At 35.7% G+C, this 144,179-nt stretch overlaps 5 protein-coding genes across 27 annotated transcripts in view; all 5 read left to right on the top strand.

The window, feature by feature from the left end:
* LOC141399376 (transmembrane protein 120 homolog) overlaps positions 1-13,479 on the top strand; it is a 14,944-nt gene extending 1,465 nt beyond the window's left edge. For all 11 annotated transcript variants that reach the window (XM_073977994.1, XM_073977999.1, XM_073977997.1 and 8 more), the window contains exons 2-9: positions 1-159; positions 249-367; positions 6,982-7,111; positions 7,191-7,330; positions 11,514-11,731; positions 11,800-12,026; positions 12,101-12,253; positions 12,435-13,479. The exon at positions 1-159 is cut by the window's left edge. In XM_073977994.1, coding sequence (XP_073834095.1) covers positions 88-159; positions 249-367; positions 6,982-7,111; positions 7,191-7,330; positions 11,514-11,731; positions 11,800-12,026; positions 12,101-12,253; positions 12,435-12,551 — 1,176 coding nt within the window. In that variant the 5' untranslated portion in view covers positions 1-87 and the 3' untranslated portion in view covers positions 12,552-13,479. The remainder of the gene's footprint in view (positions 160-248; positions 368-6,981; positions 7,112-7,190; positions 7,331-11,513; positions 11,732-11,799; positions 12,027-12,100; positions 12,254-12,434) is intronic.
* A 17,645-nt stretch (positions 13,480-31,124) lies between these two features.
* On the top strand, positions 31,125-72,629 carry LOC141399378 (syntaxin-4-like). Of its 11 annotated transcripts, none has more exons than XM_073978011.1 (9): positions 31,125-31,396; positions 42,080-42,547; positions 42,707-42,820; positions 64,472-64,559; positions 64,654-64,896; positions 65,012-65,085; positions 65,187-65,324; positions 72,170-72,280; positions 72,343-72,629. In XM_073978011.1, the coding sequence occupies exons 2-9, from the start codon at positions 42,515-42,517 to the stop codon at positions 72,412-72,414; spliced, it is 873 nt and encodes a 290-aa protein (XP_073834112.1). In that variant the 5' UTR covers positions 31,125-31,396; positions 42,080-42,514; the 3' UTR covers positions 72,415-72,629. The 11 variants fall into 11 exon arrangements, with proteins under 11 accessions (XP_073834112.1, XP_073834113.1, XP_073834106.1 ...); XM_073978012.1 differs by having other exon boundaries at positions 31,127-31,400; XM_073978005.1 differs by lacking the exon at positions 31,125-31,396 and adding an exon at positions 32,206-32,342.
* Positions 72,630-80,106: 7,477 nt separating this feature from the next.
* LOC141399385 (syntaxin-4-like) lies at positions 80,107-102,892 on the top strand. Of its 2 annotated transcripts, XR_012411833.1 has the most exons (10): positions 80,107-80,688; positions 80,752-80,982; positions 94,503-94,596; positions 94,655-94,897; positions 95,112-95,185; positions 95,261-95,398; positions 95,458-95,568; positions 102,074-102,244; positions 102,326-102,432; positions 102,492-102,892. XR_012411833.1 is itself a non-coding variant. In XM_073978050.1 (9 exons), exons 1-8 carry the CDS (start codon positions 80,656-80,658, stop codon positions 102,422-102,424), a joined length of 1,023 nt encoding a protein of 340 aa, XP_073834151.1. In that variant the 5' UTR covers positions 80,107-80,655; the 3' UTR covers positions 102,425-102,432; positions 102,492-102,892. The 2 variants fall into 2 exon arrangements, 1 of the variants encoding a protein (XP_073834151.1); XM_073978050.1 differs by lacking the exon at positions 102,074-102,244.
* A 3,025-nt stretch (positions 102,893-105,917) lies between these two features.
* On the top strand, positions 105,918-123,522 carry LOC141399383 (syntaxin-4-like). 2 transcript variants are annotated; one of them, XM_073978048.1, is made up of 8 exons: positions 105,918-106,049; positions 110,237-110,381; positions 115,258-115,351; positions 115,569-115,811; positions 115,878-115,951; positions 122,892-123,029; positions 123,084-123,194; positions 123,254-123,522. In XM_073978048.1, exons 2-8 carry the CDS (start codon positions 110,259-110,261, stop codon positions 123,353-123,355), a joined length of 885 nt encoding a protein of 294 aa, XP_073834149.1. In that variant the 5' UTR covers positions 105,918-106,049; positions 110,237-110,258; the 3' UTR covers positions 123,356-123,522. The 2 variants fall into 2 exon arrangements, with proteins under 2 accessions (XP_073834149.1, XP_073834150.1); XM_073978049.1 differs by lacking the exon at positions 105,918-106,049 and adding an exon at positions 110,133-110,149.
* An 8,435-nt stretch (positions 123,523-131,957) lies between these two features.
* On the top strand, positions 131,958-137,203 carry crm (cramped chromatin regulator). The gene is made up of 9 exons (XM_073977989.1): positions 131,958-132,152; positions 132,216-132,670; positions 132,728-133,151; positions 133,794-133,997; positions 134,065-135,368; positions 135,433-135,612; positions 135,674-136,169; positions 136,356-136,504; positions 136,572-137,203. Exons 2-9 carry the CDS (start codon positions 132,407-132,409, stop codon positions 136,671-136,673), a joined length of 3,123 nt encoding a protein of 1,040 aa, XP_073834090.1. The 5' UTR covers positions 131,958-132,152; positions 132,216-132,406; the 3' UTR covers positions 136,674-137,203.
* The last annotated feature ends 6,976 nt before the right edge of the window (positions 137,204-144,179 follow it).

The following is a 144,179-nucleotide window of genomic DNA, read 5'->3' as shown; positions in this document are numbered from 1 at the left end:
ATTTGGCACTGTAAACTCTGCATTGACCAAATTCTTTTGTTTAAACAATTTCCGTTTGCTTTGGAACCAGTAGTTCACCGCAACAACATGGCCAAAAATAATATTGACACATTAGTCAATGAATGGGATGAACTCAGTCGTGAGTTTAATGATTTAGAGGTAAGTTATTGGAATTTCACACTCAACAATATTTGTTATGGCCGACGACCTGCTCTAAATTTGATATCTCTCTTTTACTTTCATTGTAGGAATGCAATCGTAAATATATTGAACTATTGGAACAACTACATTCCCATCAACACAAATGTTTCAATGAAATCAAACATCAGCGATACCGCATGAATCAAATCAGCGCATCTCTAAGACAGTAAGTAACGTTTGTTTGAAATATTTGAATACCGAATGAACCATTGAAATTTGGACTTTAAATTGAGATAAGTGCTAGTTATGTGGTTGGTGGCTATTATAAAGATATGCGATAAAAGTACTGAATGCTTAAAAACCGGTTAACAGCTAATAGTTGCTATCAGCGTTGCTGAAGTGTATTGTCAATGCAAAATAAACATAAAAGTTCATTGACGGCAGCATAGTAGTGATGATTAGTTGATGCTTAGCTGGTCTAGACCCGGTCATGGCACAATTACCAGGTAGATGCATCAGCAAACAACTACAATAAAACGAGTTCAGTACTGTGAAATGTCAAAAATGTTTTCCAAAAATAAAGCGATTTACACATTTTTTCAACAAAATTTTGTTAGGCAGTTATTAATAAACACATTATAACAAAAATCCGTGAAAAATTCACAGCTTTTCTTTTAATTTTTTTTTTTAATTTTGTGTTTTCAATTACAACAACTTTTTTGACAGCTCACAGTACATCAGCTGGGCTGACGCGGGTACCTGTATGATTGTGCCATGGACCCGGTTTAAGGCGTGATCGTAGATATACCAAGGGACACTGATTACAATTTAGGTCGTGCTTTAATCGCACTGCTTTGAGGGCCGACCAATGCAATGAGGGTATCAACGTGAGACTCGGTGTGTCCTGAATATAAGAATATAATTTTAAATAATGGAAGAAAGGATGTTGATACGACTGTCACTTTAAACGGCATAACGTGTGTGGACATAAGACGTGAATATTGAACGGTTTAGCATCTGTGGACCAGAACCAGGGAAAACAGGATAAAAATCCCATTTGCTTTGTTATTTTGACCGTTAAGAACCGTCTATACAGAGTTCATATGTTCTAGAAAGATGTTTATTGGGATCTGAGGTACGTTTTTGTAGTTGGTTGTTTGATTCAAATTTGATCGGTTTGATAGCTACATACCAAAACCCGAGAAAAATTTTTAAAAGGAATTTGACCTTGGCGATTTTTACCTTGCAGATGAAGTTTGATGGATTATATGTGTTCACAATTTTTGTTCCTTAAGACAAGATCTACAACTTTGCCTCTGGGATAAATTCAAAATTCCTAACGGTTTGGAAGATATAGTCTTGAAAAATTACCCCTTTTTTAAACCAAAGCCTCAAACCTTTGGAGGCCTATAATCGCGAAAGTTGGTCTTCTATCACGCTGCGGTGTCAGAATATGGTTAATAATTTTCGTGTTGCACAGTGTATCTCAAAAATGGTAAAACCTACGAAAATACCATTAAGGTCAATCTTGTAGAGAATTTTCACTGCTACAACATTTTCTCTAATCACTTTTAGATCTTGCTGTTTTCAAGCAAAATCGTGAAAACATACTAAAGCCCTAAAAATTTAAACAGTGATGGCTATTTATTTGAAAATCCCTTCGGCAATTTTTTGTTTTTTGATTTTTCTCATCTATAAACATTGTAGTTTTGGAATCCACAAAAAATTCCCACGTGTAAGCACCTTTCATTTAAAACTAGTTAACCCATTTCGTACTTGGTGTTCGATTTTTCGAACAGTAAAATCACTCTTTTTCAAAAAAAATATTTATGGATGAAAAGGGTTAAATTTTAAACAAGTTTTGGTATATGTACGTATGTACACGGTGCGCCTTAACTAATTTTAAATGGAAGGTGCTTACACATGGGAAATTTTTCAAATTGAGGCATTGCACTCACTGTATTGCCTCCTTATAAATCAATGTCATTACTGCAATTTCCCAAATTAAACTTATATTTCTTGACCTAGGACAAAATAAATCATCCAATCTTGTAGAGAATTTTCACAGCTTCAACATTTTCTTTAGTCCCATTTTGATATGACTTGCGGTTTCCAAGCAAAATCTTGAAAACCTAAAAAAAATCCTAAAATTGAGAATTTTGATCGCGATTTATTTAAAAATCTCTCCGCCGATTTTTTCTGGTTTTTTATATTTCGTATGTATGAACAGTGATGTTTCATAATCCGCAAAATCTTCCCATGTGTAAGCGGTTTTCATCAAAAGTTAGTTAAGGCGCACTGAGCATGATATTGTTTTATAAGGAGGCGATACAGTCAGTGCATTGTCTCAATTTGAACTCGTATATCTCAGAAACGGTAAAACCTACAAAAATATCACAAATGTCAATCTTGTGGAGAATTTTCACAGCTACAACATTTTCTTCAGGCCCATTTACATAGGACTCGCGGTTTCCAAGCAAAATCGTGAAAACCTAAAGAACTCCTTAAATCGCGATTTATTTGAAAATCCCTCCGGCGATTTTTTTTTCTTGACATTTCTCATCTATGAGCATTGTAGTTTCAGAATCTGCAAAAACTTCCCAGCTGTAAGCAACTTCCGTTTAAATTTGGTTAAGGCACACCGTGTGTATAAAGTCTAATCTGTCAGCAAAAAAAAAAAATTGTTCCCTTCCAGCCAGACGGACGGACGGAAACTGCTAAATCGACTCCAAATTGCCTGAAACGGATTTAGTCCAAACATCCTTGGGGTATAAAACCATTATTTCGATGGCGTACACAGCAGAATAACGCCAGCTGCCAAGCAAACACTAAAGGTTTTACCCCAGTTAAGATCCGGACGATGCAGCCGCCTCAATTCATATTGGGCCCGAATTAATGCCCTTTACCCTACACATGACCGGCATGTGGATTGGGACCACAAAACACGCTGCATTTGTTTGGCTTCCCAGCTAAACTCTCTAATGTGTCTCCACGAATTTCTGAATCTGTGTACAGAGAAACCTCTAAGAGATAGTTGCATAAAGTACACGAACGAACATTTTTGTGTTGCTATAACTACAACATAAAGTCTTCTATAGGCAACAGAAACCATTTTAAAGACATGTATAGGTAATAAGATATTTCTTGAAGTCTTCTTTGGATTACGGAAAAATATTGGAAAATTGTCAGGGTGTTTCCGGTACTGAAGTCAAGTTACAACTAGAACAGACAGTGCCACAAAACAATAGAGTTATCAATAGCATGCGGCCAACACTAAACCACGCTGTTCAAGGCTGTAAAAAAACCAAGCTTCAGCCACGCATAAAATGTGGGTGGCATGTTTGGCCACCAGTCATACTTGGAATTTAGAAACACGAAGTTTAAATTTCACAAATGGAAGAAAGTGATTCTCCAAAGAGAGGTGATATCTTCATCTGTGATCCCGCGCCCTCATGGTGGATGACTGTTCGTGGCACCAGATCCCATCGTTGATAACGTATGTGATTGCCTTAATGCTTATCTAATTATATTGATCTCTTGTAACTTGCTTTCATAAGAGCCACATTGTTCCTCACATGTACAGTGGAGATGGAGCATCCATTGAATTTACATGTCGATGGGTCCATATTTTCGAAACCCCAAAATACATACTAGACTTAATATTCGGCACTTGAAGGGCCGATGTGTTGTTGGCCGGGAAAGATGTTTACGGTCTAGTCAGAGGGTTCTAAAGTTACAACAGAGAACCTGAAGTTCAACAGGCCTATTAAGCCGGTTTGAATACTGACACAATCGTGAGGAATACAGCCCTATCAGTGGAAGCGGAAGAAAAACAGCTACCACGAGAAAGAAAATTGTTGGCGACACATTAAAATGTTGTTGCTGTAGCAGCATTAAACCTACGTAGAAGCATAGGTTTGCTGCTGGGTTGGCAGCCGCTGGCAGAAACACTACGGCGGTTGGTGTAGCCGCCTAAATTCGTGTTAGATTTTATTAATTAATGGGACAACACAGAACAGCTCCCTGATGTTAAATAATGGATCGCATGAACAGACAAGCGAACTCAGCTAGATGGATACATTTTATCCAGGGTTAGTCTTTCCCATACTTGGAATTAAAAACAGTATCTGTTTAGTATAATTTATATACATTCACGTGTTATAGCTGCTACAATAACAACAGCTTTTTTTATAAAGTCACGGAAATTAAAAGATCACTTCATTGTATTATCTAGATTTGCCAAAGGGCACAGAGTAAAAAAAAAACAAAGTAATAAATATGTATATTCTAGATTATTATTCAAATTTGTTGCAGTTTCTAATGTTCTTAGTCTTGTTTTATATTATAAATAGCAGCCACCACTCATGTCAGTCTATCAATGAGTTAACTTTTAGTTTTGCAAGATGTCTAGAAATCAAGAAAGGCCTTATCAGAAATAATTGCAAAATTTGTTTCTATGCCATCAGACGAGGTACTTAGACGTTGAGAAGCTATCAACTATTAATCGCTTCTTAGAAAGGTGTTTTATTTTTAGACTGCACAATCTATTCGTTTGGGAATTTTTTTTCAACCTTGAACCTGAGAAATTTTCAAAATGATCACGTTTCATAACTACAAAAACAAATTGTGCGCACACATATATAAATGGGGTACATACATATATATGTATATGTTTATGATGTTGACGATGATGCTGATTCCAAGTGATTTTTCGCAACAAGAAAAATCAATAGTTGTGCTTGTTGTGAACGTGAATCAGAATTGAATGCAAGCAATAAAAACACAAATTGAAAAAAGAAAAATTATTCATAGCTAAGAATATTTGTTTTAGATTTTTTTTTTCATAGTTCAGAAAAAAAAATAGTAAACTAAAGAAAAATACATTGTATGGGTTATGAGACACAATAAAAGAAAGAGACTGTAGGTCTCTTTGTTAGATATCCCACATACACTGCAGTGCATCCTACACCATTGACATAAATACATGGATATTTCTTTTATACTAAAGCTAATTATAAGAAGTTTAATACAAATAACTGCTCTGTTCCAGAACCTACAATAATCTACTATTTTTGAATTATTGACTATTTTACCTTTATAAATATTCAAAAACAGCCGATTCTTGCAGTTTCTGGAACAGAGCAATTATGTTTATAACTAATTAAAGTAGTTAGTGATGAATCACTTTTCAATTTATTGATAAAAATAGACCCACAGAAGAATTAGTTTTAAACATTATTTTTATTAAACACTTCTAATTTTTCTCAAATATAATTTGCTTAGAGTACATGTACATATAACAATGTCTCATTAATTTCTTCCATGGTCATATCAAAAGCATTACTAATACCTTTAAAAATAATTTTGACACCTTTGAATTTGTTGCTATTGGTAAAAATTGTTTATTTTTTGCTTTCTTGGAGATATATCTGAACTTTGGAACATTATTATTTTAAATGTTGCTGACACCTTGATAAATAATAAATAAATTATATCAGCAATTGTTTATTGTGATACCTACCACACACGTTTGTTTTCTTATCAAACTCTTGTGGATGAACGACAATGTTATTTTGTTCTTTTATGGATAACAAGAAACAACTTTTACCATTCTTCATTATGGCTAATGGATACCACCACCACACCAATTATTTTCATAATGAAAATGTTTATTTTTTAATTGCCAGTTGGAATTTTATTAGTCGGTCAACACCAATAGACTGATTCTAGGTAAAATACCAACAACAACATACCTTATCATAAAATAACATACTCTCACCATATAATGGACACTAAAATATAAAATAGAACAACAACTACAATGGCCATTATTCCAACTAGAATGAAAACAAAACAAATCCAATGTTCAAATTTCAATAAAAATTCTCATAATGGAAATTTAAGAAGTTTTTTGTTGTTACTTTCTTCGTCAATTAGACTATAGTACCGTGCAAAAGTTCACTTTGCCAAAGAAATAATGACTTGTTGCAAGAACAACAACAAACAGCAGAGAAACTTACGTACATATTTAATAGAACGATTGGCGGTGGCTTTTTTATTAAACATTCAGTCAGTCATACCATCACAAACACGTTCTCCCTAATAAAACTTCTGAATTTATCTACAAACATACATATGTATGTATATAAGTAATGTTAATATTATTGTTTTGTTAGTGATAAACAATTAATTGGAATTTTGTTAACATATATTAAAATTATGTATTAATTGTAATAATAAAAAGGTAGATATTTATTAACCCTTTATTAGAAGTAACAATTATTACCTTACGAAGCAAGAGGGGATAGTGTCCTTAAATATGATAAAATGGGCTAATATAAATTCTTCACCATGTTATTGCCAATTAGTATAGATCCTTGATATCCCTTAGAAAGATTCAGGCACTTGAAAATTGCGCAGACTCTGGAAGGGCAGACAGGATAAGAATTTTTAAATAAGAAGTTTCGTACTAGCCACAATTTTTGCATTAATTTTAACAAAGTGATTCCCCAACCAATCAAACCTATCAGAGACCCACATATCAATGTTAATATGTCCAATGTCATAAAATACTGAATGCAATAATTAATTACCTGTTCGCTAAAGTATAATTAGATTGATAATATTTCGTTTGGTGTACCAATAAACATTGCTAGCTACAAAGAAGTCGCATGGTAAATGCATTTTGTACCATACATATGTACATATGTATGTATTTACTGCAATCCGATTTCCCCTTCTAGAAACATCTATTAGAAATTTGATAACTTTAATCACTAATAATACTAACGATCTTTGAAATACATAACTAACTTTTTCATTCATTTATTTTCCTTTCAGATTCAAAAATACCCAATCAGAAGAAGAAAAACAAAAAGTAGCTGAACTTCAAAAAAATACTCTAAAACGTAAAGCACAATTGCATGAAATTGAACAGTCATTACCCACAAAATCTGGACGTTATCTAAGGGTAAGAGCATGATGTGCAATTAATCGCCAACAAATTTTAAACAACTAATTTCTGGGCATTTCGTTTTTATTTTTTTTAGATAATTCTCGGTGATGTTAATGTCTCCATATTGAACAGAAATGACAAAGTCCGTTACAAAGATGAATACGAAAAATTCAAACTGATACTCAATGTCATTGGTTTGCTGTTGGCATTTTTAAATTTAATATTTAATTACAGGTGAGTTGCAAGAATGTAGACAATAACGAAGATTTGCGAAAAGAAATCCTAACTGAACACCAAACGTTGGTCAGAAATTTGAAGCCAGAGTCTCAATTCTACGCCTTGGCACATGATTAGGCTATAAATTGTGTCTATGTTACTCACATTCAAAGTTAAGTTTAAGCAAGCGTGGTCACTGGAACAGCCACTCCACTCGAATACCTTTGGTCCACTGTCTTTACCCTAGGTGATGTGAAGATAAACGTTAGATCTGAGTGTTGAATTGTCGTGGCAGCTGACGCTCTTCAGCTGCGATAGATATAGGCAAAGATTCTTCCAGTACGACAACATAATGAGATGCTATCGTTGCAGTACTTGCTCTGGTGTTACCGTGAGAGCCATCCCAATCACCATCTGCTGGCCACCAATACACCCAGGCATATCAAGAAGGATATTCATGCTCTAGAGACGATGACTGCATTCCCACAATAATTGCTTATGGTCTTAGCAACTGTGTCCGTGTGAATGCTGTTCAAACCTGCCTGATATGCCTGTTGATCTAGTGGTTCTCTCCTATATTGTTGGACCGTCGTCTCTAGAGCATGAATATCCTTCTTGAATGCCTGGGTGTATCGGTGGCCAGCAGATGGTGATTGGGATGGCTCTCACGGTAACACCAGAGCAAGTACTGCAACAATAGCATCTCATTATGTTGTCGTACTGGAAGAATCTTTGCCTCCTCATGTAGATGGTCCACTGTAAATTTGAGGAGGCACCCTGTTGCTGTTCTCAGGGCGGCTTTCTGACAAATTTGTCACATAAATTCGGGGACCAAACTGGCACCGCATAGCTTACCACAGACCGACCTATCGCTTTTTACGTGGTCAACAAGGTTTCTTTATCTGCACCCCAAGTGCTGCCGGCTAGGGACTTGAGGACCTTGTTCCTACATTTCAGTTTATCGCAGTTAGCTGTGGCATGCGCGGACGACGTGAAAGTGGTGTCGAATGTGACCCCTAGAATTTTTGGGCAGTTTGTGATCGGAATTCTGCTACCATCGACCCTAATATTCAACTCTCTTCTATACTGCGCCGTCCATGTGGTGAACAGAGTGGCCGTCGATTTAGTGGCGGATATCTGCATATTCCTCGCGTGGAAAAAGGTGGTAAGATCGGTTAAATATGAGTTCAGTCCCTCACAGATGTCATCAGGGTAGGTACCTGACGCAAGGATCGTACAATCATCCGCATACGTTACGATCTCAATGCCTTATGGAGGGGACTGAATACAGGAAAGGTAGAGGTTAAACAGTTCCGGAGATATCACCCCTCCTTGGGGAACTCCCTGTTTCACTCTATGGGGCTTGGATTTCTTGTTCCTGAACTCCACATACGACTGGCGACCCCACATATAGTTGATTATCCAACGTTTCAGACTTGGCCGGAGGGTTGGTTGTCTGCTCGATGTCCTCGAACAGCGTGGAGTGCTTGACAGTATCAAAGGCTTTTAATAAGTCAAGCGCCACCATCACTGTTCTATCACACTGCCTCTCCTGGTTGAGTCCTCGACAAATATGTGTGGAGATGGCGTGCAGCGCTGTTGTCGTGCTGTGCTGCTTACGGAATCCATGCTGATGATCGGCAACTTGATAGCTATTTCTAATGCTGGGGAGGACTAAGGCCTCAAGGGTCTTCGCTACGGGTGACAAAAGCGAAATCGGCCTGTACGATTCACCTTTGCTGGCATTCTTGCCTGGCTTCAGTAGCGGGACCACCCTGCCCATTTTCCAGACTTCGGGAACAATAAAAGTGGCTAGCGACAGATTGAGAACTTTAGTGAGATACTCCACTCCCGGCTCATCCAGCTGTTTCAACATTAGCATGGAAACTCCGTCAGGGCCCAACGCTTTGGATGATTTAGCGTTCCTGATGGCATTCGCAACATCATCCATTGTAAACTGTGGTGGTTCATCCTCGGCAGGAAGAGATCTAATGCGACGTAACACTCTTCTCTTCGCCCTGTCACTCTCGGGGTGCTCGACAAACAGTCGATTGAAGTAACTTGCACACCTCTTCGGGTCAGTCAACGTAACGTCGCCAAACGTGACTGAGGTCCTGTCATCCCTCCTTCCGGGCTTAGAGAGTGACTTAACCGTTGTCCACAATTTACTTATACCGGCTCCAATGTTGCAACTCTTCAGATGATTTAACTACTTGTTCCGCTTATGTTCGCTGACCAGCCTGTTAACTTCCAGTGTCAGCTCATTGACTCTGGGGTCGTCGGGGTTGGTTCGCCTCTCCTGGGAAATTTGGTCTTACTTCGGTATATGGCGAGCGGCTGCAGCATTGATGATGTCTCGGAACGTCCTTTCCGCTACCCGAACATCAGAAGGATTGGGCAATTTTCTGAAGCGGTGATTGGTGAACTCTCTGAAACTCGGCCAATCAGCTTTTTTATGATTGACGAACGTGCGTCGTTCAGAGATGATGAAGTCGGGTGGTGTGCTAATGGAGACAATTATGGGGAGATAGTCTGATCCAAGGGAAATGACGGGTTGCCAGGTAACGTCATTTGTCAGACCAGGTGACACGATGGTTATGTCAGGCGAACTGTGACACTCTCCTCTAATTCTGGTAGGGGCGTCCTCATTGACCCTACAAAACGTAGAGCTATCAATCTGCTCAGCCAGCGCTGTACCTCTCTGGTCGTTTCCGAGGGCCGAATGCCACATCTCATGATGCGCATTAAAATCCCCCAGGACCAGACAATTATGACCTTGCTAGAGCGGGCTAATGTCAGGCCTATAATCAGGGATACAGCTATTTCTCGGCGGGATGTATACATTCAGCAACTCTATCTCGGCAGCTCCACACCTGACTGCTACCCCCATACATTCCATGTACGGGTCATTAGAGACAGGCTCAAGCGAGATAGGTCTGTATTGGACAGACTGGTGCAATAGGAAAGCCAATCCCCCACCTCCACTTCTGGTGCGATCTTTCCCCAGAACATTGTAACCATTACAATGTTCTAAGCTGTGGTTGTTGTTCAGCTTGGTTTCCTGCACCGCTGCGACCTTGATGTTCTTCCGACTCATAAAATCTACTATCTCCTCGATCTGACCTCGGAGTCCATTGCAATTCAATTGCAAAAAGGCTGCATTTTCGGGGTTTGGGACAACAACGGCTGGTGTTAAAGGCTGCGTGTGCGGTTGTTGCCGAGGGGGGGACTGCGGGGGAGTTTCGTAATCAGACGACGAGGGAGTCTCGTAATCCGACGACGACTCACTGGGGACTGTGTTCACGCAGCATGCAGCAACATAGTCCCTGTCGTAGTCCCTCACGTGGACGAGTCCAGAGCAACCCCTTAGATGCACCCACTCCTGACATATATTGCATCTCACCGAAGGTTGGATGTGGGTGAAGATGCGGATGTGACAAACTGAGCACAGATATATTGGTCCTGGGTTTTCCACCGTCCCGGCTCGGACCAATAGAATTCGGAGCAGGCATTCCGGGATATGCTGCTCCCAATACAGAAAAACGAAACAAATACAAACATGTACACACTGAGGAGGCAGCCGCTGGCCGGAACATTGGTTTTGTGTTGTTCCGGGTCAATCCGGTACGAAAGAACCCGCTGCTGTCGTGTCCAGTAGTTGTTGCAGTGTATCCTCTGTGTCCGACTGCGTTCATAAAAAATCACTATACAGTTAGGCAAATGCAGCGTGTCATGCGGTCATGGCTAGTGTTTTCGGAAGAATACTGTGTTCCACCTGAAATTTGATCTTTATTGCTTTCAGGGTTGCCTTTAGAGTGCCCCGGTCATAAGAATTGAATCAACTTTTCGATATTCTTTAGGAGAAGGTTTGAGTTGCAAGGCTTTCCTAGCTTTGGTAATAAAAGTTAACTTTATTTCTCTCCATAGATCGGGTACGTAAATATTTTCCATCACTGCCCGTAAAGCAAAAAAAAAAAGAAAAACATCTTCTGTACTGGAGAAAATTTTAATTCAATTTGTCTTGCACTTTAATGGATATTAACATCACCATCTTCTCATTACCTTGCTGGCAAAAATACGTCGCAAGTTTTTACATTCCTTTGGCACGCAAATGGTTAACATCATTAATCCCTCTCACTATCCGCATACCTAACTTTTTGCAAGTGAAATGACATCATTAATTTCTTTCTTTCCTTTACAGGGCTTTGGAATTGTCATACATTTTCTTGTTGGTTTGGTATTATTGTACCCTCACTATTCGCGAATCGATATTGAAAGTAAATGGCTCACGTATTAAGGGTTGGTGGCGGGCCCATCACTTTATTTCCACAGTGGCTGCTGGTGTACTATTGGTATGGCCTCAAGGTGAACATTGGCAACTATTCCGTAATCAATTTATGTACTTCAATGCATATATCAGTAAGTAAAACAGAAGCATTTTATTTTTCTAACATTTCATTAACATTTTATGGTCATACATCCTTTAGGTATTGTCCAATATCTTCAATTTGGCTATCAAAAAGGTCTACTATATCGTCTGAAGGCATTGGGTGAACGTCACAATATGGATATCACCATTGAAGGTTTCCATTCATGGATGTGGCGTGGCTTGAGCTTTTTATTACCCTTCCTGTTTATTGGTTATGCCTTCCAGGCCTATAATGCATGGACCTTATATAAATTGGCTTTCAATCCACCAGATGCACCATGGCATGTAAGTTGAAGACAGGAGTCAGATGTTTGAAATGTTGACGGAGGTATGAACAAATGCTTTCTTTGCTATTCTAGGTATCTGTTATGAGCGGTTTGTTCACTTTGTTGTTCTTTGGAAACATTACCACAACTTTGTTGGTGGTACCCGAAAAGATTCGTGAACGTGCCAAGGAACGTTACCGTCTATTGAGCATGGGCAAATCCATGAAATTGAGAAAGCAAATGAAGGTAAGTAATTGGAGAAAGACATATTGGGCAGAATGGGCTACTTCTTCAGAATGTAAATTGTTTGACAATCATATCGTTAATATGCTGATGAAGTTTTGGCAGGTTTTTAATATTAACTTTTTTTGTATATTTTTGAATTTTTGGCACATGTTTAATAATATTTATTTGTTTCACCTTACAGAACAGTATGAGTGAATCGGATACTTCAGCACAAACCAGTCCAGCATCGTCACCCGTAACGGAAAACTCAACCCCCAAAACAATAAATTCTCAAGAGGATGATAAGAAAGACAACTAGTGATACTTTGAGGCTACAAGGAAAATCATGTGAAAACGAATTCCTTTTGGGAGCACAACTTGAAAGGAATTTATTTTAAAGACCGAAGAAATATTTATGAATTTCTAGTATAGAAACTAACCTACCGAAAATACTAGCAACAACAAAAACAACAATTTCAGGGCAACAACAAACCAAACTCAAATTCATGGACATCTACTGCAAAGTCAATCTATTCTATTCTTTTGTGTAGAAACCAACCTAAACAACTTAAGTGGGTTGTGGATGGTTTATGGACAAATGGAAGCTCTACAGAAATGTTCCTTCTACATTTTTTTACATTTTTGTTAATTTATTTTCTAACTATTAAATAATTTTCGTTTTTTCTTTAAGTCAGCTCAGGAATAGCCCATTCTACACAAACAAAAAAACAAATCTTGAATTGTTTCCCTTGCATTTTTTCGTGAGCAATTCATTTTAATTAGAATTATTTTAATTTATTTTCTTCTTTTCTCTTTTTGGATTAGTTAGCATGATTTGTAATAGAATAGAAAAAAATACTATTCTAATTTTTAATTTGTAATTGTATTGTTTGTATTATTTTTTCCATTACAACAAGAACAACCGTTAGCATTTAATTAAATTAATTTTTTTTCATTTGTTAGGTTATTATTTTTTTAATATATCAAATGTGTTGAAGCCAAATGTCACCCTCACTCCTTTACAAATCACAATGTAATCCCTCTTAGAATAATAAACGAGTATTTTGTTTGTATGTATTTGTATTTCCGTTTTTGGATTCATGAAAACAGAAGAACAGCGGATTTTGGAAAAATATCCCTTAGAATCACAAAAATAATTTTAATAATTGTAATTACAACTTCTATGTGATTTCATAAAAAATATTGAAAGTAAAACATAAAATGGAATAAAGAACAAGTTAAAGGAACCCGTCTGTAATTGTGATTTTCTTCGAAGGAAAAGGCAATATAAGTAACTTTAAAATAACATCTATGGCATCTGGAAATATATTAAGGGGTCTTATATATTACATGTCAATTGTGCAGTCATCAGGTTCAGGAGGATGCAGGAAATTTCACATCCTTTTTGAGGTGATAATATACACAGAATATGCAAGTATGCATCAAATAGCAAAAGATAAGCAGCGTGGTTTTAATTGCTCCTATTAGGGTAACCCTAGTACTACCACATAAAATGCAACAATCTGGCAGCATTATAGCAGTGTTGCATGCATCAGTAGTTTTAAGTTATTATCTCTCTATACTCATTGTCAGTACACAGTCAGTTAGTTACTTCGCAACCACCAATTAATAGACATCTCATCAGTACATATTTCGTTATAGTTCATTGTTCTTCATAATTAATACTTTATTTCAACTCATAAAACAACTTAAAGTTTTATTCAATAAATGAATTGATTGTTATGTTTAAACATCGTCTTTCATTCAATCGACCACCTCCGTAAGAACATAACAATTTGGCGACGAGGATTTTGGAACAAAGATTAATCATTCTCGATAACAATTTGGCGACGAGGATTTTGGAACAAAGATGTATCATTCTCGCTAACAATTTGGCGACGAGGATTGTGAATTGAAAACAACACTCAGTAACAAAAGGAATTTCACAATTTCATCAGAACTTTCAACAAGGCTGCGTAATAACATCAAGACATCGCACACAATAAAAGTTGTGGCAGGAAGATTTTCAAGGAAAACATCAAAACGCACAGGCGCAAGTTCATCAGGAACATTCTAACAAGAATTTTCAAGAAATCTTCAGCGATCAACACTCACACTCACAACAGTTTGCAGTCTCACATATACAACAATTTTCTTTCAGCTCAACACACACACCATAGCAACGTGGGAAATTTCATCATTTTTGCAGCGCACACATACAGACATACGACGGCAGCGTCTCTAACAAAATTGTAACGGCTGAAAACACAGATACTAGAAAAATCTAGACATGTCGGAACAAGCGAATATTGTAAAATTACTTGCACAGCAGCAAGAGCAAATAGCAAAGCAGCAGGAACAATTTGCGCAACAACAGGAATTACTAAATAAACTCACACAAATCATCGCTGGACAACAAGGTGCAAACGCAGTTTCATCATCAGTTCCAGGTGGAGAATCATCAGTGGCAAAAGCCCACCTCATGGAATCTTTAGCTAATTCCATGACGGATTTTCACTATGAGCCTGACAGTGGTTTATTATTTGAATCGTGGTACAATCGTTTCAAACACATCTTCGAAAGGGAAGCAAGTGCACTGGACGATGCAGACAAAGTAGGACTTTTGTGGAGAAAAATGTCCAATCACATTCATGAACGATTCAAGAATTTCGTGTTACCAAAACAACCTCAAGAACTTTCATTGGCAGACACAATCAAGCATCTTACAAGACTATTTGGCAGAACAGAAACACAAGTAAGTCTACGATACAAGTGTCTCCAAATCACAAAGATGGAAAATGAAGATTTTAAAGAATACGCTAGTCGTGTCAATCTTCAGTGTGAACTTTTTAAACTGGATGACTTAACTACAGACCAGTTCAAGTGTTTAATTTTCATACTTGGTCTTAAATCATCACAAGACAGTGACATCAGAATCCGTTTATTAAGGCATCTTAATGAAAGTAAGGAAGTAGTCAACTTAGAAAAGCTAGTTGATGAAACACAAAGCATTTTGGATTTGAAAAGTGACACAGAACTAATTGAGGGAAGCCAAAAACAGTGCAACAAAATTGGTAAGCCTCAACAAAAACAAAAGATACCAAAAACAGCATGTTGGTATTGTGGAGATATGCATTATGCAAAACATTGCCCCTACTCCAAGCACAAGTGTACCAAGTGTCAACAGATTGGTCACAAAGAAGGATTTTGCAACAGCATGCACAGGCAGAGCAAATCAAAACACAACAACGACAAACATCAACAAAGCAAAACCAATCATGATCAAAACTCAGAACAGAACAATGTGAGTCATCAGAATTTTAACACCAACAAAACAAAATTCAGCACAAAAACAGTATCTACAACAGATCCAGTCAAAATCAAGCAGGCAAGAAAATATGCTACAGTGAGTATTAATTCAAAGCAAGTGAAACTACAGTTGGACACGGCATCAGACATTACCATAATTTCTAAATCAACGTGGAAAAGAATCGGAAAGCCGGATGCATTTGAAACCACAGACACCGCCGAAGATGCAGGTGGCAATAAACTCACATTTTTTGCAAAACTTTTTCCAATAGAAGTGTCAGTTGCAGGAAAATCAAAAATTGTGGATTGTTACATTTCAAATTTGGAATCATTAAATGTCCTAGGCATAGATTGGATTGATATGATATATGGGATATTCCAATAGCAAAATGGTGTCATCAGATCAAGTTCACAGGAACTAAGTCATTGAACAATGTTTATCAAGTACTCAATGCTCACTTTCATCCCAGCCCAAATAGACAAGTCAAAAAAGCACTCAAAAAAAGGGAAGAGGAAGGAGCGACCGCAAAAGCATCTTCAAGAAGAAAAACTCACAACGTATTCAACGTTCATAAAAATCTATGTTCATCAGTCATGGACAGAAATCAGAAAAAGGAAAGTCAGTATAATTTCAAACACGGAAGTCGCATCAAGGTACATGCAGATCAACTTCAAACAAAAACAGGCGATACTTCTGCTTCATCAAACAAATTATCACCTTTGGACATATTACTTCGAGAATTCAACATTAAATTGCCGTATACAGATTCTACAGCATATCAACCAGAATCACACAGAGAAGACAGCCAGTTGAAGTAATATCCAGAAGCCCGGTTCAAACTTAAAAGGGGAGATATTAGGGTAACCCTAGTACTACCACATAAAATGCAACAATCTGGCAGCATTATAGCAGTGTTGCATGCATCAGTAGTTTTAAGTTATTATCTCTCTATACTCATTGTCAGTACACAGTCAGTTAGTTACTTCGCAACCACCAATTAATAGACATCTCATCAGTACATATTTCGTTATAGTTCATTGTTCTTCATAATTAATACTTTATTTCAACTCATAAAACAACTTAAAGTTTTATTCAATAAATGAATTGATTGTTATGTTTAAACATCGTCTTTCATTCAATCGACCACCTCCGTAAGAACATAACAGCTCCTAAAAGTATACTTCGTGAGTTACCAAACTCCTCAAATGCTTTTAAATGCGTGGGGTTGGTAACACCGGCAAAAACATCGAAATAACGCCATCTATTGAAACACATCTATGATTTTATTCGAAAACCCATTTTTAATGCAACAATTTTTTGGAAAAATTAACGACCGTAAAAAATTAGTTTTTTTTAGATCTCAAACTAAAATCTAATTGTAATTGTAGCCAAAACTTGTATAGCTGTGTGGCTGACTTCTTGAGTTAATAAAGGCAGTAGGTTTTTAATAGGCAACTCCTCGAGTTCAGGATCCAAAATCGCTCATGCAGCCCAATCATGAAAATCAACTCGGCGTGAGTTTTATCACTTTCCCCTTTAAGTTTAAACGGCAGAGAGACAAAACTCACGGGGAGTTTACATTCATAATCACCCTGGGTTTTCAAAATTCTACGGCGACATCTGTTTATGAAAACCTGCAGTTTGTCCCTGATGTCAAATGTCAGCAGCAAAACATAACTCCGAGCCATATAATAGTATTGGTTTTATATTATTTATTTCGAATATGTCTTCTTTTGTTTTAAGATCTATCATTTCCGAAGACCGGATATTTGAAAGAGACGCCAGATACAAACTTGCATTGTATTAAATCGATTGCTTAATGATATGCTTGGTTTTGGGGTAGCATTTTTTCAAAGATCAGCAGCGATACACCTCTCCAGGTACCACATTTAGTTTTAGTGCCGTTTTTATTGAGTTTTACTATTTTTGACTCTACAGTGCATAGGCATATTTCCCTCCTCACATATATGTTTGAATAAGGGAAATAATGTATGTACATTAAGGTGGGGAGATTTGTATAGAAGGAAAAAATCTTAATGGACGCTTCACATTTCTGATCCTTGGGATTGTACTAAGCAATATGTCTATGGTGACAATCGAGCTTCCCGATTTTGACTTGAACAACTGGATCCAAATCCGTATTTGATATTTCTTTTAGATGTTTTCCAAGTTTACAAAGTCAAGACAACAATGGTTTTTAGATGAATGAAATCGATGAAAAATTATAAAAGTTAGAAGCAAATCATTTAAAATGCCTCTGAAATAAGGTAAATTAATTGTAGTTATACGCCAGGGGTACCATAAACAAAATAATTTTTATAAATCATACGCCGGTGGGGATAAAATTCTATGGTCTGTGCATGGTAGAACAAATACAAGGTAAAGTTAATACTACAACAAATACAACTCGAACAACAACCACAAAGGAATTTGTTTTTGTTTGTAACGTTACTGCCAGTTGTATTTGTAAACAAAACAAGGAAATGTCTATAAATTATTGGAATTTAAAAAACTAATAATTTTTCACATTTGGTTGAATATTTTGGAAAACATGAATGAAAATTCGTTACATTTTCAATTTTTATGTTTCCACATCATTCCACTAAATGCATAAATTCTCGCAGAAAGTAGAATTCTTGCAGACAAGTTTGGGGTCGCTGGAAATTCATAGAAAAAGGAGAAGCTGTTTCAATGTTTTGTTTTGGAAATCAAAGAAGCACATGTTTATTAGGGCTTTATTTTTTTAAATTTTTAACAAAATACCTCACATATTAACAAACGTTGTATCGCCTCTACAAGCGGGGATTTACTGCGCGGCTTATCGTTCGAACTTGGAGGAGGTTACATATCATTGATATGAAGAAGTCTTTCTGGGAAATGGTTTTTTCCGAATGATATATTTTTGTTCTCAAAAAATATATGTCCCTAATGTACATCGAAATAGAAATAAACGTATAAAATGTCATATTAAATTTGACACTAACGTTACAACCCAGTTCAGTCAGCTGTGTATTGCTGCTACCTTTTCTTATTCTACCATGGGTCTGTGGACGTTTGTGGAAGGCATTACAATACATAAGGTAAAAACCCCTTTGATTATATATTGTTACGAATGTAACTGATAGGTTTAAGTTAATTTAGTTTAATTTCCGTTAATTTAAAAATTTGAATTGTAACGTAAAGTTTTTATTACGCAGTTACTTTATTTAAGCAACAACAACTACCATGTAGAACTCTCTTCATCATTCTAGTTGTTACATTACCTTTTATTAATGTGCTTTTGTTTGTTTTGCCATAATCATGTAATTATCGTTTAGTTGTCATTTATTATTTCTTGCATTTGTTTGTTGTTGTAGTTACGTCATTACTGCGCTTGTCTACTTGTATGTATGTGAGTATGGTTGTTCGCTTAGTGCGAATGTGCGTCTGTGTGTTTGCTGCACAGATTCGAGATGTTGCCAGATTTTGTGGATAATTCTAGACCAAGGAGATTTTGTGTATAAATAGCGGTAGGAACGGCAACCTTGAGTTAGTTGTGTTTTAAGCGTTGAACTGAACAGATCGGTTAAAGAATAGCTGCGTGCTAACTAGAGACTTGCTGTGTGCTTAGTAATTAAAGTCGGTTCCGAATAAGTGTAATAAAGTAAATAAAGCATTGTAGAAACGTAATCTAAAACGAACCCTGTTTTATTTGGTACAAATCGTACTAGGGAATAAAACAACGTCTACACGGAGATTAGTTAAATCTAATTCCGTAACAATATGTACAGTGAGTGTCAAAAATATTCGGTTTTCAATTTCACCAATAATAACACCTCAGTATTTTAGAAGCCCATGCCCAATATCCAAAAAACCAAATACTTAAAAAAATGTTGGTCCTGTGGCAATTAAAAAGTGTATGCAACATGGATCCATGGCAACCCTATAAGCGAAAATAACAAAGAAAACGTTGTTAACCCTGTTTTCTATGCGTCAAAAATATTCGGTTTTTGTAACTTTTTTTAAACATTTTGCCAAAAAACAGGTCATTATCGAACCTTTTGCGCAATATTAGTATACATTTTAATAATTGCGAGCAGAATCTTTGTTCCTGTGTACAAAAATATTATATTTTATAGCAAATTATTAAAATTTAGCGCTAAGGAAAAACGCTATCCCAGAAAAGGGAAAACTGGTCATATTTCATTATAAAAACAGCAGAAATAAAAGGAAATTTTGCTTATTTTTGAATATTTAGTCGAATATAGTTGAAATAATGTGCAAAAGTCACGAAACTATAGAAATAAACGATTTCGTGAAACACATAAGCCAGCCAAAACCAAGATCTGGGAGGGAAGGTAGAGGAATCTCCTGAAAAATTACGACAAAGCCGCGCTTAGTTTTCTTGAAATTGGTCACTGAGTCCTAAATGACTTTCAGAAGATAGGAAATATGCACTTACATTCCAAAAAAAATCGTAAGAATAAAGCCTTTCATGGCCTTGCAACACATCATAAGTCATTGATAAATACATGTCTCCTGGAAGCTCCTTTGTACTTTTTGTGTTGGAGTACACAGAAAGGTCGGAAACTTGGTGGTATACTGCTTTTCCTGCTTAGACATTGAAAACTAACTCCATTTCACCAAGTTTCTGATGTACATCAAGTTTTGAAGGTACATCAAGGCGAAACTTGAACTAGATTTTTGGTTACGTAAATAAGCCGAAGGTGTGTGATGTACATATTACAAGGCCATGAAAGGCTTTATTATCCTTACGATTTTTTTGGAATGTAAGTGCATATTTCCTATCTTCTGAAAGTCATTTAGGACTCAGTGACCAATTTCAAGAAAACTAAGCGCGGTTTTGTCGTAATTTTTCAGGAGATTCCTCTACCTTCCCTCCCAGATCTTGGTTTTGGCTAGCATACAGTCAACCAAAAAAGTCTACATACACCCTATAAATCTCAAGTTTTAAGGGTAAGGAAGCATTTTTATGAAAATCCAAGTACATAGTTCTATTTCATATCCCTAATAAACAATATTACATACAACAAAAATATATTCCATAATACGAATAACGGTAAATTCTATAAAAACTAAAAAAATAATAGGGAAAAAGTGTACATACACCCAATGAAATATTAAGATTACCGTAAAATTTATGGAGTAAGCAATAAAAATTGTACATTTTATTGCTTTATCGAATATCTCTGGTCGTCTATGATATATTTTAGACAAAAAAGGAACATATTTGTGCTTTAATTGGCGTTATTTAAGGTCAGACTTTGCGTATAGCTCGTTAAGGCGGACCCTCGCAGATTTCTTTGAGTTTTTCAGTCTGGTAATTTATGAAACCCCAGAAAATACAGTGGGACTAATTATTTTGAGCTCCTAGAGAGCTTTGAAGTTGTTCTTATGGATAATATATGCTCCTGAGCATCGCTAATTATGCTAATTCCTGAGTTTTTCATAAATTTTATAGTTTTCACAGCATTATGTGTTTTTTCGTCGAGAATCGACGAACGCATAGCAGTGGGAAAATTTGGTTTTGTTTGCAAGTGAAGTTGCTAGAGTTTAGGTAGTGCCAAAGAAATTCTCGATCAGAGTGTTTCTTTGCGCACGTATCTATTTGAGCTAGCAATTGACACTTGGGTATAAAAAGTTTCTTGTTGAAAAACAAGAAATAAGGGAACTGATGAAGATCTGTGGCGAGATCTGAAACTATAGTATTCCCTGCCTTACCCCTTGGTAAACACCGCCAATTTTTTCCCACTAATAAATTAAAGTTGTTTTAATAAAATATTAAAACAACGACTATGGGATTAAGCCTGAATATTTTGAAAAACAATATTACATACAACAAAAATATATTTTATTGCTTTATCGAATATCTCTGGTCGTCTATGATATATTTTAGACAAAATAGGAACATATTTGTGCTTTAATTGACATTATTTAAGGTCAGACTTCGCGTATAGCTCGTTAAGGTGGACCCTTGCAGATTTCTTTGAGTTTTTCAGTCTGGTAGTTTATGAAACCCCAGGAAATACAATGGGACTAATTATTTTGAGATCCTAGAGCGCTTTGAAGTTGTTCTTATGGATAATATATGCTCCTGAGCATCGCTAAATATGCGAACTCCTTAGTTTTTCATAAATTTTATAGTTTTCACAGCATTCCAATGGTCAAATTACAAGCAAGAACCTTGAAATTACCTTAGAATATATTTTTGGACCTTAACTCGATCAGAAATGTACAACATTATTCTACAAACCCGCTCCTATTGAAATTTGTATGAAATTTACACTGTTAACTAGTATGCCCTCGTATTATGATCGTTAGGGTCACATGAAGCGCTATAAATGTCGGATACTTTTACATTGCTGATTCAAGGGATGCTCGAGGATTGCACCAGACCTTATTACAAGGTAATTCGAAGGCTTCTGCATGTAATTTGCCCCTTGGAATGCTGTGAAAACTATAAAATTTATGAAAAACTCAGGAATTAGCATAATTAGCGATGCTCAGGAGCATATATTATCCATAAGAACAACTTCAAAGCTCTCTAGGAGCTCAAAATAATTAGTCCCACTGTATTTTCTGGGGTTTCATAAATTACCAGACTGAAAAACTCAAAGAAATCTGCGAGGGTCCGCCTTAACGAGCTATACGCAAAGTCTGACCTTAAATAACGCCAATTAAAGCACAAATATGTTCCTTTTTTGTCTAAAATATATCATAGACGACCAGAGATATTCGATAAAGCAATAAAATGTACAATTTTTATTGCTTACTCCATAAATTTTACGGTAATCTTAATATTTCATTGGGTGTATGTACACTTTTTCCCTATTATTTTTTTAGTTTTTATAGAATTTACCGTTATTCGTATTATGGAATATATTTTTGTTGTATGTAATATTGTTTATTAGGGATATGAAATAGAACTATGTACTTGGATTTTCATAAAAATGCTTCCTTACCCTTAAAACTTGAGATTTATAGGGTGTATGTAGACTTTTTTGGTTGACTGTATGCTAGCCAAAACCAAGATCTGGGAGGGAAGGTAGAGGAATCTCCTGAAAAATTACGACAAAACCGCGCTTAGTTTTCTTGAAATTGGTCACTGAGTCCTAAATGACTTTCAGAAGATAGGAAATATGCACTTACATTCCAAAAAAATCGTAAGGATAATAAAGCCTTTCATGGCCTTGTAATATGTACATCACACACCTTCGGCTTATTTACGTAACCAAAAATCTAGTTCAAGTTTCGCCTTGATGTACCTTCAAAACTTGATGTACATCAGAAACTTGGTGAAATGGAGTTAGTTTTCAATGTCTAAGCAGGAAAAGCAGTATACCACCAAGTTTCCGACCTTTCTGTGTACTCCAACACAAAAAGTACAAAGGAGCTTCCAGGAGACATGTATTTATCAATGACTTATGATGTGTTGCAAGGCCATGAAAGGCTTTATTCTTACGATTTTTTTGGAATGTAAGTGCATATTTCCTATCTTCTGAAAGACATTTAGGACTCAGTGACCAATTTCAAGAAAACTAAGCGCGGCTTTGTCGTAATTTTTCAGGAGATTCCTCTACCTTCCCTCCCAGATCTTGGTTTTGGCTGGCTTATGTGTTTCACGAAATCGTTTATTTCTATAGTTTCGTGACTTTTGCACATTATTTCAACTATATTCGACTAAATATTCAAAAATAAGCAAAATTTCCTTTTATTTCTCCTTTTTTTATAATGAAATATGACCAGTTTTCCCTTTTCTGAGATAGCGTTTCTCCTTAGCGCTAAATTTTAATAATTTGCTATAAAATTTAATATTTTTGCACACAGGAACAAAGATTATGTTCGCAATTATTAAAATGTATACTTATATTGCAGAAAAAGTTCAATAATGACCTGTTTTTTGGCAAAATATTTAATAAAAGTTACAAAAACCGAATATTTTTGACGCATCGAAAACAGGGTTAACAACGTTTTCTTTGTTATTCTCGCTTATAGGGTCCATGTTACATACACATGGGTCCATGTTACATACACATTTTAATTGCCACAGGACCAACATTTTTTTAAGTATTTGGTTTTTTGGATATTGGGAATGGGCTTCTAAAATACTGAGATGTTATTATTGGTGAAATTTAAAACCGAATATTTTTGACACTCACTGTATGTATGTGTGTACTGAAAAATGGTTCTAGGACTACCAGATGCACTATGTTTACTTGATAGTAAAAAGACTTCAAAAATACTTCACAACAGCAAAATTGCAATAAGTTTAGTAAAAATACAAGTTTTCAACCTCAGCCTTTGTCTAGCACGACATCTGATATGCCTGATGAGCTGAATTAACCACCAGCGAAACGGTCATAGCATATTGGTAGGATGTGTGTGGACTTCCCTAGATATCACTTTTTCAATACAAACTCATTAGGTCATGAGAGATAGCTCAATTAATTCAAATAAATTAAACGTTCACAAATAAATTACCTTCGTCCTAATAGGACAACAATAAATATAATTTTTGCTGTTCTATTGATCTATTTGAATGTGAGCTTCCTGTGTGGATTGTATGAACATATTACCAAGGGTTCTGAGGTACAAGAAAATTACCTAAAAAAGGATTTTTCTAACTTTGCTACTTTGTTCTCCAAAAAAGCAATTAGGCTTGCTATTTCCACAATAAAATTGTTTTTAATTTTCACAAACATAAATCAACAAAAAATTAAAAACAGACGTTTGATTGTTTTCAAGAAGAAGAAGAGTTGCTAGTGCTTGCTAGAAGAAATTTGTCCAGCAAGAATTTGCAAGCTATCAATAAAAGAACTGTCAAAATGTCTCTCTCGAATCGCTCTCTTTTGCTGACTTTTTGTGTTAACAGACGTCTTCCAGCAACAATTGGTACAAATTATTACAAGTTTTAGGGTAACCAGACAGACCTATTGTTCGCCAAGGGGTAAGGCGGGGAAGACTAGTTTCGATCAGTTTCCTTGTTTCTTGTTTGTGGATATTCTCCACCGACGTTATTGTTCATTAACTTCTTCAACAAAAAACTTTTGTACCCAAACATCAATCATCAGCAGTATAAAGGTGAACAAAGAAAAAACTTCAATGAGAAGTTTTTCTTTGGCAACCTCACACAACTCCGACGAAAGTATTTGCGAATTAGTTGTGTTAACATTTTGTTTTTCAAAATAGTTAGGCTTAATCCCATAGTCGTTGTTTTAATATTTTATTAAAACAACTTTAATTTATTATTGGGAAAAATTGGCGATGTTTACCAAGGGGTAAGGCAGGGAAGACTATAGTTTCAGATCTCGCCACAGATCTTCATCAGTTCCCTTGTTTCTTGTTTTTCAACAAGAAACTTTTTATACCCAAGTGTCAATTGCTCGCTCAAATAGATACGTGAGCAAAGAAACACTCTGATCGATAATTTCTTTGGCATTACCTAAACTCGAGCAACTTCACTTGCAAACAAAACCAAATCCTTCCCACTGCTATGCGTTCGTTGATTCTCAGCAAAAAACACATAACTAATTTGTTGGTATTGCATACTACAGCAATAGCCAAACTTTCGACGGTGCCCGGTCTCACAATTAGGAGGGTTTATTGTGCAAAAGTGTTGCGGAGGAGGTACTTAAAGGAATGGAGCGACATAGTCCATTATCGAAGTGGATACTATTTTGGGAGTCATACCTTTTCGTTAGATATCGCGCCAACTAGTCATTTCAGTGGGTCATCGTATAACATTTGGACCAGTATGTCAGGAAGCATGGACATGTCATTTTATGGACCATTTTAGAAGCTAAACTAAATGCCCCGCTTAAGAGACATCGTGCATACGATTTTATTGACATTTTTAAATATTGGGGGAAGTACCAGAAGCTGTGTACCGAACTGAAACTGAAGTTTGGACAAAATATGACAAATGCCAAACTTTGGACCAAATCGGTTGATCAGTTCGAGAGTTATCGCGCTCTCCAGCCACTACATATTATGCCATAGGGGGTTTTTACACCTTTCGGGATCTTTTTTTCAAGAACTATGAATTTGTCCCTAAAAAACAGTTACCGTCCTAAATGAGGCAGCGAATGCAAGTCGCTTCAACAAAAATTAAAGTGATTCGGAAGCAGGTCTTAAAGTGAACTAATCCGAAATTTTGTGTGATAGGTACCCGAAGAAGTGGACAAATAAAGACCATTTTTTATAGTGATCTATATCTGGTAGATATATTTGGATGTGTAAAGTATGGACCAATTCGGTCACTCCCTTCATGAGTTATGGTGTGCACAAATTTTCCGAACTTTTGTGGGGGAGGTATCGGAAGGAGTGGACCGATATAACCCATCTTCGAACTTGAACTAAGTTTGGACATTATATTACGAAAGCCAAATTTTGGACCGAATCGGTGGATCCGTTCAAGAGTTATCGTGCGCTCCAGCCAGACAGACAGACGTGCGGACATTGCTAAATCAAATCCAAATTGTCTGAAACGGATTTCGTCCAAACATACTTGGGGTCTAAAACCATTTTTCGATGAGGCACATTTTGTCCGTATGAAAGTGTATATACCCTCGTTAACATAAATGCTGAGGGTATAAAAGTTATTTGTTACTTGCTTATGCTGATGATATAGACATCATGGGACGATAAGTAAAAGAAGTACCCGATACCTTTATGAAGGTCGAAGGAGAATCTGCTAAAGTGGGTCTGGCGGTAAATGGCGAAAATACCAAGTTGATGGTGTCGACGCGCAATGCGTCCATTGAGCTAGGACCCACTGTTGAAGTTGGTTCCTATAATTTTGAGGTAGTAAAAGACTTCTTATAACCTCGGCACCGCCATAAACACAACAAATAACAGCAGTTGTGAAATACGAAGAAGAATAGTGTTGGCTAACAGATGCTACTTTGGGCTGAGTAAGCAGTTTAGGAATAAAGCCACCTCTCGTCAAACAAAAGTAAAGGCCTGCATACATAAGCTGCCTTGCCTGCTTACCTTGCTTACTTCTGATAAAAGAATAAAAAAGAAAAGGGCAACCCAGTTCGAAATTTCCTCGGCCTTCTTTATTCTTTTATTTTTATTATGTCAAAAATTAAGCAGGAAAGCAAGGCAATTAAGGCCTGCGTACATAAGCTGCTTTGCCTGATTGCCTTGCTTTGCTGCTTCAATAAAAAAATAAAAGAACAAAGAAGGCCGACCCAATTTCCAACTGATGGCAACCCAGTTCGAAATTTCGTCTTTATTCTATTATTTTTATTACGTCAGAAATGAAGCAGGTAAGCAAGGCAATCAGGCAAAGCAGCTTATGTACGCAGGCCTTTAGGCCGAGCAGCTTATGTACGCAGGCCTTTACACTTTACAAAACACTGATACTACCCGTGCTAATGTATGGTTCCGAAGCATGGGTACTTGCTCAAGCAGATAAGGCAGTGCTTGGCGTGTTTGAGAGAAAAATTCTTCGAAAAATCTATGGGCCAATCTGGGTTAACGGTGAATATCGACGTCGCATGAACCACGAGCTGTATCTGCTATACAACAATAGTTAAACGTATCGAGATGCAGCGATTGCATTGGCTAGGCCAAATAATAAGAATGAGCGATGATGAAACCGCTAAAAAGGCGTATAAATACCGGCCGTTTGGCGGTGCACGCAGAATTGGCAGGCCCAGAAATAGATAGCGCAAACTAGTGGATGAAGAGATTAAAAGGCGCGGTGTTCCAGAAAGCGAAGCAATAAACAGAGAGAAATGGAGATCTTTTCTTTATTCGGCCTATGCACATAGGTTTCAATCAGGAAATTTTTGGCCAATACCCTATTTTTGAAGTTTCGAAATTTAATTTTTTTTTGCACAGAATAATAAAAAACACATCAAGTCATTATTAGTTTTTGTAAATAACGTTAGTATTCGTTGATTGGCGCAGTACCAAAGTTGACACTTTTTTATGTAAAAATAAAACAGACTTTGTGCTGTAAAATATACAATTTTTGTTGTATTGCGTCGCTGCATAAATATACAGAAGTGAGACCAAAGTTATTATGAATCGGGAAGCTGTTAATGAGTACTTTCATAATATTTACAAAAAGAACGATGAAATTTGTAAAATTAGCGTAATAAAATCAATTTATATATATATATATATATATATATATATATATATATATATATATATATATATATATATTAAAAATTATTTTTTACAAATATTTTAAACTTATTAAATATACTTAAACTTTTAAAAAAAATTTCCAAATATGTCCACATCCAAATCGAATTTGAAGGATAGCAGGGTGTCTGTACTAATAAATTCAGAAGTCAAATCGTGCTCATATTTGCCACAGTTAAAATAAAGTGGATTTTTCTATTTTAAGATGGGACAATTTTTTGTAAATACCTGTTGTGACTGTACGTAGTATCCAATTGAAATAGAACTGTAATACCCACATCTGTCAACCGATTTTCCTTAAAATTCATATTAAAGGGTTTCAGAGTGTAGAAAACAAGTATGTATAATTTTTTGGAAATAGGTCAATTTTTTGTCATAGCCCCCACATAAAAGTACGGTCCGATTTTAGATATTTTGTGGATTTTGGCGACACTTTATGACCGATTCGGCTGAAATTTGGTATTTTGGCCTCTTGGAAGATATGAATCCTTCGTACCAAAAATTATTAACATAGGTCAATGTTTTGGTTTAGACCCTACACAACGGGACCACCCTGTTCAACAAATTTTGGCAGTTTTTGGTCGATAAAACGTAAGAATTGCTGTTTGTACACATTTATTATAAATAATAATTAATTTCAATACAAAATGGACGTTGAAATAGTTTTGGCCAGAAAATTTGGATTTGGGACCATTGTGCTATGGAACAAATATTCTGTAATGGGCCAGCTAAGTAAGTAATTCGACAATTCTATTTGTAATCCGTAACATTTCATTTGTGATTCGAATTATTCCATTTGTTATTCATTCTAAATATTCCATTTGTAATTCAAATTATTCCATTTGTAATTCGAATTATTCCATTTGTAATTCGAATCATTTTATTTGTAATTCGATACAGCCAGATATAAATATAATTTTGTATTTTCTTTTTTTTTCGAATTACAAATAAAATGATTCGAAAAAAATAATTCGAATTACAAATGGAATTATGCGAATTACATATAGAATATTAGAATTCGAATTACAAGTGGAATAATTCGGATTACAAATGGAATTTTCGAATTACAAATAAAATGTTACGAATTACAACTAAAATATTTCGAATTACATCTGGAAAAAGGTGTAGTTTCAATATATTTACTATCGAATCCCAAATAGAAATTAACAGTAGGTGACGACGAATCCAACAGAACAGGTCCAATTTGTTGGGGACCGTCAGCCGTGATGTCCTCTTGTCGTACATGTCATAAGAAGTTGGCGTCATTCTAGAGACCTTTCGAGGTATTTTTCTGGATCAGACAAATGAATAAATTCCTACTTCTGAACCACCTAATCTTCTACCATTTTACTTTTGTCAGAAACCTATAGATTTTGGATAGGTTTACAACGTTTTCGACGTATGTATTATATTTGTACGTCATATAGTATGTATGTATGTCATATACATCAAACTTTCTGAGACTTGCTGAGGATATTATTACGCTGAAATAGGTTTGGTAAAAAACTGGATTTGCGGCCATGTACCGGAGTTTTACTAAAGCACTCATACCTATATATACAAGATACTCGGAATTGACTCCAATTTGTGTGCATCGATATATTGGACTCATATGTATATTGGTTTGAACTGGCACAATTGAATGTTTGGAATTCACATTTTCTTGAAGATGAATAAGCATGGTGGTATAAGTAAGTCTATCACCGAGTAGACGAGAACGTCTAACACAAATCTAGCTTCATCTGGACAACAAACTTGCAAAAATTTTAAATTTAACACATTTATGTACAATTGTTCCGCCTTTTTGCATGTTGCCAAATAAATGGCCGTTAATGTTTGTTAAGAAGCACGGCACACATTGCTCTACTTACATACATACACTAACGGTCATCTGAATAGGTTTGAATTTTTTTCTTTTTATATGTTAAGGTATCTTCTGATGTGTTCGTATTGCAGATCCATAATATTTAGTTTTTGAGAGTCCTATACTATGCCAACATTCCCAAGAAAAAACTTGACGGTGTTGCCATATTTTCGGAAAATATCCCAATTATAATAAAAAATGTACAAAAAGTGACCAATTTTTGCGATCATCAGAATAGGTTTGAATCAAATAAAATTGAAAAATTGTACTATCCAAGCAAATATTGCGCAGTTTTTTGGTTTAGTTTAGTAAAATGGAACATTCTGATAAATCCTACAACAAATTTGACCCGCTTTATTTGGAACGTGGGTTCAATTCTCAACATTGAAAAGTTACCAAGAACTTTCAGATAAAATCAAGAAATATTCAAACCAAAACGTTTTATAAACTTGCTTTAAATGACTTTTTGATTTCGTTAGATCTCTTCTGAGCTTCGAAAATTGTCTGAAAGCAAATACCAAGTGTAGCCATATTATTAGGATCGATAAAATAGAAAGGTCATTGAAAATAGTTGGTATTTTAGTTTAAGTTTCATTTTTTAACAATCCTTGCAGTACAAATTTATGTGTTATCATGCTCACAAATCCACCATAGTTGCCCACATGTATCATAAATGTTTGAAAATTGGTATGAAAGAATGTTTCTTCGACGACAATAAAGTAGAAAATTGTAATTCATATTTAACTCAAAGGGGCATGATATCGCTGACTTTTATAGTGCTGTATAACCTCAGTAGTCCATTCTTTTGTACTTATTCGTGTTTGTTTTATGACTTGTGAACAGAAAAAACTTTTTGACCTGACTATATAGGTATTACAGCACTATAACAGTCGGTGATATTATGCCCCTTTGACTTAAATTTGAATTACAATTTTCTACTTTATTGTCGTCGATCAAACATTCTTCCAGACCAATTTTCGAACATTTATGATGCATGTGGTCAACTATGGTGGATTTGTGAGCATGATAATACTTAGATTTGTACTGCAAGGTTAGTTAAAAAATGAAACTTGTACTAAAATACCAACTATTTTCAATGACCTTTCTATTTTATCGATCCTAATAATATGGCTACACTTGGTATTTGCTTTCAGACAATTTTCGAAGCTCAGAAGAGATCTAACGAAATCAAAAAGTCGTTTAAAGCAAGTTTATAAAACGTTTTGGTTTGAATATTTCTTGATTTTATCTGAAAGTTCTTGGTAACTTTTCAATGTTGAGAATTGAACCTACGTTCCAAATAAAGCGGGTCAAATTTGTTGTAGGATTTATCAGAATGTTCCATTTTACTAAACTAAACCAAAAAACTGCGCAATATTTGCTTGGATAGTACAATTTTTCAATTTTATTTGATTCAAACCTATTCTGATGATCGCAAAAATTGCTCACTTTTTTGTACATTTTTTATTATAATTGGGATATTTTCCGAAAATATGGCAACACCGTCAAGTTTTTTCTTGAGAATGTTGGCATAGTATAGGGCTCTCAAAAACTAAATAGTATGGATCTGCAATACGAACGCATCAGAAGATACCTTAACATATAAAAAGAAAAAAAAATTCAAACCTATTCAGATGAACGCTAGTGTGCATATGTCTAATTTAAATTTTTCCTCAAACTCAAGTTGAACTAGAAAAAAAACCAAAGAGAACTATTAACTGAACATTGAACAATTATAGAAGAAAACAAAAATATTACTGACTCAATCAAGTGGAAATTCAAAAGATGGGCATTTGCTGTTTATTGTTGCACACTGGGAGGTTAGAGGGTAGGTAGGTGGCTTATGCATTTCAATTCGATTTTATGGAAAAGTACATTAAACAACAAATATACATATTAATAACAAACAACAAGTCGCATTTTAATTTGCCCGTATTTGAATGTACATACATTCTAAAAATGGATTCCGGTTTTTCTAAATAATAAAATGTTGAGTAATATTTATTTATTTTTTTGATTTGTTTGTGTGAATATATAATTAATAATGATTTGTATTTTTTCTTTTTTTTTTCGGAATTGAAACCAAGAAAACCAAAATGTTTGATACTCAAATTCATTTGAGTTTAAAAGGTTTTTTTAATATTTCTGAAATATGCATTGTTTGTTGATTTTTTATTTTATTGTAATTGGAGACATTCGAACCCTGTGTTATTCTCTGTGTACCCGCATGTGAAAGCATAAATCAATAAATATTGACGAACGAAGCAATTGAATTGATTTTCGTATTTCGAGAAATACAAATCGCAGACAGTTATGCCTCTTGAAGAGTGGTGAGTATGTGGATGGATTTTTTAGATTTTTTTCAATAATTCAAAAACCGCAACAATTTTTTCCAGGCGGAGAAAAATTTTACTTTTCAGTGAAAAATACCTAATATTTTTCCACGCGAAAAGTAGATTATCATCAGCTACATATTATACGGTCTTTCCTGTAGAACTGACAGATAATTATAACGTTCATATTGTCTAACCACAGTGTATGTATGTCCCATTGAACCGCATTCTCCGAGTCATATCTGTAACAATCTTCAATCCGATATGAACTTCTACTCTATTTACACGAGAGTAAATAATAAAACAAAAACAAACAGCAAATTCACTTTTAGTTCGCTACACTTGAGTTCAATTTACTGCCAGTCAGTTTGGAGAAGTTCTCCGACAACAGAGAAGCAAACATCTGCTAAGGCTCCAAGTGGTGGTCGGCGGCGTAAAGGTGTACGTACATATCACTCTTTAAGTAGAATTTTTGCTAATCGCGATCAACGCCAAACAAAAACAAATCATAATTCGGTAGCGCTAATTTTTTCGCTCAGCTCTGCTATGCGGCCCATACTAACTAACATACGACGCAAGCTTTAAAATTTTAGTGTGAATATAAAACTTAACAGAGGAAGAATAAGAATCACCACCACTACAACAGTCAGCCAACCATCAGAAAGTGGAAGAAGAAATTCGAAATAATTTTAGTTCGAATATTATTATTTAGCACTAGTCAGTCAGTGAGTAGTGACTTAGACTAAAGTTCACAGAGATACTCGTCGTCTCGTGTACTTGAAAACAAGAGACAATTGTAGCTGTTAAACGCGGTACGAGACAAAGATACGAACACGGTAAAAAAATCATGAGTGTGATTCAAAACTAACCTCTCCCGTAATAACAAAAGAACAAAACCGCAAAATTCCTCAAGTCGCGATTTCCAAGCTAACGCATTTTTGTGTCAGCTGACAGCAGCCTGCGGCGAGTGTCCAAGTATAATGTCCGTGAAAAAAGAAAGTGAAATAAAAAGTAGCAAAAAAAAAAAAAAACAACTAAATTCAATCAATAAGTAATGCATTGAATAGCTTGGCTACAGTGGATTCCAGTTTCAGTGATTTGCTACAAAATGATGAGATTAGCAATTTTTGAAATATGAAAGGAAAACAAATTGTGTGGAATCAATATTTCAAGTGAAATCAATATTTAGTTGTGAATCATAAAAATGAAATAAATGAATAAATGGTCTTATCATATATTCACACCGTCAACATTGAAGCTATGCGGCAAAAATAATAATCAATTTTTCAAACATATGGGCGCAATTTTGATAAGCCTTATAATACGATGAGGGCATTATAATAACTACAAATACCTTGATAAAGGGTAACTCAAAGTGGGTGTTTGAAAACTTAGATCGCTTAAAGTTCAAAGCAAATATTAAATATTTGATACATTGTAAACGATTAATTTAATGTTGGGCGCCACCCTGCTGGATTGTACATATGTACATATATTCAACAAGGCGGGAATGTACAGCGGCAAGGACTTCTTATAGCAATACCGTCTTAAACACGAACCTAGAAGGTGTAGGTTTTGCGGAGGACATTTGAATATTGTGAAGGGTTAGGGACAGCAGCGGGGGCTGGCTGGATGTTGGCTGCATACAAATGACACAACAACCAAAGGGTTGTTATATTAATATGTCGACAAAAATACACCATCAGCCCATTGCGACTGTCAAAAATTTTTAACGTCGCAAACGTCATATACGTGTAATTGTTCCACAAACATCCCAGATGGGACAATATCAATGAGTGCACCCGATGCATATTAGCTCAATGATATGGGTTCTACAGTTTATCGCCTCACCCTCGGACCTGAGAAAAATAAGTAACCACAATACTTTTGACGCTTATGGGTAGAATGGATTTGCCCCCGAAAACGTTGAGCCGTCGTAACTAGGGCCGCATGCACAACATGTTGCCAAAAATTTTAAAAAGATCCCAGACTAGACCTTAATCTGCACTCTTTCCAACTTTGTGTGGGAGGAACCAAAAGAGGGATCCGATAGTCGGAAATAATACGAAATACAACATTTGGATCAAATCTGTTCCATCTTTCGAGAGTTATTTTACGGACTACCCAGTTTAATTGATTCCGGCAGGCTTTTTGAGCTTTTGGACCATCTCAGGAAGTATAAATTTGCCCCCGAAGAAAAGTGCAGCGTCGTAACAGGATCCGCAAGAACAACTTGTTGCAAAAAAAGGCTGAGGGTATAACAAGTAAAAAAGTAAAAAAATTACGTATTTACTAAAAACTCAGGTGCTAGTGTAAACTAGGTTTTATAAATGAAGTTCAAACTAGAGTATTTTCAGTGAAAAACAAGTAAAAAAGTATCAGTCGGCTTTGCCGACAGAGATATACCCTCAGCCTATGTGAATTGGTACTTTCATCTACGGACAGATCGAATGTATTTAGGGTCTTTTCAGAATTTTGTCGCACTTGTTGGACATTTGAAGTTGCCGACAAAAATGTGAATTAGGATTAAAGTTCAAAAGTTTTGAGGAGGAGAGAATGGACCGACATAGTGCATTACGGAAGTGGATCTTATTTTGAGAGCCATATCATTTCGATAGATATCGCGCCCACTAGTCATTTCAGCGGGTTGGACCAGTATGCCATGATGCATGTACTTGTCCACGAAAAACATAATATGGCTGTAAACACGACCACAAAGAACATCATCGGTATAAATTTCCAAAGGATCTCCGAACAGACCCTAAACTGCACTTGGACACAAATGTTGAACTCAGTTAGGACAAAATATGACGAAGGCCAAATATTGGACCAAATCGGTTTATCAGTTCGAGAGTTATTGTGCTCTCCAGCTACTACATATGGTGTCATATGGGGTTTTTACAACTTCCGGGCTGTTTTCCGTAATTGAGACAGCGATTGCAAGTTGCTTCAACAGAAATCAAAGTTCTTCAAGAGCAGGTCTTTAAGTGAGGTACCCGAAGGAATGGACAAATATAGTCCATATTCAAACCTGATATACATATGGCAGGTATATTAGAATGCGTAAAGTATTGACCAAATCGGTCCTTCCCTTCAAGAGTTATCGTCCGCACAATTTTTCTGAACATTTTTGAACTTTTGTGGGGGAGTTACCTGAAGGAGCGAACCGATATGGTTTATCTTCGAACTTAAACTAAGTTTGGACAAAATATTAGGTAGGTCATTAGAATTATCTTGCGCTCCAACCACTACAAACGGTGCCATAGTAGTTTTTGAACCTTTCAGGCTATTTTCTCAGGAAGTATGGTTTTGCCCCTGATGAAACTTGTTGTTACAACAAAAATCAAAACGATTCGAGAGCAGGTCCTAAACTGAAAATTTCCGAAATTTTGTGTGGGAGGTACCCGAAGGCGTGGACCGATTGAGTCCATATTGGATCCTCATCTAAGTCTGGTAGAAATTTTACGATGTGCAAAGTATGGACCAAATCGGTTACTACCTTCAAGAGTTATCGTGCGCACCTCAAACATACTTGAGGTCTAAAATGATTATTTCGATGAGGCACATGTTACCCGTATGAAAGTGTATATACCCTCGTTAACATAAAAGCTGAGGGTATAAAAAGTAGTGAACGTCGTAAACTTAAAAAAAATTGTGGTACTGCATTGTAGTGAATCATGTTAGGTTGATTCTCTACATAAAAAACTGAAGCTGTTCAGTATAGTGTTGCGCTCATAATACACGAACTGTTACTATATACAATAAATGTCAGGAGGGGAAATAGCCTTAAAGAAGTCATAAAGACACTAAACTAAGGACTCAACGCACAGAGAATTCAGTCTTCTTCGTGTGGATTTTTTGCAGTTCTGCAGCCTTAAGAGCCAATGATCATAAATGTCGTCACAAGTTTGCATAAACAATAGTCGTGTGAATACGGTCGTCGGAGAATAACCTCCATCTATAGCTGAGGAGCGTCAGCTGCCACTAGAAACCAGAGTTGTTTTGTCTCAACTACGCTCGGGATGGTGCAGACGTCTGTATTCCTATATCGATCGATGACATCGTGCATAACATCTGCCCAGCATTCTGCACTGACCTTCCAATCCTACTCAATTACTCAATTAATATCCACATTCCTAGAACAAATGTTACAACAACAACAAGTGTCAACGCAAATGAATCTATAAATCGTTCGAAGAATTTTCTCTCATTCTCTTACGCAAGTACCCATGCTTCCGATCCATGCAGTAGTACAGGTACTATCAGTATCTGGAAATCGTGGATTTTTATTTAACGAGAAGTGGTTTTGGCATCTGATGGTCAATATTATTCTTCTCATGATAAAATATCACCACCTCTGAAACCTCGTTTGGTTTTAAAAGAATATGAGAATTTCTCTGCTACTAACCGTATTTTCTCCTTTCTTGTGAACGAGACATAGGAGTATACGATTCCAGTTGTTGGGTTTGCATTCCTCCAGCCAAACTGATGTCAGTATGCAGCCATCATCTCATGTTTCCTTTTCATTCCTGAGCCGATTAATAGCTCTTGACCCCAATTTGGCTAGGTGGTATAACTTAAATTACATCGTTTGTGATTGGTTGTAGGGTATCTTCATCATTGCAATAAAGTGGTTCATCTAGATCCCCAGTCATCCTTCTCTAGTAATATTTTGGATTACATTCTGACTTCTGAACTGTTCGAGTTTTTCACGCCCAATTTTTTCTACCAGTCTTTTTTCTTTTGAAAATATCTTCTTCTCCCGATATTTTTTCTTGGCCCTTTTTGTTGCTACTGAAATAGGAAGGTACCGTAATATGAGGGCTATACCGAAAGCTGGACCTAAGACCACAATTTTTGGCGAAGAAGGTTTTTGATCATTGAGAACTCCAAATGGCAAATTACAACCAATTCGGGCCGAAAATATTGATATAATCTTCAAAATACCTGATATCGGGAGGTATCGTAATATGAGAGCTATACCGAAACCTGGACCTAAGACCACAATTTTTGGCGCAGAAGGTTTTTGACAATTGGACCAAATACCTAAAATCGGGTGGTACCGCTACATGGGGGCTATAGGAAAAACTAAACCCATATTGATGATTTTTTGGCTAAAGAAATTTTTTACATATTTTTAGCATATACTGAAAAAATCAGATTGATCCGACGATTATAAATATTTTTGTCTCACCTTCCCATACAAGTGAGACCACTGTGCATGGGAGATATGCTTTCTCTAAACGTAGAATATATCCTTGGTCTGTTCATCTTTCCCTTCGGGTGGTGCGTGGGCACAGATGAGAGTGATATTAAAGATCTATGGATTCTGTAATTTAACATTGTAGCTTCAATGTATCTACTTCCTTTAAAGAGTCCGGTCATTCCAGGTGCAGATTAGCATATCATGGTCCTTAAAACTTTTGCGGAGATGTTTGTAATTATTTTCCTTTGTTTTTTTATGGTAGGGTGTTTTTTATAAGGGTGGGTTACTAAACCGACACACGCTGTCATGGTTGAACTCGCGGCACATATGAGCACAATACCTTTGACGGGTGTTAAAGGCAGTCCTCTATGTGACACCACGAGGTGGTCTGCGTCCACTTGAGATGAAAAGGGACCATGTTAAAGCCGATCAGGACTGTAGCATGATATCTTGCTGAAAATAATGGGCCAAAAGCTCCAACAAATCTCTTCAAGGAAGAAATCGATTTTGTACTTCCTGAGAAATAGACGTCAGAAGTATTTTGAAGTAATTTCTTTACGGTGATATCTCTGTCGCTACAGGGTACTGATTTAGAGGAAAATTTGCATGGGGTTGCCGACTCACTCTTGAACAGATGCCAAGTAGGCAACCCGTATGGAACTACCTAGTTTAAATTAAAATTTTCTGTAAGGAGCCAGCCTTTGGCTGGGATTTAAGACTTTCACACAGGCAAAATGTGCCTCATCGAAATAATGCTTTTAGTCCCCAAGTATGTTTGGACGAAATCCGTTTCAGACAATTTGGAGTCGATTTAGCAATGTCCGTACGTCTGTCTGGCTGGTGCGCACGATAACTCTCGAACGGATGAACCGATTTGGTCCAAAATAAGAAGATAAGCCATATCAGTCCACTCCTTCAGTTACTTCCCCCACAAAAGTTCAAAAATGTTCGGAAAAATTGTGCACATGATACCTCTTGAGGAGAGTGACCGATTGGGTCCATACTTTACACATCCTAATATATCTACCAGATATAGATCAGGTTTGAATATGGACTATATTTGTCCACTCCTTCGGGTAACTCCCACATAATATTTCGAATAAGTTTACTTTAAGGCCTGGTCTCGGATCACTTTGATTTTTATTGAAGCAACATGCATTCGCTGCTTCAAATGAGACGGTAAAAGTTTAGGGGCAAGTCCATACTTCTTGAGAAAACAACCCGAAAGGTGTAGAAACCCGCTATGTCATTATATACGGTTGCTGGAGAGCACGAATACTCTCGAACTGATCAACCGGTTTGGTCTAAAATTTGTCCTTCGACATATTTTGTCAAAACGTAGTTTTAGTTCGAAGATGGGCAATACCGGTTCCCAACTTCCGGCACTTCCCCCCAATATTTAAAAAATGTTTTATCTTCTAAAATGGCCCATATCGGTCCTCTTCTTAGGTACCTCCCCCACAAAAGTTCAACATTTGTGTCTAAGTGCTGTGTAGGGTCTGTTCGAAGATCCTTTGGATACCGACGCTGTTCGTTGTTGTCATGTTTACAGCGATATTATGTTTCCGTGGGCAAGCCTATGCTTCCTGGCATACTGGTCCAAACTGAAATGACTAGTGGGCGTGATATCTATCGAAAAGATATGACTCTCAACATAAGAACCACTTTCATAATAGACTATGTCGGTCAATTTCTTTAAATACCTCCTCCGTAACACTTTTGAACCTTAAAGGATCGTCGGCTTTGCCGACAAAGATATACCGTCAGCCTGTGTGAATTGAAACACCTTATTCCCCAAAAAACGTATATATTTAAAGGGTTTTGAAGATTATGGGCGTATGAACCGACAAAAATATGGATTTGGATAGAATCTCAAAAAGTTTTGCGGGAAATTATCGAAAGGAATGGACCGACATATTCCATTTTGAAAGTGGGTCTTATTTCGGGTGCCATTCCCCTCGAAAGATATCGCGAACACCTGTCGTTTCAGTTGGTCACCATATAATTCACCGGGTTTGGACCATTATATCAGGAAGCATGTACTTGCTTACGAAAAACATGATATCGCTGTAAACAGGACCACTAGGTAAAGGGACTCTTAACCGGGTTGCTCTGTTTATGAGATGTCACGCGTACTATTTTAGCTAATGTTTTCGAATTTTTTTGGGGGAGATACCGGAAGGAGTGGATCTACAAGCACCACCTTCGAATTTCATCTAATATTCGAAGAAATATTACGATATGAAAAGTGTGGACCAACTCAGTATTTAGTTCGAGAGATGTCGTGCTCTCCAGCCACTACATGGTGCCATAGAGGGTTTTTACACTTGTCGGTCTGTTTTCTCAAGAAATATGGACTTGCCCCTGAAAAAACTTTTACCGTCGTAATTGAGGCAGCGAATGAAATTTGCTTCAACAAAACTCAAAGTGATTCCAGAGCCGTTCTTAAAATGAACTTATCCAAAATTTTGTGTGGGAGGTACCCGAAGGAGTGGACAAATATAGTCCGTATTCGAACCTGATATATATTTGGTAGATATATTGGGATGTGTAAAATATGGACCAAATCGGTCACCACCATCAAGATTTATCATGCGCACAGTTTTTCCGAACATTTTTGAACTCTTGGGGGAGGTACTTGAAGGAGTGGACTGATATGGCTTATCTTCGAACTTAAACTAAGTTTTGACAATATATTACGAAGGCTAAATTTTAGACCGAGTCTGCAGATCCGTTCAAGCGTTATCTTGCTCTCCAACCACTACATACGGTGTCATAGGGGTTTTTTTTTTGTACCATTCAGGCTATTTTCTCAGGAAATATGGACTTGCCCCTGATGAAAGTTGTACTGTCGTATAGAGGACAGTAAATAGAAGTTGCTACAATAAAAATCAAAGCGATTCGAGAGTAGGTCCTAAAGTGAACTTATCCGAAATTTTGTGTGAGAGGTACCTGAAAGAGTAGACAAATATAGTCCATATTCGAACGTGATATATATCTGGTAGATATATGTATTAGGATATGCAAAGTATAGATTACATCGGTCACTCCCTTCAAGAGTTATCGTACGCACAAATTTTCCGAACATTTTCGAACTTTTGTGGGGGAGGTACCAGAAGGAGTGGACCGATATAATCCATCGTTGAACTTGAACTAAGTTTGGACAAAATATTACAAAAGCCAAATTTTGGACCGAATCGGTTGATCCGTTCGAGAGTTATCTTGCGCTCCAACCACTACACACGGTGTCAGAGGGTTTTTTGTAACTTTCAGGCTATTTTCTCAGGAAGTATGGACTTGCCCCTAATGAAACTTACAGCGTCGTATAGAGGACAGCGAATACAACTTGCGTAAACAAAAATCAAAGCGATTCGAGACCAGGTCCTAAACTGAACTTTTCCGAAATTTTGTGTGGGAGGTACCCGAAGGAGTGGACCGATTGATTCCATATTGGAACCTCATCTAAGTCTAGTAGAAATTTCACGATATGCAAAGTAGGGACCAAATTGGTTACTCCCTTCAAGAGTTATCGTGCGCACAAATTTTCCGAACATTTCCGAAGTTTTGTGGGGGTGGTAGCGGAAGAAGTGGGCCGATATAACCCATCTCCGAACTTAAACTGAGTTTGGAATAAATATTGAGATGACTAAATCAACTCCAAATTGTCTGAAACACATTTCGTCCAAACATACTTGGAGTCTAAAACCATTATTTCGATGAGGCAAATTTTGCCCGTATGAAAGTATAAAAACATAAATGTTAGCAATTTTTAATCGAACTAGCTGTAATACGACATTTGAGGTTCTCTGTGGTCACGAAACTACTCCACGAAAAATCGTGAACGTAGGTCCATGTTTTGATATAGATCCCATATAACGGGGAGGTACCGTTACGTATTTTGAGGATTTTAGCTAAAATGTTTAACCGAACTAGCTGTAATTTTACATTTGAAGTTCTCAGTGGTTCCTCCCGATTTTCAGTATTTTGAGGATCTTAGCAACATTAACGGAACTACCCGTAATTTGACATTTTGGGTTTCTTGCAATTGCAAATAAAGTTGTCAAGATAGGTCCACACTTTAATAGACCCGATATAAAGGTACCACCTGGTTGAACACATTTTTATATTAGATAATTTAGGTATTTGGGTTATCCATTGTCGAAAAAGTTTTGAACAGGAAAGGAAAATAATTATTCCATTTTTGTTAAGAATATTTTAGGGTGGAGGGCATAAAAAGTTCGGTCCGACCGAACTTAACGTCTTTTTACTTGTTATATTTATCTTTTGATTCTATATCATTGAGCTAATATGAAACGGGGTGAACTTATTGATATGAGAGAAGTCACCCCTTGTCCCTTCAGGGATGTTTGTGGGAGCATGTGTTTGTATTCTGCAAATCATCATCACCTTTAATGAGAACTTACTGTAACAATTTTGATGCCAAAAGGCCAATAGTTGTTGCTGGTAAACATGTTCATATGAAAAGTTCAAAACTGTAAGAGACACTGCAATTAGGTGTTGCCATTGCGTCCCGGATATTCGGACAGCCACAGACAATATGACTGTGACAACAGAATAAGAAGAATACGGAGGTAGGCGATAACTAGTGTAAATTTAAGCGTTCTACATTCATTGGAAGAATAATATACAAAAATAAAATCAACTGAATGTGTCTGGACTGGCAAATGTGAATGTAACTCTCACCGTCGTCTTTGCCGTTTTCGTTTACGAATAAGAATAATTCTGTGTTGACACTGCTCCTCACAACGCTGAATGTGTAACGAACGCTTCTTCGGCCCTCCGAATAAACTGTGTATTTTCATTGTGTTTCAAGTTTTCAAAGACAAAAAAGCGCATATCTAAAGCCGTAGAGATTTACACTGGAACGTCCAAACAAAACGAACTACAAAACGTTATCAAAATCTGCCAAATATCTGAAGCAAAATTCTTATCAATATTTTCCGTTTTCCAGCACCCCAACTTGCTGATAAAAAAATATCCCGCAAAACTAACAACAAATATCAAGGCAAACTGAAGCAAGCAGAGAGAAAAAAGCCAGTAATTATTAAATTTTAAGAAACTTATTTTAACGTATTTCATGTGAGCGGGGAGCTACAATCGCAACAGACAACTCAAAAGCAAACACCTTCGTTTTTCGTTCATCGTAGCAAAACAAACAAAACGATACAAAATAAAAAATAATAATTAATACTGGAGCAGAAAGAGCACAGTAAAAACAATTAACACACAACAAGCGCCGATTCATTGGCTGAGTGTAGTGGAATTTTTGCCGCCAGCGTAACGACGGGCCTTCTTCTGTTCCCCCCAAAAACAACAAACACACAGAAGAAACAAAAAACAAGAACAACACATACTCCCTCACGCATGAACTGAACAGTAACAAAAAATGGCAAGAGATCGATTGCCAGAATTAATACAGGTGAGCTGCTTAGAGTCATAGAAGAGTGCTGGAACGGCACACAAGCGACAAGTTCTAAATAATTCGGAATTTTCGTTAATATTTTTTTTATTTTGTTATTCTTTACTTCCGCTCCTGCCCAACTTCAAAAATTTCTGTAACGGTTGATGCCCGCCACAGCGTGCCAAAAGCTGCAACAATAATCTCTCCAATGGTGCCTCCGAACAGCAGCGCAAAAGTCTGGAAGCTATAACAATGCAGCAAAGTACACACGTCGATGACATCTTGAATCCGGTAAGTTAATGACCTTCGAAGAGACAGACTAACGGACAGACTGTCTTATGTACATACATATATGCATATATCATATCAAGAAATTAAATTAGCCTCATTCTTTAATGTTTGGATTCCGGGAATTCAGGCCATTTTAATAAAACTTATTTTTTATACTTTTAATAGAAGACCAGATTTGACATTTCTTACTCCACATTAAGAAAAAGAAAACTCGACAAGCTTAAATGTGTGACACGAGCTGCTATAGGCGGCCGAGATACATGCCCCGCCACAAAGAACCCAGCTTTGAAAATACAGACGTGCACATTTACAGCAAAGAATTCCATTTTTTTATTTTTTTACGAGAACAAAAAACAAAACAATTAAAAATTATTTATTTGTTGTTGTTTTAGCCAATAAAAACAATTAGCCATATTAAAAAGTTGGCAAACAACGACCAATTGTAGCCACTACAACAAATGAAATCACAGCAGCAGCACTAACCACTTGAGGTTTTCCTTTCACTCACAGTTAGGCCTATAACGACATGGATCTGTAAACAATTTCCCATTGAGAGTAATGGAAATTTGCCCATAAGGATTGGCCTCCTTTTTCTGAGTATATCAGCCAAGTATAACTTCTCTATAAGTTGTGTCGTAGTTAGTTCGGCACAACGTTCGGACCTGGCGATGAAAAAGAAATCCTATAATAATAAAAATAGAACCCCCGACTTCACTCATTGATATAGAGAGATATTTGTGGGCAATAGTTTTCTTGAGTCTCAGGGACATGGGATAACGAGCCCCAAACTCCAGCAGGGTTTACCAGTAACCAGATCAAATAGGACTGAAACTGGAAAAAAGTCGTTTACCACATTCGGCCAGAGTTCCCGTTTGAATTCTTAATACCATCAGACATCTTTACGATTTTGTCAGAGGCACTTTCACTCATATAAAAACGTGGTCGTTCGTCAATCTCAGGGCGGAAAAGGTAATAGGTCACTCTGCTCAGAGTGCGAAAGCTATACAAAGGTGTTGATTGACTGATCCCATCAAAAATACTCATTACAAAATCCCCTATCATTATTTTAACAAGAGCATGTAGCGCGATATTGGTAGGTAATTTTTACCACCTTAATAAGTAGTTAAAGAAGCAGTCACGATTTTAATTGCTAAATAAGTAGCAGTCATTAAGTCATCTCTAATTTGTTAAAATAATAGGTTAGTAGAGTTTTTGTAATGAGTATTTTTGCAGGGATCCACCAGTGTGGCGCTCGTGTTACACAATAAAGTCTGGCCAGTAGCGCGATTCTCTAACGCATGTTTTGAGTTACCGACAAAAAATCGGTAAAATTATAAATCAAAATTATTAATGATAAGTTTAAATATAAGTTGACGGCACTCTTGCAATCGGTAGAACTTTACGATCACAAGTAAAAAAGTATCATCGGCTTTGCCGACAGAGATATACCCTAAGCCTACGAACAAATTGAATATATTTAGGGTATTTTCAGAATTTCGTAACCCTTTTTGGACATTTGAACTTGCCGACAAAAATGTGGATTAGGATTAAAGTTCAAAAGTATTGCGGAGGAAATACTTAAAGTAATGGACCGACATAGTCCATTAGGCAAGTGGATATTATTTTGGGAGTCATATCTTTTCGATAGGTATTGCGCCCACTAGTCATTTCAGTGGGTCATCGTATAACTTTTGGACCAGTATGCCAGGAAGCATTGACTTGCCCACGGAAAACATAATATCACTGTAAGCAGGACCACAAGGAGCAACATCGGTATACATTTCCAACGGATCCTTGAACATACCCTAAACTGCACTTAGACAGTAATGTAATGTCTAATGTCAAAAAGTTGGCAACCCTGTTTGCATAAACCTGCGTTTTACGAGTGCTCCGTGGATGTTTAAGAAAAAAATCATTTATCTAATTATCCAACGATTACTAAAACTCAGAGACTACTTTTGTTGAGTGAACGTGCTAATGAGAATTGGAGAATATTGAAATAATGCCGGGAAAGAGCCGCAAAAGCACAAAAATAAATAAAAAAATTGTTTGTTGGCAGTGCAAGTTGGTGATAAACGAAGATGTGGAAGACAATATATCATGCGATAAATGCGAGAAAACAATGCATGTCCGATGTACGAAAATAGACGAAAGAGAATTTGACCGCCTGGTTGAGAATGAGGACGAGCAGTATATATGTCATTTGTGCAAAAGAGATGACAGTACGTCCATAAAAGATGAGCTGATGTTTATTAAAGACAAACTAAACCAGCTGGTTGAGATAAAAAACTCAATTTCGTTTCTATCTACCAAGTATGAAGATGTGATGAAGATAATGATTGAAAACAAGAAACAGCTGGATGTAATAAAGAAAGAAAATAATGCATTGAAACAAGAGATTATATATTTGAAATCTTCTGTAAAACGTCTTAACGATAACAAAGTTAAAAACGACTGCATCGTTTTTGGGATCAAAAATAATGAAAATAAAAATGCTATTGATGTGGCTACTGATTTGTCGAAGGTTATGGGAGCTACCGTCGGGAAGGAAGATATAGAGGACGCTTTCTTCAGTGGAAGGTCTAAAGAAAACAAACAGCTGATTATAAAGTTTTCGCAAAAGAAATCAAAGGATGAATTTATGAAGGCGAAGTCAGCACTAAAGAATAAGGAGAACATGGAGAAGGTTTTTATTAATGATTTATTAAGCAATGAGACTTCAAAATTGTTGTCATATGCTAAAACCTTGAAGGCAGTAGGGTACATTTCAGTGTATACAAATCATGGTCGTATTTTTGCCAAAAAGTCAGATTCTTCACGAGCCAAGTTAATTCGAACGGAAGATGATGTCGATATGCTATTGATGGATGCAACTACCCAAAGCCAAAAACCAAGGCGTAGCCTACAAAGAAAAATTAATGTTGATATTGGCAGCAGTGATGATGATGGGGTGTTAGATGACAAATCATAATTTTTCGTTTTTTTTATTTCTTTAATTATTGTTAGTTTTTGAATCAATTATTCCATTTTCTATGAATTATTTCAAAAATCTAGATTCTTATAAAAATTTTTTAACTGAATGTAATAACAATTATATCAGTATTGTTACAGTGAATATGAGGAGCATTTCGTCTATTCATAAATTTAATCAATTTAGAAACGTTATTGCCAATCTACCTAAATTGCCTGACATTTTAGCTATAAATGAAATATGATTTTCCAGTGATTGTACCCAGTTATATAACATTCCGCACTTTAGTGGAGTACACAGTTGCCGTAGCGATGGCTACGGCGGAACGTCATTGTACGTCAATAATCGGTTTAAATACACGGTTATATCTTGCGAGTGTATTAATTTTGTCAATATTGTCCATATTAGATTGCATAATTTAAAGATGATAGGGAAAACGCTGCATGTATTATCTTACTATAGATCCCAAAGGTGTAATGTACCAGTATTTTTAGACATAATGGAGGAAAGGTTAGAAAGCACTGCTACCTGTTCTTCAATCGTATTGGGAGATTCCAACATTGATCTGAATGGTCCTAATGCTAAAGACATTTTGGAACTCTTCAATACATTTGATCATCATAGTTGCCACAATTTAATCACTAGGCCACAAAGTGGTTCTAGCATTGACAATATATTTGCCAATACCAAAGTGTCTATGAAAATTGAATCCGTTGAAATTGATCTAAGTGATCATAATATGTTATTTTGTAGGGTAATGGCAAATCATGGTGACAATTGTTCTTACAACGTAAAAAGGAAAGTGTGCGATTACAGAAAGGTTGAAAGATTATTGCTTGAAGGCATTTCGGAACTGCAAACTGTATCGGACCCTTCAGTTATGTCAAGTGATCTTATACGACTTATTACGCATGTTGTTAATGAAAGTACATCGGTGGCTTCTGAAAATCGTCTAAAAAAGTATGATGTGTCTCCGTGGATAAATAAGCATTTAGGAGAATTAATAAAAGAGAAGGACAAGCTTTTAAAAATGAGGAGAAGACATCGTAAGGTACATCAATAAAAGAGCGTTTGAAACGAATTAGTCGGATAATCAAAAGGTCTACGCGAGTTTGCATGAATAATTATTATGATGATAATATAAGAAAATATAGTGGTGATCCAAAAAAGTGTTGGAGATTTCTTAACAAAACCTTAGGTAAATCTTCAGAGAAGGGCATATGTGTGACTGGTGAAGGGGGTGATGTCATATACGACGAACAGGTATTATCAGATAAGTTCAATGACTATTTCATCAATTCGGTAACCACTGTAAGAGAAAATATACCTAAATATGCAAACGATAATCCAAATTTGTTAAGAACGCTGAGAAGTCATAATGGTTGTTTTCATTTTCAAATGGTTACTATGAATGTAGTAAAAGATGTCATACTAAATATGAACTCTTCAAAAAGTCCTGGAGATGACGGTATCTCTATTGAATTTTTAAAACGATTTTCTGATTTGCTATCCCCCTTAATAGCAAATATTTTTAACTGTATGGTAACTGTAGCAGAGTATCCCTATGTTTTGAAACATCACAAAATTGTTGCCATACCAAAGTTACCTAATCCTACGATGGTCGATCAATTCAGGCCAATAGCACTTCTATCGTCATTGGATAAAATAATTGAGAGAATCATGCATATGCAATTGATGTCCTATCTCGAAGAGAGCTCTTTAATTCATCGTTCTCAGTTTGCATACATCAAAGGAGGTGGTACTGACACGGCAGTCATTAAGGCGATTAATTTAATCTGTGGGGGTTTAGACCGCGGGCATTCAGGAGTAGCTGGACTCTTTTATGATTTCAGTAAGGCGTTTGATCTAGTCGATCATGATATTTTGCTGAACAAATTAACTTATTATGGCATAAGGAATAAAGAGCTTGAACTCATAAGAAGTTACTTTGAAAATAGAACTCAATTTGTCCAAGTGGGAGAAAGTAGAAGTTCGGTTCGATCCATTTGCAGTGGAGTTCCTCAGGGGAGCATTTTAGGACCGCTATTTTTCATGCTGTACGTAAACGATATAAATAATCTTGGCCTATTGGGGTCAATAGTAATGTTTGCGGACGACATCGCAATTTTTTACCCATATACACATGAAAAAGTCCTACGGGTAAAGTTGGAAAGAGATTCGTCGTTGGTTGCGGAATTTGCCAGACTTAATAGGCTTGTTTTAAATCCAAAGACCAAACTTTTAAGATTTAGGCCATCCTTTCCTATGATGAATAATAACTTTGAATTCTTTGTTGAAGGTAGTCTTGTGCGAGAAGTAAATGAAATAAGGTACTTAGGCGTACAATTAAAGAGCAATTTGAAGTGGGATGGCCACATAAAGTACGTAAAGGCGAAAATTGCCTCTGCCATTGGGATTTTGTTTAAACTAAAAGCAAAGCTGAGTGTGGATATTAGATTGTTGATGTACAAAGCGTTGATTCACTCTCACTTAGAGTATATGGTCATCGTGTACGGACATAAATTGACAAACGAATTAACATCCCTGCAAACATTACAAAATAAGGCCTTACGGTGTGTGTTTAATTTGCCTAATCGATATAACACTTTGTCATTATATAAAGATTTTGGAAAGAACATATTACCAATAAGGGGTTTGTATAAGAAACATTTACTAGTATATGTTTATAAATCAATTCATAATATAGGTGATAGAGCAATAACTTTTAATAATAATAATAATACAAATGTTGTTACCAGGGGCTCGTCGAATTTAAGACCTACAAGATGTAGACTCGAAGTCACGAAACAACGTATTGATTATGCGGGAAGTAATGAATTTAATAATATACCGTTGTTTGTAAAACAAAGTAGAACATTATCAATATTTAAGAGACGGGTAAAAGATCATTTGTTATCTAATTTGGAAATGCTTCTCTGACACTTTGCTTTACTTTGTATGTTCTCATTTTATTTTATTATTTTCTTGTAGTATATTGATTACTATTTACTTATTATTAATTACTATTATATTTGTTATGAATTAATGCTTAAATAGTTTAGTTGCCAACTGGCCCCAGTAATGTCAATACTGGCGCGGGGCCACATTGTTTAGTTTATTGAATATTTTGTGATTTATTAATAAATGAATTAAAAAAAAAAAAAATGTTGAACTTTTGTGGGGGAGGTACCCTAAGGAGCGGGCCGATATGGACAATTTTAGCAGTTAAACAAAATGTTGACAAAATATTAGGAGATCCAATGTTTGGACCAAATTGGTTGCCCCGTTCAAGAGATATCGTACATACCATTTTAGTGACACTTTCTTAAATACAGGGGGGAAGTGCCGTAAGTTGTGGACCAGTAATGGCCATCTTCGAACTGAAACTAAGTATGGACAAAATAGGATGGAGCCCAAATATGGACCAAATGTGTGCGCTCCATCCACTACATATGGTGCCATAGGGGATTTTTACATCTTTCGGGCTGTTTTCTCAAGAAGTATGGACTTGCCCCTGAAAAAACGTTTACCGTCGTAATTGAGGCAACGAATGCAAGTTGCTTTAACAAAAACCAAAGTGATTTGAGAGCAGGTCTTAAAGTGAACTTATCCGAAATTTTGTCGGGGAAGTACTTGAAGGAGTGGACAAATATAGTCCATATTCGAACCTGATCTATATCTGGTAGATATATTAGGATGTGTAAAGAATGGACCAAATAGGTCACTCACTTCAAGAGTTGTCGTGCGCACAATTTTTTCGAACATTTTTGAACTTTTGTGGGGGAGGTAGATGAAGGAGTGGACCGATATGGTTTATCATCAAACTTAAACTTTGGACAAAATATTACGAAGGCCAAATTTTGGACCGAATCGGCAGATTGTGCGCTCCAACCACTACATATATGTGCTGAAATTTTCCATCATTATACAGTCGCTAATGTGTGAAATATTGAGGATTTTCCTTAAGCCATTTACTTTTTGCGTCCGTACCAGCAAAACTGCGGTGGAATTACGTCCCCACATTACCTGCGTGGGTAGATATGGAATGTTTTTATTTCGAGTCATATGACATTGCTAGCTAGTGCAAACAACCTCTTAGAGAATCGGACTACAACAGTCTTTTCTGGTGAAAGCTACCGCTCAACACTATATCAAGAGGGAAGCGAAGCCCATACGTTGGATTTTTTTGGTGTTTGCTACATAGACATGAAAACTCTATGGACGGCAACCACTCTCTAAGAGCACTACAAGTAAATCTAAAGGGATACAGGCGACGCATGGTATCGCTGCTCCAGTCCAATGGTGCCTACCATCGACATTATCTACTTGCTTAATTTCACAAAATCCTGGTCAGTGTCGAGCAGACCGCCGGAGGGTTGGCCAAGTTTGAAACGTTGGATAATAAATATTATGTGTGGATGCCAGTCGTACGTAGAAGTCAGGAACATATAGATCTAAAAGTGTGCGGACGATTGTATGATCTTGGCGTCAGGTACCTTCCCATATATCATTTGTGAAAGGGCGAACTCCTATTTGACTAATCGTATCACCTTTTTTCACGCGAGGAATATGCAAATATCCGCCACTAAATCTACGGCCACTCTGTTCACTACATGGACGGCAGAGGTGAGCGCTGAATTGATGTCATGGTTGATGGAAGCAGAATTCCCAGCACCACCTACCCCAAGATTCTAGGGGTCACATTCGACAGCATGTACATGTCGTCCGCGCATGCTCCAACTATCTGCGAACTTCATCCTCAAGTCCCTAGCCGGCAGCACTTGGAGCACAGATAAAGAAACCTTGTTCACCACATATAATGCAATAGATATGACTGTGCGGTTCCAGTATGGTCCGCGAATAAGTTCAACGCAAAATATTCAAACCTGTCAGAATGTCGCCCTGAGAACTGTAACAGAGTGCCTCCTCATGTCTTTAGAGCACCATCTACATGTGGACACAAGGATTCTTCCATTACAGCTCAGGTGTTACGTTGAGAGCCATCCTAATCACCATATGGGGGATAGCACCACCAGCAACCTACCCCTCTCCAACCCTGACACTTCAGGAGGGATCTTCATGATCTAGAAGGAGAAGGTCCAACGTTAAAAGAGTGAACCCCTAGAGCATTCACACAGATGCAGTGTCATACGCCATAAACAAATGTCGTGTAAATGCGGTCCTCGAAGAACATATCCCATCTATCGCAGCTGAGAAGCATCAGTAGTGCGATTCTCTTAATTTTTTGAGTTACCGACAAATGTCGGTAAAATTAAAGTGCTTATAATTTCGGTAATTAACGATATTATCCAGTAAGTTAGCGACCAATAAAAAGTAGTCGAAAAGTTCTACCGACAGCAACAGTGCTGGCAACGTTTATTTGAACTTTTCATTCATAATTTTGCGTTTTAATGTTACCGATTTTTGTCGGTAACTCAAAAATTGAGTTAAAGAACCGCACTACAGCTGCCACAACAAACTGTTACAAAAAACAAACAAACTGTTATAAAACAACAAACTGTTATAAAAATTTCCAAACGTTCCTTAAACTGAACTTGAACAAAAATCTTAAATCTAAGGAGTGGACCGATATCGTGATTTTTGACCATAAACTAAGTTTGGACAAAATATTACGAAATCCTACGTATGGCCCAAATCAGTTGCTCTATTTAAGAGAATTCGCGCACCCCAGGGCCATAGGGCTATGGATTTATCGACCCCAAATGGTCTGAAGCGGATTTCGTTGAAAAATATTTGTGTTCTAAAATTTTACTTCGATGGCACCGCGACAAATACAACACACAACATCAGTTTTGTACTAGTTTCAAATAAAATCCAGCTCTCGGCAAACAAAAATCACACAAAACACTGATTCTAAGCGTGCTCATGTATGGTTCCGAAGCCTGGCAGATACGGAAGTATTTGGTGTGATTGATTGAAAATTTATTTAAAAGATCTACGGGCCAATCTGCAAACATATCGAGTTACAACAATTGCATTGACTAGGCCATGTCATAAGAATCACCGACTATGAACACACAAAAAAGGCGTATAAATATGGACTAACAAGCCTCCCGAATGACAAGATCAAAAATCATTCAAAATTAGGAAAATAGAGTAACAAAGAGATATAGAAGCGGAAATCTATGCTTAGTTCAGCTTAAAGGACAAATGTTCTGTCATAGGCCACATAATTCATTATGTATTGATATAGGAATATGGGAATATCCGTATAATTTGTTTTTTGCTTCTGTTGATGACATTTGCGACTTCTAAAAAATGGTTAATAACACTGTGAACCGAAATTTTGGGGGGTGGAAAATTCCTATTGGAGATGAAAGTCCTTGTTGAGTATATACAGAACCCCGAAGGACAGATTCGCCGTGAGTCGAACTTTCGCGATATGGCGTGATGAATATTTTGCTGGAGACCCTAAAAGCCATCTCAAATCAGCGTTATATCTTTGTTCGCTGTTGTTTAAGCTTATATTTAAGATGACATGTCTTCAGTCAAATCAAATGAGGATTTTTTTCGTAGAACATTTCGACCTTCTAACTCGCTTCCTTCTATGTCCTTTTCGTCCTTTATTTCAAGAACCGTAATAAAAGTGGTACAAGATGACATTTTTCCGCTTCGAAATATTCTACAAAAATGTGGCTCGGAAGATTTTAGGTACGGTTCCCAAAGACATAAAATCGATAAAATCTTGTTTAAGCGGTTGTTTTTCGCTTTTACCCGAATCTTGCTCAGACAGCCCTATATCTATTTATTTCAATATATTATTTGTTAACCTATTGGTGACCGAGAATTCTCGGAGTCATTAAAACTGTTGCATCTCGTTTTGCTAAGCACGTTAATTTAATAATTTTTTGGAATAAAAATCCGGATACCCGAATTATGGAACCGGTTATTCTGATATTAAAACCGAATTTTTATCCGGTTTTTATGAACCGATTAACCGTATATGTATATCATTAGAAAGCTATTAAAATTGTCTATCAGATATGATTAATATGCATTAAACATTTTAAGCGGCTTTGGTGCTGGAACAAAAAAACCGTATTTTCGAACTGTTTCTTAACGTTTGTGAGGATACATTTCTGTGCGTGAAAAAAATTATGATCATGACCTGGGGGGTGGAAAATTCTTTTTGGAGGTGAAAGCTCTTTGTGAGGACATACAGAATCCTGAAGGGCAGATCCGCCGTGAGTCCAACATTTGAGTTATGGCGGGTTGAATTCTGGGATGGTGACCCATTATTGCAAGTGTAAAAAGTTACGTAACTGAATTTCAAGTGGGTTTAGGGTTCTACTGGGACAATATCGGTTCATAAAAACCGGATAAAAATTCGGTTTTAATGTCAGAATAACCGGTTCCATAATTCGGGTATCCGGATCTTTATTCCAAAAAATTATTAAATTAACGTGCTTAGCAAAACGAGATGCAACAGTTTTAATGACTCCGAGAATTCTCGGTCACCAATAGGTTAACAATAATATATTGAAATAAATAGATATAGGGCTGTCTGAGCAAGATTCGGGTAAAAGCGAAAAACAACCGCTTAAACAAGATTTTATCGACTTTATGTCTTTGGGAACCGTACCTAAAATCTTCCGAGCCACATTTTTGTAGAATATTTCGAAGCGGAAAAATGTCATCTTGTACCACTTTTATTACGGTTCTTGAAATAAAGGACGAAAAGGACATAGAAGGAAGCGAGTTAGAAGGTCGAAATGTTCTACGAAAAAAATCCTCATTTGATTTGACTGAAGACATGTCATCTTAAATATAAGCTTAAACAACAGCGAACAAAGATATAACGCTGATTTGAGATGGCTTTTAGGGTCTCCAGCAAAATATTCATCACGCCATATCGCGAAAGTTCGACTCACGGCGAATCTGTCCTTCGGGGTTCTGTATATACTCAACAAGGGCTTTCATCTCCAATTTGTTGCACAGTGTAATTAATCAAACTTTCAAAATAAAAAAACATTTCAAGACCTTTCTGCAGAAATATACAAGTATAACATCTGAATGAAGCATTTTAGTTGTTTAGAGCAGCATTGTATATTTAAACGACAACAAAAAACTTGATTTCCTATAATTCACAGAGTGCAACGTACTTCTTAGTTCTGTTCAACAAAAACCCTGAACAAATCAATTATTATTATTTAACTGAACTTGACCACTAACTTTATAAAGAAAAGAAAAAAATACAAAATAAAAAAATCAATAACTACATAGATTTGTTATCAGCTGTCTGATTGGATTTTCAGAGATTTATTTTTTGATATGTTAAAGACAACACTATTTTCAATAGAAATACGAATAATGACAAATATACTTACCACGTGACGATATATTTTTATGTGTGTAGATCCGTCTGAAAATAAGAATATAATATATGTATGTATTAGTTATAAAGAAATTTTTAAAAAAACGTGTACTGTTTCTAATATTGCATCATATACAACCAGTTAATGTTTATATTAAAAATTTAATCTATCACCACAAAAGCTATTCAATCAATGAAAGAAATTAATCACTAAACCTGAATGACCTTGACAAATATTTATTAATAATAAATTGTTATGACGTTCGCCTGGGGAACACAGAGATAAGAAACAATGCACTCTTCCATCAATATGGCTAAATATTAGCACTGATAGGGAGAAGATGCACACGTTTTAATTGTGATTTTTGCGGAAATTAAAGGGCATTCGAATAAGATTCCTTATCATGTGCACACGAACCGATAAAGTTCCAGTATTTTTAATTAGTTTAATAACTTCAGCTATATGGGTATTTTAATGTAATCACTTCAACTATCATGACCTAGAGGGTTATATTGAAAAATAATATCTAGCGATGTCCCACACATCCAACCAATATGCAACGATCATTTCGCTGATGGTTATCAGAGCTTATCAGGCATATCAAATACAAGTGGCATATCTGTAAGCACAAAGTATTTTTGAAGATTTTTCCCTACCAAGTCTGTCTCTACAATCATTTTCAGTACTTATTTTTATTTTTAATCACGTTCAGAATTTCTTTCACTAAATAGAAAGTGATGTCGTCATCTAAAAGAGAACATTGCAATAGAAACATCGGAATGAACAATTAAATGTTATGAAGTTTTATATCGTCAGACTTACGCAAATTATGGTATTATACCAACTTTATATACATATGTATGTGTATGTTCCTACAATATCTCCGAAGGGACAAGGATTGAGTTTTACGTAGCTGAAATACACCGAAAATAGTCTACATTACACTGAAGAGTTTTTTTTCACCGCTGACAATGTGATGTTGTCTGGCCTGGAAATCAAATCCGGTCTTTCAGTGTGATAGGTGAGTGTGCCTGCCTTGCTTGTTTCTGATAAAAGAATAAATAAGACCGAGCCAAGCCTAGGTTACCCCACCCTTTTTTATTCTTTTATCAGAAGTAAGCAAAGCCTTAGAGGCCTAGGTACATAAGAAGCCTCGCCTGCTGGCCTTGCTTACTTCTGATAAAAGAATAAAGAATGCCGAGCCAATTTTCGAACTAGGTTGCCCTTTTCTTTTTTATTCTTTTATCAGAAGCAAACAAGGCAAGCAGGCAAGGCTGCTTATATACCCACCTTATACCAACTTTGATAAGTGACTCAACAAAATAATGGTTTCAGACCACACTTTCATTAAAAATGAATCCTTTTCAGACAATTTGAGGTCGACTTAGCGGTGTCCGTCCAAATGCCAGAAACCAACTAGCACGATGTAACCGATTTGGTACAACATTTTTCAAATGTAGAATAAGTAAAAATCCATCTTGGAGACTAATACCGGTTAACTCCTTCTAGTAACTACGAGTATACCACAAAAGTTCAAGAAATTTCGGTTAAGTGCAGGATAAGGGCTTTCGGGCATCGTTTGTGTTCCAAATATTGTTCTTGTGATTCTTATTACAACATAATTCTTCGTAGATCAGTCCATATATATTGAGATAATAGACAAAATTTACTTCCTTTACTTACATACATAGGTGACTCTATACCGAGCATGTGTCTTTTATGCTGAACTAAAAAATGATTTTTATTTCTCCCTAGTTCCTACTCTACTTTCTCAATTTCGAATTTCATGAAACTTGAATCTCGGTTTTCACTTGTTTACTCCATCGGAGCCTTACCCTTCCCGTTCTCCCTTTACCGCCACACGTATTTATATGCCTTTTTAATCAGAGCTCCGCTCTAATTCGCTCGAATTCCACTCGCGAGTGAAATTCGTCTTGAATTCGAGAAAGATGAGGGGGGCAAATTGCCCCCTTCCCCCAGCCAAACGAAAACATACCCCACCCTTAAATAAATTTGCCCCACCCCACCAAAAAAATTATATCCAAAAAAAACTTACACTCTCTCCCCAAATTTTCACTCGCGAGTAAATAGGAGCTATGTTTTTAATAGAGTTCATCATCGGTCATACTCGTGATATTGCGTTGCCAATGCAATAGTTACAACTCGATACGTTCAACTATGCCAATGCCTTTGTATAACTGTTACAGCTCGTGGTTCGTACGACGCACAGTGGTTTAGAATAGTTTTTTCCTGTTCAAAACTCTGTAACTTCTGAACGGATAGAGATATTTTCATAATTATACCCTCAGCCTTTAGGCTAAGGAGGGTATATACACTTTGATACGATGAAAATGTGCCTCATCGAAATAATGATTTTAGACCCCAAGTAAGTTTGGACGAAATGTGTTTCAGACAATTTAGAGTCGATCTAGCCATGTCCGTCCGTCTGTCTGTCTGTCTGTCTGTCCTGCTGGCTGGAGCGCACGATAACTCTCGAACGGATGAACCGATTCGTTTCAAATTTTGGCTTCCGCAATATTTTGCCCAAACTTAGTTTAAGTTCGAAGATGAGCTACATCGGTCCACTCCTTCCGGTACCTCCCCCACAAAAGTTCAAAAATGTTCGGAAAGTTTGTGCGCACGATAACTATTGAAGGGAGTGACCGATTTGGTCCATACTTTGTATAGTGTAAACTTTCTACCAGAGTAATATGTGGTTCCAATATGGTCTCAATAGGTCCACTCCTTCGGGTACCTCCCACACAAAATTTCGGAAAAATTCAGTTTAGGGTCATCTCTCGAATCGCTTTGATTTTCGTTTTAGCAAGTTGTATTCGCTGCTCTCCATACGACGGTACAAGTTTCATCAGGGGCAAGTCCATACTTCCTGAGAAAATAGCATGAAAGTTGCAAAAAAACCCCTATGACACCGTGTAAGGTGGTTGGAGCGCAAGATAACTCTCGAACGGATCTGCTGATTCGGTCCAAATTATGGTCTTAGTAATATTTTGTCCAAACATAGTTTAAGTTTGAAGATAAGCCATATCGGTCCACTCCTTAAGGTAACTCCCCCACAAAAGTTCAAAAATGTTCGGAAAAATTGTTCGTACGGTAACTCTTGAAGGGAGTGGCCGAATTGGTCTATACTTTACACATCCTAATATATCTACCAGATATAGATCAGGTTCAAATATGGACTATATTTGTCAACTCCATCCGGAACCTCCCACACAAAATTTCGGATAAGTTCACTTTAAGACCTGATATCGAATCACTTTGATTTTTGTTGAAGCAACTTGCATTCGCTGCCTCATTTACAATGGTAAAAGTTTTTTTAGGGGCAAGTCCATACTTCTTGAGCAAACAGACCGAAGAGTGTAAAAACCCCCTATGGCACCATATGTTGCGGCTGGAGATCCACTTCCATAACGGGCAATGTCGATCCATTCCTTTTAGTATCTCCTCCGCAAAACTTTTGATCTTTAATCCTAATCAACATTTTTGTCTGTTCAATAGCCCAAAATTTTTAAAACCCCCTAAATACATACCTATTTTGGAAAAAAATTGTTTCAATATACACAGGCTGAGGGTATATCTCTGTCGGCAAAGCCGACTGATACTTTTTTACTTGTTTTTTTCTACGACAGATAACACATTACTCGTAAAAACATTCAAATTTTTCATAATTTGCATCAAAATATGAGTGTTTTTGAGTTTTTCATATGTTCTAACTATTAAAAAAGTTCAAACAATAAACAACCATAAAATACATTTTTTTGGGGAAAAATTTTTTAATTTTCTTTTTGAAAAAAAAAATTTCAAACAAATTAAAAATTGGTCCCAGAAATAAAAAAATACTTCTTGGGTTTTCATAAACCTCATATAACACTTATTTCCCAAAAAACCTTATGTATGGTTTTTTAAACTTTTGGGCGTATAAACCGACAAAAATATGGATTTGGATTAAAGCTCAAAAGTTTTGCGGGGGAGGTACTTTAAAGGGATGGACCGGCGTAGTCAATTTTGGAAGTGGGCCTTATTTTGGGAGTCATTCCTCTCGATAGATACCTCGCCCACCTGTCATTTCAGTTGGGCACCATACTTATAAATTAGAACTTTTGGACCAATATATCAGGAAACATGTACTTGCCTTCGAAAAACATTTTATGGCTGTTGTGACGACTTGTTTTCGCTTTAAATCTGGGGTTGGTTCAGCGGGGGCCAGGGTCGTCACAAGAATTTATTTTTGATTTGGGGACATGAAGGAGGGAAGCTCAATGTTTTTCATAAAACGTTATAAACAATTTATTTAATAAAAAACACTTTTCACTACCCAGCAAACCAAATGTCGGATGTCCGACATATCGGAACAATTTCGGAAGCAAAATCGTTCCGATTTCGTATCGATTTCTATACGATTTTTCGTAGAGGAATTTGTTCAGATTTCGTTCCGATTTCGGAGAAAATGTCGGAAGTAAATTTCCCTTCGAATATGCTAATGTTTTTCTTCCGATTTCGTTACGAATTCGGATCGATATGTCGGAAACAAATTTCTCTTCCACAACAGCCACCTTTTGTATATATCTAACAAACATCATTTTAGTTTGTTGTCGAAAAACAAAATGGTTGGTTATAAAATTCGCATATACATTTTTTAAATATTTTAAATATAAATGCAACATATAATAATTCAAGCTAGTGCTGATAGACTCAACATATTCGTACACAAAGTTTGCATTGTTCTACTATAACTACAAAATGATAACAACAGTGAAAATCATTAGATATCTTTGAAATTATAATCTTCCAATAAAAAACATAACAAAGAAAATTTATCAGTAAAAAAAGAGGCATTAGAGAAAAATTTTTTCCTTCGATAATCATACGAAATTATTCCAAAATCGTTAAGAAATCTTTACGAAATTTCGGAAGGTACCTCAGATTTTCATACGACATCATACCGAAATCGTTCAGAAATCTGTACGAAAATTCGGAGGAAAAAATTCGAATTTCGAATATCCCAAGGATTTTCTTCCGATTTCGTTGCGAATTCTGATCGAAATCGATCCGATTTCGCTCCGACATTTCGTTCCGAAATTATGTCAACCACTTTATACAACTTTCGTTAAGATATCGTTACGATTTCGGATCAGATATCGGACGTAACGTCCGAATTTGTTCCGATTTCGTTACGATATCGGTACGATTGGTTTGCTGGGTTCACATTAAACATAATCAAATTCTCAGGACAATACACGACGACGAAGCATTTTTGGGAATTGTATTGAAATGCCAGGATCAGGAATATCGATGAGGAATACGGTGTTGAACGTTGGATGACTCGTAGTAATAGTGGCAGCGGCTTAACAATGCGGCGGCCCGATGAATATCGACGAATACTTGTGGCTGTGGCTTGACAGTGCGGCGGCCCGATAAATATCGACGAATAATGGTGGCAGCGGCTTGACAATGCGGCGGCCCGATAAATATCGACGAATAATGGTGGCAGCGGCTTGACAATGTGGCAGCTCGATGACTAACGACGAAAATGGTGGCAGCGGCGGCCCGATGGATATCGACGAATAATGGTGACAGCAGCTTGACAAGATGGCGGCCCGATGAGTATCCACGTTCAGTCTAGTAGTCCGTCCGCACAGCTAGAGAATAGTGTATATTGCTATTCAGCCACCCGTCGCCGTGGTTCAGTCGCGTCTCACAGCTAGAGAATAGTGTGTATTGCTACGTACCCATCCGTCGCCGTGGTTCAGTAGCGTCAACACAGCTAGAGAATAGTGTATAGTGCTACACACCCACCCGTCGCCGTGGTTCAGTCCCCACTATGAGCCAAGGAATATTGTTTAGAATACTTCGACTCCAACCACCTTACCTCGACAATCGTCAACAGACGACTGCCCCGAGTATGTGAAAGGCACCTCCTTTTATAAGATTTCGCCAGGTAAACTGTCAATCGACGACGATCACTTGAACTGTCACCACATGACAGGAACATGCAAACATCACTCCAGTACCACTATGTACCACTAGGAGTTTTGTTGTGACCGTTAAACTTGAATGCAAATAAATCATTCATATACGAAAACATGATAATTTAAGATTCATGATAATTTAATGCAATGGATAATACGATGAATAGTGTAAATTATGATGAAGATTAAATAATGAACCCCAAAAACGAACTATGAGACTTTTAGGCGTTACACTGTAAACACAGCCACTAGCATTACCTTCGGTTAAAAATTTCCAAATCGGACCAAATCGGTTGTTTCGTTTTAGCGAATATTTTCGAACTTTTGTGGGGTGGTACCGGAAGGAGTGGACCTATAAGCACCACCTTCGAATATCGTCTAATTTTGGGGAAGGTACCCGAAGGAGTGAACCGATATGGTCCATCTTTGAACTTGTTTTTATTTAGCGCAAAATAGTACGATTGTCAAATTTTGGACCGAATCGGTTCATCCGTACGAGAATTATCGTGCGAGTCATTCACTACACATGGTGCTATAGAGGGTTTTTACAACTTTCGGTCCATTTTCTCAGGAAGTATGGACTTGTCCCTGAAAAACCGCCGTAATGGGGGCGGCGAATACAATTCGTTACAACAAATATCAGAACGATTCGAGAGGAGGTCTTAAACTGCACTTTTCGAAATTGTGTGTGGGGGGTACCTGAAAGAGTTCACCGATATAGTCCATATTCGAACTTGATCTATGTCTGGTTGAAATATTACAATGTGCAAAGTATGGACCAAATCGATAAGTCCCTTCGAGAGTTATCGTGCGCATAATTTTTGCGAACAATTTTGAACTTTTGTGGGCAGGTACCCAAGGGAGTGGACCGATTTGGCCCATCTTCGAACTTAAACTAAGTTTGGACCAAATATTACGAAAGCCAATTTGTGGACCAAACCGGTTAATCCGTTCTAGGGTTACCGTGCGCTGTAGCCAGACAAAAAGACGGACGGACATTGCTAAATCGACTTGAGTGTATGTTAGGGTTATAACTTTTTTACAACCTTATATTCCTGTCTCTTATTTTTATGAGCTTTTGTCTATGATCAGATAAAATCTTAATCATAAGGTGATTCGATAAAAAAATTCATGCAAAAAAGTTTTTATATATGAGATTTTAGAAAAAAAATTAGAGTTACTTTAAGCTGATATATAACTGAAAATGAGCTTTAAAGCCACACGACATAATCAACATGACATAAGCTTTTGTTTCTCAACAATTTTATCGCATATATCAATTTACATATATCAATTTATATAATATATAACTTTATTCCATACGTCATCAAGTTATTAATAAGCAAAAGGTTATTCATTTCGTACAACAGGACATAATGTTCTGAGAAAAAAAATTGCACATCATAGTAATTTTTCAAGAAAAAAAAATCAAAGTTGTTTGTTCGTGACATTTTTTAATAATTAAATGGAATGAACTTTATTTTTGGTATTAATCGGCAAAAGTTCATTCATTCTCGCTACAGGAAATTATTTTTGAGAAACTGTTCTTAAAGACCACAATCCTACCTACCCAAAAAAACATTGAACACAAGATCTGTTATAGTTTCCAAGAAATAGCTATTTCTTTCTCCAGAATTTTGCAAAAATGACGTATTTTCCAAAATTGCGAAAAAAATGTCGTCTTTAGGAGCACACCACGTTCACACCTTCCAATATTTTGACCTATGGTTTTGGTTTCCCTAGTTCCAATTTGTGTACTATTGAGTCCCATAGGGAAATTGACAATCGGGGGCGACAAAAAATTGGGGTTTTAGCATTGACGCAGGTGTAAAAGATTTTTCTCTCAAATACCTCAAGTACTGCCTTATCTGTTTGCGCAAGTACCACGCATCCCATACCCATACTTTCTCTTTGCATTCTGATACCACTCCCATGCGCTACGCGTCGCTACTGATTGCAGAGTAGCCCTTCACGCCGCATTCTTGTCTTCTATAGCCACACGACCCTACTGGTCATACTATTTGTTCCTTGAAGGAAGCCTCTGGTATCCAAGTATGGATTTTCAGGCTGTTTGTGTGGAGTCGGCAATACTTTGGCACTGTCCCAATATTTTATTAGAATGAGGAGTGCCTTCATTAAGCAATTTGGCTAGTTTTAGTGGAATATGCTGTGGCTATCTCTTGTGATTGCAACGTTCTTTTCATACTTTGTTCGTTACTCAGTGGCAGTGATTCAAGTCGATGTTTGCTCCTCGATCGTACATTCAACACTCTCAATGAATGTCTTCCGTCTATCACAATCTGGTTAGATCTGGTAACTGCCATATGCACATGCTTACGAAGTCTATCCATTCCATTGTCAGATGTTTCATTGTGGGCACTGAATTTCCCGGCTGTTGGACCAAAGATATTGTGCTTTCCCATTTTGACATTGAAATCGCCTAGAATAATCTTAAACCTGCCACATGTTTTTTCATAGCGCTCATGACACCACGGGAAGTCAGTGTCTACTTGAGATGGAAGATGGACCAGGATAAATCCTGCGCTTTGTCATGTTAATGCTAGTCAGGGTCGTTGTGTGGTAGTTAAATCATCAAAAATAATGGACATATAGTTGACACTTAAAAATCAGGTATCCCATTCAAATTTCAATCTATTAACAAAATCTTTCGATAACTGTTAAATGTCCTTAGTCATAAGGACCTCTGCTGATAAACCCGACTGACAATTTTTTTTTAAATTAGTTTCTTATAGTTGTTGGCGTTTTTTATTGTTGGACTGCAGAATTTTACATCTTTGTGTTTATTTCAGCTTTAGTCCATATTTTGTTGTATTCAAGTATTTGAATAACAACAAAATGTTTTACAGTGGATATGAAATTGATTAGTTGCGGGCGGAGGGTAGGAAATACTATAGTTTCAGTTGTCACCAAACAACTTCATCAGTTCCCTTTTCCGCCGACTCTGTATCGATAAACAGGTCAATAAGCCCATCCAGCAAATTAAACAAAATGAGAAATTTGCTATATGGCCCTAAAACTGATTACCCTACAATTTGAGTCGAACTAAAGAATTTTTATCCACCACTGTTTTTATGTCGTCTTTGCATTGCAAAGAATGCGAACATAGGAGTGTTGCTTCAATAAGCGGGGGTAAAACAACGAGAAAGTTGTTGTTTTTGCATTACGCATTGATCAACAAGGCCGTGCTGATGCCTATTATTGTTGTTGGCGTTTTTTATTGTTGGACTGCAGAATTTTACATCTTTGTGTTTATTTCAGCTTTAGTCCATATTTTGTTGTATTCAAGTATTTGAATAACAACAAAATGTTTTACAGTGGATATGAAATTAATTAGTTGCGGGCGGAGGGTAGGAAATACTATAGTTTCAGTTGTCACCAAACAACTTCATCAATTCCCTTTTCCGCCGACTCTGTATCGATAAACAGGTCAATTTCATATCCACTGTAAAACATTTTGTTGTTATTCAAATACTTGAATACAACAAAATATGGACTAAAGCTGAAATAAACACAAAGATGTAAAATTCTGCAGTCCAACAATAAAAAACGCCAACAACAATAATAGGCATCAGCACGGCCTTGTTGATCAATGCGTAATGCAAAAACAACAACTTTCTCGTTGTTTTACCCCCGCTTATTGAAGCAACACTCCTATGTTCGCATTCTTTGCAATGCAAAGACGACATAAAAACAGTGGTGGATATAAAATTCTTTAGTTCGACTCAAATTGTAGGGTAATCAGTTTTAGGGCCATATAGCAAATTTCTCATTTTGTTTAATTTGCTGGATGGGCTTATTGACCTGTTTATCGATACAGAGTCGGCGGAAAAGGGAACTGATGAAGTTGTTTGGTGACAACTGAAACTATAGTATTTCCTACCCTCCGCCCGCAACTAATCAATTTCATATCCACTGTAAAACATTTTGTTGTTATTCAAATACTTGAATACAACAAAATATGGACTAAAGCTGAAATAAACACAAAGATGTAGTTTCTTATAATGAGAATGGAAATCGCCATAATTTTTACAGGCAATAACCAAAAATGGTATCCCGATCTGAATCTGGATTAGATTTTTTCTCAATCCATGCATAAAAACTATTTTATATAGATTTAAAAAATTGTAATTTCTAAATTAAAAAATTAAACTTTTTTACTATTTGCCTTATGGCAAAAATATAGTATATCGTAAAAAACTTCAGACAACAGACAGACATACATAGAAACCATTTACGAGAATATAAATCATCACAATTTTTAACACTAATCTTACGTAAATCGTACATGAAATGTGTTAATTAACTATTCCCTTCTTCTCCATCATTTTATTTCCAGTATTCAGAAATCCGCACATATTTGGCTCAATTAGCAGCAAATCTGGACACTATGACGCGTATGGTACAACCTACGGCCATTAAAAATGGTATAACAACACTTTTCAGACATTTAAAATGAACTAAATTTTTTAATAATATTAATTAACAAGTTTCGATGTGATTTCCCTTCCCTCCTCCCAGATAATGAAATGGAAGACCTGCGTAAACAAAACATCCGCCTGGGTAATATTCTAATGACAAAATTTCAAGAGTTTCGTGCCAATCTGCCACCCGAAAATGACTATAGCCTGGAGTCACGTATGAAGCGTACCCTGTTCTATGGCCTGCATCAGAACTACATAGACATATGGCGGAAAAATGAACAATTTCTACACAATTATGAGACTAAACTGAAACAGCATTTGCAAATGCAATCGAAAATAAGTGAGTAGTCAGGCAGACAGGCAGCTAGCTGCCGAGCAAGCAACATGATATGTTAGATCAAATTTAACAATCGTCGTTTGATTGATTGTTGTTCTTATTCTTCTTTTACTCACAGTCAATTGCAATGCCACAGAGGAGGAAATCGAAGAGCTGATTAGCAATAAAACAACAAATCTATTTGTGGGCAATGTAAGCTACCGATGAATTGATTTTATTGTACGCTTTTGGAAATTATACGGTATTTGCTTTTAATTTAGTCTCGTCTACTTTTATTTTGCCATACTCTTTAGATTTTAGAAGAAACTGAAAAGGAACGTAAAACGCTGAGAGATCTCATTGATCGTTTTAGTGAATTGAAAAAGCTGGAGAAGTCAATTGAGGAAGTGCACGCCTTGTTTCTGCGGATACAATATTTGGTGCTAGAACAGGTAAGTTAACCTATAAGATGGACTTGACATATTTCTAAAAAAAAACATATTTGGATTTTAAAAATATATTATAAGAATACAGGATTATTAAACGAAAAAACATTAAAATCCAGCATATTGAAAAAGTAAAATAAAATAAAAAAATTAAAAAATAATAATAATAATAATAATAATAAAATTTCATTATTAATAAAAAACAAAATATTTTAACAATCCACTATTATTTTTTAATAATTATGTTAATTTCAACATTTTTTAAAAAAGTTTTAACATTTTCTTTTTAAAATAATATTTAAAAAATCACGATTATTTAAAAAATATTTTTAAAATGTTTTTTTTTATTTTTTTAATTTTTATTAATTTATTTTCTTTAATGTTTATTATTTTTTATTTTTATTTAATGTTTATTACTTCCACAAGTATTTTTAAAATGTTATTTAAAATTAAACATTATTTAAAAAATAAATAAAAATAAAAATTCTTAAAAACAACACAGTTATTGCTAAGAAATCCACAATTATTTTTAAAATATTATTTTAAAAATCCACGATTATTATTAAAAAATCCGCATTATTATTAAAAAATCCGCATCCGCATATTTATAAAATCCGCAAGTAGTTTTAAAATATTTTTTAACGAGTTCACGACTATTTTTTATATATTTTAAAATTTTTAAACGAATCTTTTTAAACATTATTTAAAAAGATAATAGAAATTAAAATATTATTCATATTAATTATTTATTATTAATTTCAAGATTATTTTTTAAATATTATCCTAAATTAATTTTTAAATATTATGTGAAAAATCGAGAATTATTTTTAAAAATAAATAAAATATTTAAAATATTATTTAAGCGATCCACGACTATTTTTATAATATTGTTACGAATGTAACTGACATTTTCACTCATGATTTTTACAAGAGCGTGACTACTGAAAGAGGCAGTCCATTGCACTGCATTTTAACTGACCCTTTGGCTCTGCATTTAAACTAACCCTCTGGCACTGCATTTTAACTGACCCTTTGGCATAGCATTTTAACTAACCCTTTGGGGTAGAATAGGAGGCAGTCCAAAGCACGTGTTTTGATACAGGCATTCTGCGGAAATTGTGCAAGCCATTACAAAATATCCCAGAAAAAAAGTGCATTTATTATTTGTGTAAAACAAAAATATTAAGAACTTTAATTACATTAACACAAATTATGAAAATTCTCCATCGAATTCAATCACAAACATGCGTGTTTCCTCCGCTCTCCATTTAATCCAAGCTGAACTGTTTTTGTTTCATCTGCTAAATGGATTGTCTTCCCATCACCAGTTAAGTTTTCGACATGTACTCCAACAGCACTCCATTCGGAAATTTTCTTCTCGTGAGTTACCGGAAAAATGTTCACAAATTAAATATTAAATATTATTTAGTTTGTATTAACAAATGTTTGGAAATGTTAACACGCTTATCTCTTTTTGTAAAATGTATCCGCTGCCTGTAGAGATGTACAAACTGATTTATGCACATGTAGGGATCTCTAACAACTGCTAATAAAATGTAGCGAACAGAGTGCCTTTTTCACGACTCCGTTTAGACTGCATCCGGATGCTGTTAAATTGTGAGGAATTGGAGCGCCTTTTTCACGACTCCGCTGAACTGCATCCGAATGTTGTTAAAATGTGACAAGTGGATGCGATTCTTTGGATTGCATCCAAATGCAGTTAAAATGTGAGGACTGAAGTGCCTTTTTCACGACTCCGTGTGAACTGCATCAAAACATGCCGTGACATAACTAGTCCACATTGCACTACTTCCAATTTATTTTGCTGGGTTGCATTTGTTTGTTGTTGTAATTACGTCATTAGTGTGCTGTCCACTTGTGTTGATCTACGCCTATGTATGTGAGTCTGGTCTTCACATGTATCTTGTCACTTTGGGTATACTAATACTACAGAACAGCTGATGTCATACATGTGAAAAAGCAGATTGTCTGATAGCGGCCTTAGTGCGAATGTACGTCTGTGTGTTCGATGCACAGATTCGAGGTGTTGCCAGACGTGTTCTAGAGGATTCTTGAACGAGGGAAGTTTTAGATAAATTCAGGTGGAACTAGCAATGACGAGTTAGGTGTGTTTTAAGCGTTGAACTGAACAGATCGGGAAAAGACGAACTGCGTGCTAACTAGAGACGAGCTGTGTGCATAGTAATTAAAGTCGGTTCCGAATAAGTGTATAAAGTAAATAAAGCATTGTAGAAACGTAATGTAAAACGAACCCTGTTTTATTTGGTACAAATCGAGTGGGGAATAAAACAACGTCTACACGGAGATTAGTTAAATCTAATTCCGTAACAATATTATTTTAAAAATCAACGATTATTTTCAAAATATTATTTAAAAAATATATAATTTTTTAAATATTATCTTAAAAAATAACTATGTATTTTAAAAATATTATTTGAAAAATCCATAATTATAAAAATAATTACATTATTATTTAATTAAAAAAATAAAATAAATAAATAAAAATTAAAGTATTATTCTAAAAATCCACAATAAGTTTTAAAATATATATTATTCTATAATATCCACAATTATTTTTGAAATATTATTTAAAAAATAAATAAAAATTTGAATATTTTTCTAAAAATTCACAATTATTTTTCTAACCCACGATTATTTTTTAAATGTTATTTGAAAAATTCACAACTATTTTTAAAATATTTTTAAAATACACGATTATAAAAAAAATACACGATTGTTAAACAAATCTATTTTAAAAATACACGATTATTTAAAAAATATTTTAAAAATGCACCATGATTTAAAATAATATTTTAAAATCCACGATTATTTTTAACAAATATTTTAAAAATTCGCCACTATGTAAAAAATATTTTAAAAATTTAAAATAATATTTTAAAAATCTACAATTATAAAACCTATGAATATAAACCGATAATTATATAAAAATTCTATTTAAAAAATCCACGACTGTAAAAATATGTATTTCAAAAATTATATTTTAATAATTAAAAATCCATTGTTATTTGGAAATAATTATTTAAAAAATACATATTTATAAAAAACCATGATTATTTTGAAATAATTATTTGAAAAATCGACGATACATTTTAAAAATCACCATTTTTAAAAATTGCTTTAAAAAGTTACGATGAATTTTAAAAATTATTTCAAAAATCCAGGGTTAATTTCAAAAATTATCATTTTTAAAAATTACTTTAAAAAATTAGGATAAATTTTAAAAATTATTTCAAAAATCCACGATAAATTTTAAAAATTATTTCAAAAATCCATGATAAGTATTAAAAATTATTTGAAAAATCCATTATAAGTATTAAAAATTATTTGAAAAATCTACAATAAATATTTATTATTTGAAAAATCCACGATTAATTTTAAAAATTATTTTAAAAATCCACGATAAATATTAATTATTTGAAAAATTCAAGATTAGTTTTAAAAAAATATTTGAAAATCCATGATAAATATCATGGTAGAACAATAAAAGGTAACAGCAACACACAGCTGACTGAACTGGGTTGTAACGTTAGTGTCAAATTTCATATGACATTTTATAATATATTTTTTGAGAAAAAAATATATCATTCGGAAAAAAACCATTTCCCAGAAAGACTTCTTCATATCAATGATATGAATCCTCCTCCAAGTTCGAACGAGGTATTTTGTTAAAATTTAAAAAAAAAAAATAAAGCCGTAATAAACATGGGCTCTTTGATTTCTAAAACAAAACATTGAAACAGCTTCTCCTTTTTCTATGAATTTCCAGCGACCTCAAACTTTTCTGCAAGAATTCTACTTTCTGCGAGAATTTATGCATTTAGTGGAATGATGTGGAAACATAAAAATTGAAAATGTAACGAATTTTCATTTATGTTTTCCAAAATATTCAACCAAATGAGAAAAATTATTAGTTTTTTAAATTCCAATAATTTATAGACATTTCCTTGTTTTGTTTACAAATACAACTGGCAGTAACGTTACAAACAAAAACAAATTCCTTTGTGGTTGTTGTTCGAGTTGTATTTGTTGTAGTATTTACTTTACCTTATATTTGTTCTACCATGGATAAATTTAAAAAATTATTGAAAAATCCACGATCAATTTTAAAAATTATTTGAAAAATCCACGATAAATATTAAAAATTATTTGAAAAATCCACGTTTAATTTTAAAAAATATTTGAAAAATCCACGATAAATATTAAAAATTATTTGAAAAATCCACGATAAATATTAAAAATTATTTGAAAAATCCACGATAAATATTAAAAGTTATTTGAAAAATCCACGATAAATATTAAAAATTATGTGAAAAATCCACGATAAGTTTTAAAAATTATTCAAAAAAATCCATCATAAATTTTAAAAATTATTTGAAAACACCACGATAGGTTTTAAAAATTATTTTACAAATCTATCATAAATTTTAAAAATTATTAAAATAATCCGCGATTTTTTTTTTTAATTTATTTAAAAAATACACAATTATTTTAAAGTTATTTAACAAATCCACTATTATATTTGAATTTATTTAAAAAATCCATAAATTGTGGATTTTTTAAATAAATTCAAATATTTAAAAAATCCACAAATATTTTTAAATTTATTTAAAAAACCACGATTATTTTTTTTTAATTTATTTAAAAAACCACGATTATTTTTTAAATTTATTTAGAAAACCACGATTATTTTTAAATTCATTTAAAAAATCCACGATTACTTTTTTAATTTATTTAAAAAATCCACGATTACTTTTTTAATTTATTTAAAAAATCCACGATTTTTTAATTTACATATTTAAAAAACCCCCGATTTTTTAATTTACCTGTTTAAAAAATCCAAGATTTGTTGATTTACATAATTAAAAAATCTACGATTATTTTTAAATTTATTTAAAAAATCTACGATTATTTTTAAATTTATTTAAACAAGTAAAAAAGTATCAGTCCGCTTTGCCGACAGAGATATACCCTCAGCCTGTGCAAATTGAAACACTTTTTTCACAAAAAACTTATGTATTTAGGGGGTACTTAAAGGAATGGACCGACATAGACCATGGGGGTTCCACAGGGGGTTTTTACACGCTTCGGGCTGTTTTCTCAAGAAGAATGGACTTGCCCCTGAAGTAATTGAGGCAGCGAATGTAAGTTGCTTCAACAAAAATCAAAGTGATTCAATAGCAGGGCTTAAAGTGAACTTATCCAAAATCTTGTGCGGGAGGTACGGGATGGAGTGGACAAATATAGTCCATATTCGAACCTGATCTATATCTGGTAGATATTATGATATTATGTGTAAAATGTGGGCCAAATCGGTCACTCCCATCAAGAGTTATCGTGCGCACAATTTTTCCGAATATTTTTGAACTTTTGTGGGGTAGGTACCTGAAGGAGTGGACCGATATGCGTTATCTACGAACTTAAACTAAATTTGGAAACAATATTACGAAGGCCAAATTTTGGCCGGAATCGGAATTTCCGTTCGAGAATTATCTTGCGTTTCCACCCATAAACATAGTGTCATAGGGTTTGTTTTTCAACTTTCAGGCTATTTTTCAGGAAGTATGGACTTGCCCCTGAGGAAACATGTATCTTCGTATAGGGGACAGTGAATACAAGATGTTACAACAAAAACCAAGGCGATTCGAGAGCAGGTCCTACACTGAACTTTTCCGAAATTTTGTGTGGGAGGTACTCGAAGGAGTTTACCGATTGAGTCCATATTGGAACTTCATCTAAGCTTGGTAGAAATTTCATATTGTGCAAAGTATGGACCAAATCGGTTACTTCCTTCAAGAGTTATCGTTCGCACAAATTTTCCGAACATTTTCGAACTTTTGTGGGGGAGGTACCGGAAGGAGTGGACCGATATAATCCATTTTTGAACTTGAACTAAGTTTGGACAAAATATTACGAAGGCCAAATTTTGGACCGAATCGGCAGATCCGTTCGAGAGTTATCTTGCGCTCCAACCACTACACACGTTGTCATAGGGGTTTTTGTAACTTTCAGGCTATTTTCTCAGGAAGTATGGACTTGCCCCTAATGAAACTTACAGCGTCGTATAGAGGACGGTGAATAGAACTTGAGTAAACAAAAATCAAAGCGATTCGAGACCAGATCCTAAACTGAACTTTTCCGAAATTTTGTGTGGGAGGTACCCGAAGGAGTGGACCGATTGAGTCCATATTGGAACCTCATCTAAGTTTGGTAGAAATAACACGATGTGCAAAGTATGGACCAAAATGGTTATTCCCTACAAGAGTTATCGTGCGCACAAGTTTTGCGACAATTTTTGAACATTTGTGGGGGAGGTACCTGAAGGAGTGGACCTATATGGCCCATCTTCGAACTTAAATCGAATATGGACAAAATATTTCGATATCCAAAATTTGAACCGAATCGATTGATCTGTTCGAGAGTTATCGTGCGCACCAGCCAGACAGACCGACAGACAGACAGACAGACGGACGGACATTGCTAGATCGACTCAAAATTGTCTGAAACACATTTCGTACAAACATACTTGGGGTCTAAAACCATTATTTCGATGAGGCACATTTTTGGTCGTATCAAAGTGTAAATACCCTCTTTAGCCTAAAGGCTGCGATTAGTTTTAAATTTATTTATATTTTATTAAAAATCAACTATTAAATTATTTTAAAATTTATTTAAAAAATCCACGATTATTTTTTAAATTTATTTAAAAAAATCCACGAATAGTTTTAAATTTATTTATATTTTATTAAAAATCCACTCAGAAGTTAACTGTATTCGAAACATATTTGAATTTGATATTTTCTCTTTTACAGAGTGAAGTGATACAACGTGTAGAGTTCCATGCGCAACAGGCAACTTTATATGTTGACAAAGGAGCTGAAGAACTTGATAAGGCTGACAAATTGCATAAAAAAGCTAGGAAGGTATGTTCTAAACAATTTCTGATCCGTTTAATTATCTAATTTTCATTATCATATTTTTGCAGAAAAAAATTATGCTAATTTTAATAGGAATTGTTGTGTTATTGGTGCTAATATTAATTGGTGTTTTCCTGTGATAACCGTCAACAAATTTCCACCACCGCTTTCCGGGAATCCAAATATATTGTAAATGTTATTTGTTATATGTATTTTAAGTTAGAACAAATGTGTGCTGTCATTTTCTTTAAGGTTTTTAATTTATTGTAAGCTTAAATTATATATAAAAAAAACAAAATAAGTATTAAAGTCCAAAGAATACACAAAATGCAAAAGAATCTTAATGGCGAACAAACCTAGTTTTAATTTAAACCTAATCAATGGAACTAAATCTATTTACAATATTAACGATATTGACAGAGATGTGATCATATCCTTTCTATAGGCTATCGTAGAAAGATAAGCAAATCGTATGTTCATTTATGCTTTTTCTGTTTTCTCTCTGCCTTCCTCATCTCTAGACAGAGAGTGCGGGTAGATTAGTCATGATTTATGCGGACAAGCAGTCTCCATCCGAACTAAGGCGCAACGATTTATTTCCCTGAAAACGGAAAATCGTGAAAACCTAAAATAATCCTAAAAATGTGAACTTTTTTTGATTTTTCTCATCTATGAACATTGTATTTTCAAAATCCGCAAAAACGTCCCAGGTGTAAGCACCTTTCATTTAAAGTTAGTTAAGAACAAGTTAAGAACTGTTTGACATCACAAAGGCGAATATATGTTCAAAGAGGAAAATATAGACTAAAAAGAACAAATTGAGAGCGATGGTTGAATTGGTAACTCCAGCGAAAATCCTCCTGCTTGATCAAAAGTAGCACGGACTAATGCGACAGCAGCATATATAATGCTTGGGAGGATGACATTTCCGCTGAGGGCATTGAAATCCCAAGACCATGTCAGTCAGAAATACACAATTCTATCGGGTGAAGCAGTACTTGAGAGCAAAATACCTGGTCTCACAAATTACGTCATGGCAACCCGTTCATTCTCGTGGTTCAGACCATCTCCCCATAATTGTTTTCATCCGTAGATCGCCCGATTTCATCACCTCTGACCACAACACCTTCATTGACCAAGTTTCAGAGAGTTTAATAATCACCACTTCAGAGATCTACCCAACCCTTCTGATGTTCGGGTAGCAGAAAGGACTTTCCGAGACATCAACACTGCTGCAGCCCCTCGCCATATACCTGTTGGTCGAATATCGGAAGTGTGAACAAACTTCCCAGCAGAGGCGACGAGATTAGCAAATAAGCGTCATGAACTTTGTCGTACCAACCCAAGTGACCCCAGAGTCAGGGAGCTGACACTGGTAGTAAACAGGTTGATAGGGGAATCTGAAGAGTTGCGACATTGGAGCCGGAATAAGTGGGCGACGGTTAAGTCGCTCTCGAACCCTGGAAAGAAGGAAAATATTACCTCATTCATGTTTGCCGACCTTACGCTGACTGACCAGAAGAGGTGCGCAAGATATATCAATCGACAGTTTGTCGAGTACCCCAGGAGTGACAAGGCGAAGAGAATAGTACTACGTCGCATTAGATATATTATTGCCGAGCATGAACCACCACAATGGATGATATTGCGAATGTCATCCTGAATGCTAAATCATACAAAGTTATCAACCTGCCGTCAGCCACCCATATCGTTTCCGAAGTCTGGAAAATGGGCAGGATGGTTTCGCTACTGATGCCAGTCAAGGATGCCAGCAAAGATGAATAGTACAGATCGATTTCGCTTTTGTCGCCCGTAGAAAATACCATTGAGACTTTAATCGTCCCCAGCAGTAGAAATACATATCGAGTTGCTGACCATCAGCATGGGTTCCGCATGCAGCACCGCACGACAATAGTGCTACACGCCATCTCCACGCATATTAGTCGAGGACTCAACCCGTTCTGTGGTAAGCTATGCGGAGCCATTATGGTCCGTAAATAGAAGTGCACCACGAAGTAACAAAATTCAAACCTGTCAGAAAGCCGCACTAAGAACTGCAATAGGGTGGCATTCTGACAGGTTTAAATATTCTTCCAATGTGCAGCGTTAACATTTGCATACCACGCTGGCGCCGCAGTAGCTTACCACAGATCGGCCTATTGCTTTGTTAGAGGTCGACAAAGGTTTCTTTGTCAACACCCAAGTGCTGCCAGTTAGAGACCTGGGGATGTTTTTCCCACTTCTGATCTTATATCGGTTGTGGTTGTTATTGTGACAGCAATTTATATGTGTGTATGTACTTTTCCTGTTGGAATGTAACCACAGATCTACTGGGATTAGTTGAGTAGTTTCGGCAGGGCAGACCATCATGACACTTGTGGACCATCTTCATGAGGAGACGAAGGATTTGCCGGTGCATCAACACAACAGGATGTTGTCGTTGTTGTAGTCCCTGCAGGTTTTCCAAATATTAATGTTCGAGAGAAGAAAAAAAAAATAAAGAGAAAAAGAAAATTGAAAGTTAAAAATAAGACATTTACATATCCACATCCAATCCCAGGAATATTGCAGCTTGGATTAGATGTGTCCAGAGCGATTCGTGTGTCAGTGTTGTGGGCACGTGAAAAGGTGCCTAGTGATGTGCGGGGACTGTACACAGTTTGGGCACTCGTTTTGTATTTCAAGTACCTGGATATTCCTGACCTGAGCTGTGCCAGGATACATCTGGTCTCTCATGGTAGTTTGGTTACCTCCTCGCTGATTGGAACTTCTTGGACAGCACTTGTATGAGCTAGGTCTATGGCTTGGGGGAGGGCGGGATCTGCTTGTCCCTCCTGAAATCCCACCTGATTGGTGTGTCCTTTTCTGAGGGAGGCTTCATGAAAGTGAGGTGGTTAGGAGGGTTTGGGGAGAGACATTTCAGTTGGTGTTGTTTCGTGAGGAGTTTAGAATGTCTTTTGACACTCAGCATTTTGCATTCATGATGCAAATGGTCTCGGGCGTTTTGGAGTGGCAGCCCGTTGCCAGTCTGAGGGCTGTATTTTGGATTGTTTGGAGGTATCCCCATTGAGTGTCACTAAGCAACTCATCGCAGTTTGTTCTTTGTACCTGGGTCGACGCAGTTCTCACCTGCCCAAGGACTACAAACTCACTGATGTTGTCCCTGTAGTACCTGCTTGAGTCTTATCACAGTCAGCATCCCTGTCACAATTCAATGGATAGGCTTCAACAACCAAGACACGTCAGTAGAGATCTTCATGATCTAGAAAGAGAGGTCCAAAGGAACCTCCACACCAACCAGCTTATCAGGCAGGCTTGATGCAATGCTAATGAGCTGTGCAACTAAAGAGAGGGGTACACACTATCAGTTTTCACTGTCGATTTTTGCACAAATATCAATTACTTGCCAGTGTGGCCGTTCATTTTTGTCAGTCATGAGGCGACCACAAAATATTTTATGATTGTTGGAAAGTTTGACAGCATTCGATATTCCCGAAAATTGACAGTCAAAACTGTTGGTGTGTACCCGCTTAACAGCGAAACCGGTCACTTGAAAAAAATCGTCGATCATTTAGCTCACCTCCACACAAAAAAATAACTAAAGGGATTTACAAAAATTAATCTTACTTTATCGAATATTACAAAAAATAATAATTGTTACTCTAATAAAAATTTAGATTTTTGTACTTTCCCTTTCCCGTGAAAACCATATATTTTTTACAAAACATTTGAATTTCAATTTTTATCTGTGCACCAATAGCAACGACCACTGTGGGCTAACTGTTGGAATTCCGTACTTATTTTTATTAATAATTATTACAGCCAATTGACCTTTATTGTTTAATTCGTTACTAATCCAAGAAAAGTGCGGTATATTTTATCTCTCCCCCATTGCTAACGTTCTACAAAATAAAAAGCTCATTTCAAAATTCAAGAACACAGATCCATTATCCCAAAACACAACAAAAAAACCACTTGTCTGCCATACAATTACATGCCAGAATCTAACGAGAATCCCCCTGACATCGTTATCTCAACGTTATGTGAAATCATCTCATCTCGTGCTTCCTACATTCGTTTCAATACGATCTGAAACTCGTCACATGGCGAACAACTACTACTCAGCGGTTGTTCCGACAATAGTTGTTTGTGTTTCTTATCATTTTGAGAAAAATAACTTTAGAATTATATCCCACAAATAAAAATAGATGTTATGACAATTTACTTTAGTAAACAATAACAGCAACAAAAATAAAAACAATATCAACAACAATAACTAATGTGAGTTCTATTGTCAAATGGAGACTTAAACGCAACCAATAACATTAACATTGTGTGCACAAAATTGGTACAGTGTTTCCACCTGCCTCAATGGTCATTCAAAAAATATTCTTAGAAAAAGAATGATTATGATTTTGAAAACAAAATAACACCCTATCACTACCTACCACGTACATACTTAGATGGCCGATACAGAACATAAGTTCCATGAGCCCAACGAAGGCCTACACAAGGTCGGTCCATAGACTACTTTTGAAAACAAACATAATAGACTTTTCATTACTCTGATTTAAATATCTTTGTATTTAAAATCACAATAGTGTTATTGACAACAAACATAATAATCAGGTGGGCTTATTGCCAAAAACAGTGAAATAAATGAATCTACAATTCTTATACCCTACCATGGCAGAACTACCAGGTAGTGGTATCACACCAGCTGATCGAATATGGAAAGTCAAATCCCTTTATAAAAAAATATTTTTGTTGTAATTTCCCCAACAACATAAAGAAAGTTTTGACATAACATATTCAAAATTTTACGACGCCACTACCTGGGTAATTGTGCCATGTACCCTACTATGTATTATAAGTTGGTTTTTGCAAAAAAGTTTGTAACGCATCGAAATATTGGTCGTAGACCCATACCTATGTATATGTATATACCAAAATGAATGCCTACTACTAGCTGAGTCGATCTGTCTATGTGTGTACGACCTCCCTCCCTCGGTCCGCCTTTCCACTAAACCTTGTAATCACGCTACAGGTCGCAATTTTGATCGCCAAACGTTGGGTGTTGATGGGGATCCCGGAGGAGAAAAAGCGTAATGGTTTTTGGTGATGGTCGGATAATATTTAGGGATCGGAATGGGCAAACAACTTATTTGGAGAAAAAGTCAACGTTTTTTTCAAAGCGAATATTACAGCTTCTATAAGGGGTATACCAAAAGCAAAACCTGACAATGAAAGAAGAAAATATCACCTTTCTAACGATGTAACGTAGTAGGTTGTCGTAGGTGGTCAAACAACGAATACATCGCAATAGTTCCTAATATAATCCAACTTTTAATTTTTGCGTTTTTAATTATAATAACCAATTTCAAATCTTTGGTTGGGGACCTTTCAAAAGCAAAGCCTGACTATGAAAGTAGAAAATCCCATTTTTGCAATTATGCAAAGTAGGTTGGCGTAGGTGGCCAAATAACGAAGATATCACAATAGTCGGTAATACATCCCATTTTTCCATTTTTTAAGAAATTTTGAGGGTATTTGAGGTTATTCCAATTTTATGAAGACTATTTTATGGTGAAGGGTATACAAATGTCAGCCCGGCGAACTTAACGACTTCCTGCTTGTTTTATTTGTATTGTACTGACGAGTATCTCAGCTTTGGTTGGAAACGTTTCAACAATGAAGACATTTTGAGCTTTAAAATGTTCCCAATTGTGTTACCAAAATTGGGGAAATGCTTGTGATGTTGAACAAGTAAAAAAAGTGTCAGTCGGCTTTGCCGACAGATATATACCCTCAGCCAATGAGAAGTGAAACTTTCATCTACGGGCAGATCGAATGTATTTAAGGTCTCTTCAGAATTTTGTGGCCCTTTTTGGACATTTGAACTTGCCGAGGAATTAAATGCACTTAGACACAAATTTGAACTTTTATGGGGGAGGTACCCTTAGGTAGGACCGATATGGGCCATTTTAGAAGTTAAACTAAATTTTGACAAAATATTGGGAGATCCAAAGTTTGGACCAAATTGGTTGCCCCATTCAAGTGATATCGTCCTAGCATTTTAGTGAAATTTTTTAAATATTGGAGAAAAGTACCGGAAGTTGTGGACCGGTATTGCCCCATGAAATGGATATAATATAACGAAGACCAAATGTTGGACCAAATCGATTGAACAGTTCGAGAGTTATCGTGCTCTCCGACCGCCACATATGGTGACATAGGGGTTTTTTACACTTTTCGGGCTGTTTTCCCAAGAAATATGGACTTGCCCCTGAAAAACTTTTACCGTCGTAATGGAGGTAGCGAATGCAAATCCCTTCAACAAAAATCAAAGTGATTCCAGAGCAGGTCTTAAAGTCAACTTAGCCGAAATTTTGTGAGAGAGGTACCAGAAGCAGTAGACAAATATAGTCCATATTCGAAACTGATCTATATCTGGTAGATATATTAGGATGTGCAAAGTATGGATTACATCGGTCACTCCCTTCAAGAGTTATCGCGCGCACAATTTTTCCAAACATTTTTGAACTTTTGTGAGGGAGGTACCTGAAGGAGTGGACCGATATGGCTTATCTTTGAATTTAAACTATGTTTGGACAAAATATTACGAAGGCCAAATTTTGGACCGAATCGACAGATCCGTTCGAGAATTATTATGCGTTGCAACACACGGCGTCATAGGGCCTTTTTGCAACTTTTAGGCTATTTTCTCAGGAAGTATGGACTTGCCCCCATACATATGGACTTGTACCGTCGTATGGGGGGCAGTAAATACAAGTTGTTGCAATAAAAATCAAAGCTATTCGAGAGCAGGTGCTAATCTGAACTTATCCGAAATTTTGAGTGGGAGGTACCCGAAGGGGTGAACCGATTGAGTCCATATTGGAACCTCATCTAAGTCCGGTAGAAATTTCACGATGTGCAAAGTATTGTTGAAATCGGTTACTTCCTTCAAGAGTTATCGTGCGCACAAATTTGCCGAACATTTCCGAACTTTTGTGGGGGAAGTACCGGAAGGAGTGGACCGATATATCCCAACTTCGAACTTAAACTAAGTTTGGACAAAGTATTACGAAAGCCAAATTTTGGTCCGAATCGGTTAATCCGTTCGAGAGTTATCGTGCGCACCAGCCAGCCAGCCAGACAGACGGACGGACATGGCTAAATCAACTCCAAATTGTCTGAAACACGTCCAAACATACTTGGGGTCTAAAACCATTATTTCGATGAGGCACATTTTGCCCGTATGAAAGTGTATATACCCTCGTTAGCATAAATGCTGAGGGTATAAAAAGACGCTGGGATATCCCAATTTCCAATTTATGGAATTTTATTTCCATCTAAGATATTTCTGTTTCTGTTGGACATATTCCAAGCAGAGAGCTTGATATGAACTAAACCATCTGAGCCTTAAATTAATGCGGTAGTGGTGTAGGGTATCACATGGTCGGTTCGGGCACAACTATGCCCTCTTTTTGATTAGTAGTAACATACATAATGCGATAGTCATAACCATAAGAAACCAATTGGGTTTTGGTTGTCTATGGTTATGGCTATGTCACGTCTAATTCTACCTTAACTTGGACAGTTTCCTCTTTTTCCACCTTTACCATTAAAAAATAAATAAACAGACCTATTGTTGACAACAGGCAACATGGTTTCTCTGCCTGCTGTTTGTTTTATCGATGACTCTTCTCACAACACGACCACTAAATAGTGGTCGTTTCCTATCTCTGGTCCACACTTTTCTCTTGTATCTCGACATCTCTGTAATTACTTGCAAATTATAATGTTGTCTATTATTGACCTTTCATTTCATTAACGGTTCGTTCGTCTCTGGTGAATCATCTGACATTTTATTTTACAATCTATTGCTGGTTCTCTAAAAATATCCCATCTTCACATTTCGTCATTTCCGAATACTGTGATGTATTGTGTTTGGGGGCTTTCTATAAATGAGTCGTTCCATATACAGCTTTGTGGTTTATTACCCCCCCCTCTGACGGACACATTCACACTTATGTATTGTGACGTATAGCTGCCGCTGCTGCTGTGGACACAAAACAAACAGCGGAGAACGAACGAATGAACGTTTAAAATGCTTTTCATCTTAAAAAACAGAATGTTTGGAGGTGAGAGCATACGAACGGAATCACTCTTTGCCAAAGCTTTGATGGAGAAAGATGTAAATAAATAATAAATAAATAAATTCCAATTCAAACTAAAACGATCTCCAACAAACCAAAAGCTATTGCAAATTTAATTTCAAATAAGAAAGAAAAAACCAACAAGAAGAACTGAAAGAAAATAATCCAACGAAGGTCCACTTGAAACATAACGTAACTGCCGAATATAGAAGAACTGCAATGATTAGAGATCGTTTGGAGCAACTCAAACAGGTGGGTAATGGATCTAGTGGTATCTGAAAAACTTCTAATAAAGTGTTTTTCTTTCTTTTGAAGGAATCAAAATTGCTGCATGCCTCATCATCATCGGATTCATTGTGTATTATAACTGATAATGACATTGTGGGCTATATTAGCCATGAAAAAACTAATGGCAAAGAACCTCTGCCCACAGATGCAGAAGGGCAAAAATTGATGGAGGAGGAGGGGGAGGTGAAAGAGGAAGATGAAGAAAAAGAATTTGTCATTGTGCCACACAAACCTGCAATTGAAGCCCTTTTAAAAGTGGTGAGTTTGAGTGATGAGAACTAACGCCCAAGAAACGATTGGAAGCAAGAATTTCATTCAAGAATTGCTGTGAAACAATGTTTAGAATTCAAAGTTTTAAAGCAATTTCCATAGTTGCCATAAGAGAAACAAAAAGTAAAAAATCTAAGTAGACAACTTATTTTTATACGTTTATTCCCACAAGTCTTGAAGTTACCGCAAACCATTAAAAATACGCCTTAAATTAAAATCTATGAAAACAAACCCATGCTGATATAATCGCATGTCACAAATGACATAAGACTCCAGTCGTACATGGGCTAAATATGTATATAGGATTGTATTTGTAGTCAAGGCCTATACAAGGTGGGCCAAGTTAGAGAATCGTACTAGTTACTGATTGTTGTGTTTGTTGCCAAAATTTGTCAAAATGTTATGCCAAGTGGCCGTCCTTGTGTCGGTCTTGTCAAATACTATTTCTACAATTATAACTGTTGCTCTGTTCCAGAACCTGCAAGAAGCTACTATTTTTCCTTCATGTTATCGAAAAAAATAGTAAAAATTAGTAGATTCTTGCAGTACCGGAACAGACCACATTTTTTCCTTTATAAATATGAAAAAGTTTTAAATGTTTTTGGGGCTGCAATATCGACGCCTCCAAACAATAGTATGCTAAGTCGACTTAGCATGTTTTCAAGTTCTTTACATTTTTATATTAAACGTCCTTTAACTTAAATTCTGTCAAATTTTGGTAATGATCGGACAATCCGAACAGAAGTTATAAACAAATATTTACTTAGCATAGTAATGGAGGTCAAAGAAATTTCCAAACTTTTAGAGCTTGTCCTGCAAAACTCGCTTTTCAGAATTAGCATATTATTATTTGGAGGTGCTCAAGTTATTTCAATCGACAGGTTGTCGAGCACCCCGAGAGTGACAGGGCGAAGAGAAGAGTATTACGTCGCATCAGATCTCTTCCTGCGGAGAAGGAACCACCACAGTTTACATCGATGATGTTGCCAATGCCACCAGGAACGCTAAATCATCCAAAGCGTTGGGCCCTGATGGAATCTCCATGGTAATGCTGAATCAGCTGGATGAGCCGGGAGTGGAGTATCGCACTAAAGTTCTCAACTTGTTCCCGAAGTCTGGAAAATGGGCAGGGTGGTCCCATTACGGAAGCCCGGCAAGGATGCCAGCAAAAGTGAATCGTACAGGCCGATTTGGCTTTTGTTTGAGGACATTGAGCAGACAACCCTCCGGCCAAGCTTGAAACGTTGGATAGTCAATTATATGTGTGGACGCCAGTCGTACGTGGAATTCAGGAACAAGAAGTCCAAACACCATAGAGTGAAACAGGGAGTTCCCCAAGGTGGGGTGATATCTCCGGAACTGTTTAACCTCTACCTCTCCTGTATTCCGCCCCCTCCAGACGGCATCGAGATCGTAACGTATGCGGATGATTGCACGATCCTGGCGTCGGGTACCTATCCTGATGACATCTGTAAGAGACTGAACAACTATTTAACCGATCTTACCACCTTTTCCATTAGAGGAATATACAGATTTCCGCCACAAAATCAACAGCCACTCCGTTCACCTCATGGACAGCGCAGTTTGGAAGAGAACTGAATGCCGTGTTCGACGGTAGCAGAATTCCGACCACAAACTGTCCCAAAATTTTATGGGTCACATTCGATACTACTTTCACGTAGTACGCGCAAGCCACAGCTATCTGCGACAAACTGAAAAGTAGGAACAATGTCCTCAAGTCCCTAGCCGGCAGCACTTGGGGTGCAGATAAAGAAACCTTGTTGACCACATATAACGCGATAGGTCGGTCTATGGTATTCATTCAGGCAGATCAGGAAGGATATCCATGATCTAGAGGGAGAGGTCCAACGATACAGGAGAGAACCCCTAGATCAACAAGCATATCAAGCAGGTTTAAATAGTATTCACACGGATGCAGTTGCCAAGGCCTTAAGCAATTATAGTGAGAATAAAGTCCTCGAAATACATCCCCCATCTATTGCAGCTGAGGAGCGTCAGCTGCCACGACAAACTATAGTAGTTCTGGCTCAACTACGATCGGGATATTGCAGTCGACTAAATTCTTATTGGGCGGAAATCGACCGCGCCGTGCAAGACATCTGACCAGTATGTGGCATGGGCCGGCACGACACAAAACACCTGTTCAACTGCCCAGCTAAACGTACTCATCTAACTGCAGTGGATCTGTGGTTACATCCTATCGAAGCAGCCACTTTCCTGGAACTGGAGATAGACCCAGAGCCAGATTGAACAGATGAACGAACATACAAACATAATAACAAACACTGTTACAACAAAAACAACAAAATTTGGCCTTAGTAATATTTGGTTCAAACATAGTTTAAGTTTGAAGATAAGCCATATCGATCCACTCCTTCAGGTACCTCCCCCACAAAAGTTCAAAAATGTTCGGAAAATTTGTTCATACGGTAACTCTTGAAAGGAGTGGCCAATTTGGTCCATACTTTACACATCCTAATATATCTACTAGATATAGATCAGGTTGAAATATGGCCTATATTTGTCCACTCCATCCGGTACCTCCCACACAAAATTTGGGATAAGATCACTTTAAGACCTGCTATCGAATCACTTTGATTTTTTTTGAAGCAACTTGCATTCTCTGCCTCAATTACTATGGTAAACGTTTTTTTCAGGGGCATGTCCCCCTATGCCACCCCTGTGGCTGGAGATCCACTTCCATAATGGTCAATGTAGATCCATTCCTTTTAGTATCTCCTCCGCACAACTTTTGATCTCTAATCCTAATATACATTTTTGTCTGTTCAAAATCCCAAAATTTTTAAAAACCCCTAAATACATACGTTGTTTTGAAAAAATTGTTTCAATATATACAGGCTGAGGGTATATCTCTGTCGGCAAAGCCGACTGATACTTTTTTACTTGTTTATCCAAATTTAGTTTAAGATAAGTTCGAAGATAGACCATGACGCTCCACTCCTTCGTCCCGGTCCACACTAGAGTGATTTCATTGAAAAAATTTCATGAAATTATGCGTCTCTACATCAACTTCCATAGTAGAGTAAAATCGCTGCAGTGAGGAATTCGATTTAAGAACGCCTAATTTCATGAAATTTTTTTTAATAAAATTCACGCTAGTGTGGACCGGGACTTCGGATACATCCCCCACAAAAGTTGAACAAATGGTGCGACAGTGTGCAAGGTAATATTACTTCCAGGCATAGATCAGGTTTGAATTGTGGACTAAATCGGTACACTCCTTCTTGTACTTCCCACACAAAATTTGAAAAAAATATTTTTTAACAGCTCGTCACTAATAGTTTTAAGGGTCCTGTTACGAATGTGCAAGTCCATACTTCCTGAGATAGTGGCCGAAAAGCACCAAAAAAGCCAGCACCAGCACCATTTGGTCCAAATATTGTACATCGTATTATTTCTAAAATACTCGGATTATATCCTAATCGGAGCACTCTTTCGGGTATCTCCCAAACAATGTTTGGTAAGAGTGCAGTTTAAAGAAAATCACCGGAGGGATTTTTGAATAAATCGCGGTCGCTTGGATCCTAAAAAATCTGTTTAATTGCAATCGGCAGGGTAAAGAACTTTAAATATATCGGATTTAATATCAATGGGCAGTGTGATTGTTCAAAGGAGACTTGAAGCCACATCGAATATGGCGGGACCATATATTTTTTCTTTCGGCATTTAAACAGAGACGATCTAAAGAGGTCGGTAGATTTTAAAATTAATATGCATAATAAAAGAAAGAGTTTTTTCGAGCTTGAGGTCTTTTTGTAATTTTTTTCCTTTATTTTCCAATATTTCGGAATTCCTTGAATTCCATCTTCAGGGATTTTTATTGCATGTGTAAATAATATGAATAATAAAAACTTAAAAACAAATACACAGGTAGCCGCATCGGCAATTGTTGGAAACATAAGATGTCAAAATTTGACATCAATTCAATGCAATTGACACATTATATTACCATCATCACAATGTGTCAATTGCATTGAATTGATGTCAAATTTTGACATCTTATGTTTCCAACAATTGCCGATGCGGCTACCTGTGTATTTGTTTTTAAGTTTTTATTATTCATATTATTTACACATGCAATAAAAATCCCTGAAGATGGAATTCAAGGAATTCCGAAATATTGGAAAATAAAGGAAAAAAATTACAAAAAGACCTCAAGCTCGAAAAAACTCTTTCTTTTATTAAACATCAAAAGGTCGAAGAAAAACAACAATAACAATTAATATGCATATTCATATGTACATTAGGGTTATGACTTTTCGCAAAAAAAAAAAAACAATAACAACGTTTTCAACAATTAAAAAACACCTCAAAGAATAATGACCCATTAAAAGAAGGAATTCCCTCCAACAGCACCAAAAGATGAACAAAGAATATATAAACAATTCATTGTAAACAAAAAAAAATAAACAACAATATTTACCGGCAATCACAATATTTATATTGGCATGTCGATAAAGGTTTCCTCTCAATCATTGCCACATAACATTTTTGATTGAATCATCATTTGATGGTTTTGGAAAACAAAACCTACAACAATATTTTACAAACAAACAAAAAAATAGTTACAAATTGAAACCAAAAATCATTGTTGATAAACTTGTTTCCATCCAAGTCTAAGCCCTCCCTATATGGCATTTCCTGAGTGTTAAAAACATCTCAATTTGGTTGCTTCATATTAGTTGAGTTCAATTGATTTGCTTTATTTTCTCATATTCGTAGGGGAAGTACATTTTGGGATAAACAATGCATTTGTGAAATGCTTTATACGAAGTGCATTATGGGATCCTAACTGCATACAGTTATACATATGTATGTATGTACTCATATAGGCAGTTACATGTTGTGAAATACGAAAGCAAGTGCAAAGTATTGTGTTTAATTCTCAGACAATTATCATAATTTTGTATGGTGAGAATGCACATACATTTAAAGGCGCACAGTGTTTGGAAAAATGGAATCTATATATTTGACTTAAAAGCGTGTACTTTTTAACTAATTTTTTTCAAACACCATTTGACAAAACTGCGTGGATTTTTAAAATTTTTTTTATCAACCACCATTTGACCAAAGAGCGTGGATTTTTAAAGTATTTTTCACCAAAAAGCATGAATTTTTTAAGTAAATTTTTTCAACCACTGTTTGACAAACAAGCGTGGATTTTTTTAAGTAAATTTTTTCAACCACCATTTGACCAAAAAGCGTGTATTTTTTAATTAATTTTTTCAACCACCATTTACCAAAAAGCGTGGATTTTTAAGCAATTTTGTTCAAACACCATTTAACCAAAAAGCGTGGATTTTTTAAGTAATTTTTGCCAACCACCATTTGACCAAAAAGCGTGGATTTTTTAAGTAATTTTTGCCAACCACCATTAGACCAAAAAGCGTGGATTTTTTAAGTAATTTTTGCCAACTACCATTTGACCAAAAAGCGTGGATTTTTTAAGTAATTTTTGCCAACCACCATTTGACCAAAAAGCGTGGATTTTTTAAGTAATTTTTGCCAACCACCATTTGACCAAAAAGCGTGGATTTTTTAAGTACTTTTGCCAACCACCATTTGACCAAAAACCGTGGATTTTTTAAGTAATTTTTGCCAACCACCATTTGACCAAAGCGTGGATTTTTTTAAGTAAATTTTTTCAACCATTTGACCAAAAAGCGTTGATTTTTTAAGTAATTTTTTCAACCACCATTTGACCAAAAAGCGTGGATTTTTTAAATAATTTTTTTCAACCACCATTTGACCAAAAAGCGTGGATTTTTTAAATAATTTTTTTCAACCACCATTTGACCAAAAAGCGTGGATTTTTTAAATAATTTTTTTCAACCACCATTTGACCAAAAGGCATGGATTTTTTAAATAATTTTTTTCAACCACCATTTGACCAAAAAGCGTGGATTTTTTAAATAATTTTTTTCAACCACCATTTGACCAAAAGCGTGGATTTTTTAAATAATTTTTTTTCAACCACCATTTGACCAAAAAGCGTGGATTTTTTAAATAATTTTTTTTCAACCACCATTTGACCAAAAAGCGTGGATTTTTTAATTATTTTTTTTTTCAACCACCATTTGACCAAAAAGCGTTGATTTTTTAAGTAATTTTTTCAACCACCATTTGACCAAAAAGCGTGGATTTTTTAAGTAATTTTTTCAACCACCATTTGACCAAAAAGCGTGGATTTTTTAAATAATTTTTTTCAACCACCATTTGACCAAAAAGCGTGGATTTTTAAATTATTTTTTTTTTTTTTCAACCACCATTTGACCAAAAAGCGTGGATTTTTTAAATAATTTTTTTCAACCACCATTTGACCAAAAAGCGTGGTTTTTTTAAATAATTTTTTTCAACCACCATTTGACCAAAAAGCGTGGATTTTTTAAATAATTTTTTTCAACCACCATTTGACCAAAAAGCGTTGATTTTTTAAGTAATTTTTTCAACCACCATTTGACCAAAAAGCGTGGATTTTTTAAATGATTTTTTTCAACCACCATTTGACCAAAAAGCGTTGATTTTTTAAGTAATTTTTTCAACCACCATTTGACCAAAAAGCGTGGATTTTTTAAATAATTTTTTTCAACCACCATTTGACCAAAAAGCGTGGATTTTTTAAATAATTTTTTTCAACCACCATTTGACCAAAAAGCGTGGATTTTTTAAATAATTTTTTTCAACCACCATTTGACCAAAAAGCGTGGATTTTTTAAATAATTTTTTTCAACCACCATTTGACCAAAAAGCGTGGATTTTTTAATTATTTTTTTTCAACCACCATTTGACCAGAAAGCGTGGATTTTTTAAATAATTTTTTTCAACCACCATTTGACCAAAAAGCGTGGATTTTTTAAATAATTTTTTTCAACCACCATTTGACCAAAAAGCGTGGATTTTTTAAATAATTTTTTTCAACCACCATTTGACCAAAAAGCGTGGATTTTTTAATTATTTTTTTTTTTCAACCACCATTTGACCAAAAAGCGTGGATTTTTTAAATAATTTTTTTCAACCACCATTTGACCAAAAAGCGTGGATTTTTTAAATAATTTTTTTCAACCACCATTTCACCAGAAAGCGTGGATTTTTTAATTATTTTTTTTCAACCACCATTTGACAAAAAGCGTGGATTTTTTAATTATTTTTTTTCAACCACCATTTGACCAAAAAGCGTGGATTTTTTAAATAATTTTTTTCAACCACCATTTGACCAAAAAGCGTGGATTTTTTAAATAATTTTTTTCAACCACCATTTGACCAAAAAGCGTTGATTTTTAAATAATTTTTTTCAACCACCATTTGACCAGAAAGCGTGGATTTTTTAAATAATTTTTTTCAACCACCATTTGACCAAAAAGCGTGGATTTTTTAAATAATTTTTTTCAACCACCATTTGACCAAAAAGCGTGGATTTTTTAAATAATTTTTTTCAACCATCATTTGACCAAAAAGCGTGGATTTTTTAATTATTTTTTTTCAACCACCATTTGACCAAAAAGCGTGGATTTTTTAAATAATTTTTTTCAACCACCATTTGACCAAAAAGCGTGGATTTTTTAAATAATTTTTTTCAACCACCATTTGACCAAAAAGCGTGGATTTTTTAAATAATTTTTTTCAACCACCATTTGACCAAAAAGCGTGGATTTTTTAAATAATTTTTTTCAACCACCATTTGACCAAAAAGCGTGGATTTTTTAAATAATTTTTTTCAACCACCATTTGACCAAAAAGCGTGGATTTTTTAAATAATTTTTTTCAACCACCATTTGACCTAAAAACGTTGATTTTTAAGTAAATTTTTTCAACCACCATTTGACCAAAAAGCGTGGATTTTTTAAGTAATTTTTTTCAAACACCATTTGACCAAAAGGCGTGGATTTTTTAAGTAAATTTTTTCAAACACCATTTGACCAAAAGGCGTGGATTTTTTAAGTAAATTTTTTCAAACACCATTTGACCAAAAAGCGTGGATTTTTTAAGTAAATTTTTTCAACCACCATTTGACCAAAAAGCGTGGATTTTTTAAGTAAACTTTTTCAACCACCATTTGACCAAAAAGCGTGGATTTTTTAAGTAAATTTTTTCAACCACCATTTGACCAAAAAGCGTGGATTTTTTAAGTACATTTTTTCAACCACCATTTGACCAAAAAGCGTGGATTTTTTAAGTAAATTTTTTCATCGACCATTTATCCAAGAAGCGTGGATTTTTTAAATAATTTTTTTCAACCACCATTTGACCAAAAAGCGTGGATTTTTTAAATAATTTTTTTCAACCACCATTTGACCAAAAAGCGTGGATTTTTTAAATAATTTTTTTCAACCACCATTTGACCAAAAAGCGTGGATTTTTTAAATAATTTTTTTGAACCACCATTTGACCAAAAAGCGTGGATTTTTTAAATAATTTTTTTCAACCACCATTTGACCAAAAAGCGTGGATTTTTTAAATAATTTTTTTCAACCACCATTTGACCAAAAAGCGTGGATTTTTTAAATAATTTTTTTCAACCACCATTTGACCAAAAAGCGTGGATTTTTTAAATAATTTTTTTCAACCACCATTTGACCAAAAAGCGTGGATTTTTTAAATAATTTTTTTCAACCACCATTTGACCAAAAAGCGTGGATTTTTTAAATAATTTTTTTCAACCACCATTTGACCAAAAAGCGTGGATTTTTTAAATAATTTTTTTCAACCACCATTTGACCAAAAAGCGTGGATTTTTTAAATAATTTTTTTCAACCACCATTTGACCAAAAAGCGTGGATTTTTTAAATAATTTTTTTCAACCATCATTTGACCAAAAAGCGTGGATTTTTTAATTATTTTTTTTCAACCACCATTTGACCAAAAAGCGTGGATTTTTTAAATAATTTTTTTCAACCACCATTTGACCAAAAAGCGTGGATTTTTTAAATAATTTTTTTCAACCACCATTTGACCAAAAAGCGTGGATTTTTTAAATAATTTTTTTCAACCACCATTTGACCAAAAAGCGTGGATTTTTTAAATAATTTTTTTCAACCACCATTTGACCAAAAAGCGTGGATTTTTTAAATAATTTTTTTCAACCACCATTTGACCAAAAAGCGTGGATTTTTTAAATAATTTTTTTCAACCACCATTTGACCTAAAAACGTTGATTTTTAAGTAAATTTTTTCAACCACCATTTGACCAAAAAGCGTGGATTTTTTAAGTAATTTTTTTCAAACACCATTTGACCAAAAGGCGTGGATTTTTTAAGTAAATTTTTTCAAACACCATTTGACCAAAAGGCGTGGATTTTTTAAGTAAATTTTTTCAAACACCATTTGACCAAAAAGCGTGGATTTTTTAAGTAAATTTTTTCAACCACCATTTGACCAAAAAGCGTGGATTTTTTAAGTAAACTTTTTCAACCACCATTTGACCAAAAAGCGTGGATTTTTTAAGTAAATTTTTTCAACCACCATTTGACCAAAAAGCGTGGATTTTTTAAGTACATTTTTTCAACCACCATTTGACCAAAAAGCGTGGATTTTTTAAGTAAATTTTTTCATCGACCATTTATCCAAGAAGCGTGGATTTTTTAAATAATTTTTTTCAACCACCATTTGACCAAAAAGCGTGGATTTTTTAAATAATTTTTTTCAACCACCATTTGACCAAAAAGCGTGGATTTTTTAAATAATTTTTTTCAACCACCATTTGACCAAAAAGCGTGGATTTTTTAAATAATTTTTTTGAACCACCATTTGACCAAAAAGCGTGGATTTTTTAAATAATTTTTTTCAACCACCATTTGACCAAAAAGCGTGGATTTTTTAAATAATTTTTTTCAACCACCATTTGACCAAAAAGCGTGGATTTTTTAAATAATTTTTTTCAACCACCATTTGACCAAAAAGCGTGGATTTTTTAAATAATTTTTTTCAACCACCATTTGACCAAAAAGCGTGGATTTTTTAAATAATTTTTTTCAACCACCATTTGACCAAAAAGCGTGGATTTTTTAAATAATTTTTTTCAACCACCATTTGACCAAAAAGCGTGGATTTTTTAAATAATTTTTTTCAACCACCATTTGACCAAAAAGCGTGGATTTTTAAGCACATTTTTTCAACCACCATTTGACCAAAAAGCCTGGATTTTTTAAGCACATTTTTTCAGCCACCATTTGACCAAAAAGCATGGATTTTTTAAGTAAATTTTTTCAACCACCATTTGACCAAAAAGCGTGGATTTTTTAAGCACCTTTTTTCAACCACCATTTGACCAAAAAGCCTGGATTTTTTAAGTAAATTTTTTCAACCACCATTTGACCAAAAAGCGTGGATTTTTTAAGTAATTTTTTTCAACCACCATTTTACCAAAAAGCGTGGATTTTTTAAGTAATTTTTTTCAACCACCATTTGACCAAAAAGCGTGGATTTTTTAAGTAATTTTTTTCAACCACCATTTGACCAAAAAGCGTGGATTTTTTAAGTAATTTTTTTCAACCACCATTTGACCAAAAAGCGTGGATTTTTTAAGTAAATTTTTTCAACCACCATTTGACCAAAAAGCGTGGATTTTTTAAGTAATTTTTTTCAACCACCATTTGACCAAAAAGCGTGGATTTTTTAAGTAATTTTTTTCAACCACCATTTGACCAAAAAGCGTGGATTTTTTAAGTAATTTTTTTCAACCACCATTTGACCAAAAAGCGTGGATTTTTTAAGCACATTTTTTCAACCACCATTTGACCAAAAAGCGTGGATTTTTTAAGCACATTTTTTCAACCACCATTTGACCAAAAAGCGTGGATTTTTTAAATAATTTTTTTCAACCACCATTTGACCAAAAAGCGTGGATTTTTTAAATAATTTTTTTCAACCACCATTTGACCAAAAAGCGTGGATTTTTTAAATAATTTTTTTCAACCACCATTTGACCAAAAAGCGTGGATTTTTTAAATAATTTTTTTCAACCACCATTTGACCAAAAAGCGTGGATTTTTTAAATAATTTTTTTCAACCACCATTTGACCAAAAAGCGTGGATTTTTTAAATAATTTTTTTCAACCACCATTTGACCAAAAAGCGTGGATTTTTAAGCACATTTTTTCAACCACCATTTGACCAAAAAGCCTGGATTTTTTAAGCACATTTTTTCAGCCACCATTTGACCAAAAAGCATGGATTTTTTAAGTAAATTTTTTCAACCACCATTTGACCAAAAAGCGTGGATTTTTTAAGCACCTTTTTTCAACCACCATTTGACCAAAAAGCCTGGATTTTTTAAGTAAATTTTTTCAACCACCATTTGACCAAAAAGCGTGGATTTTTTAAGTAATTTTTTTCAACCACCATTTTACCAAAAAGCGTGGATTTTTTAAGTAATTTTTTTCAACCACCATTTGACCAAAAAGCGTGGATTTTTTAAGTAATTTTTTTCAACCACCATTTGACCAAAAAGCGTGGATTTTTTAAGTAATTTTTTTCAACCACCATTTGACCAAAAAGCGTGGATTTTTTAAGTAAATTTTTTCAACCACCATTTGACCAAAAAGCGTGGATTTTTTAAGTAATTTTTTTCAACCACCATTTGACCAAAAAGCGTGGATTTTTTAAGTAATTTTTTTCAACCACCATTTGACCAAAAAGCGTGGATTTTTTAAGTAATTTTTTTCAACCACCATTTGACCAAAAAGCGTGGATTTTTTAAGCACATTTTTTCAACCACCATTTGACCAAAAAGCGTGGATTTTTTAAGCACATTTTTTCAACCACCATTTGACCAAAAAGCGTGGATTTTTTAAGTAATTTTTTCAACCACCATTTGACCAAAAAGCGTGGATTTTTTAAGCACATTTTTTCAACCACCATTTGACCAAAAAGCGTTTATTTTTTAAGTAAATTTTTTCAACCACCATTTGACCAAAAAAGCGTGGATTTTTTAAGTAATTTTTTTCAACCACCATTTGACCAAAAAGCGTGGATTTTTTAAGTAAATTTTTTCAACCACCATTTGACCAAAAAGCGTGGATTTTTTAAGTAATTTTTTCAACCACCATTTGACCAAAAAGCGTGGATTTTTTAAGCACATTTTTTCAACCACCATTTGACCAAAAAGCGTGGATTTTTTAAGCACATTTTTTCAACCACCATTTGACCAAAAAGCGTGGATTTTTTAAGCACATTTTTTCAACCACCATTTGACCAAAAAGCGTGGATTTTTTAAGCACATTTTTTCAACCACCATTTGACCAAAAAGCGAGGATTTTTTAAGTAAATTTTTTCAACCACCATTTGACCAAAAAGCGTGGATTTTTTAAGTAATTTTTTTCAACCACCATTTGACCAAAAAGCGTGGATTTTTTAAGTAATTTTTTTCAACCACCATTTGACCAAAAAGCGTGGATTTTTTAAGTAAATTTGTTCAACCACCATTTGACCAAAAAACGTGGATTTTTTAAGTAAATTTTTTCAACCACCATTTGACCAAAAAGCGTGGATTTTTTAAGTAAATTTTTTCAACCACCATTTGACCAAAAAGCGTGGATTTTTTAAGTAATTTTTTTCAACCACCATTTGACCAAAAAGCGTGGATTTTTTAAGTAAATTTTTTCAACCACCATTTGACCAAAAAGCGTGGATTTTTTAAGTAATTTTTTTCAACCACCATTTGACCAAAAAGCGTGGATTTTTTAAGTAAATTTTTTCAGCCACCATTTGACCAAAAAGCGTGGATTTTTTAAGTAAATTTTTTCAACCACCATTTGACCAAAAAGCGTGGATTTTTTAAGTAAATTTTTTCAACCACCATTTGACCAAAAAGCGTGGATTTTTTAAGTAAATTTTTTCAACCACCATTTGACCAAAAAGCGTGGATTTTTTAAGTAAATTTTTTCAACCACCATTTGACCAAAAAGCGTGGATTTTTTAAGTAAATTTTTTCAACCACCATTTGACCAAAAAGCGTGGATTTTTTAAGTAAATTTTTTCAACCACCATTTGACCAAAAAGCGTGGATTTTTTAAGTAAATTTTTTCAACCACCATTTGACCAAAAAGCGTGGATTTTTTAAGTAAATTTTTTCAACCACCATTTGACCAAAAAGCGTGGATTTTTTAAGTAAATTTTTTCAACCACCATTTGACCAAAAAGCGTGGATTTTTTAAGTAAATTTTTTCAACCACCATTTGACCAAAAAGCGTGGATTTTTTAAGTAAATGTTTTCAACCACCATTTGACCAAAAAGCGTGGATTTTTTAAGTAAATTTTTTCAACCACCATTTGACCAAAAAGCGTGGATTTTTTAAGTAAATTTTTTCAACCACCATTTGACCAAAAAGCGTGGATTTTTTAAGTAAATTTTTTCAACCACCATTTGACCAAAAAGCGTGGATTTTTTAAGTAAATTTTTTCAACCACCATTTGACCAAAAAGCGTGGATTTTTTAAGTAAATTTTTTCATGTCTTTTCCTTTCTTCCAGTACTCCCAAATCCGCGAAGAACTTGCTGTGATATGCAACAATTTGGATAATATGAGAGATATGGTTACCGCCAAAAATGCCAAAAATTTTAATGGTAAGAACTTCTAAAATCAAACGTATGCCTCACTCTTTAAAACATCTTCTTTATTTAGAAAAAGATTTCTATAGTTTACGGCAAAGCAATATTCTCACCGGAGGTAATATTATGAATAAATTTCAAATACTCGAAACGAATCTACCACCTCCGGACGATTTTACAACACTGGCCCGAATGAAACGTATACTCTATTATGGATTATTTCAAAAGTATGTTGACACATGGACGGAAATGGAAGAATTTCTGCAGGATCATGAAACAAATTTAAAGAATAAATTAAAAACCCAATCGAAAATATGTAAGTCCATAGTAAAAATGGACACTTGACACGATCGTGATACTAAACAAACACTAAGCACTTTAGCGACGACTTAGTATTATACACTTTCGTGTTTGTTTAGTGTCACGAATCGTGTCACGCGCCCCTCTCTAGTCCATACACATATGTCCATACATTCTTATTTTATCCATCTTATCATGAATTATCTATTTATTTTTTGTTACAATTTTAGTAAACATTGAATTGGATGAAGAAGAAATCGAAACATTGGTTAACCACAGAGAAACAAATTTATATTCATGCAATGTAGGTAGAAATGAAAACCATGCCTAGCAAAATTATTCTCTGGCTCATTGCATTATCGTTTTGAACTAACTTTAGATTTTAGAAGACACCGAACATGCTCGTAGAACTCTAGATGCCTTGACTGCCCGTTTAAGTGATCTAAAGAAGTTGGAAAAATCTATCGAAGAAGTGCATGCTGTGTTTATCCAACTGCAAACGCTGGTGGCGGAACAGGTAAGAAGATGAAGTATATGTTGCATACTTATGTATAAATATATATCTTTGTTAATTAGGGCATGGTAATTCAAAGCATAGAAAAACATTATCTGGATGCTCGAGATTATGTGGAACAAGCAGCTGAGGAAATAAAACAAGCTGAAATTTTACAAAAGAAACGCATCAAAGTAAGTCGAAATAAAATAAATATCACTCGCCCATATCAATTACATTGGTATCAACAAATACCCTATCGCCCATACACAATAGGAGGATTGGTAACTTTTACAATCTTATATAGGCTCTGTTCCAGAACCTGCAAGAGTCAACTATTTTTGACCATTTCACAATTTTCTTCCGTATAAATCAGTCAAAAAATTTAAAAATAGTAGATTTTGCAGGTTCTGGAACACAGCATTAGTACCTGGAATTCTCCATTAGTTTTCTCGAATTCTATACTTCCCAAGATAAAGCTAACATAACTGAAAACCTCACCCTATATTTCGATATTGAATTACATTTGGTATTAATTATTTCATATTGAAACCCCCGGAACAATGGCATATAATCGACAGGTCAAAAGACACGCATATATCAATCCCACGGCGACGGGTTCTTCGATACCGGATTGACCTGAAACCAAGTAACAACCGTGTTCCGGCCAGCGGCTGCCACCTCAGTGTACATATGTTTGTATTTGTATCGTTTTTTCTGTTTTGGTAGCAGCATATCCCGTAATGCCTGCCTGGATTCTTTTGGTCCCTGCCGGGACGGAGGAAAATTATGGACCAATATATTTTTGGTCTGTTTGTCACATCCGCATGTTCACTCAAACCCAAACCTCGTTGAGATGCAATATATGGCGGGAGTGGGTGTATGGGTGGTTGTTCTGGAATTGTCCATGCGAGGTACTACGACAGGGATCAGATTACGTAAGATTACACGACTCCCCCACAGGCCGCCAACAGCAGCCGCACACGCAGCAACAGCCGTTGTTGTTCCATTCGCTGAATGTCATGTTTTTTGTAATTCAATTACAATGGGCTCCGAGGTAAGATCGAGGAAAAAGTGGACTTCATGAGTCGGAAAAGTATCATGGTCGCGGTGGTGCAGGAAACCAAGCTCAACAACAACTACAGCTTACAACGTTGTGATGGTTGCAACGTACTGAGAAAGGATGGCACCAAAGGTGGAAATAAGGGATTAGTTTTTCTATTCCACCAGTCTGTTCAATACAGACCTTTCTCGCTTGAGCCTAGTTCTAATGACCCATACATGGAATGTATGGGGGTAGCAGTCAGGTGTGGAACTGCTGGAGTAGAGTTGCTGAAGTTATAGACCCAACATCAGCACGCTTTTGGAGGGTCATAACAGTCTGGCCTTGGGGGACTATAATGCTTATCATGAGTTGTGGCATTCGATCCGCGGAAACGACCAGAGGGGTACAGCGCTGGATGAGCAGATTGATAGCTCTATGTTTTACACGGTCAATAAGGACGCCCCTACCAGAATTAGCGGAGAGTGTCACAGTTCGCCAGACATAACCAACCGGTTGTCACCTGGTCTGACAAATGACGTCACATGGCATCATCATCTGAAGAGTTGCACCTTTGAGGCAGGAATAAGTGAATTTTGGCCAACGGTTAAATAATACTCGAACCCTGGAAAGAAGAAAAATTGGACCTCAGTCACGTTTGTCGACGTTACGCCGACTGACCCGAAGAGTTGCGCAAGTTACTTCAATCGACAGTTTGTCGAGCACCTCGAGAGAGACAGGGCGAAGAGAAGAGTACTTTGTCGCATTAGATCTCTTCCTACCGAGGATGTACCACCACAATTTTCAATGGATGATGTTTCATTAGGAACGCTAAATCATCCAAATCGTTTGGACCTGATTCCAGTTCCGTAAGCACCACAGCACGACAACCAAGCTGCACGCCATCTCCACACATATTTAGTACAGCCAAGTTTGAAACGTTGGATAATCACTCGTCAGTCGTACGTGGAATTCAGGAACAAGAAGTCCAAGACCCGTAGAATGATAAAGGGAGTTCCCCAACTGTTTAAACTCTACCTCTCCTGTATTCCGACCCCTTCAGCGGCATTGAGATCCTAACGTATGTAGATGATTGTACGGCGTCGGGTTAGTAACCCTTCCCTAAAAAAAGCAGCCTACTATGAAAAAACTAAAGAAAAGAAAAACAAATCCCTCAAACGTTGACGACCCCCGCAAACGTTTTAAGGACCATGATCTGCGAATCTGCACCTGAAATGTTCGCACTCTTTATAGAGAAAGTGCAGTTTACGCATTGGCAGATGTACTTGAAAAGTACAAGGCCTACATTACTTCCATACAGGAAATACGATGGAGCAGGAAAGGCTCACAACAACACCAAAAGGTGCCGCACTGTATTATAGCTGCCATGACACAAAGCATGAGTTTGGTTGCGCATTTGTAGTTGGTCGGAGGTTAACACATCTGGTCTCCAACTTCACCCCAGTGAATGAAAGACTCGCTGCAATTCGATTAAAAGCAAAATTTTTCAACATCAGCTTTTTTTGCCCTCATGCTCCCACTGAAGACAAGGACGAACACACCAAAGATATATTTTACGAGCGCTTAGAAGAAACTTATGACCGTTGCCCTGCCCATGACATTAAAATTATTCTAAGCGATTTTAATGCCAAAATTAGAAAGGAGAATATCTTTGGCCCAACAGTCGGGAAATTCAGTCTCCACAGGTAAACATCTGACAATGGTATGAGACTGATAGACTTTGCAGCTGCAAGAAACACGGTAGTTAGCAGTACCAGATTTAAGCATCTCGATATCCATAAGGGCACCTGGCTGTCGGCAGTTCAAAGAACAAGAAATCAAATTGATCACGTTGTGATAGATGGAAGGCATGCATCAAGCGTGTTGGATGTACGATCGTTCCGAGGTGCAAACATAGACTCGGACCACTACCTTGTTGCAACAAAGGTACGTACCAGATTAAACGTAGCAAACAAAGTGCGAACAGACACAACACGGAAGTTGGACATCGGTAAGCTGCAATCACAACAGATAGTCACAGCATATTCCACTGAAATTGCCCAACTGCCTAATCAAAGCACTCCTCGTCCCGATAACATATCAGGACAATGGCAAAACATTGCCCACTCCATGCAAACAGCAGCAAAATCCATACTTGGATACCATAGACCTCCACCAAGGAATCCATGGTATGACCAGGAGTGTCGTCCTGCTACCGAAGAGTAAAATGCGGCATATAGGGCTACTCTACAATCAGTAGCAACGCGTAGCGCACGTGAGAGTTATCGGGAGAAAATGAGAGAGGAGAAACGTCTTTTCCGCAGGAAAAAGAGAGAAATGGAAAGACGGGAGTGTGAAAAAAATCGAGATGTACAGGAGCCAGAATGAAGTCCAAAAATTCTACCAAAGCGTGAAGCATCAAACTGATGGCTTTGGTACAGGCACCTCCTCTTGTAGAGACCAGCAAGGTAATTTGGTAACTGATACATATAGTGTGCTCAGGATATGGAAAGAACATTTTTCAAAACTGTTGGTATCCAATAGCAGCGAAGACGACGAAGATACCACAGACCCAATCGCAGAACATGGAATTGAATATATACCGCCCAGCCAAGATGAGGTAAAGACAGCAATAAACCGGCTGAAGAATAATAAGGCAGCATGAGCCGATGGCTTACCAGCCGAGCTGTTCAAAACCGGAGGCGACACGCTGATAAGGTGTATTCATCAGCTAGTTAGCACCATCTGGCAGGAAGAACGAGTACCCGACAATTGGAACCCGAGTATTCTGTGCCCCGTCCACAAGAAGTGAGATAAGACTGTATGCTCTAACTATAGGGGCATAAGTCTACTCCCTATTGCCTACAAGATCGTGTCAGGGATATTGTGCGAACGCCTAAAGCCTATGGTCAACGAGATAATTGGACCATACCAATGCGGCTTTGGACCTGGCAAGTCCACCATTAACCAGATCGCACATCGACACCTACCACCTTTTTATCGATTATAAAGGAGACTTCGACAGCCCACTACGTTCAAAGGTTTTCCAAGCCATGTCTGAATTTGGTATCCCCGCAAAGCTCATTCGGCTTTGTAAAATGACTTTAACTGACAGGAGATTCTCTCCGAAGAGTTTTGTACCAAAAGAGGTTTCAGGCAAGGAGACAGCCTTTCGTGTGATCTTTTCAACATCCTGCTAGAAAAGGTTATACGAGAGGCAAACGTCAAAAGAAGTGGCACAATCTACACCAATAGCCACATGTTACTTGCTTACGCTGATATAGACATCATGGGACGATCAGTAAAAGAAGTAACCGATAACTTTATGAAGGTCGAAGGAGAATCTGCTAAAGTGGGTCTGGCGGTAAACGGCGAGAAGACCAAGCTGATGGTGTCGACGCGCAATGCTTCCATTGAGATCGGACCAACTGTTGGAGTTGGTTCCTATAATTTTGAGGTAGTAAATGACTTCGTATACCTCGGCACCGCCGTAAACAAAACAAACGACATCAGTTGTGAAATAAAATTAAAAATTGTATTGGCCAACAGATGCTACTTTGGCTCAAGTAAGCACTTTAAAAACAAAGCCACAACTCGTCAAACAAAAATAACGCTTTACAAAACACTGATACTACCCGTGCTGATGTATGGTTCCGAAGCCTGGGTACTTGCGCAAGCAAGTGTTTGAGAGAAAAATTCTTCGAAAGATCTACGGACCGATCTGCGTTGACGGTGAATATCGACGTCGTATGAACCACGAGCTGTATCTGCTATACAACGACATCAATATAGTTAAACGTATGGAGATGCAGCGATTGCTTTGGCTAGGCCATATAATAAGAATGAGCGATGATGAGCCCGCTAAAAAGGCGTTTAAATTCGAGCCACATGGCGGTGCACCCAGAATTGGCAGGCCAAAGAATAGATGGCGCAAACAAGTGGATGAAGAGATGACAAGGCGCGGTATTCCAAAAAGCGAAGCACGAGGTGGGGTGGGAAGAGAGTTGAGTGTCGTGATCGACGGTAGCAGAATTCCGACCACAAACTACCCCAAAATTCTAGGGGTCACATTCGACTATCTATGACCGAGATGTAGGAACATCTACCCCAACTAACCCAAACCACAACTACCCCAACTATCCTAAAATTCTAGGGATCACATTCGACTATCTATGACTGAGATGTAGGAACAAGGTTCTCAAGTCGTAAGCTATGCGGCGCCAGTATGGTCCGCGAATATAACTGCAACGCGATGGAAAAATATTCAAACATGTCAGAATATCGCCCGGAGATCTGCAACAGGGTGCCTCCTCAAGTCTTCAGTGGACCATACATACCCTACATGATGACATAAACAAATATTGTGGGAATGTGGTCCTCGGAAAACAATCCCCCTCATACGCAGCTGAAAAGCGTCATCTCCCACGACGAACCAGAGTAGTTTTGGCTCAACCACGCTCGGTATGGTGCAGCTGAGCCGTGCAAAACATCTGCCCAGCATGTGGCCCGCACGATTCACTACACACCTGCTCAACTTCCCTGTCAAACCTACTCAAATAACTCCAGTAGACCTGTGATTACATCCCATCGAAGCAGCCACATTCCAAGAACTGGATATAGACCCAGAGCCAGATTAATCAGACAATCAATTTACAAACATAAAATAAAAACACTGTTACAACAACATACATAAGGTTATATGATCATAACATATATCGTCGGTGTCATACTTAAGGGTTCCATACGCCATTTGCCAGTTTTGAGATAATCGCATTTTAATGTTTTGCGCCACAACTGCGTGGAGCTGACTAAAGAAAATATTTATAATTTTGACTTGCGGAACATGTGTTGGAATTTAAAAGTTAAACCCCCATTATTATAAGTATTATTTTGTTATAGTTTGGATTTACCTTTCCGGTAAACTTAATGTTAAAAGTGATGATTGAATTTCAAGGAGGAGCATCTTGGCATTAACTTTCAATGTAAACATTATATTTTTAATGCCTCCAAATTGGTTTATTTTGCGTTTTCAAATCCATCAGATAGTAAAAGAACACATGCAATAATGGCCCATAGAGAATTAAAAAAAGGTTTTTTGTCGATTTGTTCTATATCTACACTTATGACACAAATATTGTACACTATATGGAACAAAGTGACAAAATTTTTTTTCCATCTCTGCCTCAATAAGTTCTGATTTTTGAAAAGTGTTTAAACTTGTAAGTTTTTAAAATATTAATTTCATAACTGAAAAATGTTTAAGCTTTTGCGTTGAAGGGTGGATATCTCGGAAACTAGAGCAGATAGGAAAAAGCTGAAAGAGCATACCGGAAAACCCTAGAAACCACCTATATTTCAAAAAATCAAAAATGGCGTATGGAGCACTTTAGCATGACACCGACGATATGTCTATAATGCAGTTTGTCTACAGATCAAACATTTTTAAATGCAGAATCTATCTAATTTTTCATCGACATTTATCACAAATCATTTATAATTATTTACATATGTATTTATTTCAAAATACATACATATAATCTGTGGTTGATGGGTATTTGTTGGTAACTCCTCCTCATATTGAACATTTGTATCTATTTCTTCCTTATCCTCCAATAACAACTGAAATACTAATCAAAACTCCCTTCTTCCCTTTTCAGAAAAAGTTTATCCTCATTGTAATGTCATTAATTATATTATTTATTGTTATTTTATTAGTTTTTCTTGTATAAGTTGAAGTTCATGTACAAAATACAAACATTCTGTCATTCTGTAGTCGATATATAATTTATATATGTATGTATATTATCATAGTTTTTAAATAAATAAAAGTAAGTTTTATAGTAAAAAAAGTATTTAGAAAAGAATACAAACGATATTTTTATATTTTCACGAAATATGTATTTTTGTAGTTTTGGCACATCCTGCTTATTTTCAAGCGGAAAAAGAAGCACATTCCTAAGGAGACAGTAGATGGTGAATGTCCCAATGTTATGGAGGAAGTAATCTAAAGAGAGAGGTAATTTTTGCTTAAAATGTGGGAAATTAATTACTAATTATAAAATATTTTTTTTACAGATCACTTTATTAAACGAGGGTTCTCAGTTTATAACTCGGCAACAGCATTTTTTTGTATTAATTGTTAATAAGAAGATAGGTTTTTGTCGTATTTTACTAAACGAAACTTTCTATGTTAAAACCTCGACAAAGACACAATTTCAAAAAATCGGAAAATAAAAACAACCCAGCAAAAATACTCATTACAAATTGACCTACTAACTAATTATTTTGACAAGGGCTTGTCACTAGATATCAGTAGTTATTTTTTCGTCACTAAAAAGTAGATAAATAAGTAGTTATGACTTGAAGTAACCGGAGAGTAACTACTTACTTGTCCACCTTTTAGTGGCCCTTGTTAAAAGTAATAAGTTAATGGGTCAATTTGAATTGAGTATTTTTGCTGGAAATAATAATAAAAACATTTTTATTTTATTTTTTAACACATTTGTTCAGAATTCGATTTTCCGTGCCAAAACCCCAACGATTTTTAATTATACCCTCCACCAGAATATTGCCCCCATTTCGACTAAAATTCGTCGGTATAGGTCCACGTTTCGATATAGCCCACTTAGAACGGTACCTCCCGATTTTCGTAAAACTGAAGGTTGTGACGTCAATATCCCACCGAAATGACTGAAATTCGTTATATAGTCTTCCAAGGGGTTATAAAATATTTCAGAAGAGTATTATCAATATATACATATCCACGTCTTCCTATACCCCCATAGAAGCGTACTACTTGATTTTCGGTATTTTTTAAGTTTTAGCTACATTCTCTTACCGAAATATAGGAAATTTGGTATTTGTCTTCTTTGAGTCTTAAAACTTCCCGCCAGAAATTTGTCGGTATAAATCGACGTTTTGAAATAGCCCCCATAGAACGTTGTTTCTATATTTTTAACCCTAAATGCCTCGGGACACAGAAACCAGTCTTTTCGCAATATTCACCCATATATGTTATAATACGATGATAAAATTATTGAGAAACAAACGGTTATGTCATTTTGGTTACGTCGTGTGCCACTATATTTTGTTTTCAATTAAATATCAGCTTACAGTGAGTTCAAAAAATTTTCAAAATTTGCGAAAACTAAAAACTTTAAAAGCTTTTTGTGTGGAAGCCTTTTTTATGCAATCTTAGATAAAATCTCATCAAAATATCATACAGGGATACGAGGTTGTAAAAAAGTCATAACCCTAATGGGGACTATACCGAACGTGGTCCGATGAGGTTCATGGCAAAGTGGCATCTTAAATATTGCGGAATCTATTGTGAATAATATTTCATATAAAAAACAACTAACAACAACATTTAAAACAGCTTTACGTAACGCTACACAACATTTTAAAATTTCATGATTTTTGGTCAAGTTGGGATACCGTGATATGGGGGTTATATGAAGACGTGGGCCTATACCGACAATTTTCTGTTGGAAAGTTGTATGCCCCCAACAAAAACTAAATACTAAATTTAAGACATTCGGTGGGATATTGGAGCCAAAATCCGAAAATTTGTGGAGGCAGTTCTATGGAGGCTTTATGAAGACGTAGAGCAATACCGACAAATTTCATTTGGAAACTTGTATACCCCCAACGAAGACTTATTAGATAATTTCAGCCGTTTCGATGGGATATTGAGGTAAACAATCTTCAAAATACTCAGATATTTCGGTGTTATAATCAGACTAAAACCTTCAAAGTACCGAAAATCGGATTTACCGTTCTATGGGGGCTATATCAAAACGTTATATCGGTCCACGTTTTGATATAGCCCCCATAGAACGGTCCATTTTGAATACCAAACATACTAGGAGTAAGAGAAACTTCTATACCAAATTACAAATACATATCTACATATCTTAAAAAATGCGAGCTGTATCTTGATTTCAACAAACGGACGGACAGACGGGCTTAACGACCTATGATTTTTGCAAGTGAAAAAGGAAAGCCGAAGACTCGAACCCACACAACCACCACTATGTGACATATTTAGCATTTGGTAAAGGCTCATCAGACATATCGGCTGTGTAGCGGCTGTCGCTGTCAGCTAACTTTTCCTCTTTCAAATGCAATTTGGTTTTTACAAAGATGGATATTTTTCCATTCCTTTGTATGACTTCCATGACAAACGCTTAGCGTAGCCTTTGGAAGTTATGAGTTTTGATATTGTCAAACATATCAAAGGCTTGTGCTAAGTCAAGCGCCTCCATCACTGTTCTCTTACACGGCTTTCTCTGGTTGAGTCCACAACAAATATGTGTTGAGATAGTGTGTAGCGCCGTTGCCGTGCTGTGCTGCTTACGGAATCCGTGCTGATGATCGGCAACTATTTCTGACGCTGGAGAGGACTAAGGCATCTAGGGTCTTTGCTACGTGCAAATACCCATACATGGGAAGATGCAAAAACAACTGTAACTAATCGAGTAAGATGGCGATGCTCTGTGAAAGCCCTATGCTCCCAAGAGGAGTAACAGGTTATTCGTAACGGGTTATTCTGAACGTAAATTCTCCGTTAGTTTTCTCACTTTCTCCTTTAAGTTGCAACGGAGAAAAGACAAAACTAGTGAAAATGTTCATTCAGAATGACCGTCATTGCGACGCTGCGGGTCATCGAAGCCCCTCTGAGCTAAACACATGGTTTCACATAAAAACGGATTATTCCCATAAAGTACTGACATCCATTAGTAACACAGACTAATGAATGTATAGACTACAAATGTTTCTCAGCTCTTATCTTCGAAAAAAATTGAAGCAATTGTTCACTCAAACTAAAGTTTATAAAAATATAATCATTTATGAAGTTATTATTCACCGAAATGGATGTTTTGGTTAATTTAACTTGTAGAATACACGATAAAGTCGAAAAAAAAAAATAAAAGGATAGCCGCCAAATTGTATAAAAACGAATAAATTGTTTTCAAAGTCGAGTGATTTCACTAGTCCCAGTTATCCGTGAGTTAGACGACTAGCCCCAACATCACTTTGTGTGACACCTGTTAGGAACAGAAAATGAGAGATTTTGTTGTATATACATTTATTAGTCTATTGGTCTGTTCCTTTACTTTTGAAAATAGTAAAACCGGCAAAAGTAGTAAAAGTTGTTAACTGCTACCATTTGTATGGTGTCTGAAATAAAGGAAAGCTTTTCGAGTAAAAAGTGGTAAAACTTGAAGATTCGTGCAATTAAAGGAACATAGCTTATGTTAGTAATACAAAAAATCTTTACTTTACCATTGAGATTAAAAATGCATAGCTCTCCGAAGAATAGAACAACAATGACGACATTGAGTTTTTTTAGACTTCCTTCAAAATGTGTGTGAGCTTTGCGGTCTTAATCATTTGTGGTTAGGAAAATATAAATACAAATAAATGTATTTTTAATCGTTCAACCAACGAAATTTCATCTCAGATTTCTTTTCATTTACAAACAGAAGTGAAGAAAAAGAACACAAGATGGTCAAAGATCGCTTAAAAGAATTGAAAAACATTGAAGATGTCTCAGAGGTTGATGGTGTTGTCCGGGTTGATTTTGAAGTCCAAAAAGGGCCATCGTTTATTGAACCTTTAATAAAATTGGTAAGTTAAAAAAGAAATTTGATTTAAAAGGAAAAATGAAATTTTGAAAAGAGGAAAGAAATGAGGTCAAAGTAGTCGTAAGATATACTGCCCAGCAAAAAAGTCCTCCCAAAATCATGGGTTTTGTAAGCGATTTTTGGCTGCCGTAACTACTCGCAAACCCCCTTTCTTCCCCATTATTTTTACAAGGGCATGTCGCACTCAGTTTGTAGTTATTTTATGACCACTAGAATAACTAGTTATTTTGTGGCCACTTGAAGTTGAAAAGTAAGTTGAAAAAATTCCATTTTTAGAACACTTGATGTAGAGATTTTTTTTTAATTTCATCACACTTCTTACTTTTATTTTACTATATTTTATTTCGCTCGCTGAGTTTATCCATTATCCACTTGAGTTTCTTTAATTAAAACTGCGATTGGAAAGTTATTTTATTCTTATTAGAGTCTTAACTTAAAATTTATAAAATAAAATTTAAAAATTTTCTGGTAAATTCAGATAAAAAAAATAATTGTTGAACAACATATTTTTATTTAATTTGCAGGGGTTCTGATGCATAAATTCTGTAGTAAAAAACGGGGTTTCTTGGATTTTCAACTTAAAACGGACATAACTTATTTTTTCCACAACGGACTTTTACAGCTTATTTTTTATTTAAAATGAAAAAATGCATAAAAATTATGGTTTGTTCGAAAGACATGATTTTCACATCTTAAATAAAAAATAAGCTGTAAAAGTCCGTTGTGCAAAAAAGAAGTTATGTCCGTTTTAAGTTGAAAATCCAAGAAACCCCGTTTTTCACTACATTTACCGTTATAAAATTAAAAAAAAACGAAGTGACCAAAAGAAACCAGAGGTATTTTCGTCTTCCATGCACTCCCACAAAACTGAATAAATGCACCAGAACCCCTGCAAAAAATTTTTGTCATCTTTTGTAGCACAGTGTAATTTTTTGTCTGGTTACCCTAAAATTTGTAACAATTTTTGCTGGAAGTCGTCTGTTAACACAAAAGTCTAGCAAAAGAGAACGATTCGAGAGAGACATTTTGACAGTTCTTTTAGTGAGAGTTTGTAAATTCTTGCTGCACGCAGAATAATATATGTTAGAAATATGTTTGGATCCAAACAAATATTTGTTTGGGACTGATTACAAACAAATACATGTTTGGATCCAAACGTAATTTGTTTGTGTCCAAACAAATATATGTCTGCAACATATTGTAACATATCTCAATTTAATATGTTTGGGTACCAACATATTTTTTATGGGTGGAGAGGATTTTTGTCAAAGAGAGTAACACCAGGGCTCTCGCAGCTGCGGAATGCTGGTTTATAATAAAGAGCTGTGTGCATGGTGTAATGCAGAGCTGAGCAAAATCGAGAGAGAGGCAAATTTAAGGAGAATTAATATTTAATTTTTCTTGATGCTTCATTACTTATTTAAACATTTTTAAACGTTAATGTTGTCTAAAATCGTTCACAATGCAAATTATTAAAAAATATAAATAACAAATTGCATAAACTTTTAATTGTTTATGGTTCACAAAAAACTAAGAGTACGTTTTCTCAATTTGCCTACATATGTGCTAGCACACAGGCGTGCTCACCCCTGGTGTAATGCGTAAAACACGTGTGTTTCGTGCTTTGTTGTTGTTAACCAACGTAGCAAGCGAAGAGGAAAAGAAAAAAATTTTAGTAATTATGTTGGTCTTTTTCATCAGTGTTTTAGAGAAAATCGCTGAGTAAAGACGGTAGAGTGAATGAATAAATTAGTTCTTTGTCTTTTCTTAAAGAAATTGTGCTTTTTAGTAAATTAAATGTCCAATACATTTTATAATTGAACCAAATGGAAATATTTTATTGGACAAGGAAGAAATCGCATTTAATATTGGTAATTACATCAATATATTTTTCATATAGTACATATATTGCTCTGTTCCAGAACATGCAAGAAGCTACTATTTTTTACTACGATAACAATTTTTCTTTTATAGGCCGTTTATATATAACAAGGTTAACCCGGAATCTATTGTGAATAATATTTCATATAAAAAACAACTAACAACAACATTTAAAACAGCTTTACGTAACGCTACACAACATTTTAAAATTTCATGATTTTTGGTCAAGTTGGGATACCGTGATATGGGGGTTATATGAAGACGTGGGCCTATACCGACAATTTTCTGTTGGAAAGTTGTATGCCCCCAACAAAAACTAAATACTAAATTTAAGACATTCGGTGGGATATTGGAGCCAAAATCCGAAAATTTGTGGAGGCAGTTCTATGGAGGCTTTATGAAGACGTAGAGCAATACCGACAAATTTCATTTGGAAACTTGTATACCCCCAACGAAGACTTATTAGATAATTTCAGCCGTTTCGATGGGATATTGAGGTAAACAATCTTCAAAATACTCAGATATTTCGGTGTTATAATCAGACTAAAACCTTCAAAGTACCGAAAATCGGATTTACCGTTCTATGGGGGCTATATCAAAACGTTATATCGGTCCACGTTTTGATATAGCCCCCATAGAACGGTCCATTTTGAATACCAAACATACTAGGAGTAAGAGAAACTTCTATACCAAATTACAAATACATATCTACATATCTTAAAAAATGCGAGCTGTATCTTGATTTCAACAAACGGACGGACAGACGGGCTTAACGACCTATGATTTTTGCAAGTGAAAAAGGAAAGCCGAAGACTCGAACCCACACAACCACCACTATGTGACATATTTAGCATTTGGTAAAGGCTCATCAGACATATCGGCTGTGTAGCGGCTGTCGCTGTCAGCTAACTTTTCCTCTTTCAAATGCAATTTGGTTTTTACAAAGATGGATATTTTTCCATTCCTTTGTATGACTTCCATGACAAACGCTTAGCGTAGCCTTTGGAAGTTATGAGTTTTGATATTGTCAAACATATCAAAGGCTTGTGCTAAGTCAAGCGCCTCCATCACTGTTCTCTTACACGGCTTTCTCTGGTTGAGTCCACAACAAATATGTGTTGAGATAGTGTGTAGCGCCGTTGCCGTGCTGTGCTGCTTACGGAATCCGTGCTGATGATCGGCAACTATTTCTGACGCTGGAGAGGACTAAGGCATCTAGGGTCTTTGCTACGTGCAAATACCCATACATGGGAAGATGCAAAAACAACTGTAACTAATCGAGTAAGATGGCGATGCTCTGTGAAAGCCCTATGCTCCCAAGAGGAGTAACAGGTTATTCGTAACGTGTTATTCTGAACGTAAATTCTCCGTTAGTTTTCTCACTTTCTCCTTTAAGTTGCAACGGAGAAAAGACAAAACTAGTGAAAATGTTCATTCAGAATGACCGTCATTGCGACGCTGCGGGTCATCGAAGCCCCTCTGAGCTAAACACATGGTTTCACATAAAAACGGATTATTCCCATAAAGTACTGACATCCATTAGTAACACAGACTAATGAATGTATAGACTACAAATGTTTCTCAGCTCTTATCTTCGAAAAAAATTGAAGCAATTGTTCACTCAAACTAAAGTTTATAAAAATATAATCATTTATGAAGTTATTATTCACCGAAATGGATGTTTTGGTTAATTTAACTTGTAGAATACACGATAAAGTCGAAAAAAAAAAATAAAAGGATAGCCGCCAAATTGTATAAAAACGAATAAATTGTTTTCAAAGTCGAGTGATTTCACTAGTCCCAGTTATCCGTGAGTTAGACGACTAGCCCCAACATCACTTTGTGTGACACCTGTTAGGAACAGAAAATGAGAGATTTTGTTGTATATACATTTATTAGTCTATTGGTCTGTTCCTTTACTTTTGAAAATAGTAAAACCGGCAAAAGTAGTAAAAGTTGTTAACTGCTACCATTTGTATGGTGTCTGAAATAAAGGAAAGCTTTTCGAGTAAAAAGTGGTAAAACTTGAAGATTCGTGCAATTAAAGGAACATAGCTTATGTTAGTAATACAAAAAATCTTTACTTTACCATTGAGATTAAAAATGCATAGCTCTCCGAAGAATAGAACAACAATGACGACATTGAGTTTTTTTAGACTTCCTTCAAAATGTGTGTGAGCTTTGCGGTCTTAATCATTTGTGGTTAGGAAAATATAAATACAAATAAATGTATTTTTAATCGTTCAACCAACGAAATTTCATCTCAGATTTCTTTTCATTTACAAACAGAAGTGAAGAAAAAGAACACAAGATGGTCAAAGATCGCTTAAAAGAATTGAAAAACATTGAAGATGTCTCAGAGGTTGATGGTGTTGTCCGGGTTGATTTTGAAGTCCAAAAAGGGCCATCGTTTATTGAACCTTTAATAAAATTGGTAAGTTAAAAAAGAAATTTGATTTAAAAGGAAAAATGAAATTTTGAAAAGAGGAAAGAAATGAGGTCAAAGTAGTCGTAAGATATACTGCCCAGCAAAAAAGTCCTCCCAAAATCATGGGTTTTGTAAGCGATTTTTGGCTGCCGTAACTACTCGCAAACCCCCTTTCTTCCCCATTATTTTTACAAGGGCATGTCGCACTCAGTTTGTAGTTATTTTATGACCACTAGAATAACTAGTTATTTTGTGGCCACTTGAAGTTGAAAAGTAAGTTGAAAAAATTCCATTTTTAGAACACTTGATGTAGAGATTTTTTTTTAATTTCATCACACTTCTTACTTTTATTTTACTATATTTTATTTCGCTCGCTGAGTTTATCCATTATCCACTTGAGTTTCTTTAATTAAAACTGCGATTGGAAAGTTATTTTATTCTTATTAGAGTCTTAACTTAAAATTTATAAAATAAAATTTAAAAATTTTCTGGTAAATTCAGATAAAAAAAATAATTGTTGAACAACATATTTTTATTTAATTTGCAGGGGTTCTGATGCATAAATTCTGTAGTAAAAAACGGGGTTTCTTGGATTTTCAACTTAAAACGGACATAACTTATTTTTTCCACAACGGACTTTTACAGCTTATTTTTTATTTAAAATGAAAAAATGCATAAAAATTATGGTTTGTTCGAAAGACATGATTTTCACATCTTAAATAAAAAATAAGCTGTAAAAGTCCGTTGTGCAAAAAAGAAGTTATGTCCGTTTTAAGTTGAAAATCCAAGAAACCCCGTTTTTCACTACATTTACCGTTATAAAATTAAAAAAAAACGAAGTGACCAAAAGAAACCAGAGGTATTTTCGTCTTCCATGCACTCCCACAAAACTGAATAAATGCACCAGAACCCCTGCAAAAAATTTTTGTCATCTTTTGTAGCACAGTGTAATTTTTTGTCTGGTTACCCTAAAATTTGTAACAATTTTTGCTGGAAGTCGTCTGTTAACACAAAAGTCTAGCAAAAGAGAACGATTCGAGAGAGACATTTTGACAGTTCTTTTAGTGAGAGTTTGTAAATTCTTGCTGCACGCAGAATAATATATGTTAGAAATATGTTTGGATCCAAACAAATATTTGTTTGGGACTGATTACAAACAAATACATGTTTGGATCCAAACGTAATTTGTTTGTGTCCAAACAAATATATGTCTGCAACATATTGTAACATATCTCAATTTAATATGTTTGGGTACCAACATATTTTTTATGGGTGGAGAGGATTTTTGTCAAAGAGAGTAACACCAGGGCTCTCGCAGCTGCGGAATGCTGGTTTATAATAAAGAGCTGTGTGCATGGTGTAATGCAGAGCTGAGCAAAATCGAGAGAGAGGCAAATTTAAGGAGAATTAATATTTAATTTTTCTTGATGCTTCATTACTTATTTAAACATTTTTAAACGTTAATGTTGTCTAAAATCGTTCACAATGCAAATTATTAAAAAATATAAATAACAAATTGCATAAACTTTTAATTGTTTATGGTTCACAAAAAACTAAGAGTACGTTTTCTCAATTTGCCTACATATGTGCTAGCACACAGGCGTGCTCACCCCTGGTGTAATGCGTAAAACACGTGTGTTTCGTGCTTTGTTGTTGTTAACCAACGTAGCAAGCGAAGAGGAAAAGAAAAAAATTTTAGTAATTATGTTGGTCTTTTTCATCAGTGTTTTAGAGAAAATCGCTGAGTAAAGACGGTAGAGTGAATGAATAAATTAGTTCTTTGTCTTTTCTTAAAGAAATTGTGCTTTTTAGTAAATTAAATGTCCAATACATTTTATAATTGAACCAAATGGAAATATTTTATTGGACAAGGAAGAAATCGCATTTAATATTGGTAATTACATCAATATATTTTTCATATAGTACATATATTGCTCTGTTCCAGAACATGCAAGAAGCTACTATTTTTTACTACGATAACAATTTTTCTTTTATAGGCCGTTTATATATAACAAGGTTAACCCAGTGGGTCTGGGTTTCAAATGTCATTTCCATTGTATATACTTCAAACAAATCCTCATAAAGAAGGTTAACCCTGCAAAAAACTATAATATAAACGCCGTATTATGTTATCGGAAAAAATAGAAAAAATTAGTAGATTCTTGCAGTTCTGCAACAGACATCATATGTATATTTGAAATATAATGTACCTACATATTTATTACAATATATGTATAATCATTTGATTCCAGACTGGTGCATGTGTTTTTTGTGGCTTTTGGATTTGTATTTGTTTGCATCCAAATATATATTTGTTTGCAGGACCCAAACATATGTTATGTTTGGGCCTGCTTCCAAACAAATATATGTATGTTTGCTGCAAAATATGTTTGGGACATATGTTAGAGCTGCCATTTTTTCTGTGTGTGCAAATCCTGTACAACATTTTCTTTGGTCCAATTTCGATAGGACTTATCGCATACAAGAAAAATCCTGAAAACCTAAAAATGTGAACGTTGACCGCGACTTATTTGAAAATCCCTCCAGCGATTTTTTTCTTGTTTTCGGATTTTTTCTGATCTATGAACATTGCTGTTTAAGAATCCGCGAAAACTTCCCAGGTGTAAGCAACTTTTATTTAAAGTTAGTGAAGGCACACCGTGATTGTGGAACAACATTTTCGGTTCGGGAGTTGTCGTGCGCACCAACCACTACACATGCTGGCAGTAGGGGTTTTCTGCAGTTTTTTCGGTTCATTTTCTCAAAATGTATGGACTTGTATGTATCATCATAAAGGGGCCTTGACTGCAACAAATTGCAAGAAAAATCAAAACGATTTGAGAGGAGATCCTAACCTGCACTTTTCCCAAATTTGGTACCGGAGGTATCCGATCTTTGTCTCGTAGAAATATTACGATGTCCAAGTATGGACCAAATCGTTTACTGCTTCGAGAGTTATCGTGTGCACCATTTCAGCGAAAACTTTTGAATTTTTGTAGGGAAGGTACCCAAAGGAGTGGACCGATAAGGCGCATCTTTGTAATTGCTTTAACTTTGGGTTAAATATTACGATTGCCAAATTTTGGATCGAATCGGTTTATCCGTTCCATCCACATCCACAACACATGGTGCCATAGCGGGTTTTTACAGCTTTCAGGCTATTTTCTCTGGAAGTATGCACTTGCCCCTGATGAAACTTGAACCGTTGTATACAAGTTGTTACAACAAAAATCAAAGCGATTCGAGAGCAGGTCCTAAACTGAACTTTTCAAAAATTTTGTGTGGAAGGTACCCGAAGGAATGGACCGATAGAGTCCATATTGGAATCTCATCTATGTCTAATAGAAACTTCACGATATGCAAAGTATGGACCAAATCGGTTACTCTCTTCAAGAGTTATCGTGCTCACAAATTTTCCGAATATTAAAACAACGACCATGGGATTAAGCCTGACTATTTTGAAAAACAAAACAAAACAACCCTCCTAGCAAGAAAATATATACATCAAGTTTGCCAACAAAACACCCAAATATTTTTTGAATAAATTAGTTTTGTTCTTTTTTCAGGTTGATGCATGAAAGTAACATGAAAATTATTTGTAGACGAAAGTTGTTAAAAGAAGAAATATTCTACACAAAATTTCACTATAAGTCCCAGAACAAACTATATATCTAAGTAAAATACTTTGTTAAGAAAATTACGTTACAAAATTAGATATTATAGGTAGAAATTATTTGTTAAACTTTTAGACTCTTAATTAAAATTTATTCCATACTGAGTCAAAATCTCCTAAAATATTTCACTTTTTGGGGATTGTGTCAATAGAAGAAATGTTCCAAATTAAATTTCATTATGAGTCTCTGATCAAAAGAAATTTTTAGCTATAATATTTAACATCTCCAGAAGCTTTCGCTTTTTATATATGATTTAGGACCATATTCTACCGTTTTTATTCACATTTTCGTTATCTGCGGTCACAAAATATATATTATTGACGTTTTTCATAATAAATTCTTTCAGAAGATTATGTGTGCTCGATCCAAACTGTTTTTGAAATATGTATGGTGAATATATATAGGGAAAATATTGACAACCCAGATCGGACTTTGTAACATTACGTATTTTAGTACTATAAACTAAAATAAAGTCATCAGGATAAGCCGTAGGTTCCTGATATTGTATGTGAAAATTCGGGGATAGTCTACGGCTATTTTCCAGTGAATATATATCTGACATACGAGTCCTTACATCCATGATTTTGGCATGGTCCTAAATACTATAATGATGGCAGCTACAAATTGACTGACGAAATTACAAGCATTTTCATTTTAACGATTTCTGTTGGTAACACAAAAAATCTGTAGGAGAATGCCACCACTGTCAAAAGAAACAAAATAATAGTTTGAATTTGTTTATGGCGTTCTGTATTATTTTAGCAGAAATCACAAACCAAAAAAGAGAAGCAAACAAGGAAAATCAATTGAATTTTGGCCTTAAGATGGTTTTCAATTCTCATAAATCTGTCATTATGTGTGTTCGTTTACTCAAAATTTCTACGAATTGTTGCTGGATGTTGTTCGTTTACTCTACAGTGCAATGCAAAAGACATTAGTCGATTACAAGAAGTTACTGGACTTGTACAAATTTGTACAAATTATTGAGTAAACGAACACACCTAATATTCATCACAAAATCGTTCGTAAAATTAACATCAACGTAGGAAACCTTTGTCATATTCTACCATTTGCTCTGTTCCAGAACCTGCAAGAAGCTACTATTTTTTACTACGATAACATTTTTTCCTTTATGTTATCGGAAAAAATAGTAAAAATTAGTAGATTCTTGCAGTTCTGGAACAGACCAATTATTTCATTTATTTCAGTACTCTGAAATATTATCGGAATTCGAGGAAATGAGAACCAATACGGACACACTGAAATCTATGCTGGAGGCACAAAATGCCCACCTTTTTAATGGTAAGTCAGGTACAATTTTTTCGGTAAAGTAAATTGAGTTTTTGGGAAATATGGGTAGAAAAGAATAGGTAGAAGCTCTGTCCTCTCCGCTCTCTCCCAAAAAGTCAATTTACTTTACCGAAAATTGTGCTCGTGTATGTGTGGAATATGGAAAGAAAAGTATAATTTTTTTGCAAACTATAATCTAAAAACCAGACATGTATTTTCTCGCCGACAGAGGATGAATTCAATAAAGTTCGCCAGCAGAATCTCAAACTTAGTAATCGTATAATTGGCCGATTTAAAAAACTTGAATCCAAGCTACCCAAGGAAAAGGATTTTCGCACCAAGGCACGTATGCAAAGAGCTCTGTACTATGGATATTTTCACCTATACGCTCTGTTGTGGGAACGACACGAAGAAATTCATCAAAAATATGACCAACAATTGAGGAAAAATTTACAAACGCAATCAAAAATCTGTAAGTATTGGCAAATGATTTCGGTTTTTAGAATAAACAATTCATTTTGGTTATTTCTCATTTTAGTGAATTATAATTTGACAGAGGAAGAAATTGAGACTTTAATAGAACATGGACAAGTTAATTTGTTGATGGGTAATGTAAGTATTAATCGCTTTGTAAGTTTATTGATAATCATTATAATTTATTTTAATACTATTGTTACGGAATTAGATTTGACTAATCTCCGTGTAGACGTTGTTTTATTTCCCAGTACGATTTGTACCAAATAAAACAGGGTTCGTTTTAGATTACGTTTCTACACTGCTTTATTTACTTTATTACACTTATTCGTAACCGACTTTAATTACTAAGCACGCAGCTTGTCTCTAGTTAGCACGCAGCTATTCTTTTACCGATCTGTTCAGTTCAACGCTCAAAACACAACTACTCGTCATTGCCAGTTCCAGTGCATTTATATCCCAAAGTCTCCCTGTTCGAGAAATATCTAGAGCATATGGCAACACCTCGAATCTGTACAACGAACACACAGACGCACATTCGCACTAAGCGAACAACCATACTCACATACATACATGGGGGATGATCAATGACGTAATTACAACAACAAATAAGTGTAAGAAAAGAAGTGACAAACTAAACAATAATTACATGACTATGGCAAAACAAAATAAAAGCACATTAATGAAAGGTAAAGTAACATCCAGAATAATGAAGAGAGTTCTACATGGTAGTTGTTGCTGCTTAAATAAAGTAACTGCGTAATAAAAACTTTACGTTACAATTCAAATTTTTAAATTAACGGAAATTAAACTAAACTAACTTAAACCTATCAGTTACATTCGTAACATTGCCTCCCGCTTAAGCCTGTTCGTCCCGAATAGGCACAGTTCCCTCTCGGTGGTATGGGCATTGGTAACACTGCCTCCCGCTTAAGCCTGTTCCTCTTGACTAGACGCAGTTCTCGCTCCGTAGTGGTGGCAACCGATTTAGATGTACCCTCTACTGTGTCAGCTCTGGACTTCTGCTCTTCTGGACGACGTTGCTTTCTCTCCAGGAATCTTGACGTTATACCTTCTTTCTTTGTGGTCACCTTCCTAAGTGCCACCTGGTCTTCATCGGACTTGTCCTTCCTTGTTGTACGGCCGCTTTCCGATGGACCTTTCCTCGACGCACATCTTCGCTTTTTCCTCCTCGTTGCGAGATTTTTCCACTTTCCTACGGGCCATTTGTCGGCGGCTTCCACCTTCAGCGTATGGACATCGACAGCGATCTCGCCGGATTCTGCCTTTGGGCGATGTTTGTTTTTCTCGTTGTAGCCCACATTTATCGGTATTTCCACATTGGACCAAGTCATCACACGGTGCTTTATGTCCAGATTGATATCGAAGGCAATCATGAAGTCTACACCAAGTATAACTTCGTCCATAATATCGGCCACTACAAAATCGAAATTTACAGATTTTCTACCCATGCTCAGCCTTTGGTAGGCCTTTCCATGCACCGTTCTAGTCTCGCCTGTGGCCGTCCGCAATTTGACTCCATTTAACGGCAATACCTTCCCTTTTACCAAATCCGGTCTAATAATGGACTTTGTTGCACCGGTGTCCAATGTCAAGGTACGCAATACACCATTGACGAAGCCTTTAACCGTCAAGTTGTGATTCTTCTGCTGGACTATGGCTATAGAAATTGTGGGACCATCGTTTTCATCCTCTGCCACCGGCGCCTCGTGATTAGCAGAACTTGCTGTATCTGATTCACCTGATGTCTCTCTTTGCAGATTCTTGGCCACCGGTTGGTCGTCGCTTTTTGAAGGCGGTGAGGTGGATCTGGGCCTTGCTTGTCTCAATCTGCATTCTCGGGCCAAGTGTCCAGTTTTCCGACAGTTGTAGCAAGTCTTTCTCGTTTTACCAGCCCCTCGTTTCACACGCATTAGTGCATCCTTTAGCGGATCGACAACGGTCTGGGAATTGTTGTCCTCAACTTGCAGCCTCCGCACGTTGTAAGCTTTAGGTTTCACCAGCATCTTCGCGGTTTCTTGCGCCAGGGCAAATGACACGGTTTCTGCAAATGTTCCTATCGGTGCCGCATACGTCGCAAATTTTATCTCTGGATCGCGAATACCACTTGCAAATGTCTCAATCTTTATGCGGTCCACCAATGGATGTGTCTCTCCTGGATATGCCAACTGCACCAACCGCTCTATATCAGCCGCAAAGTCTTGTAAGGGCTCATTTGGCTTCTGAACTCTTCCCCTAAGTTCCATTCGGTAGATCTCTTGCTTGTGTTCACTACCGTATCTACGTTCAAGAGCAGCCATTATATCTCCATAGTTGTTCCTAGAAGCGGCGGGAATACTCTGTAATACGTCAGCAGCATCACCCTTCAATGCCATAAGGAGTGATACCGCCTTGTCGTTGTCGTTCCAAGAATCTCTAGCAGCCAATGTCTCGAACTGTAATTTGAACACATTTAAAGAGGTTGAGCCGTCGAACACTGGAGGCTTGATTTTTATCGTGTTATGAATAGCTCTCACTGGGCCACCTTTGATTTCCAGTTCCGACATTTTCCTCTCTATGCCCAGAATCTTCTCATCTTGAGCCAGAAATTTCTCGTCAACAGACAAAATCTTTTTATCCATCTCTTTAATTTGTACCTCCATGTTTTCTACTCTCTTTTCAATCACCATCGTGATGTTTTCGAGTTTCTCGTTAATTGTTCTAGAATTTACCTCTAGTTTCTCTTCCATGCCCTTAGAGATTTTCTCTTCTAATTTTTCCTCTAATTTTCTGGAATTTTCTTCGGTCTTTCTGGATATTTCTTCCAACATTTTACTGGAATTTTCTTCCATCATTCTACAATTTTCTGCCTTCATTTCCATCATAAGTCTGGAAGTTTCTTCGCTCTTTCTGGAATTTTCTTCCATTTTAGCATCTAATTTCTCCATCATTTTACTGTTGTCAGATTTCATTTCCAGCATCATCATAGCCAGCATTGATTTCAAATCGTCACCCCTGGCAGCTACCGACGAAACTTCCTCAACGCTGGATTCGCCCTTTGCCGATAACTCGACTTCCTCCTTACCGTCGAACTCATATTCATCGATGTTCATTCCACGGCGCTCGAACTCTTCCAACAAGCGTTTTTGTAGTTCGGCCTTGTTGCCAGTAGAACACAACTCCCACTTACTTAGCTCCTTCTTCAAGTCTTCCACTCGTAGATCCTTAAACTTCATTGTAGGATGATCGTAATCTCACTGCTGACACCAATTGTTACGGAATTAGATTTGACTAATCTCCGTGTAGACGTTGTTTTATTTCCCAGTACGATTTGTACCAAATAAAACAGGGTTCGTTTTAGATTACGTTTCTACAATGCTTTATTTACTTTATTACACTTATTCGTAACCGACTTTAATTACTAAGCACGCAGCTTGTCTCTAGTTAGCACGCAGCTATTCTTTTACCGATCTGTTCAGTTCAACGCTCAAAACACAACTACTCGTCATTGCCAGTTCCAGTGCATTTATATCCCAAAGTCTCCCTGTTCGAGAAATATCTAGAGCATATGGCAACACCTCGAATCTGTACAACGAACACACAGACGCACATTCGCACTAAGCGAACAACCATACTCACATACATACATGGGGGATGATCAATGACGTAATTACAACAACAAATAAGTGTAAGAAAAGAAGTGACAAACTAAACAATAATTACATGACTATGGCAAAACAAAATAAAAGCACATTAATGAAAGGTAAAGTAACATCCAGAATAATGAAGAGAGTTCTACATGGTAGTTGTTGCTGCTTAAATAAAGTAACTGCGTAATAAAAACTTTACGTTACAATTCAAATTTTTAAATTAACGGAAATTAAACTAAACTAACTTAAACCTATCAGTTACATTCGTAACATTGCCTCCCGCTTAAGCCTGTTCGTCCCGAATAGGCACAGTTCCCTCTCGGTGGTATGGGCATTGGTAACACTGCCTCCCGCTTAAGCCTGTTCCTCTTGACTAGACGCAGTTCTCGCTCCGTAGTGGTGGCAACCGATTTAGATGTACCCTCTACTGTGTCAGCTCTGGACTTCTGCTCTTCTGGACGACGTTGCTTTCTCTCCAGGAATCTTGACGTTATACCTTCTTTCTTTGTGGTCACCTTCCTAAGTGCCACCTGGTCTTCATCGGACTTGTCCTTCCTTGTTGTACGGCCGCTTTCCGATGGACCTTTCCTCGACGCACATCTTCGCTTTTTCCTCCTCGTTGCGAGATTTTTCCACTTTCCTACGGGCCATTTGTCGGCGGCTTCCACCTTCAGCGTATGGACATCGACAGCGATCTCGCCGGATTCTGCCTTTGGGCGATGTTTGTTTTTCTCGTTGTAGCCCACATTTATCGGTATTTCCACATTGGACCAAGTCATCACACGGTGCTTTATGTCCAGATTGATATCGAAGGCAATCATGAAGTCTACACCAAGTATAACTTCGTCCATAATATCGGCCACTACAAAATCGAAATTTACAGATTTTCTACCAATGCTCAGCCTTTGGTAGGCCTTTCCATGCACCGTTCTAGTCTCGCCTGTGGCCGTCCGCAATTTGACTCCATTTAACGGCAATACCTTCCCTTTTACCAAATCCGGTCTAATAATGGACTTTGTTGCACCGGTGTCCAATGTCAAGGTACGCAATACACCATTGACGAAGCCTTTAACCGTCAAGTTGTGATTCTTCTGCTGGACTATGGCTATAGAAATTGTGGGACCATCGTTTTCATCCTCTGCCACCGGCGCCTCGTGATTAGCAGAACTTGCTGTATCTGATTCACCTGATGTCTCTCTTTGCAGATTCTTGGCCACCGGTTGGTCGTCGCTTTTTGAAGGCGGTGAGGTGGATCTGGGCCTTGCTTGTCTCAATCTGCATTCTCGGGCCAAGTGTCCAGTTTTCCGACAGTTGTAGCAAGTCTTTCTCGTTTTACCAGCCCCTCGTTTCACACGCATTAGTGCATCCTTTAGCGGATCGACAACGGTCTGGGAATTGTTGTCCTCAACTTGCAGCCTCCGCACGTTGTAAGCTTTAGGTTTCACCAGCATCTTCGCGGTTTCTTGCGCCAGGGCAAATGACACGGTTTCTGCAAATGTTCCTATCGGTGCCGCATACGTCGCAAATTTTATCTCTGGATCGCGAATACCACTTGCAAATGTCTCAATCTTTATGCGGTCCACCAATGGATGTGTCTCTCCTGGATATGCCAACTGCACCAACCGCTCTATATCAGCCGCAAAGTCTTGTAAGGGCTCATTTGGCTTCTGAACTCTTCCCCTAAGTTCCATTCGGTAGATCTCTTGCTTGTGTTCACTACCGTATCTACGTTCAAGAGCAGCCATTATATCTCCATAGTTGTTCCTAGAAGCGGCGGGAATACTCTGTAATACGTCAGCAGCATCACCCTTCAATGCCATAAGGAGTGATACCGCCTTGTCGTTGTCGTTCCAAGAATCTCTAGCAGCCAATGTCTCGAACTGTAATTTGAACACATTTAAAGAGGTTGAGCCGTCGAACACTGGAGGCTTGATTTTTATCGTGTTATGAATAGCTCTCACTGGGCCACCTTTGATTTCCAGTTCCGACATTTTCCTCTCTATGCCCAGAATCTTCTCATCTTGAGCCAGAAATTTCTCGTCAACAGACAAAATCTTTTTATCCATCTCTTTAATTTGTACCTCCATGTTTTCTACTCTCTTTTCAATCACCATCGTGATGTTTTCGAGTTTCTCGTTAATTGTTCTAGAATTTACCTCTAGTTTCTCTTCCATGCCCTTAGAGATTTTTCTAGAGTTCTCTTCTAATTTTTCCTCTAATTTTCTGGAATTTTCTTCGGTCTTTCTGGATATTTCTTCCAACATTTTACTGGAATTTTCTTCCATCATTCTACAATTTTCTGCCTTCATTTCCATCATAAGTCTGGAAGTTTCTTCGCTCTTTCTGGAATTTTCTTCCATTTTAGCATCTAATTTCTCCATCATTTTACTGTTGTCAGATTTCATTTCCAGCATCATCATAGCCAGCATTGATTTCAAATCGTCACCCCTGGCAGCTACCGACGAAACTTCCTCAACGCTGGATTCGCCCTTTGCCGATAACTCGACTTCCTCCTTACCGTCGAACTCATATTCATCGATGTTCATTCCACGGCGCTCGAACTCTTCCAACAAGCGTTTTTGTAGTTCGGCCTTGTTGCCAGTAGAACACAACTCCCACTTACTTAGCTCCTTCTTCAAGTCTTCCACTCGTAGATCCTTAAACTTCATTGTAGGATGATCGTAATCTCACTGCTGACACCAATTGTTACGGAATTAGATTTGACTAATCTCCGTGTAGACGTTGTTTTATTTCCCAGTACGATTTGTACCAAATAAAACAGGGTTCGTTTTAGATTACGTTTCTACAATGCTTTATTTACTTTATTACACTTATTCGTAACCGACTTTAATTACTAAGCACGCAGCTTGTCTCTAGTTAGCACGCAGCTATTCTTTTACCGATCTGTTCAGTTCAACGCTCAAAACACAACTACTCGTCATTGCCAGTTCCAGTGCATTTATATCCCAAAGTCTCCCTGTTCGAGAAATATCTAGAGCATATGGCAACACCTCGAATCTGTACAACGAACACACAGACGCACATTCGCACTAAGCGAACAACCATACTCACATACATACATGGGGGATGATCAATGACGTAATTACAACAACAAATAAGTGTAAGAAAAGAAGTGACAAACTAAACAATAATTACATGACTATGGCAAAACAAAATAAAAGCACATTAATGAAAGGTAAAGTAACATCCAGAATAATGAAGAGAGTTCTACATGGTAGTTGTTGCTGCTTAAATAAAGTAACTGCGTAATAAAAACTTTACGTTACAATTCAAATTTTTAAATTAACGGAAATTAAACTAAACTAACTTAAACCTATCAGTTACATTCGTAACACTATTAACAATAAATTCTTATTCTATTCATGACAAGACAATGCTTTGCTAATTCCTTTCGATATGTATTTTAGATATTAGCCGACACCGAAGCAACTAAAAAGCAACTTCAAGACTTAGAAAATCGCTTAGATGAATTATTGAAATTGGAAAAATCGATTAGCGAAGTACATGGTTTATTTTTACGTTTACAGAACGTGGTTGTGGAACAGGTAAGAAGTGTAAATGCGTCATGATTTTAATTTTAATTCCTTTCGTTTTGTAAGGGTGAAATAATGCAACGTATTGAAACACATTTTGAAAATGCCTGTGAATATGTCGGTGAAGGAGCGAGACAAATAAAAATCGCTGCTGCTTTACGCCAGCAAACTGTTGCTGTAAGTATTACATATCAGAAGTATGAAATTGATATTTACTGATCACCATTTTTTCACAGAAAAAGGCCAAACTAATTATTATTGGAAGTGTTTTGTTAGTGATTTTACTGCTGATCATCATTAACAGTATCCACTGTTTTATGTTCTGCAAGAAGAAATAATACACCGAGATTCGTGGAACCTTAAACAATGTTTACCATTATGGCCTATTGAACAGTGACTTCTCCACTTTTAACACATTTATACTATCAACCCATTGGATTTATATGCATCGATTGTTAAATTTAATTTTACATTTAAATAAACATTTACAAAGCGTCTGCCGAAATGAACGTATTTTGTAACTATATAGAAGTGTTAAAACCGGTTTATTAGGCTCTGTATAACTTCTGACATTATTTTCATAATCATTGTCCTATACATATATTAAATATATAAAGTAAACAAACTTTATATATTATATTAAAGTTTGTTTACTTAATCTATTAATAATCATAGCAATCCTTAAACAACAGGCGTTAATCATTTGATATACATAGGCCCATTATTACATCCTTTCTGTAGTTAAATTTTGGCCGGTATCGGACGGATAACCCGTTTTTTGTTATTACATGTTTCCTTTAATAATAAGTGTCAGATAAATTAAAAGGAGGTCCGTGTTCCTTTTAATAATTAAAGTGCGCCCGATAGTATGCTTCACCAAAAACAAGAAAAATTGACAGCATTTTACAAGAGAGCGCGCAGCTAGTATGCACTATATTTTGCTTCCACAGCACACAGCTAGGATGCACTCCGTTTTCGATCCAAATCGCAGCTTTTGATGTAGTCGTTTTGGATTGAATTTAAAGGCACTCTTCGGATTGTGTTTTTAATCAATCTAAAGCTGCAGTAAAAATGCAAGCTATTGCGAAATATCCCAGAATAAATAAAATGAATTTATTATTTGTGTAAAACAAGAATACAAAGAACTTTATTAAACACAAATTAAAAAAGTTTCCATTAAATTCAATCACATTTGAGTTTACTTTCTCCGTTCTCCAATTAATCCAAGCGCATCTGATTTTGGTTTTTTATGTTGCCTTCCCATCACTAGTTCAGCTTTCGACTCCAACTCCACTACATTAAAAATTTCAGTCTCGTAAATTACCACAAAAATGTTCGCAACTTTAGTTTGTATCTTTTATTTTATAAGTCCAGGTCCACACTAGAGCAATTTCATTGAAAAAATCGCATGCAATTATATATCCCTAGCTCGAGTTTCATAGTAGAGTAATATCATGAAATTACTGTAGTAGAGAACTCGATCTAAGAACTCCTAATTTCATGAAATTATTTCACTGGAATCGATGTAGTGTGGATCGGTACTAACACACTTGTTTCTCTTTTGAAGAAATTATAGGTGTGTACGATAACTTTCCCAGCAATAATTACTCAGTCAGTTCCAGCAACCTCTCTCAGTGAATTTTACTCTCTCAAGCAAGAAAAATTGCAGAAAGTTATCGAACAGCATTTTGCAAAAACTTGCAAGAAAGGCAGCTGTTTCCGAAAATGTATGAAATTTGTTTTTGTTTCTTTGGATATTTTAAACCAAACGGAATAAAAACATAAATTTTAAAATTGCACTTTACTTATTTAATGCTTTAATCCTATCCACAACGCTTTAGAATCTAAAAAAATGTGCAATCGTGAAATTTTCTTGGTCGAAAATGTTAACGTTTCGATTTGTTTACATTGAACATGTGATTAAAAGTCATCTGATCAGACTTGCAAATTTTTGCGGGACAAATTTTCCCAGCAAAAATTTGCAAGTTCTCAGTCACAAAACTCTCCAAAAATCTCTCCAAACTCGCTCTCTTTTGCTGGATAATTTTGTTATCGAACAGCATTCAGCAAAAATTTGTACGAATTTGTACAAATTATTGGGTTATCGTACACACCTTATGTCAGCAGCGACGGGTAGGGACCAACCAACTGTTTTTTTTTTGTAGGGATCTCTAAAGCAACTACTTATAAAATGTATCGAACGGAGTGCATTTTTCATAACTCTGTTGGACTACATCGAAAGATGTTGTGAAATCATAACTCCAATTGCACAACTTCCAATTTTTTTGCTGGGTTATTTTAAACGGCAGATGTAATAATAAATCTCTGGTAATGCTAACTTATGCTTGGTTTACATTTACGAAATCCACTCGATTTCAACTGTCAAATCCATAGGTTAAACGTCAAATGAAATCCAGATGAGATTTCATTTGACGTTTGAGCTATGGAATTGACAGTTGAAATCGAGTGGATTTCGTAAATGTAAACCAAGCATTAATTCCCTACTTTTCTTAAAGTAAGGTATAACAAAAATGGACTTTAAAGACAAGATTTAAGAACGGGCCTTAATCTGCTAACCATGGTACAATAAAGTAGAGGTAGGCCATGTATGACAATCGCTGAAAAATACAACCCTGCAGCCATTACTTAAAACGTCAAATGGCATGGTACAATAATAACCCTGCGTTTACACACGACAGGACAGTTGAGTACATGTATTGTCCTCAAGCTCGAAGATAATTTTATTTTTATTAATTGGATAAAAAGGTCGCAAAAACATAACAAAATGATTTCAAAAACCCAAAACTTACCTGTGTGACGTAGGCGTCCAGACAACTGCAAAAACAAGCTTTGTTCCTTTACTTTTTTAATGGTAAGAGTGGTAAAAGAGAAAAGTGTCAAAATTGTTCAAAATTGCTCTCTGATGAACATTTTTACCAGAAAAGTAAAGGAACGGAAAAATGGTAGATCCGGTAGCAATGTCAGAAAAAAACATAAAAAAAATCAATTTTCGTCTTTTATTTCACAGTTTTTAATTTAGTGTTGTCAGCGTTCGACTTTTTCTTCTATTTTTCGTCCATTTTCTTTTTCATTGTGAAATAATCGTCAAACAAAAGTCGAAAAATCAGTTCTGCCATTTTTACCTGCAGAAATTGTACTGGTAGCCTGTGGTAGAAGAGAAAGCCATTTTCCTTCTCTCTCCCCTCTCACTCTCTTAAAAATGTCTTCCAGTTTTGCCACTTTTCGGGGTTAAGGAACGCTTTGCAGGTTAAAAATGGTAACAAATGGTTAAAATGGTAACCTCAGGTAAGTAAAGGAACACAGCTACAGTTGTAAAATTATGAATGAAAATCATCGATTTCTTTTCGTTTCCCTTCACACATTTTGTTTTTGTACATATTCTTTTGTTTTCAGCACATTTAAATTATCAGCTCAATTCTTTTTCACAAAAATGTCAAAAATTTGTTAACCCGACTGTCTGTGAAAAAATGATGGACAGCTGGAAGACAGCCCACAAATGTATGTATGTGTTAGTAAATCAGAGTTGTATTTGAAAACAAACTGTCTGGTGTAAACGCCTAGTAAAGCCAGATGTATTGTTCCAACAAAAAACTGCTTTAACACTATATCTTAATAGCCCGTTTAGACTAGTCATTTTAAATCGACTCGATTTCTAAATCCAACTTTCAAATCCTAGTTGTTTAGACTAGTCTAAAATGATATAAGATGCCAGTCAGCTGATTTTTCTTTACGTATACATACGCGAATTTGCAAAAACAATTGCTTGAAAATTAAAAATGGAATGGAACAATGCCAAAAATAATCTGACAAATTGCTATTAAATATGTTGTTTACAATTTATATTAAATTAAAACTACATCCATTTTATTTTTATTTAATATTTTTTCTATTTTTCCGATTCTGTTTGGTTTTGTGTGCTTGTGTTTACAGTTATTTGAAAAATGTAAATAATAGGGTTATGACTTGTTTACAACCTCACATCCCTGTGTCATATTTTGATGAGCTTTTGCATAAGATTAGATAAAATCTTAATAGACGAGCTTTTTTGGAAAAAAAAATTGGAGTCACTTTAAGCACATAAATAACTCAAAACAATCGTTAAAGCCACAGGACATATCCAGAATGACATAAGCTTTTGTTTCTCACCAATTTTATCGTAATATTATTACATATATATCATTTTATATCATATATAGCTTTATTCCATGTATAACATAAATTGAAAGTGCTTTGTGCGGGACCTTTTTCAATATTAAAATGGAATAAAAATTATGTTGGTCATTAATAGGCAAAATGTAATTTATGGGTGCAACAGGAAAAAAAATTTGGACCAAATTTTTAATAGGCAAAAGTTCATTCACTCTCGCTACAGGAAATCATTTTTGAGAAAAAAAGTCAAAAAGTCATAACCCTAGTAAATAAACGACACATGAACATAGTTGCCAATTTTGGTACAGACTGCAATAGTTGCATTTTTAGGAGCAAAAAGCAGTGTTGTATATCAAAATATTTCGATTTAACATTTGATTTAAAACAAATCCAAGTTTTGAGTTGATTTAATTTTGTATGGTAAATCAGGGTGGATTTCGGTGGATTATAGCCCGTTTAGACTATACCCTTATACGATGATTAAGGGCATTATCTCGATTTAAGTGCTTAATCCACCCAAATCCACCCTGATTTACCATACAAAATTAAATCAACTCAAAACTTGGATTTGTTTTAAATCCAATGTTAAATCGAAATATTTTGATATACAACACTGCTTTTTGCTCCTAAAAATGCAACTATTGCAGTCTGTGCCAATATTGGCAACTATGTTTATGTGTCGTTTATTTACTAGGGTTATGACTTTTTGACGTTTTTTCTCAAAAATTATTTCCTGTAGCGAGAGTGAATGAACTTTTGCCTATTAAAAATTTGCTCCAAAATTTTTTTTCCTGTTGCACGAATAAGTGGCATTTTGACTATTAATGACTAAAATAATTTTTATTCCATTTAAATATTGAAAAAGGTCCCGCACAAAGCACTTTCAATTTATGTGATACATGGAATAAAACTATATATGATAAAAAATGATATATATTTAATAATATGACGATAAAATTGGTGAGAAACAAAAGCTTATGTCATTCTGGATATGTCGTGTGGCTTTAACGATTGTTTTGATTTATTTATGTGCTTAAAGTGACTCCAAAATTTTTTCCAAAATGCTCTCCTATAAAAACTTTAAAAGCTTTTCGTGCGTGAGCTTTTTCTATCGAATCACCTTGTAATTAAGATTTTATCTAATCTTATGCAAAAGCTCATCAAAATATGACGCAGGGATGTGAGGTTGTAAAAAAGTCATAACCCTATTATTAACATTTTTCAAATAACTGTAAACACAAACACGCAAAAATAAACAGAAGCGGAAAAATAGAAAAAATATTAAATAAAAATAAAATGGATGTAGCTTTAATTTAATATAAATTATAAACAACATATTTAATAGCAATTTGTCAGATTATTTTTTGCAGTATTCCATTCCATTTTTAATTTTCAAGCAATTCTTTTTGCAAATTCGCGTATGTATACGTAAACAAATATCAGCTGACTGGCATCTTATATCATTTTAGACTAGTCTAAACAACAAGGATTTGAAAGTTGGATTTAGAAATCGAGTCGATTTAAAATGACTAGTCTAAACGGGCTACTAAGCACTTAAATCGAGATAATGCCCTTAATCATCGTATAAGGGTATAGTCTAAATGACGGTAAAAAACGATAAATTAAATTGTTCTGTTTTCAATACAAGTGCATCCTCGTATTCGGCTTGATATTTGACAGCTCATTTGACACAACGCTATCAATTTTAACAACAACAATTGACAGTGACTTGTGGTGATCAATAATAACAAAAACTATACGATGTTTGAGGAAAATTAACAAATTGCAAAATACTTTTTTGTTTACACAAAAATATGATTGCCGGCGCCAAAATGTCAGGCTTATAGTGCGGTTACACTACAGTTTTTTGCCGGGTTAACCCACTTTATGAGGATTTATTGCTTAATCTGGTCAAATCTGACCAGATTTGCCATACAAAAATTAAATCCTCTCACGACTGGGTTTATTTTAAATCCGGCACAAATCCAACAAAAATGCAGTGTTGTATTCGGTATTTGTGCAAAAAAATCCAACTCTACTCAAAACAGTACCAAAAGTTGCAACTGTTTTTGCAAGAGAGTTTGCCGTGTTTTACACGTTTACGATTGGTCGCATGAGATTTTAAGGAGTTAATAAATCTAAAGTTATTGGAAAATCATAAAATTATTTATTTTTTTACATTAGACATTTTTTAACAAAAAGTACGCTTAATACCATGATACAAAAATGTATCCCTGTGTGTAAAATATACCAATATGAGGAAAGAGGGGACGATATCTCATACGAGAAATTGTAAAAGTGTAAAACACGACTTTATTAGTTATTTTGTATGTATACGTAAACAAACATCAGCTGACAATTTATATCCTCGAAAAGCTAAGTGTAACCAGCAAAGATTAACCCACTGGATCTATTAAACCCAGTGGGTTAACCTTCAATAGTGTAACCGGGGTATTAGATGTGTGATACCAAAAAAGCGGCGTGGTGAAGCAATAGGTGTGTACGATAACTTCGCAAATGAAAAGTACTTGCAAGCACTCAGCAAGTTCTCAGTAACCTCTCTCCACCAATTTTACTCTCTCGAAGCAAAAAATTTGCAGATTGTTATCGAACAGCAATTTGCAAAAACTTGCAAGAAGTCAGGTAATTTGAAGAAGAAGAAGAAGTTGGCGGAAGAGATTAAATAAATAATAAAATAAAAAAGTAGTCACCACAAACTACAAAATAAGTTATTTTATTTACATTATCGTTTTCCATATTTTATTTAATAATTTTTCCCTTTTTATTTCTATTTATTTTAATAGCCAAACGTTTGTTTATGTTTTTGCCAAGAAGTCCGCAACAAAACATTCGAATTTAAATCAGCTGATCAAACTTGCAAGTTCTTACAAGAAAAATTTTCCTTGCAAAAACTTGTAAACAAAACTCTCCAAAGCTCTCCAAAATTCTCTCACAATTGTCTCCAAATTCTCTCTCTTTTACTTTGCAAGTTTGTTATCGAACAGCATTTTGAAAAAGTTTGTGCAAATTTGTACTAACTTTTGGGTTATCGTACAGACCTAATAATAGCTTCGTTCCCGTACTTTTTAATAGTAAAACTCGTAAAAGAGAAAACTGTAAAGAAATTGTTCTCACACAAAAGTTTTTTTGAAATAGCTCGGGATCGGAAAAATGGGAAATACGTCAAAAAAAGCTGGAACAAATGTCAAAATCGGCGTACCAGCCAATCAGACGCCGGCAACCATGTTACTATTTTTTACACGCTCAAATTTGTCGAGTAAAAAGTATTTAAAGAGAGCGTAATTCAGCGCCATTTTTGTTTAAAGAGAAGTGAAGATTTTACAATTTTTTTGTGTGCGGGAACGATTTTTCGAGTAAAAAAAAGTCGTAAAAATTGTAAAAACGTTTTAGTTCTAGAACTAAGCTAATTTTTTCCTTTGGAAAGCAACCCAGCAAGTACGGTACATTTGCCGCTGGAGTACATCTTTTCCTATGAATTCCCCAGCAAAAAGTTTGCATCCGCGGAGGCAGTTGAATCCCTACAAGTGTATGTTTGAGTACATCTTTTTCTATGAATTCACTTATGAATTTCACAAGAGAGCGCGCAGCGAGGATGCACTCCATTTTGCTTCCATAGCACACAGCAAGAATGCACTCCATTTTAGATACAAATCACGGCTTAAGATGCAGTGCTTTAGATTGAATTTATATGCATTCTTCGGACTGCATTTTTAATCAGTCTAAAGGTGCAATTAAAATGCAAGCCATTGCGAAATATCTTAAAATAAATAAAATGCATTTATTATTTGTGTAAAACAAAAACACATAGAACTTTATTATGTAAACACAAATTAAAAAGTTTCCATTAAATGCAATCACATTTGAGCTTACTTCCTCCGTTGTCGATTTAATCCAAGCGCATCTGATTTTCTTTCATCATCCTAAAGTTGTTTTATGTTGCCTTCCCATCACTAGTTCAGCTTTCGACATGGACTCCAACTCCACTCCATTAAAAATTTCCGTCTCGTGAATTACCGCAAAAATGTTCCCAACTTAAGTTGTTATTTCTTTATTTTTTAACAAATTCTTCGAAATGTATACACTATTGTTTATCTTTTGAAGAAATGTTTAGGGATCAACCAACTTTTTTTCTGTAGGGATCTCTACAGCAACTGCTTATAAAATGTATCGAACGGTGTGCACCTTTCATAACTCTGTTGGACTACATCGAAAGATGTTGTGAAATCATAACTCCAATTGCACAACTTCCAAAATTCTTTGCTGGGTTGTACCATAAGTAGAACCAAGGTACAATAATGTACTTTATTATACCATGGGTAGAACATCGCCGACATTTATTTAAGCGGGCCATCGAAGTCTGCAATAACTAATTGTTATCAAAATTTTATCAACTTATCCAGATTATACATACATTATGGATTGTATTCTCAGTATTTTGTGTTTTTTATAAAAAAAAGCCAACAAATTCTTAACACCCTACCATGGCACAATTACCAAGGTAGTGGTTTCACACCAGCTGTTCGAATTTGAAATGTCAAATCCCTTTATAAAAAATCTTTTTGTTGTAATTTCCCCAACAACATAAAGAAAATTTTGACATTTCATATTCAAAATTTTACGATACCACTACCGGGGTAATTGTGCCATGCACCCTACCGTTAATATTCAAAGCGTTGCCACCGTAATGATTACATGCACCTAACTGACTTTGGGTATTTCCGCATTCCCGCCTATAATTTGATCGAATATGGCAACATCAATCAACAAAACAGATTTTGATTGGAGAGGACAATAAACAGAGCAAAACAGCACATATTTTCATATTTATATTATTTTTTATTGTAACACACAAATTGAAATCAAAAGATTCAACCAGTTGCTTTAATTCGCCAAATTCCCGCCTCTAAATTGTGAAAGTGCATAAATAAAGAAGTCCTTCAAAAAGTGAAGAAAAATGTTGGTGAAAATATAGTAAACATTCAGCCATCTTTGATATTTTTCATACAGAATCTATTGTAACGAGAGGAGGAGGTTTTTGTCCGTAACAATACCCATAAAAACCCAACCTTGTACTCAGTGTACCACGAAACTCATCTGGAGTGGTTAACGTGGGAAAAGTTTGTCGAGAGGTTGAAGAACAAAGCCAATCGATACATACATGAACCAACCATTGGAATCTGCGTTGGAACTAGTAACAAATGGATAAAGGTCATTTGGTTGCAGAAAAATTAGTGACAAACAATCAGCCAAAGCCGCAGCAGCAGACGGATAACTTTTGTAACAAAGATGACGCAGTGGTAGTAGTGAATATTTCTGCAGTAAAAAAGGAAAAATCTCAGACAGTGACAGCAACCGCGGCGGAAACGACGAACGATGTTACTTCGTCCCAAACAAAGACGACGGCAGCGACGCGTGGCAAAGAAACCAATGAGAAACGGGTTGAAGGAAAAAACCTTAACGAGGTATGTATCAAATTGAGCGAAATTGTTCAATTTAATTAATCAACTTCTTGTTGGCAGTTTCCCTCCGATACCGAAGAATTACTGGGTTCCGTAACCACATACAATTGCCATGGCACGCGAACAAGTGCTCGTGTTATACAAAAAATGCGCCAAGATCAACAAACCCGCCCCACAACACCACCTCCACCAACCAACGAACGGGAAAATAGTCGCACCACTAAAGACGAACGTTCTACGACGCAAAAAACTCCTTCACAAGTGCGAGCCAATCGTCCTACATGGTCGAATATTGAACGAAATCATTTCTTTGATGCCCTCAATGAATTCGGTAAAGATTTTGAGGCAATTGGAAATTTTATCAATTCGAAATTGAAACGACGCAGTCCGGCGATAGATGTATCCTTTAAATCAAAGGATCAAGTGCGACAGCATTATTATCAAACATATCATAAGATTTGTAAATATGTACGTTTTTCCGAAGGTATGTAAGATGTTGCCAAATTGGAAATTGGTACTATCGGCAAGGACATATCCTTGCTATGTAAATTCTCATTTCTTATATTATTTTGTGTAGTAGGACTTTATTGTTCGACCAAAACTCATTATTTCTATGTCAATAAGTTTTTTGCCGTCGCAAACAACATTACCATAATTGGTCTGTTCCAGTACTGCAAGAATCTACTAATTTTTACTATTTTTTCCGATAACATAAAGGAAAAATGTTATCGTAGTAAAAATACTAGCTTTTTGCAGTTTCTGGAACAGAGCAAACTTTATCATGTATTATTAGAGGGCCGTTATAATAAAAAAAACAAGGAAGAACGCATATATGCTAGTCATGAAACATTGTTATTCTGTAATCAGAACTGTTCTGCCATGGACCTTCACAAGTTTTTTTGTTGTAACTTTCCAACTCCAGTTATCATTGAACCACAGGTATCAATGAGCCTCTCAAGTGAATCGAAGGTTTGAGAGCCACGCATCCGAGTATTTCTCAAAATTACATCGCTCTTCATGGAAGGGACAAAGTTTGAGAATAGGCCTTCTAAGAGTCACTTCAATCAAATTTATGTTCTTCATGCGCTCATTTTTTTCATATCTTTCTGTCCATAACTACTTTTAGAGGTCCGAAAACCTGCCCAGGAATTGTATGCCCTCATCAATTATGGAGAAATGAGACGAAAACTTCAATTCGTTACGGATAAACATTTTATGAAACTCAAAAATCTCGTCTATCATGGTCATGTGACTGTGCGTTGTAAGGGCAAGAATATACGCATCAAAACACCATCGTGTAAGGCTTTAAGAAGGCTCAATCAATTGGATGGTAAGTCGTACATAATCTCCCATTCTCAGATTCCATTATTACTGACACTCTTTATTTTCCTCCACAGATTCCCTGGAAGATATTCGCCTGCCTTCCAAAATAGAAGTGATTATTAGTCCAGCTAATATGGAAGCATTTGGTCGTGTTCAATCGATTGCCCAAAATCCACGATGCCGCACCACAGTGCCACTACACAAGAAATTGATCAATTTCATTAATATGTTTCAACATAAATGGCGTAGCATGGATGTACGTGTTGCTGAAGAAGCCCGTCTTATGAATGCGAATGATTCCAACACCTCGAATTCAATGGATTTGAATCCCCCAGTGCAAGATCCAGAGTTATGTTTTCTTCCTAAGCCTGGTGTAACCATACATCGTCCTCTACTCAGCATTACCGAATATCTAAGCAGTGTTAACATATGCCTAACAGCCTATGAGGAACGCATGGGTATAACTCATAAAGGTGAGATGTTGAATAGTGAGCGGCATGCAAGCTCCTCCACATCCTCATCAGCCAACAACACATCTGGCTCAGGGCCAACAATGTCTTCCAGCTGTAGTAGTTCCATCTCAGCCGCAGCAGCAGCTTCAACTACAAAACGTTCAAGGACCGAAAGTGGTTCTGAAAAGAAGTCACCAGAACAAAGTAAACGCTCAAGAAATTCCGAAAGTGCGCTAGATAATATAAGTGTGGCCGATGAGATGCCCTCATCTTCCTCATTAACAGATTTGGATACATTTCCGAGTGCAAAACAGCCCGAAAGTAGCAGTGATGAATTGAGTGATGAAATCCAAGAGTTACTCTCAGATTCGGCAGCTGAACTAAATGTGAGCAAAGAGGATTTGACAATAATTCCACCTACGACCACCGAAAATGCATCCAGTACCACCAGTTCCACCAGCAATACAAACACTACCCCCATCCTTCTCACCACAACTACGACGACCACCACCATCTCCCAAGCCTCGTCTTCAGTACGTGCCAAAACTTCTCGAGCCATGAACGCAAAAACTACACGCTCAGTATTCAAGCCATTGCTCAATGATGAGATTATACAAAGTATACGAAGTGGCTGGACCGCTTCAAAAGCTGGTGACATTACAATTGGTGATTTGTATGTAGTTTTGGGCCATGACTCTAAATTGGAATTGGATTATTATTGGTTGGCGAAATCGAAAAGCCACACAGTGTCCAAAAAAGAATCTCAAGCATCTACCACAAATGGGGAGGAATCCGATATTGAGGAACCCAAGGAATCTGTTGCGTTGAGTAATAAACTTAAACATTTGCTGTTGATTGCAAACTTAAGTGATCGCATGCGTAAACGACCCTGTACATGTGATCGGAATCATTCAGCAAAATCTAAGGTGGGTGTTGATATTTCGAATCATTTATTTTCTTCAAAAATTAACTCTCTAATCTCCTTTTTAGTTTGAAAGAGACTTAGTTGCCGGTAACTATGTGGGCAATAGAATACCCTATTTAAATTGCCCGCGTATGGCGACCAACAAAACCAGTGAAGGCAGTGGTAGCAGCAGCAGTGTCATGTTTAGACAACCAATGATTCCTGTTCGCAGAACAGCAATAGATCCAGTCAAACAGTTAACTACGGTAAGGAACCTCCAATTATTTTTCTTATAAAAAAGTTTGATGAATATTCTTTTTATTTCAGTTGACAAGACAAAAAATGTCTCGTCCAATTTTAGTGCAAAGACTTCTGTTACCCAGCAATGCCAACACAACCAATTCCGCCTCCTCCTCCTCACCCCCCGTCTACAGCAGCCCTAATAATCCCTTAACATCATCAATAACAACAGCATCTACGGCATCATTACGAAATACTAGTCAAGTGCCTTGGAAAATAACAAAGAAATCAAATGTTTCCACTGCCTCGGATCTTGCCTCCACATCATCGTCATTGCCCTCGTCATCTTGTGTTTCGACAACAATTGCAGACGACACCACCACAGATAGTCAGGATTTGTGTAGATTTTTAGAGTCCATCGATTGTGATAGCAGTCAGCATTCATTGTCATCCTCCAATGTGGTAATGGGAACTCTTGAACAACGGCAGCAGCAGCAACAAGATGTATACGAAGAACACGGTGATAAAACTGATGGACCATGTTCCGTACAATCGATTGACAGTGCTTATGATGAGACTTCAAGTAAGTAATTGCTGTCAAAATTCTCTACAACGTAGCTGAAGACGAGGTATTGCTAGGTTATGAAGAAATGACTACGATTTTTAGTTCATGTTTTTGTTGTATAAAACGATACGCTATAGAGAAGTCCGACTGTACATCAATCTTGAGAGATTTTATTAATTATTATTTTATTTTCTTATTTTACAGATACCAGTTTCCTTAATGGCCTAAGTCCCATGCATCTCATTAGAGATTCAACTTCCAATTCTCGTTGGCTAGAGGAAAACATAAATGATTTCTCCTTAACTAGTCTATTGGGCCACTTGGATGATATCAATGCTAGTCGTGATATTTTGGTAAGCACATACCCCACGTATTATTTATACCTATTCGATAATTTCATTGTTTTCTTTACACTAAAAGGATCCTTCTTCGAGTATGTCGGTTATCAGTGAAAGCAGTGTTGACTTTCGGCATAAATTTCAAGAGATTAAAGCCTTACTACCAACCCAAGAAAAGGATTAATATATTATTTAGTTTAAGAAAAAAAAAAAAACAACTACTACTACTCATCCCATAAACATTTTTCGCCCCATAACCCATTGCATGGTTTTTGAGCTTGCATTGTATTCATTCTATTCCTTCTATGTTTTTTTTATTGATAACTGCTAAACAAACCACAAATTAAGTATTATCATTTCAAAATGTATGTATATTTTTTGGACGTATTTTCTTTATTTTCCATACCTTTTCTTTGTCGGAATTTAAGCTTAATTTTAAGTTGAAAAGTTCACTTTCATCTTTCCTATTTTGATTTTATTTAATATCTCACATACATATACATATAAACATAAGCTTACATAAACTACTTTTGCGAGAATTTAAAAAATGTATAGACTGTAGCAACACCATTGTGGAACAAAAAAAATATAACTATTATTAATATAATATAAAATAACCAAACACCAAGTAAAACGAAAAACGTATAAAAACCAGAAAATAATATCATTTATATACAAAATAAACATTTTAAATTATAAATGGGAAAATGCAAATATATGTGTTTTTTTGCTGGAAGGTTAACTAAGCAAAGGTTCGACGTCGGACACTTTTTCAAAATGTGGGTTTTGATTTCCGTTATTTTTTTTGCTGTGTTGATGCTGCTCCTCAGCAAAACATTTTAGTATATTTAAAAATTTTTTTGTTTGTTTTGTTTATTTTTGAAGATTCAATCTCATTTGATTGTTTGAGTTGGAGTATTCCCCCATTGGCTCAACTTCATTTATTACCCTCTATTACAGAGAGTAATGTTTTTCAAAACGAACTGACGGTGTTGCAAAATTTTACTGATCGCTACCAATATCATGATTTCATTCCGGCTTAAATTGTCGCAAAGAAAATTGCCTAATGTAAATATGGACTATATGAATGACTTCAAGACATAGGAGAAAGGGGATAAGGTTATAGGGAATAGGGATGAGTAAGTTGAGTAAGTGGAGTATCAATTAATCGAAAAATGTAAACATTGAAGTCGACTTTTGACTTGCAATCGGTAGCATTGTTTGTCGCATTGCATTGTTCGATAGGGTGAACAAAATAATAGGCCGTTTACATTTGATTTTAGTTAATTTATACAATTTTTGCAACTGCTTAGCTCTGTTCCTTTACGTGCAAGGATCTTCAAGTTTTACCACTTTTTACTTTAAAAACGTTCCTTTACTTCAGACACCATACAATTCATATGGGGGCCGGTTTTGCCATTTTCAAATGTAAAGGATCGTTCCGAATTATGTCCGAATTGACTATAACGGACCACTCTTTCTGATACATCCCACACAAACTTTCTAGTCGGGGATCGTTTTTAAACATTTGGCAACATGTTGTGTATGCGGCGGCCCTAGTTAACAGATGAGGCAAAATGTGCCTCGAAATAATGGTTTTAGACCCCAAGTATGTTTGGACGAAATGTGTTTCAGACAATTTGAAGTTGATTTAGCAATGTCCGTCCGTCTGTCTGTCTGGCTGGTGCACACGATAACTCTCGAACGGATGAACCGATTCGGTTCAAATGTTGGCTTTCGTAATATTTTGTCCAATCTTAGCTTAAGTTCGAAGATGAGCTATATCGGTTCACTCCTTCCGGTACCTCCCCCACAAAAGTTCCAAAATGTTCGGAAAATTTGTGGACATGATAACTCTTGAAGGGTGTAACCGATTTGGTCCATACTTTGCACATCGTGAAATTTCTACCAGACTTAGATGAGGTTTCAATATGGACTCAATCGGTCCACGGCTTCGGGTACCTCCCACACAAAATTTCGGATAAGTTCAGTTTTGGACCTGGTCGCGAATCGCTTTGATTTTTGTTGCAATAACTTGTATTCACTTCCACCCATATGACGGTAAAAGTTTCATCAGGGGCAAGTCCATACTTCCTGAGAAAATGGCCGGAAAGGTGCAAAAAGCCCTTATGACACCTTGTGCAGTGGTTGGAGCGCAAGATAACTCCTGAACGGATATGTCGATTCGGTCCAGAATTTGGCCTTCGGAATATTTTATCGAAACATAGTTTAAATTCGAAGATCTGAAAAGTGGTTCAATACAACTTGCTATTATGCAAGAAGAAAGTCTTTTAAATACCTTGATAAATTCAGAAAAAATCCCAGTACTGAAAACAGAGAGAAATATATACACTCCAACAAACGATACAAGGCTGTCTGTCGTAATGCCAAAAATCTTTATTATAATAAAATGGAAATGAAGATAGATAATATAAAAAATTCTAAAGATTGGTGGAAATTAGTGAGGGAGCTGAGAGAAGAAGAAAAGTGTAGCAAAATACCAATACAGGCTGGAGATTTAAAGAATTACTTTCACAAACTCCTTAATCAAACTCAAACTTCAGCAGACATACAATATGCACACATGTACTCCGAAAATGAAGAATTGGATAAGCAAATTAGTTTGGTGGAAGTTAAAAAGGCTTTGAAAAAAGCAAAGACAAATAAAGCGCCAGGAGAAGATCGTATTCCATACGAATTTTATAAATATGCTCCTGATGACCTGTTACAGCAAATAACATGGATTTGCAACGATCTTTTTCAAAAAGGAGAAATAGATACGGCATTTGAAAAATGTATTATCTACCCAATTTTTAAAAAAGGTGACAAACTTCAACCCCACAATTATCGTGGTATCTCCTTTATGAATTGCCTACCGAAAATAATGATGTCCATTATTAATGACAGGTTGACAAATTGGTCAGAAAAGTATGAAAAGATTAACGAATACCAAGCCGGGTTTAGAAGAAATTATTTAACAGCGGATAACATATTCAGCTTGTCATCAATAATACACTTGAATTGGTTCCGAAATAAGAAAACGTACGCGTTTTTCGTCGATTTTAAGGCTGCATTTGACCGAGTTGCACGAAAATCTATGATATACAAATTGCATAACATTGGTGTCTCAACGAAAGTCGTCAAATTTATAGAAAAGATATATGAAAAAACTACATTTTCGGTGTGGACGGGTGACGAGCTTTCAGAAGAAGCACGGGTGTAAAACAAGGTTGCTTACTATCCCCTCTTTTGTTTGCTTTATACCTAAATGATTTATATGAATTCATTGGTGGAGGAACATGTATAGATGAACAGAATATCCGACTTCTCATGTATGCCGACGATATCGTCATATTAGCAGATGAAGTAAATGTGTTACAGCGAATGATAAATAAACTAGAGGAATATTGTACTTTATGGAATATGGAACTTAATATGGAAAAATCAAAAATTATGATATTTAGAAAAGGAGGAAAAGTATCCAAGAGAGAAAAATGGTTCTATAACGGAAACGAGATTTCAATTACATCTGAATATTCGTATCTAGGATTGACATTCACGCCTAAATTATCCCACAGAAAGCAGATACAAGAAAGGAATGAGTTGGCTAAAAACAGCATAAATACTACATGGAAATACTTCCTGTCCAAAACAAACGTATCTCTAAACACAAAATGGAAACTGTTTCAAGCTGTATGTAGATCAGTTCAATCTTATGGTTCGCAAATATGGGGATTTGCACATTTCGATGAAATTGATAAGCTCACACTTTTTTTCTTAAAAAAAGTATTAAAAATGCCAAGTTTTACACCCACGTATATTCTCATGTTAGAAACTGGTATCGAAAATGGGCATCTTTTTACTTTCAAAAACCATATGAATTATTTAACACGAATTTTGTACGATTATAAAGATAACAGGCTTCCAAAAATACTAGCGAAAAAGGCGATGTCGAATGAGATATACTGGAAATTGCATCTGAACAACTTAACACTGAAACACAACATAGTTAATTTCACACCATATCTCTGTAAAATGGGTTGGAGACAAAATATGATATCCCTTTTACAAAATATGCGCACAGACTTAATGAATGAAGCTCTAACAAAAGCATATAACTCACAGCGATTATACAGTAAATTAGAACCTACTCTTGGCAGATCGTTTTTCATGGACCATGTGACACAGGACGATATTATGTGGATACTCAAAGCAAGAAGTGGCATGATAGAACTTAATTCAAATCGGTTTCCTAGTGATGCAAGTCCAATATGTTCAATGTGCAATACTCAAGAAAATGAAGACATACAGCATTTTGCAGGTCGTTGCCCAGCACTAAAAGAATTTCGTCAAATGTATTTTCAAAAATCTGTCATTTATGAAACAGAATTAGTAGATATCCTCAATGGGACAGTAATTAATTGGAAATGTTTAGCCAGTTATTTAAGAACTTGTTTACAATACAGAAACCAATTATTGTTAGAATTTAATTTGTAAAAACATGCAATCACTGAAATCACTATTAATTAATATTTAATTGACAGACGACTCTAAGTCAATGTCGTAAAACAATATTGAACAATTTGCTATGAGGTTTTATTAAACCCATTTTAATTTTTAAATTTGTTTCAAGGATGCTTTTTCTCCTCATTGGAGTCTGTCTACTACCTTAAAATACGACTATGTACTTCGTACATAAAATGAAAGGTAATGACAGAATCTAATGAGTGACGTTTGAGAAAAGCCCGCCTCTCAGTATCTACGCTAGAGTTATTAAAACTAACACCAACGATAGGATCACGTCCTACTCGTCAAACCCTTTGTACAAAGGTAATACCGTTCCACGAACGTTAAATCAATAAAAATACAGTCCACTGCGATTAGAAAAAATACTTTCACATCGTGTTTTATTTTTCTCTAATTTTCTTTCCATATTGCTACGCAAACAAATATTAATATATTTATATATTCTTTTAAAAAACTTTATCTATATCATACTACAATGTAAAATTTGGAAATAATATAATAAAGAATACTACTACTACTACTAAATTCGAAGATGGGCTATATCGGTCCACCCCTTCAGGTACCTCCCCCACAAAACTTCAAAAATGTTCGGAAAAATTTGGCGCACTATAACTCTTGAAGGGAGTGACCGATGTAATACATACTTTGCACATCCTAATATATCTACCAGATATAGATCACGTTCGACTATGGACTATATTTGTCTACTCTTTCAGGTACCTCTCACACAAAATTTCGGATAAGTTCACTTTAAGACCTGCTCTCGAATCACTTTGATTTTTGTTGAAGCGATTTGCATTCGCTACCTCCATTACGACGGTAAACGTATTTCAGGGGCAAGTCCATATTTCTTGGGAAAACAGCCCGAAAGGTGTAAAAAACCCCTATGCCACCATATGTGGCGGTCGGAGAGCACGATAACTCTCGAACTGTTCAACCGATTTGGTAAACATTTGGCCTTCGTCATATTATATCCAAACTTAGTTTCATGGGGCAATACCGGTAGAGTTGTGCCAAAGGAACTATATGGAACTATCTAGTTCACTTGGCAGTTCCAATGGCCCATATATTTTCTTTGAACAAACTGCGTATACTTAATATCACACGTTACATTTCATGATGTTACTCATACGTTTTGGAACTAGTACAAGGAACTAGATTACCCAACTCTAAATACCGGTCCACAACTTTCGGTACATCTCCCCAATATTTAAAAAATGTCACTAAAATGCTAGGACGATATCACTTGAATAGGGCAACCAATTTGGTCCAAACTTTGGATCTCCGCATATTTTATCAAAATTTAGTTTAACTTCTAAAATGGCCCATATCGGTCCTCCCTAAGGGTACCTGCCCTAAATGTAAATGTTTCGCTTCACATTGGCTGAGGGTATATATCTGTCGGCAAAGCCGACTGACACTTTTTTGACTTGTTTCGGAGGCAAATACATACTTCCTGAGAAATTCGCCCAAAAACTCAAAATCCTATGTAGACGTCAGAAATATATTGTTTGTTTGTTTTTGTCGCCACAGCTGACTGATACTTTCTTACTTGTTTAATACTTAAATGGAATAAACGTTATTTTACCCTCTACAACATTCAGAACTGAGATATTTGGCAGGTCAAATACTTGGGTATATTATGTTGCGTATACGTTTTATAAATGGCTATGCATATATTATACGCCACCAAGGCAAAACTCCTAATATTGGTAGGTGTCAACATTGACATTTTTTATTGTCCAAATGACTGAAATCTGTTTGTTAGTTATGCTGAGTAATTTGTGAGAAAGTAATTGTTGCAGGATCTCAATATTAATTATCCAATACTTTTAAGTAGAGCGAATTAAAGTATGATGTAGACATTTTACTATAATATTTTTATGATGCTGACATGATGGAAAAGCATAATGTAAATATATCAAACCAATTACAAATTTTCACGTACGGGAGTGAGAACACTTTCACTATCTCACCCTATTATAAGTAAAAAAGGAGAGGTAGTATACATCGGTGCGCACTCATTGATATGAGAAAATTATACTTTTGCCCTTTTTTGGTTGACCCTTGTTTTACCACCAATATAAAAGACAATTTCTCTTTTTTTGTTTTTGTACAATCGAAGAAAAAATTAAAATTTTATTTCCACACAAAAAAAAAACATAGATGTATTACTTTACATTTTGTGAAACGTTTCTTAGAAATTAATTACAATTTCGGTAAAATTTAAAATAATAATATAATAATAATGATAATACAGTAATAATATAATAATAATACAAACGTTTTTTTTATATTTTGTTTCTTTTGCGTACTGCATTTTGTTTTGTGTTATTTTATGGGGGGCGTTTTCTATTTCAACAATTTAGCACAATTTATTGTTGTGGTGTATAAACATTTTGTGTGTGTGTGTTACAGAAGGGAAAAGTGGGAAAGGGAAGGGGGGGATTTAAGTAGAAGTAGTATTTGTTTAGTTTGTAAAAAACAAGACTAAGCTCAACGTTGTGTGTTCAAAAATACTTAATAAAGTGTTGTTGTTGCTTTTTTTGTATTCACAAATTAAATACATCCAAATTAAATTACTAAGCGGTGTTGTTCTTCTATAATAAAAATAATAATAAGAATAATTGTCGTTGTTGTTGTGTTTTTTTGTTTTTATAATAATAAAAAAGGCTTTGTTGGATGGTGTGAGGGGAAATGAAGGAGTTTCATTTTTTTTAATGTTTGAGTTTGTTAGTTAGGACACTTGGTTTGTTTATGCAAAGTTTTCGTGTGTGTGTGTTTTATGTATGATGAAATGTGTTTAGAAAATTTAGCTAAGTTAAATTTAAACAAGAAAAGTAAAATACCTCAAACTATAGTTTATTTCTTAAATCTTTTATAGATTTTAATTTTTCAATTAAAATCATAAAAGATAACAAATGATGAAGTCGCGCGTTAGTTTTGTGTTATTATATGTATGTATTATTGTTGGTGGAGGAGGGAAATGGGTGGGGATCTATTAAACTAGTTTAAATAAGAAACATCATTTGTATATGTATGTGTGTGTGTAATACCTTCCACTACTACATAGTGTTGCAATAATACCAGTATAGCTTCTAGAAGTTTTAAAAGAACCGCAACTTGCGGAAATAACTATTATTGTATCCAAATAGTTTAGACA

Source organism: Musca autumnalis, unplaced genomic scaffold (assembly GCF_047663935.1).
Source record: "Musca autumnalis isolate F117 unplaced genomic scaffold, ASM4766393v1 scaffold_3, whole genome shotgun sequence".
Lineage (NCBI taxonomy): Eukaryota > Metazoa > Arthropoda > Insecta > Diptera > Muscidae > Musca > Musca autumnalis.
Note: the sequence above shows the minus strand (reverse complement) of the source record. Positions and strands in the feature narration are given on the sequence as shown.

Coding starts and splice junctions, on each gene's coding strand:
- LOC141399378 (XM_073978011.1), top strand. CDS start 42,515: ATGGCAAGAGATCGATTGCCAGAATTAATACAG. Junction 65,086..65,186: donor CAAATCTATTTGTGGGCAAT/GTAAGCTACCGA, acceptor CATACTCTTTAG/ATTTTAGAAGAAACTGAAAA. Junction 65,325..72,169: donor AATATTTGGTGCTAGAACAG/GTAAGTTAACCT, acceptor TCTCTTTTACAG/AGTGAAGTGATACAACGTGT.
- LOC141399385 (XM_073978050.1), top strand. CDS start 80,656: ATGATTAGAGATCGTTTGGAGCAACTCAAACAG. Junction 94,898..95,111: donor AAAAACCCAATCGAAAATAT/GTAAGTCCATAG, acceptor TTACAATTTTAG/TAAACATTGAATTGGATGAA. Junction 95,186..95,260: donor CAAATTTATATTCATGCAAT/GTAGGTAGAAAT, acceptor AACTAACTTTAG/ATTTTAGAAGACACCGAACA.
- LOC141399383 (XM_073978048.1), top strand. CDS start 110,259: ATGGTCAAAGATCGCTTAAAAGAATTGAAAAACATTGAAGATGTCTCA. Junction 110,382..115,257: donor TTGAACCTTTAATAAAATTG/GTAAGTTAAAAA, acceptor CATTTATTTCAG/TACTCTGAAATATTATCGGA. Junction 123,030..123,083: donor AGAACGTGGTTGTGGAACAG/GTAAGAAGTGTA, acceptor TCGTTTTGTAAG/GGTGAAATAATGCAACGTAT.
- crm (XM_073977989.1), top strand. CDS start 132,407: ATGGATAAAGGTCATTTGGTTGCAGAAAAATTAGTGACAAACAATCAG. Junction 133,998..134,064: donor AAGGCTCAATCAATTGGATG/GTAAGTCGTACA, acceptor TTTCCTCCACAG/ATTCCCTGGAAGATATTCGC. Junction 136,170..136,355: donor TGCTTATGATGAGACTTCAA/GTAAGTAATTGC, acceptor CTTATTTTACAG/ATACCAGTTTCCTTAATGGC.